This window comes from Ursus maritimus, unplaced genomic scaffold (assembly GCF_017311325.1).
Source record: "Ursus maritimus isolate PB19 unplaced genomic scaffold, ASM1731132v1 scaffold_15, whole genome shotgun sequence".
NCBI lineage: Eukaryota > Metazoa > Chordata > Mammalia > Carnivora > Ursidae > Ursus > Ursus maritimus.
Genome location: NW_024423897.1, coordinates 33,746,519 through 33,890,697, shown reverse-complemented (window position 1 = coordinate 33,890,697; position 144,179 = coordinate 33,746,519). Strand labels below are relative to the sequence as shown.

Genomic DNA, 144,179 nt, shown 5'->3' with positions numbered 1-144,179 from the left:
ACACACGGGGCAGCAGACGCGCGGTGTCGGGACAGAAAGGGAAAACACTGAGGCATTTGGCTGAGGACAATCTACTCAGACCCTCCCAAGTTATGAATCAATTATTTCGCTCTGGGGCATGTCACATTTGAGTTGCCATTAGCAAATCATTTCGCTTGGAAGCCTAAGTGGTAATTATGTGTGCATTCAGAGTTCCAGAACACAGACTTCACTTCAGCACAATTCACCCTATTTTTATATGCAGAGATTTCCTCCTGCTTATATAACAGAGACCAGGCGTCTAACTGACCACTCACATGGGCACGTGGGTAAGAGCCACTCGGCCAGGGCGTCCGTGTTTTATCCTTCTGCTTCTCGTCTGCGGAATGCAGAAGTTGGATTAAAGACTGTGTTTATTTCTGGTCAAAGCACTGGAAATAAAAGGTTTGTGCAGATGTTTTAAGGGCACCGTATGGACCGTGCACAAACTTTCGCGGTCAGTTTCGCTGTTACAGTCAGGACCGATGACTCACCCTGACCTGCGTTCTGTTGGCTCTTGAAATATTGTTTTGGTCTTGTCCTTAGCAAAGTTGACGGGCTCATCCCAAACATTGCTTCGTTGGGGTAGGGGGCAGTGGGGGTGGGATTGTGTGAAAACTTCTGCATGACAAAAGTGGTTTCAACTTTCCTAGTTATTCCCAGATGACTTTAGACCTGTGGAGCGCTTTCGACAGGGAGAGACCTTAAATTGGAGCATCTGGTCAAAGCCTGCCTGCCATGAGCAGAAAGCCGAGTCCCGGAGAGATGAAGAGAAATGACTAACGTCACCGGCCTGCCGGAGGCACAGATATCCTGAGAACTCCAGCCTCCCCAGAGCCACGGCCCAGAGCTCCTGACTCACCTTATGCTGACTCCGGAACTGGAAGTCTTAGTGTCTTTTGATGTTATTGTATCTTCTCTTCTCCTTCTTTCATGCCTTAAATATTGTGCCACGATCCTCGAAATGACAAGGACCAACACTAACAACAGCGTGTACTTATTGCCAACGAAAACACGAGTTATGCAATCCTACTCTGGTTCCTAGCAGTAAAGAGTTCGGAACAGAGAACATTTAACAGTGGGAGATGTAAAAAATGTATGGACAAGGAATATGGAAGAGCCTCATAAATTAAAGAAATTTGGTAAGCTCTCTTACTACGACGTTTTAAGAGAAGAATAGGCGCCTATTTGAGGGTGATGAACCTGGGAGCTCTGTATCCCAGCGAGGGGTCAGGCAGGATTCCAGGGAAGATTCGAGGGGGCGGGGAGGATTTCAAGTATAAGGTAGGCGGAAAATTTATGAACGCTCTCCCAAAGGGTGATCTGGCAGAGGCAAAAACTTAGACCTGTGCTGTCCGATACAATAGCCACTAGCCACCTGGGGCTAGTTCTGTTGAAATTATTAAAATTAAATAGAATTTTAAAATTCAGTTCCTCCATCACGCTAGCCACATCTCAAGTGCCCGATAGCCACATGAATGTAGTGGTAACTGTATTGACCTGCACAGACGGAGAACATTTTCATCACTGTAGAAAGTTCTTCTGGACAGCACTGACATAGACGCTGCATCAGAGGAGGGAGGGACGGGTGAATGGGGGAAAGGGGAGCGCAAGGTGATGCTGACCAGGAAAAAGATGCAGCAGCATAAGAGACACAAGGGAGAGGAGATACACCGAAGTGACCCCCCCCCCCCGGGGAAAGATCTTGAAAGGAGTTTGATCTTAGATGCAAGGCAGTGGCTAAGTTTTAAATATGATGTACTTCTGGGCAGAATCATTTCTGTGGTTTTGGCTGGTAGATATTCCTCTGTGCAAAGATGAAAGTGTACCTTCTGCAGAACTATGAAAAAAAAAAAAAGCTCAGTGGTTTCCCAGGACTGGGGAAGGGAGGGAGGGAGGAGTGTATGGGGGATTTTTTGGTGAAACGATTCTGTAGGATACAAAAATGGTGAGTTCATGTTATTTTACATTTATCAAAACCAGGAGGATCTACAACACAGAGTGAACCCTAATATAAACAATGGACCGTAGTTCATAATAATGTATCAGTATAGTTCATCAGTTGTGACACATGGACCACGAGATGTTATAATAGGGGAAACTGGTGGAGGTGTGAGAGGGAGTGGGTAGGGGTACTTAGAAACTCTCTGTACTTTCTGCTCAGTTTTTCTGTAAACCGAAAACTGCTCTAAGAAATAAAATCTGAGTTAACTATTTCCCATTAAATATTTCCAAGCACTCTGAAAACTCTTCATTTTCACATAAACAATGAGATGACAGCAACACACATTAATCTAGTCTCAACTGATAATCTTATGAAATTACGTATTTATATAAATATTTGTTATTAAGAAAACAACAACAGTGGACTGTCTTCCAGATGTCCACAGCACAGTGTCAGGCACTCATCTTGGTGAAGAGAATGCAAGCTCGATTTCAGTCTACACTTGCCCCCTTTCTCAGGTGTCTTTGTGCAGTGCACAAACTGCACAACCATACACAGTGGCTCTACTGGAACCCCATCCATTACAACATGAGGCTCCAAATAGAGGCTAGTGAGTGGGGACAAAGGATGACCATCTCTGCAGGGTGTCAAAGACTGACTGAAAAAAGAGTGTGTTGAGAACAGATCACATTAAGCCATATGAGAAATACTGTTTTTCATTAGCGGAGAGCCAAGAACAGAGCCCTGAGAGACCCTGAGGAGAGGGGTGGTAAGAAATCTGAAGGGGCATGGGAGACAAAGCTGGGAAGGCAGGAGGCAAATCACAGCAATACCCTATCTAGAAGCAGATGTCTGAGACCCAGCAGCTGCCTCTCTGAGCTGGGATTCAGTTGAGAGCTGTGCTGGCAAACGCAGTTTTGCAGACAGAAGAGCCGGGCACTGGTAGAAGGCCCAGGCTCTGGGAGAGAGGTCAGGATTCGAGGATGTTCATCCTAGGAGCCTGTATATGCACATATGGCCTAGTCCAGGGGCTGGAAGGAAAGAGGAGAAGGAAATGCATCCCAACAATGACTGGAATGCATCAGCTGTGCAAAATGAAACTCCTGGGAAAACCCAGCCATGTCTTGGATCGTGGTTCAAGGAACTAGTAATGGGATAAAAAGCTTTCGCGTCCAGGCCAGCGGTGTGAGCCCAACCCAGGTTAGGAGTTAGCCCAGTGCTTCAGATATCAGCGAGAAAGGAACTGATGGGGCCGGTCTACCTTCTAGTATTGGAGTAATCCTGAAAAGAACCACCTGCTACAATAGGTAATCCTAGCAGCCAGCTTCACAGAATGACTGGGGCAGGAGGGGGGATGGGGCGGAGCTGAATTGTGATACCTGCTCATTCTTAGCTGTGAAGGGAGTCCCTTCAGAACAGGACTGGAGCACTGTGGAAACTTCCTAGGCTCCTGCGTCTATAAGTCGGTGCTTCCTTAAGCCTGGGCCTTGGACCCCTGGCTCCAAATCGTGCTGGGATACTCATTGAAAAGGCGCGCTTCCAGGGTGCACCCTAGACCAAGGACATCTGTGGCTTCAGGGATGGGGTCAGTTTCCTGAGTCATTCTTACACACACTGCAGGTTGAGGGTAATTCACATAGATGGGTAGTTCTCAAACTCAGCCGTGCTTCGGCATTCCGGGGAGGACGTGTTAGCGCGCACACATTGCCGGCCCCGCCTCCAGAACTGTCAATTCAGTATCGGGGGTGGGGCCTGAGAATTAACAGTTCTAACAACTTCCCCCGCCATGTTGCTGGATTTAGGGACCCCACTTTGAGAACCCACCGGTGTAGATGGAGAATCCGTCTTCACCTGACAGTTTCTTAAAAGCTAGGAAAGTTGTACAACTCCATTTATTATCCATCTGCATAATTGAACTAGCTTCTACCATCCTGTTATTCAGGTGACTAACACCCATGACCTCTTTTTCACCTTGTTAAATAACTTCAATTTTAAATTCACAACACAAAGAGATCTCACCTGGCCAGCCCTAATCTTGTAGTTGTCCTAATTCCAAATGTTTATATTGTCATCAGTCCTGTCTTTCTCTCCTGTCTGGTGGTGACCTGCAGAAAACCATTCAGCTTTGCATTGCCTTGGGCTCCAAAAACTAAAATCAGCCCCTTTCTTCACTTGCCATAAAGAGCTACTCTGAAGAAAAGAAAAGAAAAAAAAAAAAGCTTACAAAAAAAGAGAAACCTGGAAATATTCTGAAATTCAGAAAGTGTTATTTTGGGGCGCTTTCTGGGACAGGATGTCCCCACCATCAGCTAGAGGAAGCCCAGCTTCTGATAAACACTATTTTGCCTTGCACAGATCAAAGGGAGCCATTTATTGAAGGAAGGGATGGAAGTATTTGATGAGGCCCTTCTGCAGACTCCCCGTAAACAGGATAAGCCCTATCAATGAAAGCTTATACACAGCCAGGCCGCAGTCCCCAGTAACAATGGAGCAGCAAGAACAGTGGGTGGCAAGGAAAGGTCCTGACAAGACCGTTCTGCCAAGAGAGTGGCCGTAAACAGGATTAGTTGTAATGAGATTATCAACTCAGGACCTGGAGGTCGGAGCTGGAGAGTTCAGCGTTGCGTGAAGAAAAGACACAGAAGTGGCTGGTAGGTGAGAGGATTACAAAGCCAGGGCGAGGGCTTTCCCCTCCTGGCTCCCTCTGGCCCAGGGATGCTGTCTCTCCCGGGCTGAAAAATGAGTCGCTGTCATTGCAAATATGGCTTTGCAGGAGCAGAAGTCCCGGCAGTGGTGGTTCTCAATCAGGGGCCGTTGGCAAGGTCTGGAGACATTCTTGGTTGTCACATCTGGGGAGAGGGAAGTTCCTGGCGTCTGGGGGCAAAGGCCAGGGATGCCACTCCACATCCTACCATGCACAGGACAGCCCCCCTCGGTACCCTTTCTGGGTCCTCAACCTCCCCCCTGCCCATGGCCGGGAAAGACAAGACGAGCAGGCTTCCCCCAGGAGCGGTGCTTCCAGCAAGAGCATAACTTAGAAACAGGTCACAGAGAAAACAAAGAGTGGAAACAGAAAGTGAATCAGGGGTATGCGTGTTATATATACAAGGCCTCTCCATGCTCTTTTCTAGAGCTAAGCCAGGGGTCATGTCTAGGTCTCCAGGAAACACAGTTTATTTAAATCCCTGCCTTCCAGTCCTAAAGCTAAGGTAAGCGTTTTCAGTAAAGTGGTCCCAAATTTGACTTCGGGTGTTCCGGCACCAATACTAAATGGTTCACAAGCCCAGCTCTAGAACCCATGGGGTCAAATCATGAGAGTGGAGATGGGAGAACCACAGGTCTGGAGACTGGGGTCGGGAGGCAGGCGGGGAGGTAGAGCACATCTCGGAGTCATCATCAGTACATGGGGCTTATGTCACAGGTCGTCTCTGAAACTGGGGGACTGGAGGAAATTAGAGACAGATGGAAGCGTGGCACGAGACCAGGACTTGGTACCGCAGATGTCAAACCATCACGCAGTGTCTTGTATTTTCAGTTAACCTTTCTGCGTAGCTCACCATCTCAATTACACTTGGTGTTGGGGAGGCTTTAGACACTTTTTTTTTTTTTTAATTTTGATTATCTTAGTGCCTTGGACAGAGTTGATGCTTAAGAAGTAAACGAATTACATTGACTAATTAAACTTGTTTCCTCCATCGTTAAACCTCTGGAAAGAGCTTTCTTTCTGCCTCCGCTTCCTTTTCCTGGCTGTGTTCTGCCCCCTCCCCATGACGGAAACATCTCTTTAGCAGGTTGTCCGATTTCTGCATTGCCAAATCCACTGGCCTGTTCTCGAGTCACCTTCAAAATCTCTGCGGTATTCAGCACCATGAACGCCCCCCTTCATTTATCAGCCACCAGCCATGGTTTCCATATCACTGTGTTCTCTTGGTTCCTTTTCAGTCTTCTTGAATATGACTTTATAGCCTCCCTTGTTGGCCTGGTCTCTCTCTTAGCCCCCTGAAAGCAGATTATTGCTCAAATTTCTTTTTGTCCCTCTCCTCTCCTTTTTCAAACTCTACTTTGATAATCTCATCCATGGTCTCAGCTACGGCTTCTATGAAGATGACTTCTAGATCTCAGACTCAAGCCCTGATGTCTTTCCTGATCATCCTGGGTCTGGTCCTCTGGAACTGGGGGGAGAAGTGAGTGTGGCACCTTTCACAAAGAGACCAGCAGCTCTGGGTTGATGCTGGAAGCCAGTGTTGGTATGGTGGAGTAGACAAGGACAGAGGCAGAGCAGGGAACGCAGCAGGAAGGTTGACCTTAGCAGGGAGGTTGACCTTGGTGGGCCAGCCAACCAGCACACAAACTTGAAGGACTGGAGCAAAGATGGGAAGAGGGAGAGATGCAAGGTGCAGGCAGATGGTCTGTGTCAGTTATGATTTCTCTCATGGACCCTGACCACAGCACGGCTCTGACATGGGTTTGTGTACTTCCTGTAAGAGCAGGAACAACACACAGGTATTGATTTCCAGGCCATATTTCCATGAGGCTTCACCACATCACTCCACTGGGACCTCCTGGCTCCCTCCTCCATGCCCCCTTGGCATTTGTTCTCCAAGATTCTGCATTTAGCTGGCTTCTTTTCACTTTGCTGGATGATTGCACCCACTCCCGTGGCTCGAGATACTATTTTTAGGTTGACAACTCCCAAATCTACATTTCCAGTCTAAACTTCCAGTCTAAACCTGTAATTCTAGCTCAAGATTCCATAAAAACCTAAAAATAAACATGCCCCAATCTGAAGCTGTTCTTTCCCCCTCCACACAGGACTCTGTCCCCCTGCCTGGTTCTCTCTCCTGACAGTGATACAACCAGCCACCCGGTCATCCGAGCCAGAAACTGGGGAGTCAACTTTGACTCATCCCCTGTCTTTCTCCACCCATAAGTCAATTTGTCTCTTAATCAGTTGCATTGGTTCATACTTTTCCTTCCCGTTTGTCGTTTCTTACTTACCCCTTAGCATCTCTCACCTGGACATTCCAGCAGTTTCCACCAGTCACTTGTATCCAGGTTCAAAACCTCTCAATCAGTCCTCCATCCACTCTGTAATTGCCCTTACACTGCGGGAAGCTGACGATCTTACTCCATGGTTCAATGACTTCTCATTACCTACAACCAGCTAATATTTAAACACAACGTCTGACATGCAACCTTCTTCCTGATTTGCCCTCTTTTTTCCTAGGCTCATTTACAGCCATTTTCCTAGTAATACCTCATGCTTCTCCTACAAGTGGCGGCCGCCTCCTGAAGAGCGGTGCTACTCCTAATTTCTGTGCCTTTGTGCTCAAGGGCCCTCTACCCGCAGTGTGCTTTCCTTTATCCCAGCAGATGCCGACGCTCCCTTGAAAACTCAGCTCTGTGGCAGCTGCTCTTCGAAGCCCTCTCTGAGCCTCTTCCTTTGCGCCCTTCTGCTCCCACATCCCTGCACACACCCGCGGTCTAGCCCTGAGTAGACTACACTGTAATTCCTTGTTTAGTCTTTTGTCGTCCCCACTAAAATCTGAGTCCTCCAGGGTGGAGCCTTGTCCCCGGAGTTCTCCCTCCTCGGCAGCTAGCCCAGCACTTCTAAATGGTGCTTCTCGGAGTTCTAGTTAACAGGTATTCCTCAAGTGAGAATCTCCCCAAATGTGCTTGAGGAAAGCTGCATACTGACAGCCCAGGAGCTCAAGGAAGTCTTCAGCAGAAGCTGTCCGATCTGGTTGAAGCAGATCCTTACAGGGGCTAAGCTGGGGACAAGCCCAGGGTGACCTGGGAGGACAGAGAAGGGGGTAATTCAGGCTCAAGGGGCTCTGGAAGCATTTCTGGAGGAGGTGATCTCCATAATTCACAATAGGATAGCCACCAATTGAACCTCCAGGAGGCAGACTCTCGGGTATCCTCACACTCCCAGAGACTGAACTTCAGGACTAGATATGGATGTTGGACGAGTTTGATGATGTGAAGAACGTCCAGGCTCCCGGGGTATCCTCTTCTCATAGCCATTTCCGTGAGCAGACTCCACCTTGAACTGGCCTGCCCCAGGCTGAATCACGTCCCTCACCTCAACTCCCTCAAACCTTCCATCTGTTACCCTATCGTGGGTTGTATTTTCCTGTGCATTTCCCAGTGTCCTCCCGTCGCAGTCCTTAGGCTTCCAGAGGGCAGGCGCTGGTCATTTAGCCTGCGTTCCTGTAGACTCTGAAAGTCCCACGCACATATCGGGCACCCAGTACACGTGCACTGAAGGCAGGAAGCATAGCGTAACTCAACAGCGTGTGTTTGCCTGGAGGCCGCAGAGACACAGGCATGAGACCGCAGAGCCGAGCTATCCAGGGAGCCTAGGAGGCATTTTCTGCAGCTGCTGAGGCTGAGGGGAGCGGAGGAGTTTTCTTCTGCTTCTACCTGGAAGCCAGTGAATCCATGAGTTCCTATTTAACTCCCAGACCTGAGGACAGGAAGAAGGGGCAGAGGAGCATCTCTGCCTTGGGTATCTAGCACATTCCCCCTGAGAAGGCCAATGGGTTTTAAAGCACCGGGCTATACTTGCAGTTTTGCACAGAGGCAGTGGCCCGTAGGGGTTTCGGGCAGGCACTCTGCTCAGTGTATGGACTGGAATCTTGGCTTCACCACTTGCTGCCTCTGTGACTCTGGGGAAATTCCTTGACCTCTCTGTGCCTCTGTTTTCTCACCTATAAAATGGGGATGATAATCACAGTCCCCACCTGCTGCGATTCCCCGGGGACTAAGTGAGTTACAACGTATATGCCGTATATGCCGTTTAGAGGCGTGCCCGGCAGGTAGCCAGCGCTCTGCATGTGTTTGTAAAATCAATCCATCTACATTAGAGTCTACGTTGGGGCAGAACCAGGATGAGACGATGAATAATGGTCAGATAGTGCAACTTACCCATAGCGCCAGCACCTACTGCTTAAGAATACTCAGAAAAGCTGGCACTTCTATCGTCTGATTCCATCACCATCTACAAAGCGGGTGCTCTTTTCATGTTTTATACAGAAAACAGCCCCAGAGGTGAGCAGGCTCAGGGGCCAGCCTTCTCGCTCTGAAGCCCAAACCTTTTCATCAAGTGCTATTCTCTCATGGGGCATGTCTGGGCTCGAGGCAGCCCAGGCTTTCCCATGACCTGCTGCTTGGGAAGTGGTTCACAAACCCCTGAGGTCCACAATTCATGTCGTGTCCCACCTATACGTTTAGAAGGAATTCGTACTTTCATAAGAAAAGCAAAACTTGCATGTGACACTTTTTTCCCTCTTTTTTAACGCACTACAATAAAAAGCAAGCATCTCTCCACCCTCACCTTCTCTATCCCCACCAGTTCCATGCCCTAAAGTTCGGGATAACATTTCCAAAACAATCCACGCTTTTGTAAACGTCTTCTCTCTCCTATGTAGAAACGAAGCCATACCTCACCCACAAACATCTTCCTTTGGCTATTTAATGTTTTAAACCCAAATACTCTTATTTGTAGAATCTGTTTGCACTTGCTGGCATGTTTTGGTTGCCAATCTACTGACGGCACTGACAGCTCAGGGTCCCAGCCGGCATTGCAGATCCCACAGTCTCCCGGGCCTCACATCACATCTAAGAAGGGGCCTTCCAACGTTATTTGTGCACCTCACACCTCTGCAGATCAGAGCAGGGGCGTGTGCGGGAACTGTCTCTTGTCGTTTTCACCCCACAAGGCTTTCTCTGCAGCATGGGAGCTGTAGCATTCAATGCGTCTTTCCCAAGTCCTCCCGCCCCTCTTCTCTATCACCCGGACACACACACACACACACACACACACACACACACACACACACACCCCAGCTCAGAGCTTCTCCTTTCTCCCAACTAAGTGGAAAATTCCTGTAAGTTCTTACTTCTAGCAGGATAGAGACTCTTACAAGAGAGAGCAGAGCAGCACACGACAGCCAGCTCATCTTGAACGGGAGAGCTGGAGACCCCAGAGATGAACCTACTTCTCCCTCTCCATTTGACAGACACGGAAAGCAATGCTCGGAGAGAATAAGTAACTTCTCCTAAGTTCCGCAGCAAGCCAGTGGCAGATCCAGGACTATCTGAAGATAGGTGAAGTCAGGTGGGCTTCTATGCAGTAATATAGATAATAAATGTCGTCAACTTGGAATTAACTTGGTTGACAACTCCCAAATCCCATGATACCAACAGCATCTTTCAACCCCTCGTTCAGAATATGGAACTATGCATTAACTCTACCTCTATCTCTCAAGAGAAGGTGTCTTTCAGAAATGATCTAGGCATTTACAAACATTGTTTTCAAAATATACCAATGAGATTATACTTTCATAGTGATACAGCTTCACTGCTTATGTCCCCAATGTACAGACGAGGCAGAGAGGCCGGGGAATGACTCAGCAGCTCACCACAAGCATCTCTTGCATGTCTGCCTGGACTTCTGTCAGATCTACTTGGTTGACTTTCTATGCAGTATTATTACTGAGGTCTTATTGTTACGAACATGTTCTTTGGGTTTCCTGCTTATCTCTGAGCTGAAGAAAATGTTTTGGTTTTTTTTTCTGTTTGCTTTTCAACCTTCAGCTTCCATGACCTTAAAAAAAAAAAAAAAGTAAGCACAAGCTGAGCTGGTCTAAAAGCAGCCTGTTTGCAACGTGATATGGAACCTGGACCGCGACCAGCTAAACCTTGGTGTAGTGTTCTCCAAACACATTTCAACAATTTTTCCAAGTGGCAAGTAGTTTATTTCCACTGAAACACTTGAAGATACTGAATTAACAGTACATTTCCTAAACTATTGAATAAGTGGTGGTAAAATGGCAGTTTCTAAGTCCAAAGGGGAAATTGCAAATATATATACATTTTTTTATTTTTTACTTTTTTTTTTTTTTTTTTACTTTGCAGCGGGGATACTATTTAACATTCCTAGCATTCAGCCAAATGCATTTTCAAAGTTAGAATCAGTTCATACAACATTTTCATAGTCCATAGTTTTTATTAAGATTGATATTTGATGAACCATAACCTCTAACAACACTTTCTGCTTTAAAATGTATGGTTCTCTATAAAAAGAAAGTCATATGCTCCCTAAATGCAGAAAACCTGATGAATTACATTAACCAACTCTGGAAAATGTTTCTGAATTGTCTTTTGTTTGTTTCAAGAATTTACTGTACGAAAATAAAAAAAATATATAATAGTGTTATCCATTCTTTTACCAAAAGCTATAACTGCCTTTGTCAGTGTAGACCTAAGGAGGGCTCTTTCTGTATGAAAATATCCTAGAAAAGCACTGATGAAATGATGGTCCCTTCCGAGCCTAAATGGTAGAACTGCGTGACTTAAATTATGGAATCAGGACTAATCTCAGGCTTTGGAAGTTGCTCCCGTTTGTCCTCTTTAACCTCCCTTTCCTCTTTTATCAAAGGAGGGAGAGCAAGTAGGCTAAATATGACTGAATTTATGAGAGTAGAAGGAAATGTGGTATAACTTTTCAGGCCCTACCTCAATACCTATGATGAATGAAACATTAATTATTGTGTCAAATAAATCTTGAGAAGATTTCAAAGCCAAGTCTTCTCTTCTTTTCACTCCACTGACTTACTATCTGCGAGCCTTGCCTTATCAAGAGTACCTGCTTCTCATTGGCTGTTCTCAAGATTCCAACCCAAATGTGACCTGCTAGTCCTTCAAAAGTGGCATTCGAGTCCCCCGCCAACACTTCTACACACCTTTCACGTTTCCCTCCACCAGTCCCAAAGTTCAACCAACACTTTACCTCTTTTTGAAGAGTCTGCAACTGCTCCCCACTTCCTGGTTCCCTTTGTCCGGAGCCTAGCATGACCAGCTGAAGTCTCTCCCGCCACCCACTGCTGACCTACAGTCACGGGCACTATGACCACCTTCAGGGTTTTCCTTGCTGCCTTGGCCCAAATCCGCATCTCCACCAGTGTCTTCACCAACAAGCCATACTCGCCTTCCTCCGTTACAAGAGCCACACCCCCGCAGTCACCACCAAATTCTCCATCAGACCTTCCGCTGCTAGGTAGGTCTAGGCTACCTCAACCAGGGCCAAATCCCTGCGCTCCCCGGGGCAGCATTTGGAGACATTTTTTAGTTGTCACAACTCAGGGCCGGGAGTGCTCTTGATATCTAATGGGCAGCGGCCAGCGGTGCAGCTAAACACCTTACCACGTGCGGCCCTTCACAGCGAACGTCCAGCCCCAAATGCTAATAGAGCTGAGCTTAAAAAAAACTCTGCTCTCAGAGATAGTGGAGGCCTTTGTTTCTCTTTTTTTCTTCACCTTTGGCAGAAAGACTAACACAAAACAAAATCTGTCCTCCAGGCACACACCTGGAGCTGCCATTCTCTTCCCCACTCCTCAGCTCAGGATTGGAAAACACAGGTGGGATCTGGTAGAACCAGCCTTGTCATTCGCCAGGTGGGGCTGGGACACAGAGAGGCTCCATCTGGGCAGAAGAACCCATTCAGACCAGCGTTTTTGCACCCTGACTACACATCAGGTTCATGTCATTTCAAATATTTAAAATATTTAGAGTACTAAGAATACAGATACTCAGAATTCAAACTAGATTGGTCTGGGATGAGGTCTGAGTGATATGTTTTTGAAAGTCTCAGCTAATACCAAGACGCAGCAGGAGCTAATCACCCCCTGTATGGGCAGCCTGCTCGCTGCCGGAAGAACAGATCTCCCTAAAGAGCTGTAGGGTATTACTTTGGGGCCCCTTTAGCACTGTAAGACACGCAATTTTCCAGTAAGAGAGAAGTCTTTTAACTGTGTGGTCAGTCTGGGTTATCTGGTAAAATTCAAATTATTTGAGGGTCTTTGTTCAGTCCTTCTATATCTTGATCTGGGGCTTACATTAATTTTCACTATTTGTCAAAATCAAGAGAAAAGGGTAAATCAGAGGTTAAAAGCTACCTTTATAATTAAGCACTTTCTGCTAGCTATTTATTCGTCTTGGGGAAAAAATGCCTTTTTCCTAGTAGAAAGATAAAATAATCGTAAATTAAAGCTTTGAGATGTATTACATCTTATGAAAAATAATGGGACAGTATCATAAATCACAAACATTGTCTCTCTGAAATATGACCGGTCTAATTCTGTACATTTCCTCCTTGTTTCAATACAATAGAGTCTTTATGAGGCAAATTAATTTAGCATTAACCTTGGAATTATCACTGTGCTTTCACTGATGAAACTGATAAAATAAAAATATTTTTCAATGCTCAAGAATGTCATTAAATAATCTGTAACTTAAGTAAATCACATTTAATTTCTGTTTCTCTTCTTATCCTTCTGCAGCTACATGCTCAGCATTGTACAGTAGAAAAATAGGGGACCCCCCAGCTGGGAAGCCCAGAGTCTAGTTCCTGCCCTGGTATTACTTTAGCAAGACACTTATCTTCTCTAGACTGTTTCCTTGTTGGGAAAGTGAAGGTGTCACCAGGTGATATGTAAGATCCCTTTCAGGTTTGGGAATTAGCAAGAAGGCAGATCACCACTTTGACTCCCCTAAATAGCAATGAAGTACCTGGTTTTGTGCCTTGGCATATAATGTGGAAATACAGTATATATCAGTCTACAAACATTTCCTGAGCATTCTCTCTGCAAAAAAATATGGGGCATTGTTATGGAAGACTCAAAGAAATAGCAATTATATCTCCAAGATTTTACTTTCAATAAGATTATAATTTAGTAGGGGAGATAAACAGTCCCATCACATCAAAAAGTTCAAAAGTGACAACTGGTGTTTCATTAAATACACAAATATTTATTGGACAACTATTGGGTGAGTTAGACCTTAATCTAATAATGACTATCATAGAAAATCATGCTGATATGCTCAGGGAAAAGTTGTGACTTTTCTTCCTCTATATAAACTACAGTAATACCCCTACATTAACACTTCAGTTAGGGGCATGGTGTTATCTACTATCTTAAGTATCTCTCATACTTACTACTTAGAAATTAACATTTTATTTGCTTCCTCCCTATTCTCTCCCTATGATCTGCTCCTCCAGCCGAGATGATCATCTCTCTTGTGTTCCATTGAAAGTTTTAAGTGGAGAGCTGGTGGTCATCAATAATTTGGTAGCTAATTTAATTAAATATGCATTAATTGGGTACTTAATAGGATACGTGCATCTTGAACACTGTGTTAAATATTATTATTTATAACCATCTTATAGAGTTCTTTGTCAAGCAGGGAAAAATTCATAGAAACAGTTAAATTTACTGTGACAAATATAATAACGTCTATTCCATGTTTGGAGGTAGCTCGGTAGCTCATTCATTCACTCATTTAACAAATACGGATTTAGTGCCAGTTTCTCTGGTCACTATCCAAGGCATGTAATAGACATCAGGAAGAAAACAGACACAGTCCTTACCCTTCTATGAGCTTACAGTGTAATGGAAGAATAGATATTGAACAAGTGAACAAACACCAAAACAGTATGTCATTTCCAAAAATACTAGGTTCTGACTGTAAAGGAAGCAAATGGGGCACAGTGATAATGGGAGGGGTGGACCTCACCCCTGAAGTGGACTGGAAAGCTTTCTCGGTGTCTTAGTGGAGAGATGAACTGAAGGGCCCATATGCAAAGAGCAGAGGTGAGGGCCCCCAGGTCAGGAGACACAGAACGGGCTAAGGCTTGGAGACAGGAGGGAGTGGGAGGACTTGCAATGGGCATTGTTGGTAAAAGAGGAGGGTGGAGAGGAGGCTGGAGGCACATCAGGTAGGACTTTATGGACCACAATCAAGAATTTTATCTAAAACCCAATGAGAAGCCATTAAGGTATGTTAAATTGGGGATGGCAGTGATCCAGATACAGGTGGTTTTTCCGTGTATCTGATTTAGGTTTTAGAACATTATTTCGGATGCTGAACAGAGACTGTATTGGAACGGAATATTTGTGGTTATGGGGAGACCATAGAGGAGGTTGAGGTGACCTGGATTGGGCTGATGGCAGTGAAAATGCAAAAAAAGGAGGGGGTGCTGGATTTGAGGTTTACTTTGGAGAAAGAAGCAATAGGGCTATGACAGGTGGGGGAGAGCGAGGAATGAGAAGACCCACAGGAAGGTGTCGAGGAGGCCACTACACACACAAGGCTGAAGCTCAGGGAAGACCTCAGGACTGGGAACAGAAGTCAACAAGCCTCTGGCAACTGCCTGGTGTCAAAGGACCAGGAATGGATGAAGACTCATGGAATTAAACAGAGAGGGGCCCCATCCTGAGTAAGTCCCACATTCATAGGAGCTAAACAATGTTAAGCTCAAGGTCCCTTACACAGTTTCTTATCACCCGCGTATAAAAAGCAACATGGTGCGAAAGAATGGGCCAGGGTGTTGGAGGGATCATTTTCTGTTTCCATAAGTAGAGGAGTAGAAGGCTGAAAGCTCCTTGCTCTACAGGGGGAGGAATTGGCAGGTCTGCTGGGAAACTAAGAAAGCACAGGCTTCGGGCTCCTTCACTAGTATGGGCCCTTGGCAAGGCCCTGAGTATAATTATGTATTTCTAATTTTGTACTTCTCTTTCCAAACAGGGCCCCAAATTACATAAGCTCAGGCCTCACAAAATCTGGGTCTGCCCCTGGTGGGGAATATTAAGGAACAGATCATGAAATCAAGAACTACCAATGACCTGACACATCGACTTGCCGATGGGCCTCTTTAGATGACTTCTGTGCTGGGTCAACTAGAAGTTGTGGGCAAGCATAGTCTTGTAAGGAAAGCTTTACAGTTGACAGCTATTTCCTGATCTAGCTGCATATCCCTTAACCAGAAGCATGGTGGTGACACTGTGCAGGAGAAGGGAAAGGCCTTGGTCAAGGCTGAGAAACTGGAGTCCAGCCATGGGCGTCACTCTGGCCACCAGAACACCTTGTGAGCAACCGATGGAATGAACAACCTGGGTAACCAAGAGAACATCTAGTTCTTTAAACCCAAAAAGTTTGAGAAAGGGGCAAAAGAGTAAAAATGGATGGGCATATTGGCCCATAATGCATAGGACCCCATGCAAATTGGCAATGTGGATGGGTCCTTCATTCAAAAAGTATTCACAATTTCAAGATGGTGCCTGCAGAGTGAGACCAAGAGTGGGGGCCCTTCTAAACATGGGTCCCTGTCTGGCTCCACCATCTGCACGCCCCTGAAGTCAGCCCTGGGGATAAGAGAACACTTAGGGCCAGGTTTCTGACATCCATTAGGCATTATCGACATTTCACAGGTGAAAAAAATCTCAAAAAGGTTAGTTTGTTTGCACAAGGACACACAGGTAGTATGTTTGTGTGTGCTCAGGGGAGGAAGAGAAGAGACCAGAGGTTTATTGTGCAAGTATTGGTCAGAGGCAGGAACATTTCGGGCTTCCATCGTTAACGCTCATTTAATAAAGCCAAAATGTCGAAATGGCTTGATTACTGTTGCTGTGAAGCACAGCCGAGCAGTGACTAGGAAACTGAAAACACTTCTGTTCCTTTTACCATTTCCTTGAACTCTAGCTCTGTGCTGCTGCAGGGAGGCTGCCATTCCAACCAAAGCAGACACCTCTAGAACCTTCTAGACTTTCGGTTTTTGTATTTAGCTACTTTGGTTGGCACAGGGTTAAATGACTACTGCTTGATTTGCAATTTATTTATATTAAAAGTGAAATGTCAAGTTCACACAGGGTGAAATAAAGGACTCTTTATAAACATGCAAACAAACGCAAGTGTTCACTGCCAAAAATATCCAAACAAACCAAACCAGAGACAAGAAATACCTCCTCAGCTGAAAGGGTACAATTCTTCCACATGGCATCTTCAATAGAGGAAAGGAAATCCTGAGATTTAAGACCAGACTCAGTCGAATACTAATTTCATGTTGTTCCTTAACATGAAAGGAAGTGTCTAACCTGGGAGACACCAAGTTAAGGGAGATTTGCTACTTATCTGACTAATGTGAGCACAGTGGACACCCACTTGACAAACAAGGCCAAAAAAAATCTAGTAAGGGATAGGAATTTGCTGGTGTTTTGCCAATAGTCTTCAGAGTCCCCCGAACACTGTCTTATCATCATTCACGCTTTTCAATTTACACATTTTTATAATTCACAATTAAGAATCCTTTTATTAAAAAGCAAATGACTTATTTGAGTACAAGCATACACACATGAGCTGATCCAGGAGTTTCAAACATAGAGGCGTCCTTAGCCTTTATGACGTGTAAGTAAGGAGAGTAACAGTAGGACCTGCACACTCCCAAGTCCCAGAGATAACAGACGTGTGACGTCTAAAGTGCATGTGGATCTGGCATGATTATCACCAAGGTGACATGGGGCCATATCAGTACCAGGAACTGGAGTCGAGCCCGAAGTGCGTCTGTGCCAACTCCATGGCCCTTGAAACTGGTGAAACGGGTTTGTATTTACTTTGATCTACACACATGAAACTCAGGGCTTCCACTGACAGGAGAGTTTATGGGATTGTGGTTCTGGTACCTTTTCTGAGAAGGGAGGAGATGGAAACTGGCACCTTCTCTTTCACCCATCCCGCTGTATGAAAGCAGCAAGCACGCCTACAAAGTCAGTCACTCGATGTAAAGAAACGGTCTGCCATCAGGAGAGAAACAGCAGGAGTGTTTGGTGAAGACAAAGGAATTTAGGTTATTCTCACAGCCTGGCAATGTGTTCTGGGCTACTCCGTGAATAAGACACAACTGAGATCTTGTTCCTAATTTTAGAGGCGGGGGAAACCCTGCATTTCTTAAGCAAATAGTACCACATGTAAACAAAGCTCGATATTTATTCCAGTAAATCTTAGATCGATTTCTTCGAGTATATATATAGTATGAAGATCAGTTTGCGGACTTGCCTACAGGAAGGAAATCACTGGAAGAAGGTCTTTATTGATCTTGCAAAAAAGCAGGCCAGAATAGCCTTCTCACATCCGTTTGTGGGGATGGTCACTACCAATGAGGTGATGCAGGGGCGCGGCGCTCCGAGCAGGTGCCTTCTACTGTGGGGAGACAGTGCGCAGGGGCTGGAGCCTGGCAGCCGCCTCAAATCTCATCTCTCTTAGTTTCTACTTTTGCTAACTCCTCAGCCATCAGTCTCCTCATCTGTAAACCAGGGTTATTAATATGACCCTCAAAAGGGGCTGCTCGTTTCCTACTCAGTATGTCCACTCCCTTTCTTCCTTCTCACACGGCCATGTGAGTTTTGCGATCTTTCCAGTTAGAAACACTCATTTCCCAGAGGTGGGTAGAGTTGGGGTGGCCATGGGACCCGGTTCTGGTAAACAAATGATAAGCAGATGTCATTGGGTGGGGCTGTACCCGTGGAGATAGATTCCACAGGCACATGATTTTGTTCTTCCCCTCCCCCCTGTTCCCACCCAGAACGTGCTACAGGACCCAGAGATGGAGCAGCCATGCAGACTGAACTACACACCCCAGAGTGAAGGAGCAAGTAGGATTAAGAAGCATTGCTCTTTGGAGAAGCCTGGCTGGCTCAGTTGGTAGAGGACGTGACTCTTGATCTTGGGGTTGTAAGTTCGAGTCCCACATTGGGTGTAGAGATTACTTAAAAAATAAAAGCTTAAAAAAAAAAAGAAGCATTTCTCCTTGAATGGTCGCACCTATCCTGACTGTCCATCCCTGGGTTCCCAGTGATAGGAGAACAGATAAGAGGGACAGGAAGCAGCAGCCTGCGAAGCTAAGCCCCACGAAGCCAAACGCAACCCTAACTGAGCTACACCTGGCAAGACTGGCGTGAAGAATATGTGAAGAGCCTAGTCCAGGGCCTGGCACAAAGAATTCAGGAATAGTGGTGTATACGTAGATCCGATAGGAAGGAAATAGTAGCAGAGGCCCAGTGCCGAGGAATAATTCCCTGCTGAGGTGGGTGCCTTCCCCCACCCGACTGCTGTGCACCAGCCGACCCACCGACCAGGTTTGGGCAACATTTCTTCTCTCATGACATGGTTCTACCTCAGGGAAACCTGTCATTTATCTCTCCCCCTTGCTGCCACCAGGAGTGGTGCCACATCCAATGTCATTCCAAGACGGATGGACCCAGTATGATTCTGAATCTCATTAAAATTCTCTGTTTTCTTTAAATTGTACCTCATAGGGAATGCTGAAGAAAGAAGAGAACCAGATGCGGTATCTAGACCGGTTCACGGCCCAGGAATTAGCCTAAAACTTGACTTTAATGACTAATATTCTCCCTAATAATTTCCACACCCAAAGAGTCAAGAAAGGTAGTGAAATGGAGAGATTCCAAAGAATAGAGAAATTCTTCTAACACTAGCAGTAGTGGGACACTGGATAGCAGTGCCTCAAGGACCCCACAAGTGCGACATCTGTGATGAGCAGAGTATGGCCCTGGCCTTCCTGGTTTCCCCACAGTTTCAACATGACAAACAAGCAATTACAACTTGAAGTAAACTTGTGTTGCTTCTCAGGATCATGTCAGTTAGTCACCATACCATCTCACCTCTTTACAGATAGAAACCGGTTTGTCTACATCTGGGTTTGATCTCCTTTTCTTTTATTAACAGCTTCATTGAAGTAGAATTTTACAAAATTAATTAATAGCTTCATTGAGGCATAAGCTTTATTGAGGTGATATACGATGAACGACATGAGTTTAAGGTGTACAGTTTGAAAAGCTGTGGCGTTTGTATACACCCGTGGAACCCTCACCACAGTCAAGATAATGGACATAAAACCATCACACCCAAAAGTTTTCTTGTGCCCATTTGTAACTTTTCCCTCCTGCCCCTTATTGTCCCCCAACTCCCACCCCATTGGTCTGCTTTCTATCACTATAGATTAGTTTGCATTTTCTACAATTTTAGATGAATGGAATCACAGACCGTGTACTCATTTATTAATTTATTTTTTTGGTCTGGGTTCTTTCACTCAGCAAAACTATTTTGAAGTTCCTTTACACTTTGCCAGTATAAACACTCCATTTCTTTTTATAGCTGAGTAGTATTTCATTGTATGGATATACCATAGTTTGTTTATCCATTTAACTGTTAACAGACATCTGAATTGTTTCTAGCTTTTGCCTATTACAGATAAAGTTGCTATATGAACATTTGCATACAAGTTTTTGCACGGACATATGCTTTCATTTCTCTTGGGTAAATACCTTTGTGCACTGTTGGTGGGAATGTAAACTGGTACAGCTGCTATAGAAAACATCATAGAGGCTACTCAAAAAATTACAAATAGAACTACCATATGATCTAGCAATTCCTCTGCTGGGTGTATATCGAAAGGAAATGAAAAGAATCTCGAAGAGATATCTGCACTCCCTGCAGCGTTATTCACACCAGCCTAGAGAGGAAAAAAACCTCAGTGTCCATTGATGGATGAATGGATAAAGAAGATGTAGAATATGGAATGGAATATTATTCAACCATGAGAAAGAAGGAAATCCAGCCATTTGTGACAACATGGATGGACGTGGAACGCATGATGCTAAGCGAAAGAAGTCAGACAGAGAAGGATAAGTACTGTATGGTACCATTTATGGGTGGGATCTAAAAAAGCTGAACTCATGGATACAGAGAAATAGAATGGTAGTTACCAGAGGCTGAGAGATGAGGAAAATGGGGAGATGTTAGTCAAAAATACAAACTTCCAGTTACAAGAGAAATACATTCTGGGAATCTAATGTATAGCATGGTGGTTATAGTTAATGACACTATATTATATACTTGAAAGTTGTGAAGAGTAGATCTTAGACGTTCTTACATCCAGATGGCCATTAGATACATGAAAACATGCTCACTATCACTCAGCATCAGGCAAATACAAATCAAAACCATGAAGAGACACCACCTCACACCTGTCAGGACGGTTAAAATTAACAACACAGGAAAGAAGAGATGGTGGTGAGCATACCACATCATCTTGTTAGGGGTACCAAATCAGTGCCTTAAACTTACACAACATTGTATGTCCATTATATCTCCACAAGTTGACAAAAAATACACATTAAAAAAAAGAGAGAGAGAAATTTCCAGACCATTTTCCCAGGTGGCTGTATCATTTCGCATCCCTAAGAGCAGTGTATGAAAGTTCCAGCTTCTCCACGTCCTGGTCAATGGTTGGTTTAGTCAGTTTTTGTCACCTCCGCCTTTTGAATCGGTGTGCTGGGGTAGCTCATCGTGGTTTTCATTTGCGTTTCCCTAATGCCGAATGAAGTTGAGCATCGTTTCAGGTTCTTCTGAGCTGCACATGTTCTCCCTTTGGTGAGGTGTCACCAAAATCTTTTGCGCACTTTTTTTTTAATTGGGTCAATTGTGTTCTTTTTATGGAGTCCTAAGAATTCTTTATGTATTCTGGATACAAGTCCCATGTATGCCTCGTAAATATTTTCTTCCAAACCATGGGTTTATCTTTTCATCCTCTTAACAGTGTCTCTCTCGAAGAGCAGAAGTTCTTAATTTTGATGAAGTCCAGTTTATTAATCTTTTCTTTTATAGATAATGATTTTGGTGTTATATCTAGGTAATCTTTGCCTAAGCCAAGGCTATGAAGATTTTTTCCTATGTTTTCTTCTAGAAGTGTTATCATTTAGATCTCTGATCCATTTTAAGGTAATGTGGTAAGTTTGGTAATTTGGTAAGATATGGATCATACCAGTTTAATTTTTTTGTTTTTGCATATGAATATCCTATTGTTCCAGCACCATTTGTTGAAAAGACCAGACTTTCTTTAGCGACTTGCCTTTGCACCTTTGTCAAAAATCAGCTGTCCATATATGTAAGGATCTATTTTGGACTTTCTAGTCTATTCCAGTGACTTGTTTTGTCCATCTTTGTACCAACACCATACTGTCTTAATTACTGTAGCTTTAAGTCTTGAAGTCAGTTGATAATTCTTCAACTTTGTTTTCAAAGTTATTTTGGTTTTGGTTTTAATTTTAATTTGCTCTCCTGCTTTTCAGTTTCTCAAGGTAGAAGTAGAGATCATTGATTTGAGACCTCTCTTCTTTTCTAATACAGGTATTTTTGTGCTGTAAAAATATCCCTAAGTACTGCTTCAGATATGTTCCACACATTTTGATATGCTGTTTTTATATTTTGACTCACTTCAAAAAATACTTTCTAATGCTTTTGATTTCTTCTTGTCCCATGTGTTACTTATATGTGTGTTATATAATTTCCAAATACTTAGGAGGATTTTCCAAAGGTGTTCTGTTACTACTGAACTAAAATTTAAATAAATTTAATTTAATTTAATTTAATTTAATTTAATTTAATTCCATTATGGTCATAGAATATACAACTTGTGGATTCTTGCTTTATGGCCCAGAATATAATCTGTCTTGGGTAAATGATCTGTATGCCCTTGAAAAAAATGTATCTTCCATTGTCAAGTGGAGTATTTTTCAAATGTCAGTTAGGTCAAGTTGGTTGGTAGTGTTATTCATGTCTTGAAGTCTCTTGCCTACTTGTATCAATAATTGAGAGAGGGATACTAAAATATTTAGCTAATATTTCTCCTTGGGCTTCGACCAGTTTTTGCTTCACAAATTTTGATCCATAAAAGTTTAGAATTGTTATGTCTTCTTGGTGAGTTGACTTCTTTATGTTTATGAAATGAGTCTCCTTGTCCCAGAAGATATTCTTTGCTCCAAGTCTACTTTGTCTGATATTAATATACCTCAGCCTTCTTTTAATTAGTGTTAGCATGGTATATCTTTTCCTATTCTTTTACTTTTAAGCCATTTGTATCTTTCTATTTGAAGTGGGTTTCTTGTAGGCAACGTATAGTTGAATCTTACTTTTTTATACAATCTCTGTCTTTTTATTGGGGCATGTAGATCACTTATATTTTATATAATTACTGAAATAGCTAGGCTTAAATCATTAATGTTATTATTTCTTTTACATTTTATCCTATCTGTTCTTTGCGGCCCTCCCCCCATTCTGCCTTCTTTTGAATTATTTTTTACAATTACATTTTATCTCCTTGGTTGGCTGAATAACTAAAACTCTTTCTTTTGTTATTTTAGTGGTTGCTTCAGGGCTTATAGTATACATCTTTAACTTATCACAATCTATCTTAAAGATATGACACAAATTCATGAATAGTATAAGAATCTTTATATTAGTCCACATATTAATCCTTTTATATTAATATTAATTGATCTTTTTCTCCCTAACCATCCCTTGTGCTATTATGATATTATTGTCATGCATTTTACCTTCACAAATGCTATAAACCCCACACTACATTGTTAGTCTTTTTGTTTAGTCAATTATCTTTTTAAATGATTTACATATTTTTTAAAATCTTAAATATTTACCCAGGTAGTTACCATTTCCAATTCTCTTTATTCCTTTGTGTAGATGCATATTTGCACCTGTTATCATTTTCCTTCTGCCTGAAGGACTTCTGTTAGCACTTCTTGCAGTGAAGTTCTAGTCTTCTGGTGCTATATTCCTTCAACTTTTCTATGTCTGAAAAAGTCTTTATCTCACCTTTGTTTGGGAAAGACAATTTTGCTATTGATAATGTTTATTCTTCCAAATTTAAAGGTATTGTTCCACTGTCTTCTTGCTTACATATTTTCCAAGAAGAAATTTGCTCTCATCCTTAGCTTTGTTACTCTATCTTTTTTTTTTTAACTGACTGCTTTTATGATTTTCTCATTGTCACTGGTTTATAGTAGCTTTATTATAATGTGTCTAATTGTGATTTTCATCATTGTTCTTGTACTTGGAACTCATTGAGTTTCTTGTGGGTTTATGGTTTTCATCAAAGTTGGAAACTTTCTGGCCATTATTTCTATAAATATTTTTTTCTGAATTAGCTATTTATTGCTGTGTAACAAATTACTCCAAAATTTAGCAGCTGAAGACAACATACACTTATTATCTCACACTTTCTATGGGTCAGAAATCTAAGCACAGCTTAGCTGGGGGCCTCTAGCTCCAAAGCTCTCATGAGGTTGCAGTGTAGGTGTTGACCCATAGCTACTGGCAGATCTCAGAACATCCAGTTCCAAGCTCATTCACATGCTTGTTGGAAGCCTTGGTTCCTTGCCAAATAGACCTTTCTACGGGATTGCATCATGACATGGCATCTCTTCCACAGAGACAAGAGATCCAAGAAAGAGTGAGAGAGAAAGCCCCCAAGATAGAAACCAGAATCTTTTTGTAATCTAATTTTGAATGTTATATTTCGTCACTTCTGCCACACTTTCCTCATTAGAAAAATAAATTAATAAACCAATAAATTAATCCCACACTCGAGAGGCAGGGATAAAAGAAGATCATGAATACCAGCCGGAAGGACCATTGGGGGACCCTGTTAGGCTGCCTGTTACTCCCACCCTTCTTTTGGGAACAATTTATTAGGCTGCTTGAAGTTGTCACAGCTCAATTATGCTCGGGTTGTTGTTGTTGATGCTGTTTAAATTCAGTTTTCTCTCTGTATTTCATTGTGGATCATTTTTCTTAATGATGTCTTCAAGTTTATTAATCTTCTAAAATGTCTCATCAGCTGTTAATTCAATCTGGTGCATTTTTCATCTCAGGCATTGTACTTTTCATCTGTAGAAGTTAAATTTGGGTGTTTATTATATCTGCAAATTTCTACTTAACTTTTCAAGCATATGGAACTAACATCTGTGTCAGTTCTGGGTCAGTTGCAATTGATTATTTTTCTCCCCATGTTTTCCTGCTTTTTGATACTTTTTTATTGGATGCTACACACTGAATTTTACCTTGTTGGATGATGGATGTTTTTGTATTCCTATAAACAGCAGCCACATTGTTGTTTTGGAATAGAACTAAGTTACTTGGAAAGAGTTCAATCTTTTTGGACATGCTTTAAGATTTGTCAGGAGGAAATGGAAAAAATGTTCAGTGTTCAATAATTAGGGCTAATTATTCCCCAGTACCGACGCAAGAGTCAACTGTGTTCCCTACCCAGTTCTCCACGAATCATGATGGCATTCAGTCTATAATGTAAAAATAGGCATTATTTCTGGCCCTACAATGGGAGCTGATCATCATCACTTCATATCCTTTTGGGTGCTTCTTCTTCCGGCCTGCAGAGAGATCACCATCCTTTTTTGCTTGATATTCAGTGTCTTCAACACCACTGTTTCATATACCTTTTAGGTTCCTGCTTGTTTCAAGAGGGAGGGTCATTCTTGTCCTTGTTACTCCATCTTGGCTGGAAGCAAAAATCTGATCTCCAGGTAAAACACTGAGTGGACGTCAGCAACCTTGCTGAAATAGCACCTAAATGTTTATTCTTTCTTCATAGTGGATAGGGATAAAGGAGAAACCCTGGTGTGGCTGGAGATAGGTTAGGGGTGAAGGAAAGGATCCGGTTTTCTCTCCAAGTTTAAAAGCCACTTCTCACACCCCCATCCATGGATGATTTTTCTAAAACTCTTCTATCTCACGTGCTGTCACAGGATTTCTGCCATAGGCTATTCACGCATGGTTTTGAGGCCCACAGATGTTCAAATCTTTTGCTTAGAACCCGGTGCTGGTTAAGGCCACGCTCTGGCTGCAAGTATCTTAGAAGATAATCTTTCCAGGTTCATGTCTATGAGTTAAATTAAGGAGCTGATTCATATCTGGCAGTTACACCAAACCATTTGGTGCTCCTCACCAATGGCCATTAACATGTCAGTGGCACTTCTGTATAAATCCTATCTCCTGCCTGTGAAAAGAATAGTGATTAGTTTGACTAACCCAGAATCCAATTAGCTTTCCCTCATCTCATCTAATTTCTTAAATGTAATTTTGTTAATGTGAATTTTAATAGTGATTTATGGTAACAGCATCCCTTTACCTTCTCATGTAACTAGGTAAATTCTTTTTGAGGTCAAAGGGCAGTAAGAGCTTCCTTGCTCATAACGCTCATTCTTTTCCATTTCCTGTTGTAATATTTTTGTAATATCTTTAATCTTCTACTTTTAATCATATTTAACTGCACCCCATTCTCAGGCTGTCTCAGTGCACTCTTAATGTCAGACTTCACAAAGCACATGTTTCCTGGAAAGGCTGTTCTTCATTAGCCGGGAAGGACAGGAAATGTTCATGTCAGCGCTCTAAGAACCATTGTCTCCTACGGCCAAAGGCAGAGAGTTCACACCAAGTTATGTAATCCAGAGGGTTCATCGAATGCTTCGGTCAGGACAGGGGGAAGGTATCAGCTTAAAAGCAGCTTGGACATTTCTGAAAGGGGGACAAGAACTGATAAGCACATTTGATTAAATATTTTCTGTTTTGGAATATGTTGTGAATGCTGACATTTGTCTTAGTAATATCCTGACTGCCACAATCCACATAGATAAGTACCAGAAAAATAATGCTGCAGTGTGGGAAATGGCACCCTCCCAGTCTGAAGGAGCCAGTGTGCGTCCCCCTAGCCTCGACTGCAGAATCACTAACGCATGAGGGAAAAACAGATGTGATAGCCTTGAGGTGAGAGGAAGCTTCTTGGAGCTCGTGGAATTTGAGGCAGTCAAGTTGTTGTGGTTAAGATCACAACTTTCACGGAATGACTCTCAGTGCAAACTTCAGTTGTGCTACTTTTAGCTGTGTGAACTTGGGCAAATTACTCAACTTCTCTGTGACTCAATTTTGTCTTCTGTAAGATGGAGACATAATTGTATCTCCTTCACGGGATGATTGTCCCGTGACAACGCAATTAAAGTAAGTTAATATATGGAAACACTTAGAACAGTGCCTGACATATACCAGTGTTGGCTACTATTCTTTCTTTATTAATTGAAATATGTTTGACATACAACATTGTGTAAATTTAAGGTGTACAACATGTTGATATGACACCTTTTTTATATTATAATAGAACTGCCATTGTAGCGATACTTAACTCCCCATCATGTTGCATAATTACCATTTGTTTTTTGTGGTGGGATAATTAAGGTGTAGTCTCCTAGCAAGTTTGATGATTATGGTACAATATGGTGTCCATAATCACTACAGTGTGCCTTAGATTTCCAAGACCTATTTGTCTACTAGTTTCAGGTTTGTACCCTTAAACAACCTTTCTCCTATTCCCCCACTCCCTAGACCCTGGTAGCCGGCATTTTGCTGTTTTTACAAGTTTGACTTTTTAAAATTCCACACATAAGTGAGATCATACAGTATTTGTCTTTCTCTGTCCGACTTAGGTCACTGAGCATAATATCCTCAAGGTCTTACTGAAATTGAACCAGGGGTTGGATCTGTGCTGTTCAATATGGCAGCCACCAGGCACGTGCAGCTATAAAGTGCTTCAAGTGGGCTTAATGTGACAGATTAAGTGAATTTTAAGTTTAAATTTTATATTTGTCTGATTTTAATTAATTTTAATTTAAAACAACACTCGGCTTAGTTATTGGAATAATTTTAAGTACAATATGGATATGTGAATTTACACTATAAAGGGTAAATTTTATGAAATCTGAATACAGGTAAAGTATTTCTGATAAAAAATTGGTGTCTAGATTTTGCAGATAAAGCCTAAGAAAAAAGATGGCAAAATATCTCATTGATATTTTAAAAATACTGACTGCATATCAAAATGATAATATTTTGGACATATTAAGTTAAATAAAACATATTAAAATTGTTTTCCCTTATTTCCTTTTCCTTTTTAAATACGGATACCAGAACATTTTAAATTCTGTATGTGGCTCACATCACAGTGAACAGTGCCAGGCTAGATTATGGGGGAGCTTATTTGCCCTGTCGGAAATGTTTGGACTTTCTCCTAAGAGCAATGGGAAGAAACAGGATCAAATTTACATATTATAGATTTCCATGTCAGAACAGTTACTCTGGCAGCTGTGTGGGAAATGGATTTGAGGGGAATAAGACCAGAGCTTTGGAGATCAATTACCCGAAGAAATGTAGGCAAGAGAAAGCGTGATCTGGATTGTGAACGGCAGTGTGGGTGGAGGAGGTGGACATGTTGAAGAGGTAGACTCCCTCGGTAAGACCGGGTCGCGGGAGGCCGTGCTGACTATAGTATGTGGCTTGAAGAACTGGCTAGAATCTCTGAGGCAGAGCCTAGAGGAATGAGGAGTGGAATGTAACTTAAGTGTCAGTCTGAGTCCCTTTAATAAAACATCCCTGATTCTTTCCACTTAGTTAATTAGATTACAGAAGCTCCCACAGCCAAAATATTGCTTTTAGGAGCTACTGGCTCTCAAATTCTTTCCCTAATCTACTCCTAAACTAAGAAGCACAAAATCAGTCCCAAAACTGTCCTTGTCTACCTTTCCTTTTAAAAAACAACAACAAATAAAGCAGACATATTCCAACATCATCACTACCATTTGGTGAACATAGTTAATAGTCCTCACTTTGCACTTAAAGAGCTTCCAGAAAGCAAAGGGAATATTTTAAAAATGAGGGTGAAAGAGAAGGCCCTTTGGAGACATTCCTCCCTAAGGGAAGCAACACAGTTCTATGGACAGAACACAGGCTTGGCATCTAGATACACTCACCCCTGGGTCCTAGTTCTGACACTTTTAGTTTCTAAGCCCTGGCACATGAAAGACTAACAATCAATATTTGCTGAACAGATGAAGTTTACTTAACTTCTTTGAGCCTCAGTCTCCTGATCTGTATAAAGGAGGCGATTATTTTCAGCATGGAAAGTTGTTTTACTGATGAGATCATCTCGCACATGAAGTGTCTGGCATTCAATGACAGCATTAATGATTACATCTTGGGATAAAATCAAAACAGAAGGCAAAACTAGGATAGCACATTCCAAATACTGCACACGGCCCACTTTGCCTTGAGACTACCAGTTTGTATATTTCCAGGGCAATAGGGACATGGCCGGCATCTATCTCCTAAGTCTTGGGGTGACCCAAAACCTCAAACTTTTGTTTTGAGCCATCAGCCTTCAGCCCTCTCTCCAGCCAGTCTCCACGCAGGGTTTGTGTGACCCTAACAACATTGCCTTTGTTAATTGTCTTCCTTGTTCTTCTTCCCTATCCTTCATGCCCCTGGGGAAGAAATCACAGAAAGTCGAAATTCTAAAAAGAGGTCAGGAGGGATGTGAGCCAGAGCAAAGGTCTTGGATTACCCACATACCGATCAACTAAGGTTGCCTATTCTTGAAACAGCAACTGACGCTAGAGTATTAGCTGAGAAAGATCATCATCTGACCCGCCCTCCGTTCCAAGGTGAGTGTGCAGTGACAGTCCTCAAGTTGGGCTTTTTATCACAGCTTAAACAAATATTTATGTATTAAGTACAAAAAGCAGGCAATCGCTCTTCTCTGTCTTTTAAGAACAATGCAACTCTTCTTCTTGAACATTTTACAGGGAATCAGTGTGCTCCTGCCCCTGGGCTGGAAAGGGAAACTGAAGAGCTATTAAGAAGTCTGAGACAGGCTATGTGGTGGTGCCGATGACATGGCCAAGAAATGGAAAACTTGTCCAGATGGGGACGCTTGGCATGGTAATGTTCCCAGAGAAACAAAGGTTCTGAGCCTTCCATCCATCAAACCATTGTTTGTGATGTGGTCCCGCTGTTTCCTCCTATGTCTGATCCCACTGGAAGACATGATTCTGGTCCTCAAGGACTTTACCATTTAGCAAGACCGAGACTTAAAATAAATAGAAACTGAATAACTTGGGTGATATTAACCACTAAGTGGAAGATGAGTTTCCAGAAAGGGGAACCAATGGCAGCTGGTGATGCTGAAAAGGTCTATGTAAAGAAGATAGAGGGTAAGTTAGGCTATGAATGATGAGTAAGATTTCAGTAAAAGAAGGAACAAAGGAAGAATGTTGGAAAGGTGTGTGTGTGTGTGTGTGTGTGTGTGTGTGTGTGTGTATCTGGGGGAAGAGAGATTGAAAGGCAAGGAGGTACTGATAAGTAAGGTACATGCTATTCACTCAAAATCTTCAACCTCACACTCTATTTGTCTCAATCCTCTGCCTAATTTCCCTCCTCTCTCTCAAGCCTCACCTCACAGTTGCCTTTTGTTAACTTTAAATTCCCTCTTCTATCTTGTATCCACGCACCTTACTAATATATGGACTTAAAGTCACGTCTAATGTTTCAAATATGGAAGTTTTAGCTTCCAAACAAAAGCAGATGGCCTTTGCGAGTTCCCAGCACCAGGTCAATTCCATGCTCAGTAAATGTTACCCAGGGGCTGAACTTGAATTTCTTTCCCTCCACTGCAAGTCTCTGAGAGGACGGAAGAGTGTCATGACTGCCATCTTGGCATTCTGGACAAAAGATGTGGGGAACCGAAATGTTGCTAAAAACTGCAAAAGAATACTCAGGGGAGATTAAAGCTCTGAAATTGTAGGGTATCTTCAACAGCTAGCATTGCAAAGACTCATTTTGTCTGTCTGTCTTTCTCTCCTCCTCCCCGTCCCCCCTCCTTCTTCTCCTCCCTCTTCCCCTCCTGCTGCTTCTTTTTTTCAGAATTTTTCACAAATGGGTTCATTCACAAAGAGAAAGCCAAGTTTTGGCTACAACACCTTCACAAAACAGAGACCTTTGAAAACATTGGCCTGGATGAAGGCACATTCTTCGCCTGCCCCCCCCCCCATGCCTAAATGACTCCCTATAATTTGTTCAGCTTGATTCTACCCTGAGTGTCCAGGCGGTTGGGACCCACAGTCCCTCTGGGCCATGAAGGGAAAGCATCCTTCCTCTCCCTTCCTCTCAGAGTCTCTGAGGCAGCTGGCTCTCTGCCGGGCTATGCCAGAAAGTGGCATGACCACCAGGGCGACTGTGGTCAGCACAGGAAGAAAATCTCGGGTATTCACAGCTAAACTATGGTTTGAGAAATGCTGGTGACTGAGGGTTGGCTGGGTAAAGGAGCAAGAATAGCAGCAGAAATGCACTCTTTGACTTGCTTCTCCCCAGAACAGGCTCTAAAAGAACCACAGAAAGGATCTCAATGTTCAGGGCTGGGCTTAGCACAGTCTTAGCCCTATAGAGGGCCAGGCCAGGCCCAGCAGGAGACTCCCTCGGGGCCCTTCTGAGGATAACGTAGGAATTCTCAAGGACCTTCCCATTTCAGAGTAGCATTCCTTCGACCTTAAGAAAGACCCTGTAGAGCTCAGGATTTTCCACTCCAGTTCAAAATCTGAGATTCTGTCTCTTCCATTGAAGACAATGTGGCAACCCTGTTCCTATGACTTCAGTGGGCACTGCTTGTGCTGGTAAGACCCCAGGATCTGCACTGCCAAGTTGAATAAGGAATCTACCCACAGTGATTGGGTTTTTTTCTTTCAATTGCTCCTCTCACAGTGGAATAGACGTGGGGCACGTTTCTGTTATGGTACATGTGTCTGGCCTCTGCATAACTAAACTTCTTCCATCCTAACTCACCACCTCATGGAGGCCCCCTACACTGAGGAAACAGAGATAGGAGGTATCCCCTTTCTCTTCCATTTTTTCCTTAAAACAAATGGGTCTGGACATGGGCAAGCATATTTGTAGCAAGAGATTGCACACTGGAATAGGGTCAGTGATCTAAGCTACTTATTTTTTTTAAGATTTTATTTATTTGATGGGGGGAGGGGTGGGGGGAGGGGCAGAGAGAAAGAAACTCTAGCAGACTCCCTGCTGAGTGAGGAGTCCAATGCTGACTGGATCTCACCTCCCTGAGATAAGACCTGAGCCGAACTCAAGAGTCAGATGCTTAACTGACTGTTCCACCCAGCGTCCTGCTGTTCAGTTACTTTTATTCACTGAAGAGAATCCGCAAAAACACAAGAGGCCCTCAGGACATGCAAATAAAATACGGCAGCATATTTCAGATTCAGATTTCAAATGAAACATTAGCATCTTTGGGAGCAGCTCGAGCAGGCTGGCACCCACTAGGCAAAGCATCTAGAACGAGTTGAGACTGCTCTGTCCCAACTGAGGAACACCTGGGGAGGGTACAGTAGTCCCGCCTTCTCGGCAGTTTGGCTTTCTGCAGTTTCAGCTGTACCCACAGCCAGCTGTGGTCTGGAAGCAGACCCTCGTCCTTCTGACCTGTAGTCGGGTCAGTCGGCGCCTCACGGTACGTCACCACACCTGTGTCAGTCCCCTCACAGCGCCTCCTCACGGAGGCCGTTTCTCCTCTCACATCATCACAGAAGAAGGGAGAGTACGGTACAGTAAGATATTTTAAGAGAAGGGCCACATTCACATAACTTTTGTTAGAGGATATTGCTCTAATTGTTCTATTTTAATTATTGTTAATCTCTTAGTGTGCCTGCTTTATAAATTAAACTTTATCCTAAGTACGTGTGTATAGGAAAAAACATGGAGGGTTCGGTACTGTCCGCGATTTCAGGCACCTTGGAACGTATCCCTGCAGAGGAGGGGGGACTGCCGTAGTTTAAAGGAAGCAAGTCGCCTTTGCTTAGGACCAAGCTTGCGCACCGTCTTCCAGCTGAAGAGATGGAGGGGGGCTTGCTTTTTAAAGGGGCATTCAATGTGGCTGACCAATTTTTCTTCCATAAAGACTGATGTTTAGAGAAAACCCTTTGGCAGGCTGATTGCAATCTTGTTTGTACCAGAGCAATAGAACTCCTGGTTATAAATATGCAAAGCATAATGAAAAGATTACAGCTCGGCGGCTGGGGTGCAAATTGGTCTGGGTTGTTTACTGCACGAGGAATGCCTTCGCTCCACCCCGCTCTCCCAGTGCAATCCCACACACAGAGGAGAATCCATGAACACACATACCTTTCTCTGTCCCATTTCCCTGCTTCCCAGAGGTTGGACCTGGCCCTGTGGAAGTGAGAAGCCACACCTGGGCAGGAAGTGCGTGATAGAAGGAGGGGCAGTGAAGGAAACAGGCTCCCGGATCCAGGACTGACCACCCTGGACCTCTTTCAGTTCTGCAGAATTTGTGGCTCCCACAGAGTGGATTGGTACCACGCTAACCATGCATTTAAGTCTGCGTCAATGATCTCCAAGAGGTCAAAGGAGGTGTGTGGAACCTTCCCAGTCTCCCCTCTCGCCTGATGTGCATCTTTAAAGCCGGGCCAAATCTGTTCTAGAAGAGGGTGATTGAATGGGTGATTAAATTCTGGGGTTGGAATCCTGGCTCTGTCATCTGCAAGCCCTGGGTCCTTCGGCAAATCTCTTAGACTGTTTTCCCACGCCAGCTTTGTCGGTCCTGTGAAGTCAAAATGAGCCCACGCACCTAAAACATCATGTCTGGGACACGGGAGGGGTTTCGTCAGTGAGGCTGTCACCAGAATGCTGGACACAGACATGGCAGACAGTGGCAGAAATGGCCATTCATTGGCCATTTACATACAATGGTTTTCCTGGCGTGGCTCTGCCGAAGCCTCTGGTTTCAATCTGCTCTCAGCCTGGGCCTGCTACTACCTGCGGCCATTCTGATGCCAAGTCTTAGTGTTCACCACCCTCTCTTCATGGCAGCTTAGTATTTTTAATCCTTCTCTGCTCCAGTCTCTTGCCTTGCCACTTTCCTCAAGAAAACAACACCATTATACTGAAACGAGGTGGGAGTTTCCTCATTCCACTTAGAGTTATGTTGTAAATCTTTGAACACCAGTTCCCAGGGATTTCCTAGCCTAGACTGATGAAGCAGTTGGCACATGGGTGCTTAGCCTGTTTCTGTGAGAACCAGATCTAGATTTTGCCTCCTAACCAGGAAAGAAATAGAAGGCGAATCATTCTATCAGGGGCCAGGCAGTGAGCCGTGGCACGCTGGAAATGGATGTGAGGGCTTGAGGAGAGGACTATTGGTAAAGATGTGGGAAGGGTGTAGGGAAACCAGAGGGGATGATGAGGAAGCCTGCAGCAAGGAATGGTGGGGGATGGCTAGCAACCCTAAGCCTAAAGGGGCCAGATGAGGGGGCTGTTCCTAGACCACAGATTCCTAGAACCTTGTAGAGGGTCTCTCTGACAGGAGTGAAGGGTGCGTCTATCCAGCCTGTGGGGTAACCTCACAAGAAGATCCCCTACCCTCACTCTCCTCCCTCCCTCATATTTCCTGCCCAGGCTGTGCTCCCCACCGGCTGAATCCACCCAGGAGCTGGAGGGCATGAGACCCCTGTGGTAATCCCTACTGCTCAGCCTTCCCTCTCAGGGCAGAGAGCAGGATGGAGAAGGGGGGCGAGAACTTCAGGCAAACAGAAGACAAGACATTTGGGGAGAAAAATCAGTAATACACCATAGGATTGCACTGATGTTGACCAGTGTAAAGTCCAGATACCCAGGTGGGTGAGCCCTCACCCTCACGACCTACAACCTACTAATTGTTACTAATCCCCCCCCCCACTCTCTCTCTGTCTCGAGCAAAACAGCTAATTTCCATGGAACTATTTCTTCTTTTAAAGAGGCTACCAGTTGTTTAGTAATACATTATGAAAATTACAAATAGGAAATAATTAAACCAGAGTAGTCACCACTAACAGAACACTGCATGGTAATAATATCAAAGCTGCAAGAAGTGAGGATCTCTCACCCCTTCAGAAAACGGAGAGATATAAAGTGTACCTACCCTCAACACCTTATTCCTTGTAATTCCCCGTCCACAAAGGAAGTAGACACGATGCCCTAGCTACTTAATGCTTTCACCACACGTTCAGTTTCTCTTTGCAGCCCCTAGCCCGTCAGTCAGACTCGCTGACCCCAGGATTTCGTCCTTTTTGCCTTCATCAAAACTTATTTGTCCTGTGTCCCGTTGCCCAGAGACCATGTTCTTCTGGGAAACTACTAAACAAATTTGTAAACAAGATTTTAGAGCCAATAGTACTTTCTGTGATATCTGTTTTACTCAAGCTTTTTTCTTAACTTCTTACCTCAAAGCTTATAATTTTTAGCTTTTCTATCAATGGGGTTAACCATAAAGAGCATGGATTCCCCTCTGGCCTGTTACTGATTTTTTTCTGTATTGATTAAAGATTAAAATCCCTATATGGAAGTTTTTGTTAGGTTAGCTTCCCTGGAAACAGACTTGGAGACAGAGAATTGCGTGCAGAAGGTTCTTGAGAGAGTGTCTTGGGAGATACACTTAGAAGGACCTGAGGAAGGCAGGACTGGGGAAAAGCAGGAGCCGGTGCGCCAAGCACCTGCAGCAGAGGCCTCCCATTCCTATGGGAAGCTCTGGAGCTGAGAAGTCCCTTCAGAGAGGTCCTAATTGAGGCAAATGTGCTTGCGGCCTCACATCAGCCAGTTACTGGCTGTCCCTGAAAGCGTAACCCTAGGTGAGGCTGTTCTCTGTAGCCAAGGGTGATTCCCATGAGCCATGTAGCTATGGCCCGGCCTCGGCTGATAGGCCCAGCAGTGGAGGTATGAGTATATTCGGAGCTCCGCAGCATCCACAATGAGCCACTCACATCCACTTGCAGCTAATGGTAATTTTGACCTCTCTGGAAATGGCTTCTCCAGGGTCCTGGCTGGTCTTGTTTCTTGTGAAAACCTAGAAGTGCTAGTGAGATGAATGCTAGCCCTACTGCTGCACTTGACCTCGCAGTCATAATTAAGGCTCTTGCTTCTCAAGCTAGGTTTTTCTCACGCTCAACCAGCAGATCTATTGATCGAGGTAGGTAGCTTGGTGGGGTGACTTAGACCTTTCCTGAATTACCAGGTTCTTCTCAGGCCCTGGCTGCTGTGCCTGTGCATAAACCTCTAAGTCCGGGAATAGGAGCAGCAAAAGACGTCCAGTCAAGGCCCTACAGGCACGAGGGGCAAACTCATAGACCTGGAATGTGTATCAATCCTAATCAAGGTAAATTGCTCCTCCTTCTAGGACTTAAAAGATTCAGAAGAATTGATTTGCTACCAAATGTCTGGTAAGGGTGCCATGTTGGAGACACAGCATCACTCTTTGTTACTGACATGTTGGATGGACATGCAGCAGCGTCATTAGCCTTGGTGTCATGGTGTTGACCAGTCAGCCTTTGTGAGCATGTTGTTGGCCAACGTGTAAGCCTTCATCCTTACCATCATGGCTGCTCTGTTTCTGAATCCACTGTAAAAGCACTGGGGTTGAAGAGCACAGAGGCTGGCTGATACCTACTAGCTGTTAGTTACTAAGTTTTCTGTAGTATAGGCTCTCTGGTCATGTCTACCCACATAGGCCCATCCATGTGCCTCTTCCCCAGATACACTCATCCCCAGTCTTTTACTTGTTCTCTTTGTAGGTCCTGGCAAACCAACCAGGCCACCTGCCATATACTCCAAGAGTATCCCCTTCCAAGGACTATCCTAGTTGCCAACTATTTCAGGTTTGATGTCCTGGAAACCAGATTCTAAGATACAGAGGTGCATGCAGAAGATTTACTTTTGAGTGCATTCAGGAGATAAAGCTTTGAGTAATTGAAGGAAGCAAGACTGGGGAGAAAGACAGCCTGAAGCAAGGGGGCTAGTAGACCTTTCTACCCCCACATCTGTTAGTCACTGGTCACAACTATCCCAGGCAGGGGATCATAATCTTGGATGAGACATACTTTCAGCGGAAGGCAGTTTCTGGTGAGGGACATAACTCTGTGTTGTCAGGATGCAATATTTCTAGGAGCTGGGATATGGTTATGTCAGTCCTGAGGAAGCAATCTCAGGAATGTACCACAGTATCAACTACAGTGTTAGACCATAAGTTTGTTCTAATTCAGGTTCAAGTTTTATGTATTGTTGTGTAAGAAATCCCCCCAAAACTTAGTTTCTGTGGATCAGGAACTTAGGAGCAGTTTAACTGGTTGGCCCTGGTGCAAGGTCTCTCACAAGGTTGTAGTGAAGATGTTGGCTGAGCCTGCAGTCATCTGGAGGCTTAACTGGGGCGGGACAATCCACTTTCAAGATGGCTGACTCACACTGCTAGCAAGTTGGTGGTGGCTGTTGTCCAGAAGCCTCAATTCCTGGCCACACGAACATTGCCACAGGGCTGTTATAAGAGTCCTCATCACAGAGCAGCTAGTTGATCCCTGAGAAGGTGATCCAAGAGAGAGCAAGGCAGAAGCTGCAATGTTTTAATGACTCAACCTCAGAAGTTACACACTGTTGTTTCTATATATCCTGTTGGTTATGCATGGCGGCCCTGTTCATTGTGGGAGGACACTACACAAGGGCATGAATACCAGAAGGCAAGACCATTGGGGTCATCTTAGAGACTAGCTACTATGAAGAGATTTCACAGATACAGACGTCTTGAACCAAAAGTTCTACCAAATGCTCATGTCATTTTAATATTTAACATAGTGTTTGAGGGAGGTTAAAGGGCTGTAAGCACCCAGAACTTGAAGCTGGTTGGAATCCATCCTACTTGAGGACCATCACTTCTCTCTCTGCCACATTTTTAAATGATGTGCATAGAACTCTTTTTTCAGAAAGCAATCCATCACTGCAATATTAGTCTACTGCTGCAGATTATGCCACAACTTAAAAACATATAATTTATTGCCCTAGAAATAGACTGAAAAAAATCATGTCATTGTGCTCTAAAAGCTTATGCCACGAGGGTGCATCCATTCTGATTCAAGTCTTCTCATATTTTCCAGGATTCCATAGAGAAGCTTATATGTCATCATCTTGGAAATCTAAATGCCAAACGGTGGTTTTATGATTATTTTACACTTCTTTTCAAGACAAGGTATTTACCTTATGAGTGGTAATGATACTCAAAAATTATTAAGGTCTGTTAGCCAACACTGCAAAGGTAGAGAGCTAAACTTGGTTTGAGACAATACAAAGAAAGAAAAACATATGGTTTGTACTCTTCTGTTTTTGTTTTTTAAGTAGGCTCCATGTGTGGAGTCCAACAGGGGGATTGAACTCATGACCCTGAGATCAAGACCTGAGCTGAGATCAAGAGTTGGACACTTAACTGACTGAGCTACCCAGGTGCCCCATATGGTTTTTACTCTTAAAGACTTTGGTATCTTGTGAGGGTAACAGCACAAACCCATGATGAGCCCATAAGAACTACACAGATGCAGCAACCAAGCCAGAAACATCCATGGGAATACAATCCTAGCAAAGATCTCGCTGGCCTCCATCTCTTAGCAAATGCTTTTTTAACCTAGAAACAAACCTGGTTTGAAAATAGAAGAGCAAATCCCTTCTTCTGCTAGCTTCATGTCAGGGATGGACTGTAAGAGAGGAGAGCAGAGGTCAGTTCTTACTGCCCATCACCTTAGCGGCCAGGAAGAGTCAACACCAGGTATAAATAGAATATGGCCTCTCACATGCACTCTCTACCCACCAGATCACACCACATCCCCTTGACTGAGGGATGCCCTTTTGCCCAAGGCTGTAATTCATTTTCATGACTACCAGAAAGGCCAGAACAAACACATTTCTCCCAACGGGACCTACATTTATTTTGTAGATAAAAAATCAATATCCTTTATTTTGTGGAGACGCATGCAATTGGTTTAGAAGCATTGTACTCAGGTCTAATAGGAAAAGTCCATGTGACCTGAACTTAATTTACATGCTGGACTTGGAATCAAGAGGAATGAACTTTGACTTACCCACTCATTCATTCAACAAATTCATTGCTCATGCAGGTATTATGTTGGACAAGGAGAATACAGAGCTTAAGAGAATAAATAAATAAAATAGAGTCCTTGTCCTAAGAAACTCATCCTCTAGTGGAAAAAACAGATAAACACAACAGAAATTAATAAACCTTCTGATAAAAATGTGTACTGAACTTTGGGAGAAAATCTTAGACTTCGTTAGGTGAAGATGGGGGAAGAAAATGTGCTCTAAGTAAAGGAAATAGCATTTTCTTTTTTCTTTTTTTTTTTTTAAAGATTTTATTTATTTATTTAACAGAGATAGAGACAGCCAGCGAGAGAGGGAACACAAGCAGGGGGAGTGGGAGAGGAAGAAGCAGGCTCATAGCGGAGGAGCCTGATGTGGGGCTCGATCCCATAACGCCGGTATCATGCCCTGAGCCGAAGGCAGGAGCTTAACCGCTGTGCCACCCAGGCGCCCCAGGAAATAGCATTTTCTAAACATGGAAACCAGAAAGAACGTGACTTGTTCAGTTAATTATAGCTGAAGTTTAGAGAGTTTATTGGAAAGGAGTAAGAGACAACGCTGGCGTGATTCTGGTCAGGAGAGCTGTGGTGATGTGAGCCCTGCCCAGGAGAAGGGTACTGAAACCTTCGGAAGGACCTTATGAGGAGTAAAATGATTAGGTTTGCCAAAAAAAAAATCACTCTGGGAACAGCAAAGAAGAAGGATAAGAACGGATCAAAAATGGATCCCCAGGGAATTCCCACATTTACGAGAGAAGCAGAGCCAAGGAGTGGCCAAACAATTAAGAGGAAATCCAAGAGAGTGGTTTTGTGGACTAGAAGGAGAGTGTCTGGGGGAGACAAGGCATGGGAGACAAGCCCAATGCCACAGAGAGGTCAAGGAAGGCAAGGACTGAACCCCGTCTAGTAGATTAGCAATCAGGAAGGAACTGGAACCCTTAGTGAGAGGAATGGCTGCCAAGTGGGAGAGGTAGACTGCAGGTAAGAAGGAATGGGAGTCAGGAAGAGGAGACAGTGAGTGCCACCATCTCTATCATCCTGGTTCTGCTGGTGTGAAGGCCTCTCATCAGAGGAATCAGGTAGTCGAGGGATTTTATTTTATTTTCTTAAGATGAGAGAGATTGGAGCACATTCCTCTATGAGCGTAAGGTACAGGAAAAAGCGTGGGCAATTAAAAGAGCAAATTCCTGAGGATGTGGGAAGGTATGGGATCTAGAGCCTGGGTTTGAGGGCTTTGCCTGAGCCTGGAGGAAAGACACCTCTTCTATGGTCTAATGAGAAGATGGAGAGAGGGGTGATATTGAAATGGAGGCTTTCCCTCTGCTGCCTCCTGCACTGTCTGGGAAGTACAGGGTAGAGTCTCTGCCAGGTGCAGAGGGGAAGGTGTGGTGGGCCGAAGACATAGAGACAGGCTAGGAAATTGAAATAGCCCCTGGGGAGGATGGGAGAGAGAGACCATCCGGTATATCTGGAAGAATTCTGGCATCATCATGGGGGCTCCTGTCCTCTGGTATGGGAAAGGAGAGAGTCAGATGCTGCTAGACTCTGCGAGTCTGGCCAACACAGGTCTCTTCCCTGGGACCTCTCTCTGAGGTTTCTGCCATTTTAGCTGTCACTGCTGTTTCTTTTCTTGCTCCTTTTAAAAAAAGAAGTAACTATGCATCCACAGGCGGTGTGTCATAACTGAGGAGAGATGGCACTTCCTCTCTATGTGCCTGAAAAAACAGAGTGATTCAGCTTCTGGTGTATTAATTAGAGTGCAGTCTACTTCCATGAAAATAGAGTCTATTGTAAGATCTTTATATAGTTAAACCTTTAGTGACAACAACTCTTGGAACACATCCAGAGCAAAGCGCTCCATCTACTACAATATTTGTTTTCAGAACACACAAGATAGTTCCATGCAGTTTGGTAAGTATTTATGAAGAACCCTCTGTGCCCCTACAACCATTTTTATAAAATCTATATAAAATGCTGCAGTTCCGTTTGGGGGCACAGATAACAACTCTCGATCATTTTGTAGCTCATTTGTGGAAAATTTTATGACCACAGTCATGGTATAATTCTTACAAGTTTATTTTTGATCATTCTTCCTTCCAAAATTCTTCCATGATCTCAAAACAAAACAAAATCAAAAACAAAACCCAAGCCCTCCTCCAGCTAATACTGCACACTCTGACCCCCCAAGGACTGAAGAGGGGGTGGGGGGAGGCTTGAAGATGAAAGCAGTGCACGAGAACAGAGACGATGATAAACTCAAATCCCCAAACCAATTACTTCTCAGAAACAAAGCTCATGTCTCTTTGGCCTTGCTTTTATTTTGGGAAACACGGAATCCCTGGGCAGGAATGGGACTTTCCTTTGACTTGAGGCATGGGCCACTCCTGCTGACAGCTCAAGGAACCACCACAGCTAGTCCTCTCGCATTTGGGGGGCTGGACTCTAGCATGGCACAATGTAGCGACAAGCCTTTGGTTTGTGCAACCAGCACTTACTCGTTTTATTTTTATTTAAGGGAAGAAGCAGGCATCTTGCAACCCTTCACGGCAGACACGGTGCTGCCTTCGATCTAAGGGCAGGATTGGAGAATGGGCTCTTCTGCTCTTCTCTTTCTGGGCACCTTATGCAAGACCCACAGTCTTTCACAATTTTTTACAATATGTTAGAAGCTATACTATCTATCATCTATGTGTGCACTTGTTGGTTTGCTGTCTGCCTCCCTATGAAACTAGTTACCAAGAAGATGGGGTTCGGTCTCTTCCCTTCACTCCTGCTTCCCCAGTACCTAGAACAGTGCCTGGCACAAGCAGTGCTCAAGAAGTATTAGCTGAATGGACGAAATGGACATTCAACTTAGAGATCTTATTCCCTTTCTATCATCATACATCCCCAGACGTGGGTAGAATGTGAGGATGAGTGAGGGCCTTGAGTCCCGAGCATCTGAAAACTGTGGAGTTCCCAGCTTTGATGGAATGAGGTTTTTCTCTCCCTTAAGACTCATAACTCAAAGTGTGGGATTTGTTATAACTCCCGTCAGTTCCAAATGAGGCTGAAGAGACGTGTGGGTGGTCGTCCGTGCCCCTCTCACAGGAGGAATGACTGGCGTTTGGATCATGTCAGTAGAGTCGTGCAATTATACATTGTCAGGCTAAAAGATCGCCAATCTAGGCCGGTTTGCCCCACCGCAGAGTCTTCTGAGCTACTTTTTAAGAGTCTACGGAACTGCACATATACTTCCCAAATCAAGTCATGCTGGCTCTTACTAGGACAACCACAGACCTTATAATTCAAATGGAATACTTAGACATGGAATGGGGAGGCTATTAATAATTACACCAGACAAAATCATAAATGGAGACTATCGCAGAAAAACCAGGGTGAATACGTGATTGTTCAATAAGTGGAAGTGATTCACAGGATTTTTAGAAACATGAGTTCTGGGAAGTGAAAAATGATAGGAACTGGGGAGAAGAAGGCTTTAAGGGGTCTTTCTGCTGCTGCTATCAGGCAAATTTTTTTGCAGATTTTCCCAGGTCAGAAAGACCGATCCTCAGTCATGTTGGAAATTTCTCCCATTTCAACAAGCTCCCTGACTTTCACACGTTCTTTCAATCTGAACCGCACAAGTTTCACGCGAAGACAGAAACGCCAGCTACCATCAATTCAGAACAACTTTCCCTGAGCTAAGTAATTCAATGCCTTATATCAGCTTCTTCCCCTTGTTTTCCAATCTTTTAATCAGATTTGTTGGTCTCTTCTAACAAGTTCTTGTTAGAACCTCTTTTCCAAAGTTCTCTATCCCACTGACATTTGATACCGAGAGTCCACCCGGTGCTGCGGGAAGGAGCAAGTTGACATTATTTCTGTTGTGCTATAGCTGCGAGAACAATCTAGCAAAGAGAATGCAGCCCTTGATTCCAGCCTGTTACAGGTCAACATCTATCCATGAACGTTCCTTTAAGAATTTAAAACACATCAGAGCCACCTACGAAGTCTCTACCATGCCACAGTTTTCCAGACAGCAACAGCTTGCTCTTAATCTTTTAGAAATGAGCTACCACAGAGACCCCCAGCTTATCTTGTCTAAACATGAGATACAAAGGGCTTTTCTAATTTTGTGATTGTAGAGTGCTCCTTTCACAGATGTTTTGATGTTTGAGGGAGCAGGCAATGTCGAGAATGTGGGAGATGACATGTGGAGGGACAAGTCAGAGCTCAGGAGGCACGCTTGGCAAGAAGAACACACCAGTTGAGTGCGAGTATTGTGTCATCCTTCATTTTGGTCTCGCAGACCCCGGCACCCAGACTCCAAGACTGACAGGGGCTTGAACACCAGTGAACGCAACCCCTCACCTCACGAACTCTAGTACCACAGCTTCTTTCTGTCAAGACAGGTCTTGGAGAAGATGGAACAATGTGTCGCCACACGTCATTTTTGGTTTTACTAAAGTCTGTGCCTCTTTCATCTGATGTAATTCTTTCCAAAAAGCAAGAACTCTTCCTATCTTCCAGATCTCTTTCAATGCAGTAATTTGCATAAGACACTAAATAAAACTGTGTTTAAGATCTCTTTTTTTAAATTTTAATGTTTTTTTTATTATATTATGTTAGTCACCATACAGTACATCCCTGGTTTCTGATGTAAAGTTCGATGATTCATTAGTTGTGTATAACACCCAGTGCACCATGCAATACGTGCCCTCCTTACTACCCATCATCAGCCTATCCCATTCCCCCACCCCCTCCCCTCTGAAGCCCTCAGTTTGTTTCTCAGAGTCCATAGTCTCTCATGCTTCATTCCCCCTTCTGATTACCCCCCCTTTCTTTATCCCTTTCTTCCCCTACCGAACTTCCTAGTTCTTATGTTCCATAGATGAGAGAAATCATATGATAATTGTCTTTCTCTGCTTGACTTATTTCACTTAGCATTATCTCATCCAGTGCTGTCCATGTTGCAGCAAATGTTAAGAACTCGTTCTGATAGCTGAGTAATATTCCATTGTCTATATGGACCACAGCTTCTTAATCCAGTCATCTGTTGAAGGGCATCTCAGTTCCTTCCACGATTTAGCTATTGTGGACAATGCTGCTATGAACATTGGGGTGCATATGGCCCTTCTCTTCACTATGTCTGTATCTTTGGGGTAAATACCCAGTAGTGCAATGGCTGGGTCATAGGGTAGCTCAATTTTTAACTTTTTAAGGGACCTCCACACTGTTTTCCAGAGTGGCTGTACCAACTTGCATTCCCACCAACAATGTAGGAGGGATCCCCTTTCTCCACATCCTCTCCAGCAATTGTTGTTTCTTGCCTTGTCAATTTTTGCCATTCTAACTGGTGTAAATTGGTATCTTAGTGTGGTTTTGATTTGAATTTCCCTGATGGCTAATGATTTTGAACATTTTTCCATGTGTCTGTTAACCATTTGGATGTCTTCATTGGAAAAGTGTCTGTTCATATCTTCTGCCCATTTTTTGATTTGTTTATTTGTTTCTCTGTGTATTGAGTTTGAGAAGTTCTTTGTAGATCTTGGATACCAGTCCTTTATCTGTAGTGTCATTTGCAAATATCTTCTCCCATTCCGTGGGCTGCCTCTTAGTTTTTCTGACTGTTTCCTTGGCTGTGCAGAAACTTTTAATCTTGATGAAGTCCCATAAATTCATTTTATCTTTTGTTTCTCTTGCCTTTGGGGATGTGTCATGAAAAAGGTTGCTTTGGCCGATGTCGTAGAGGTTGCTGCCTATGTTCTCCTCTAGAATTTTGATGGATTCCTGTCTCACATCGAGGTCTTTCATCCATTTGGAGTTTATTTTTGTGTATGGTGTGAGAGAGTGGTCAAGTTTCATTCTTTTGCATGTAGCTGTCCAATTTTCCCAGCACCGTTTATTGAAGAGACTGTCTTTTATGCACCGGATGTTTTTTCCTGCTTTATCAAATATTAGTTGCCCAAAGAGCCGAGGGTCCATTTCTGGGCTCTCTATTCTGTTCCATTGGTCTATGTGTCTGTTTTTGTGCCAGTACCATGCTGTCTTTGTGATCACAGCTTTGTAGTACAGCTCGAAATCCGGCATTGTGATGCCCCCAGCTTTGTTTTTCCTTTTCAACAGTTCCTTGGAGATTCGGGGCCTTTTCTGGTTCCATACAAATTTAAGGACTATTTGTTCCAGTTCTTTGAAAAATGTCCTTGGTATTTTGATCGGGATAGCATTGAAAGTGTAGATTGCTCTGGGTAGCATGGACATTTTAACTATGTTAATTCTTCCGATCCATGAGCATGGAATATTTTTCCATCTTTTTGTGTCTTCCTCAATGTCTTTCAAGAGTGATTTATAGTTTCTAGAATATAGATCCTTTACGTCTCTGGTTAAGTTAATTCCAAGGTAACGTATGGTTTTTGGTGCTATTGTAAATGGGATGGATTCCCTAATTTCTCTTTCTTCAGTCTCATTATTCATGTATAGAAATGCAACTGATTTCTGAGCATTGATTTTGTATCCCGCCATGTTACTGAATTGCTCTATAACTTCTAATAGTTTGGGCGTGGATTCTTTTAGTTGAAGTCTTCTACTGGGGCAGATGAAGCAAGCACTTCACATTTTTATTCAAGCTTCAACAAGCACCTGAACCTTTGCATCTCACGTCTACCTCTGTTTACAGAGTAGATGGGTCCACAAAGTTTTGGGGAGACTTGAACTACCTTACAAGACCAAGGGGCGTTTGTTATTTAAATGACCCCGGCACAAATCTTTCTGTAAGAGGGATTTCTTACTCCATCCCCTTTCCTTTCTTTCTTTGATGTTTGGAAATTATATTTTCAGATATTAAGGTTGTGCAAAGTGAAGACTATTTGTTCTGTTTCAAAGTCTGGAGTTTATTCTCAGAAATAATTGTTGTTATACCAGAGGACATGGAGGCATTTCTCTCTTCCACACAGACTCTCCTGAAGACATTTATCTTCTTCCCTGCCTGCTACCCCCTCCCACAGGGATTCACATCAAAGATAGACTTTTTCAGATGGCAAGATGATTTTTCCAAAATCACCGCAGTAATCAGCATTTTCATGGTGTGCCTCCCCTGCCGTTCTTAGCTTCGGGAGGAAGATGTCTGAAAACCAGGGTTTGCTTAATTGATCACACAAACTGAAAGTATACTTCGGACCTGTCACCAATCAGTGGCTTCTTCCTGACAGCAGGAGTAACCCCAGGTCTTGTCAGAACAGCAGAAACACAGGCGTTGAAATCATGTGGTCTCTCTCTGCACAGTTTTTAAATGGTGGCCAAGAAGGAACAGGCTTCACCCTTGAGGGGAGTGTCACCTCCAGGAACCCAGTGTCTCACTCACAAATACCTGGTATTCATCTGGCTCAACTAGCAATTGCAAGTCAGTCCAGTAAATAATAATGGCTCTTCATTTCACATTCTTACTCCTGTAGTGTGACTGACCTGTTGCGGGAGTCCTCCAGCTCGATGGAACATGAGCCAGGGGTGGGTTTCTGTCTTTGACTATAAAGTGCGTTTCTTGCCTTCCCTCCCTCTCCTTTTCCTTCCTTCCTTCCTTCCTTCCTTCCTTCCTTCCTTCCTTCCTTCCTTCCTTCCTCTCTTCTTCCCCTTCTTTCTTCTTTTCCCCCTTTCCCTTTTTTGGAGGGAGAAGTGTGGTGATGGGCAGTGAATAAAAGGGAACTACAGTCCCTGGAAAACCTTAGTACTGATGGGGCAACCTAAGAATTTGTCGAATTCTGTGGAGGCCAGATAATGACAAAGTTATTGATTGGTTCCTTTTATTTTCTCTAGAATAAAAATACCTCAAAGGCAGAGAATAGATCCCTTTTATGTGAGATGCAATATTAGCAGATTGTGGGAGGTTGATCAATAAAGTTGGTTGAAGTTTTATAGCAATTGTTAGTTGCCTCCCAAGCTCCTATATCCTAATCTGACTTTCCCAGTTTGGGTTTGGGGATCTACACCGTCCCAGGGAAGCTGGGCTAAGCTAATCTGTATATCGATACTCATTTCTATGGGCATTGCTGGAAGCGAATGTATGATTTAAGCCAGATGCTCTCTTTCTTCTGGATGTGAACAAGATGCACATATTGTCCCAGGCGTTGTGAGCAGCCATCCTTCTATCAGAAGAATCATAAGATAAAGCCAACCACGTGAAAGGTAAAGCAGAGAGACAGAAAATCAGGTCCATTTTGACATTCTTGAGCCATTTGATTGAACCTCACTTGAAACCAGATTTACAACTAGATTTTTTAGTTATATTGAGCCAATAAATTCTTTTTATTGATTAATCTCAGTTGAGTTGAAATTTCTGGTATACGGGGCGCCTGAGTGGCTCAGTCGTTAAGCGTCTGCCTTCGGCTCAGGGCGTGATCCCGGCATTCTGGGATCGAGCCCCACATCAGGCTCCTCTGCTGGGAGCCTGCTTCCTCCTCTCCCGCTCCCCCCTGCTTGTCTCTTTCTCACTAGCTGTCTCTCTCACTGGCTTTCTCTGTGTCAAATAAATAAATAAAATCTTAAAAAAAAAAAAAGAAATTTCTGGTATACATGACCCTAATATTACTAATTTTGATAAACCACATCTTTGACTAAAGGAACCAAGTGGGATGAAATACACACACACACACACACACACACACACACATACACACACACACACACACACAACACTTGATCTCTGCACAATGCATTATAACTTTCTTTGGAGGATACATAATATGTAATATGTAACTTAGGATGGAAGTCTAACTACAAAATAAAATCAAAGAGTATGTAACTTAAAAATAACACACAGTTGGTATTCAGTGGTACAAAATGTAGTGCTTTCAGAGAGGAGGTGATCAGTGAAAGAGGATGGAGGGCTTTATGGAGGAGGTGAGATTTAGGCAAGAATATATAAGGTGGATGAAGGAGACATAAACAAGGGGAACAATATGAGCCAAGAAGCCCCGGGCTCTAAAGTGTCTTGAAAGTACTGTGAATGTCAAAGGCACAACCCCCATCAGTTTGGCTTTATACAGTATTCCCCCTAGTTTCTGGTGATGTGATAGTAATGAGTTGAAACTGGCCCCCGTTACTAAGAAAGCCAATACAAGTTCTCTCTGGGTGAGCTCCATCACCTTCCCATATGCAAAAGTCTGGGTGAAATTCAGCTGTCTAGTCTTTCCCTGTGTTCCCTGCATAATTTCTGCCTCTGAGTTACAGGAAATTTCTTTCTGAAAAGCCATTTGGAGACAGATTGTAATATAATGCTCTTGAACATTCCACTCTAGCAATCGATAAAGGCAGCACTCAATGCAGAAATAATCAAACACAGGATGGAATCTAATATGCACAAAGCTGATATTTTAACTAGACCTAAGAAGCTCAGTGATTCTTTGCTCCAAGCTGTGGCCTGGTTCATTTTCCTGCCTTTGTCTTATATTTTTATATATTTTTAAGGTCAAGCTTTTTGAAGAAGCTTATAGTTATTTTATTCTATTTTAGTTGTTCAAGGTTACATCCAAGGTCAAATCTACATAAAAATAAGCATGTTGGCAACCAGCAAAGAATATGTTATTCTAGGAAGAAATAAAATGGCAATTGTGACCCTGGATCCCCTGCCACACCCTCCTCACACTCTCCTTTGACTCTTTAAGGAAGAAGGCTGAATGCTCACACCAGCATGTGCCAAGCAAATCAGAACTGCTTTCTTGGGAAAGATAAGCTTTTCTAGTAAAAAGACATCCTGTCCTTGCTGAATCACCCTCAGGTGGGGGATGGGAGATAGTGTGGGGACATCATTTGCATTCTATAATAGGGGTTGCGAGCAAGATGGAAAACAGTGTTTCTTCCCATTCTTTCTCTCTCACCATGATCGTGTTCACCTTCCCTTTCTGGAACTGTTCTCTGTAGATATGTCCCATGGTAATCAGATCAACATTCTGAACCTGTGCTTTAAAACCGCCCTCAGAAGTCACTCAACACATCGTAAATAATAACGAGTCATCAACAACAACAACAACAACAACATCCTCTGCAGAAGATTTAAAGAAAATCACTCTCACTATGATCATTGTTTTAATCCTTAGAAAAGGTGACGGGATTTATAGAACAGTAGCTAAAGAAATAGGATCTTTCGAGTCTTCCATAGCTCAAGACAGCATTCCTAAGATTTGTGGGTGAAGGGACTTTGGTGTTACCTTTTAATGAACATTGGTGTCACTATGATTTATTAAATTGGTGTTACTCTCCCCCCAACCCCCCCCCATGCCAACCACCACCACCACCTGCATACTCATGTAATTATAGAACTGGAAGAGAACAGGGACAGTTCAGATCCCTACATGACCAAACTGGGATCATGGAAGTTCAAGAATGTTATGATAATGCAAGGATTTACTCTCTGGCGAGGCCTGAAAAGCCAGTGTGTCATCAGAAGGACTGAAGCCATTAAAGACTCAGGAGTGATCGGGTTGATTCCTAAATCCTTACGTGGTCAATCAGGAATAACATACAATGGATTACTACTCAGCAATAAAACAGAATGAGCTATTGATACTCTGGACAGCATTGATGAATTGCGAAATAATTATGCTCAATGAAAGAAGCCAGACAAGCAAGAGTACATACTGTACAATTCCATTTATACACATTTCTGGAAAATGCAAACTAATCTAGAGTGACAGAAGGCAGTTCAGTGGTTGTCTGGGGTTGGCAGGAGGTGTGAGTAGGGGCAGGAGGGAGGAATTACAAGGGGGCACAAGGAAACTTAGAGCTGAATTATATGATCCTTCTATTAATTATGGTGAGGGTTTCATGGGTATATTCATATGTCAAAAAGTATCAAATGGTACACTTTAAATATATGCACTTTATCATTCATTGTATGTTACCTCAATAAAGCTGATTTTAAAACTCTATGATAAAAAAACAGGGGATGAGGGATTTGCTTAGGGAAGAAAAAAGGCAACTGTGGACTGTCTCCCAGCGCAGCCCAGACACTTTTATTGGTGTTTATTCCCTTCCAGTTTCAATCTATCACCTCAAAAATGAGTTCTTGTCCTGCTATTTTACTTTGTATCTCTAGAAAAGAAGTATACCTAAACCAGAGCAACTGGTTTCTATGACAACCCTTCTTACTAAGTTAGGATGACATCTAAGGAAATTCTTATGGGGGGAGGGGCGGGTATATCATCATCACCTACTTACAATCTAGACATGAATCATATTTTCAATCTAGAAACTTAATGCTCTTCATTGTTTGCCAGAAGAGTTTTGGTGGGAGAAGTTTCCTAACTCTCAGTCCTCAAATAATACATGTAATTGTGGGGAAAAAATGAACATCTAGACAATTGACTTGGTTCCTCCAAAAAGTTTGTGGTAGGGAAGTAAAAGATAAAGACAGATGGAAGATATATAATGCAGTGAGAGGCCCTCGGTAGAATCCTTGTTCAATCAAATCAGCTGTACATAGACTCCTTTGGGACAACTGGGAACTGTGAGATCTAAGTGTGTGGGATATGATAGAAGGAATTTCATGAGTGGGAAAATGGCACAGCTGCTCGTGAAAATGTCTGCAGTGCTTGGAGCTGGGTAAGAAGGATGAGAGGAGATATGCCTGAGGGCTGGGCTTCACTCTCAAATTCTTCAGTAGAGAAAGTTAGGGGAGGTAAAACTCTTGATAATCTCTGGATCCGGGTGATGCTCTATAGAGTTCCGTATATTATCCTTTTTACCTTTGTATATATTTGAATTTTTCATCATAAAAATGTTAAAAGACTCATTAAAGTACTTAAAGAGAAGGGGGCGTAAATCACAGTGATGACCTAAGGGGAAAGAATAGACCTGATCTGCCAATAAGAAGATGGGTTAGGGGGTGGGTGGTGGGTATGGACCTGCCTCAGATCTCTTTCTAGAAGTGACCGAGCCTCACTCACTAAGTGACCTTGGAGGAGCCTCTTACTCAAGGAAAACTGGGGAATGTGCCTGGCCTGCCAGGTGTGTGTGAGGAAGTTGCCCTTTCTGCGGCCCCAGTCAGATGGGTAAGAGTTATTCAAGGGCCTCGTCTTCTCTAAGAGTCTTATGAGCTATGATAGTTGCACCCTCTCCAAACTGCTCCTGGATCGCATGACAGGCGGGCAGCCCCCTCTTTCTGCTCCAGTCCCCAGTGAGGTTGACTTTCCAGGAGTCACTTAATCTCAGAAACCCTGCAGTTTTCTCCCATGTTTTTGAAGTTGGAAATCCATCTCTCTGTGTTGAGGCTCTTTATAACTTGTGGCCCCCTCCCTATAGCACCGCAGACAAGACCCAGGCGACAAGAATAAGTGAGATGACCCCAAACCAGCTCTCCCTCTACATTTACAGGGCAAACCATGACTTTTCTCAAGGCCCACAAATTATAGGGAGGCAAAGGGTGGAAAAATCCAGAAAAAAAAAAAAAAAACACAACCATACCACCCATAAAAACATGCCAGATGGGAGGGGAAGATGCCTATAATTCTACTGGCTTTCAAATGTATTTATTTAGTTCAGTCATTTATGAAACAAAACCCAGAAATTCCAGGCATCTCTCCTAAACAAAAGAACCACTAATGTTTGCTTCTGGTCAGCATGTGAAACTTGGTTAAAACCCAAATGTTAGACATAGGTTCCTAAGGAAGGTTCCTTGCAGGCCAGAGCTCAGATATGGAGTGCCTGCCACATGCATTCTTATCTAGCCGTCAAACTGAGTCCAACCCAGGGTTGCCAACAACTGGGAAAATGTTCAAAAGACACTCTTCCTACCTATGTCAAGGGGAAAACTTCCTCCAGGACAATCACCGAGAAAGAAGTAGAGATAATTATTCAAAGCATGGCCCTCCTAAGATTTTTCTAACTGCCTTGAACCCCCCGAAGAAATCTTGATTGAGATGGTCTAGATTCCACAATGTTATCAGTCATCAACAGATTTCAACCTTCCTTGAAAGTGCTTCCAATTGTTCCAGTGGCTAAAGCGACTTGAATCAACACTGGATACAGCAAAGAAAACAAACCACTTATAAACTTTCCCATACCTGCCAAAACTGGAAAGCTATAAATAGGGGTAGCAAACACTGTTCAAAAATATTTCTCTGGGAGAAAACAGGCGGAAAAGAATGAATAATTTTCAAAGAAGTAGGGATTTTTTTTTTTTTTAAGTTAGTTCATTTTGCAACTTGGAATTTCTATGGCCATGAGGAAGTAAGGAAAACAAAACTCAGCCATGATGATAGGTTTCCTATACCCATGAGAATGCTGAAGTAGTATCGGCTTGAAACAATTACATGGTTTACCATATTGATAGAGTTATCTCATTTGCTTTGTTATTCCTCCTACTGCTTTTGCAAGAAGGAAGTGTTTTTTCCATATCAGCGTCCTTTTGTACTTTTAAGAAGATAGGCTTTTCTCTCCCCAGAGAAAGCTGTCAAGGTCATTGGACAACTGGACTAGAACTCAGGTTCAAATCACAGTAATTTCTTGTATTGAATTACCCCAAGTATCTCTTTAATCATAAAGTTTGTTGTTGTTTGTTTCTCAGGCATTAAACTCTATTGTTAAGTGCTCACTATTATTGTTCCAAGGAACAGAAATCTTCAGAGTCCAACAATTTTGAGTTTGAATCTTGCTTCTGCCATTACTAGCTGTGTAATGCAGGGCAACTTGTTAAACTCTACCTGCTTGGTTATTCCAGAAATGTCCCACGTGGTTTGCTTCTTGGAACACTTCATTAGTTGCTCTGGTTATTGATTCAATGATTGAAAATAAATCTAGTTAGAAAACAATCTGAGAGGATAAAGTTGTGTTTTTACTGTGCAGAATCCTGCCCCACCACTGAGGTCCTCTTCTGTAAATTGAAAATTAAATGACAGCGGATGTGAAGTCTTTGACGTAATGTGTGGCAATATAAGGATTCAATAAATGCTGTAGTCACTTTTAATAATAAACACTTTCTGATTAGAATCACAGATCAATGTTTCCCTCATTAAATGCACTTCATTTATATGTACATGTATGAATATAAAATGACAATAAATATCATACTCATGTCAATGACACCATTCTTCCAATGGTTGGTGGAGCCATTAACTTTATCCTCTTCATCTACAGCACACAGCCTTGGCAACCGCCTTCAGAATAGATGCTATGTTCATTCGCTCACTAGTTTCCCCCCCTCCATTTGGAATATGAAACATTCCCTTTTGGTGTCTGTCCTTATGAAGGGGAAGACCCATAAGACCAAGAGTATCCAGAACCTGGAATTAAATGCTGAGGCAGCCCTGGCCTCCCTGTGCAAAACTTTGACCTTGCTGTGGTCACTGATGAAGTCATCGCTTCATACATGCTTCATAAAATGCTTCTCAGGAACGCCTGGGTGGCTCAGTTGGTTAAGCATCTGCCTTTGGCTCAGGTCATGATCCCAGGGTCCTAGGATCGAGCCCCGTGTCAGGCTCTCTGCTCAGCAGGGAGCCTGCTTCTCCCTCTCCCTCTGCCTGCTGCTCCTCCTGCTTGTGCTCTCTCTCTCTGACAAATAAATAAGTAAAATATTTACAATACAATACGATATAATAAAATGCTTCTCAAAGTCAAGAAGAAAGTCAGTGGGACTAAGGACTGCCTATGGACCTCAATGCATGATGCTGTTTCATTGCTTTCCAAGAGCATTTTTAGAACCATGCCATTGTCTAGTTGACAAAAAAAAAAAAAATCAAAAAACAAAAACAAACAACCCCCCCCAAAAAAACAATAACAACACTGTGTGGGGTCTACCTAGAGGTCTATGCACTATATATAAGTAGTTTCCAGTATTTTTTCATCCTTTCCTATCTCAAGGTCTATATAGCCCAGAAAAACATGGTTGGAAGACTCTGCTGTAACTCATCGGGCTGCTCTTCCAGAGGACACAGGCAGGAGGATGTATTTCTCTGGGTTCTCCAAGAAGTGGATACTAAAATGGGATTAAACATGCCAGGATGGAAAAAGGGAAATGCCTGTGAGAGACGCGTGTGGGGAGCTGGTGTGGCTGGGAGGGGCCATGCAAGTCTGTCCTGAATGGAGCAAAGAGGGAAGGAGGGTTGGATGGACACATTCCCAATTGTCCTGCTGTCTACAAAGGTTCAGCCAGGTGGGCAGGGGGTCCTTGAGTGAAACTCAGCTGTCGGAGGAGCCCTATGTCACCCGGGCTTGGGCCTGGCCGTGATGTCCCTGCTGTGTACGGTTGTTGGCTGGGACTAGTCCGAAGAAAGTGTGACCTTAGTGCAAACAGGAGATGTACTTCAGATCATAGCAGTGGGGGTCAATTTTGCTCCTTGTAGCTGGAGATTGGCGAGGTACATTCTCACAGCTGCCCCAGGAAACATGGTTCCCAATGAGCCCAGGATCTCTTACAGAGACCTCGGACAGCTGGAGAAGTGACAAAGGCTGGCTGTGGAAGACAGGTGCCAACCCCTCCTCCGGTCCCCAACACACACACACACACACACACACACACACACACACACACACACATACGCTATGAATATGCACACACCAGGGGAGACCTATGTACTCTGAAAGGCACAAATAGACACCTTTCTACAAAATCACGCACATCAGACCAAGTCCCCTCAGTTCTGTGGGCTTGGTGTGCTGGCACGGGGACCACTCCGTCAGGCTGACCTGGTTCCTCACAGCCAGTTCCTCAACAGAAGCTTTGGTTTGTATGTCCCCGACACAAAAAATGTCTTAGCCCTGTGGCTGGTTGAAGAGTTAAGAAAAAGAAAAAAGAAAGAAAGAAAGAAAGAAAGAAAGAAAGAAAGAAAGAAAGAAAGAAAGAAGAAAAGAAAAAGAAAGAAAGAAAAGAAAAGAAAAGAAAAGAAAAGAAAAGAAAAGAAAAGAAAAGGAGAGGGAAAAAGAGAGGAGGGCAGAGACAGAGTGGGAGCAAGCCAAGAGTTTCTGATTCACATGGCAGGCCTCAGTCTGCATTCTGCCTGGAGCCGAGAAAGAGCCAGGAAAGCTCTAGTTAGCTCCATCAAATTCCCCAAAAGGGAGGTGGCCTTGGCAGCTGGGGGGCAGGAAGCTTCTTAAAATCGTTAAAGTAGTTAAGTCAATGAAATGTCTGTGGGGAAGTCAGCGGGGTCCTAGTGGAGCAATTTCAGAGATAAGTCCTTTGGGCACCGAGGCCCTCCCTGGAGGAGTCCCCCCTCCATGGGAGACACAGAGCCGAGATGAGTGGAAGGACAGGACTTGCACAGAAGAAGCTGGACAAGCCGAGGAGCTGGAGGAGGGCAGCCCTGAGTGGAAGCAACAATGCGTGGACAATGCCCTGCCCCAGTGGGTGTCGGAGGAGAATCTCACAATTCATTTGACAGTTTTGGACAACCTCCTAATCTTTATGCCGGGCGCTGTGAATGCAATTCATTATCTGCGTAAAGAGAGGTGGTCCTTGCCCACACAAGGATACATTTTAGTTGAGGAGACAGGCATTAATAAAATAATCCATAAATAAGGGTCAAAATGAGACTATGGCAACTGCTTTAAAGGGGCCATGTGTATTCATGCTGAGAAAAGATGTAATGGGGAGATTCAGTTTATTCCAGAAAGTTGGAAAGAGTCCCCTGAGAAAGTGCCTGCTAGGTGAAATTGGAAGAGTCAGACAGACTCAAAGTTGCACAGAGGAGTAGGGAGAGTGTAGCAAGCAGAGAAAGCACACAGGAAGCGGCCCTTCGGTGGGAGGAGAAATGGCACCTGAAGACTGGACCACGGAGGGAGGCAAAGGGGACTGCAGACAAGAGGCTGAAGATGCAGCAAGGGCAAGATTAAGGTCCAGCGAGCCTTTCTAGAGTCTTCATTTCTGTCCCAGGAGCAAGAGGAGGCTACTGAAAGACTTCAAAGTAGAGAAGTGAAATGGGCTCGAGAGATCATTAGGGGACAACGTTGACATGAGTCGGCAATGACTCAGACATAGGCTGAGACTGCAGGACTGACTCCTGGGTTTCTGGCTTGCCCAGCTGGCCAAGCAGGGGTGCCTTCACAGAAAGAGGGAAGAGGCTTGGGATGGAGGTGGGACATGTGCCTTTGAGGCATCCAGGGAGAAATATCAAGCAGGCAATTGTATATGTGGCTCTAGTTTCTGACATTGGGGAGAGCAGGTAGCCCATGTTGGCTAGGATCCATGGCCCTAGGGTGCGCTCATGGGGAAGGGAGGACACACTGGAGAAGACAGTCGGTGGGGCCAGGGCAGAAGGCTCTGCAACGCCTTGATTCTCTCCACAGCCACTACAGCAGCTTTCTACATCAAGCACTTGAGTTAGGGTACTCAAGAATTTCTGCCCTGAGTAAACAGGGCTTGAAAGTACCTGATTAGCAAAGGATCAGAGGGGACCTAAGAGGGGGCTCTTGAACCCTTGATGGAAGGAAGTCCTGGGGCCTCATATTTGTTCTTCATACCCCAAATGTGAGCTATCCACGGTCTAACAACACTGTTGACCTTCCCTGTGATTTGGTTTCCTGGGAACCTAGAAAAGCACAGTGTGTTCTGTGCATGGACACAATGTTATCTTTGGCTTGGCCTGAGGCTGCCCCAGGCACAGAACAGTCCAGATGGTGCTCCTGCCACCTGGAGGACAGAGCAGGGATGGAGCCTGGTCCTCCTGCTGTCTCCCCCAAGCGCAGGGGTACAGAGGTTCTGGGGCGAGCAGCGAGACACAGACCTGGTTTCCCTTCAAGAAGTTGTGCAAATCAGCTGTCCACAGCTCCAACAAGGGTTCCCGGAAGTTGGGTATGGGCACCAATACATTCCTTGGGAGACAACTGGACCCCCTTCTCCCATAGATCACCAACGGTTCCTGTTATCCAAAAGAGGATAATGGGTGGATGAACCACAGACGAGTCTGGTTTGTCTATTTTTATATGTTTTAAACGTTGGAAACCTTCCCAGTGGGGGGTTAAGGACAGATGTACCCTCTGAATTGGGGAGAAGAAACTAAGGAAGGCACCTCAGCCCCCATCTCTCCTCATCTGGGGTCTGTCTATTTGCATGAAGCATGTGTTTCCACCTGCTCAAGAGTCCAGCAGTCAAGACCCCGCCCCTGTGGGCAAGATCTGCAATTTTCCCGCCTTGCCTAAGAGGATGGGTGAATTCTGCAGCAGTCTTTGGAAACCCATTTGGCCTTCCTACTAAAACCTGTCTTCTAGTATCAGCCTTAACAATACTGAAGGTGACTTAAATAATCTTTGCCTGCCCAATGCCTATGTCTACACTGAGCAAGGAACAGAAGTGCCACTTATTGGGCCCCTTACAGATCCAACATACACAGAAGATTATTGACGATAGCAGCCCTTAGAGATCTTGCTTTGGCTTAAAAGTGAAGCATCCTCCCATTTAAGAGAATTCAGTTCTTTGAGAGACTTGAGCTTAGCCTTCCAAATGCCATATCGAATGTGATCTGAGACAAGGATATAACAGATACTTTTTTCATCAATAAGGGTGAATTAATCATAGACCTATTACAATACAGGAAAAACTGAGAAAAAAATGTTTTTGTGCTTTTCCCTGCACTCACAGTCTGGCTGTGCAGAATTCTCTTCCATCGGCACCACTTCTACGCTTCTTCACTCTCTCCTGTCCCCCCAGATCTTGGCCTGTAAGGATCCCATCACTGGGCTTCTGTTGGATTCAGTCACTGGGGGAGGGGGGCACTAGCAGGAGATCAGAGGGTGGGAGAGAGTGAGGTCAGGGTATTTTTGACCCCCTCTCTACTGGGCTGTTGTGGTCCTCTCCATCTACTGACGGTCAAACTCCTCCCTTCAGACAGTTCCTCTTCCACATTACAGCTCTTACTAGGTCCCGGTAACCCTGCCTTCTCTCCTTGCCCCTTCAAGCTTAGGGGTGGCAATGCCGCTCACTGTTTAGCCCCATGGTGCCTCACTGTCCCTTCTGATTTCCTGTCTCTACCTCTACAAAGAGTTCCCTTTTTAACACTCTTCAAATATTGCCTTGAATGTACCCTATTTTCTGTTGAGACCCGAGTACTACACTACACTACAAAGAGTGGATTAAAAGACAGCTGAATTTCAGTCAAGATTTCTGTCCACGTTCACCCATGCCTTGCCATGTACAGCGACCAGTCACCTTCAAGAGAGATGCCTTTCTGGGACGCTCTGCCCCTCACAAGCTTATCTCCCTGCATAGGCACTGTTTACAAGCTAAGTCCCATCAATGGGCAGGGAGAGCATTGCAGCATATGAGTATCTGCATTCTAAATGCCTACAGCCCCACATGACTTAGAACCTTTGACATTCTAGAAATCTGCAACCTGCATTAAATTTAGAGATTAAAATACGTGATGTGATTATAAATTTTTCACAATGCCTTCTTCATGCCTCTCAATATCAATTGAAAAGACCAAATAACACTATTATCATTAATCCATGTGTATTTGAAAAACAGAGATTTTTATTACCCCACCTTCCCTCCTACCAGAGAAGGAATTGAGGGGAAATGATGTGATTTTAAATGTTCATGGCTGAACATTTCTTTAGCAAGAATAAAAAAAATGTAATGTTCTTATGCCCTCCTGAACCCAGCACTATATGTGCTATGGAGTAAATCTCATGATTCTTTATTTAATTAGAAATTCTTATTCTTTGCTGTGTGTAATGCTGAGTGAATTGCTGCGATCAGATTTGGAGTTCATTGTCTTGTCCATTTGCTTTCAGAGCATTTGCTGAGTATCCTGGAGTTAGGTGGGAGGGACAGCAAAAGGTGCTTGTCTTTATTGGACATTTTCCATCTGGTGCCCAACGTGGAGAAGTTTGGCTTTGCTGATTCTGGATAATAGAGAATAATGTGGGGCACCTGGGTGGCTCGGTCAGTTGAGCATCCAGCTCTTGGTTTCGGCTCAGGTCATGATCTCAGGGTTGTGAGATCAAATCCTGTCAGACTCCCATTTGAGCACGGAGTTTGCTTAGGACTCTCTCTCTCTCTCCCTCAGCCCTTACCCTCTCTCTCTCTCTCTCTCTCTCTCTCTCAAATAAATAAATAGATAGATAAATAAAATCTTACAAAAATAGAGAATAATGCATCTAACCTTTTACTGAGCATATATTATGAGACAGATATTATACTAGGCATTTTACATGTAGTATCTCCCAATACTCACCACAATGGGGCAAAAGGGTATTAGCATTCCCATTTTACAAACTGAGAAACTAGGGCCCAAAGCAGTGAAGTGATTTCTCTAAGGAGATAGAGCTAGTGAGTGTTGGTCACGATTGGGACTTGGGTTAAAAACCTCAAAACTCTAAACACTTCTTTCAGTCTGCCATGTGGTCCCTCGTTTCTGGGCAAAGATAGGGTTTTAACTTTGTCACTACCTAGCTATGTGATGTCAGATAATTCTCTTTTTTTCTCTGGGCTTCAGTTTCCTCATCAGTAAAACAAAGAAGCAAGGCTAAAAGAAGTTTGAGCTCTAGAATAAGTTTTACTAATGTTTATATAAAGAATAATCCCGATAACAGGTTGTATCAGTCAGGATTCAGAAGTCACTGTAGTTATATAAGCCAAAAGAAACTTCATTCAGGGATTTAGGTATTTACACAAGGGGTCGGAAGGTACTGGGAGCAGGTACTGGGGTGGTCTGCCAGGAACGACCCCAGAACAACCCTGCTGATTAGTAGGTGGGATGTGGGACCCCTGTGCTGGAAGCAGATGATAAAACAAAATGATTATGGGCTCAAAGCCAAACAGCCCTTGGAAACAACTTCAGCTTTTCTATTTCTGAGTTGGACAATGTATACAATCTCTCTGAGCCTTAATTTCTTCAGCTATAAAATCAAATAATGGATATGAAAATACTCAGGACAGTTATTAGCACATGGTAGGTGGTCAATCAAGTTTTGCCCTCTCCCCATTCCCCGGGGGTGGAAATATGCTTATTTGAGAATAGTGGGGGGGGGGGAAGAGTGCAAGCTAGAACAATGGGAAATAATGACAAAGAGGTAAGATGGGGCCAGAGAATAGAAATTTTCCTTTAAAAAAAAATTAGTGAACAGGCTTGAATACTACAGGTGATAGGGCTGATAGCAGTTTTTGGATAGGAAAGTAATATGGCAGCCATATTCAAGAAGCAAGTTGTTCTCACAATGGTTAATAAGAGATGCATGCCTTTGTCAACCTCCTTAAAAGAATATTCCTTTCAATTTCATGGAAAATGCACCTTTGAAAGCCATAGAAGTAGAGTTGAGTCCTTATTACTGGAAAATATTTAATTGAAACAAGGCCTCCCATTATTAAGCTTAGAAGTAGGTTGTATCCTTCCCATCGGTGCACTCTGGTGGGTCTGGGCCATACACTCCCTGAGTCATAGGTAAAAAGGCTGAGAAACAGAGTGATCATGGTAAGACACAACTAGTCTAACTCCAAGAAGACTGTGCCCCCAGAAGGTACAAGTGTGTGGTAATTGCATAATGAGAAAACAGTAGAGATCCTTCAATCCGCCCAGGCATGAGTTTGGACTGAGAAATCATGTGACCTCTCAGTAACACGGCATCTGTAAAATCACTCAGGATTTCAAGTGATCACAACTCAAGTGAACTTGGATATAGAAAAAAGCAATTTCTTCCAATGTCAAGAAATTTGAGAACTAAAACGTACCTTAGGTTGTATCTAGTAGTTGCTTAGAAGTAGATCCATCCTCCCAACAGGGGCTTTAAAAATTCAAGCACCCAGTAAAATCTGCTAAAAATCACAGACCATCTCCTTGCAAACCCACATGCTTTAAATAAGGTAACTAAGCCCAGAGGGTTAAGTAACTGGGCAAGGTCACCAACTAGCTAGTACCATAGTCAGAACTAGAACTCACATCTCCCGACTTTCAACTGAATGTTTTATTCTTCACTCCTTCTTGCCTTTGGCTCTTGTTTCTGAAGGGACTGAGTGTCCATGCGTCATGGTGTTGATATGAGAAATGTTCAACTACTGTCTGTGTCTGGGACCAAAATGAGCCATTATAGCCATCTTCCTGGGCCTCTGTGAGGTTCATGGGAACCAGAGGTCCCCATGATGACATCCTGGAGGGGAAGCATCACTTCTCCAATGCACTCGAGAGAGTCATCCAAGAACAGGCTCATAAGGTGAAAGCCAAAGGACAAGTTCCAGGGTGGGGGCTGGCTCAGTATGCACAGATTTCTTCTGAACCCTTTACTGTTACTGAAAATATTAAACATTTCCTCTGTTTTCCTCTAGTGTTGAAACATGAACACCACAGAGGCAAAGCAGGGTCTTGAAATACTACCAGCAAATCTTACACATATACCAGGGACCGAGAAAGTGAGAAAGAGAAAGAGAGAAAGAGGGGGAGGAAGGGAGAGAATACAAAAAACGAAGGACTAGAGGAGGGAGAAAGTAAACAGATGCACGTGCCAATAAAGCCATTTTTCCCTGGGCCACACCCTCCATCAGACATCTGAAAGCTGGGCTCTAATTCAGGAGCTCGGACGATGTTTTGAGTCTCTTTCCATAGTTTCTAGGGATCTGATTCTTACCAAGGATTCCCACAGGAAAATTGTTATTCTCCCAATTTAGCAAGGATCATTGACAAAGACCAAGTCTCTCTATTCTTCCCTGTAGGTAAAGAGTGACTCACTAAGGCGGAGGGAGAAAGTCCAACATCTCTAAGCGTTAGGATCCCCCAGCCTAACCATCTGTCATAGCAGCCACTCCTGCCAGGGGGAGGATGCTGCCACAGTTCTGTCAGTGGTCACAGATGCTCCACAGAGGGTGGCCCTCCGCGATGGCATCCAAGAGCTCTGACTCCTCTCACAGACAGAAGCTCCTCTGTGAACCACGGAGACAACTGTCAGCACTTACTTAATTTAAGTCAGTGTCTTTTTTAGGTCTCAGGGTCTCTCAGCTCTTCCAGGGGTTTCTGTGCTATTTAACCAGAGGACAACTGCACGTGACGCTCCCAGCCCCACTTCTGAGGCCCACTCCCAGCAAGTCCTTGGTACCCTGTGATCAACACTTCTGCGTTTTCATATATACCCTAAAGAAAAATCTCATGCGTGTTCACAAGGAGACCTGGTGGGACTCTGCATGGAAGCGCGTCTGTAACGGAAACAACCTGGAAGCAATTTAAACATCCATCCGCCAGAACTGAGAGCAATAAATGTTGCTGCATTTACAAAATGGAATAAACAGAGCAGATAAAATGAATGATATGGAGATAAATGCAGCAACCCGGATGAATTTCAAAAATATAATAACGAAGAAGAAAAGCAATATGTAGTAGGATAGCCTTTACATCAAGTTTGAAAGCATGCAAAATGATGCTTTCTGTTCTGTACTAAGAAAGTGAGTAGAGGCCCAAAGAACGTGAGAAAAGAAGCCGTGGGCACATGTGGGGGAAGAGGGTTCAAGCAGAGGAAAAAGCAAGAGCCTAGGGCCTGTGGTGAAAACATGTTTGACGGGTTTAAGGAAGAACAAGCAGGTCTCTGAGGCTGGAATAGCATATGTGCAGCAAGAGAAAGAGCAGGAAATACGGCCAGAGACGTGGCCAGTTGTCAGACCACCAAGGGCCGTGTCGTTGCTACTGCAGGGTTTAGACGAGGAAGTGTGTGGTGAAAGGCCTAAAAATAAGGCCCAATATTATGTCTTTCGTTGACATCTGGGGGGATAGTAAGAAGGCCTCAAATGGCCTACCTACAAGTTGCCCTCCCCATTCTGCTCCTGCAGGAAAGATGCCCTAGCCAAACACAGCTTATCAGATGGACAAGGTGCAGTACCTGCTGTCCTCGAATTATGCAACCAATTGTATCCTCCTGGGGGACTCGGGGGCACCACAGCCTTGACACCACAAAGCCTGGCCCCCACCACCCCTGGCTGTTCACTCGGTTTCTGTGTGCAAGCCCCGTGTGGCCATGCATGGCATGCGGTGTCCCCCTCCCCCAGACCGTGACTCGGTCTCACCCGCCCAGCGCTGGGCAGCCTGTGTCTGACCATTAGCCATGCAAGAATACCAGACACAAGCTCGTGCACCACCCAGATGTGATCATCATCTCACATAGACGAGAGTGGACGCGGTAGAGGGGAGACGCGGCCGGATTTGAGACGGACTGTGAAGGCGCAGCCAGCAGGATTTGCGAAATTGAATATGGGTGTGAAACAAAGAGAGCGGTCACGGCTTTTGTTCTGATAACTGGTTGCCATTTATTCATGTGGGGAAAACCGGGAGAAGGGCTGTTTCACCGTGAATCTCCCGGTCTTACACAAGCTGCTGCACAAAGAAGACTAAAAGGAGGACAAAGACTAAAAGGGAAAGGAAGGATCCAACTCATTTTGTGAGGCTTGTATGGTCTTGATACCAAATCCAATTCAAGAGGACAAATTGCATATAGATCAGTTTCGCTTAGGAACACGATGCAAAAATCCTAATTAAAATAGCAACTAGAAGGGGGCGCCTGGGTGGCTCAGTCGGTTAAGCGTCTGCCTTTGGCTCAGGTCATGATGCCCCACATTGGGTTCCCTCCTCACTGGGGGGCGAGGGCCTGCTTCTCCCTCTCCCTCTGCCGCCCCCACTCATGCTTTCTGGCTCTTTCTCTCAAATAAGTAAGTAAATAAAGTCTTTAAAAAATATATCAACTATCAGAATTCAATAGTTTATTTAAAACATAAAGCTTGGTCAAATAGGGCCCACTGGAGAAAAATGGTTTAGGAAAAGAAAATATAAAACTATTAAAATAATTGATCACAGTGACAGAGTAAAGGAGAAAAATCACACGATTATCTCAACAAATGCAGAAAAAAGGATTGAATAGGGGCACCTGGCTGGCTCAGTTTGTAGAGCACATGGCTCTTGATATCAGGGTTTTAAGTTTGAGCCCCACGTTGGGTATAGAGATTACTTAAAAAAATAAAATCTTAATAAAAAGGAAAAGCATTGCATAAAATTCAACATCTAAGTTTTTAAAATAAACTCAGAAAACTAGGAATAGAGGGGAACTTCTTCAACCTGATAAAGGCTTTCTACTAATGATTGACTGCAATCATCAAATTTAATTTAAAAATTTTAGATGCAATTTCCTTTCAAGTTAAGAACAAGACATCAACGTGTCACTGCCATCTTGGTGTCACTGCCACACTTAAACAGAGTTCAGGAAATCCTGGTCAATGCATTAAGACCAGAAAGGAAGGAGGCCAAATTGTTACTATTTGCAGTTACAATACCATGATCGAGTGCATGGAAAACCTAAGAAAAGCAGTGAACAATTGTAATTAAAAGGGAGTTCAGCAAGTTTATTTCATATATATATATATATATACACACACACACACACAACTTAATCGTGTTCCTATAAACAAGCAATAATCAATAGAAAATAGAATATAAATACCACTCATAGTAGCAACAAAAACTATAAAGCATATAGACCTCAACTAAAGAAAACACAAGAGCTGCACAGAGAATAAAATTTAAACTATCAAAGCACGTACATACCAGAAAACCTAAATAAATGGAACATTACATAGAATATATATTAACAGCCTGCTTTAACATCATGTAGAGTTAGTTTTTCCTTGGTCAATCTCTAAGTTCAGTGTAATTACAATAAAAATTACAGAAAAAAATTTTAATATAAAAAATGGATTCTAGAATTTATGTAGAAAAATAAGAATTCTCAAAAGGTTAAGGCAAAACCAAAAAGAAGATAAGTCAGGTACTAGGACATATTGAAGGAAATTAAGAAAACCTTTATTGATAAAGCTAACACAGGTGGCAGACTGAGAGATACCACCAGCTAAAACCCACAGGTGACTAAATGTCAAGATGGGGAAAGAAACTCTTGTAATTCCATTAAGTCAATATTGAAAATGAAGTTCAAAGCAGAGAAAATGGGGGGAATAACCCGCCCTAAGACAAAAGAAGACAAATTAAAAAGTCATAATCATAAAATCCAGCAAAGTCAGGAAACACAGTAAAGGAAAAAAAAAAAAAAAACATGGGCAGGGGCGCCTGGGTGGCTCAGTCATTAAGCAGCTGCCTTCAGCTCAGGGCGTGATCTCAGGGTCCTGGGATCGAGCCCCACATCAGGCTCCCTGCTCTGCTGGGAGCCTTCTTCTTCCTCTCCCACTCCTCCTGCTTATGTTCCCTCTCTTGCTGGCTTTCTCTCTCTCTGTCAAATAAATAAATAAAATCTTTGAAAAAAAATAAAATGGGCAAAGATATAAGTAGGAAAGGAGGAAAACCCAAGTGTCTAATAATTATATGAAGAATATACTACCTCGTTTGTTGTCCAATTAATGTAAATTAAAACTGAAGTGATATACCACTTAATACACAGAGATTGGCAAAAATTAGGAAGCCAGAGAATAGCAGGTGCTGAGAAGGATGTGGAAAAGTGGTAAACCAGCCCTAAATCCTACTCCTGTGTATATAATTCAGACAAATCCTCATTTAAGTGTGTACGAAGACACATTAGAGGATGCTCATGCCAGACTGTGTGTGGTAGCAAGGATTTGGAGCCAACCTAAATATCCATTGATGAGGGAAATCGATAAAGAAAATGTGTGATATGATATGATGGGCTCCTACGTAACCGGTTATCAGACACAGAGAAGGAGATTTTCACATAGCAACACAGATGAATCTCAGTGTTGAGTAAAAAAAGAATAACAAAAAGAGGAGATTCAAATCTTGACAGCAAGTATGCAAATCAAAACCACTGATGCACAATAACGTTACTTTTCAAGGCTGTACTTGTCTAGCTAAACATAGGGAAGATGGGCCGCAAAGGTACAGTACCGCAGAGCGAGGGCACGCAGAAGGACGCGAGCGAGGCTGAGATGAAGGGGGAGACATGAAAATAATAAAAGGGGCCTCACATGGACTGGTGTTGATAATAGGTCAGGAAGAGAAGAGTTAGCCTAACTCAATTCTGCCCACCAGAGGCCTACAAAAGACAAAGCAAAGAAAGGAAAAGAACCAAAAGGGGTGTTGAAAAATCCTCTGGCTGCTCTGTTACTTGATGCTCTGAAATGTCTGAACCCATCCGCTAGGCCCTGGTCAAAGAAAAGGGGTCTTCTCCAGGACAGTCACTTAACTCTGGAAGCCTCAGTTTCTAGACCTGTAAATAACAGCCCCGATCCTCGAGGTCGAAGAGGTAGACTGAAAGAGCTGACCCGCGCACCTCTCCGCAGGGTGTCCACTTCCGACTAAGCCCTCTGTACCTGGCAGCCACTATTATTTAGAAATACAGAGGAGCAGACCTTGACAACATCTGAGAGGTGAATGAGTCAACTCTTGTTCCATAACGATGGGACCAGATGACCAGGAGGATGTGACTTGCCCATAGTCCAGGGATAAGGGGGAGAACGGAAACGAGATGCCAGTTTAAGAACTCAGTCCGTACCCAGTTTCGTCCACTCTCCCTCACTGCCTCCACGGGCTTTCTCGAGAAGATATATATGAACTCATTTTTCTGGCCCTGAGGGGAGTTTGTACTCATGACATGATTAAATCCACATGGCTGTCAATATTTCTGGCCGCTGGGACATCGCGGAGAGAATAACAAATACAGACTATTTATCCACATCAGCTCTTTTAGAGGATATAACGCAATTTCCAAATCATGCCAGCGATTGTCCAAAAATAGGAGCATAGGTGCCTATAGGATTAGTATGAGGAAGTTACAAAGCAGAATATCATGGACCAGGGCGTACTAAGCCAGGGCAGCAAGCTGTGCCCTGTACCTCGAAGGCCATCATTGTGAGACCCTGCAAAGTAGAAAAAAAAAGAGAAATTTGAAACCAGGGCTCTCCGCCCATCCTCCAGAAGAATGTCTTAATTTCTTCGTCTCCAAAATCAAATGTGAACGCTAGCAAGCTGAGGCCAACAGTGGGAAGCCTGTCATTTTGATGGACTGCCGCTGTCCCTGTGAAGGCATCAACACTGTGAACCATTCTGAACACAGGAGAACAGCCACAGAGGCCGTACATAATCTGAGGGCCCCGCCAGGATGAGGACATCAGCTTCAGCCGAAATGTCAAATACAGTGCGAGTTGATATGGGGGTTTGCAACAAAACAGGACGGTTTACAAGAACCCAAGGCTCGAAAGCCCAAAGCCAGAATCTCGAGAATGCCTTGGTATGAGCAGCAGTATTATTTAACTGAACAGACTCTTGTCCTTCTTGTTTACTTTCTCCTCCCTCTCTCCTTTGGCTATTTTCTGTTATTTTTTCACACGCAAAAATGGAGAGCTTTTTGGTATCTGCTTTGTAATCCAGTGCCTATGTTCCCATCTCTAGGGGCAAACGATCGCACTGGCTTTCCCCCTACTGTGTGCCAAAAGAAAATCAGACGTATTCTGTCCGCTGTCCACTACACTGCCATTCTATTTCCTCCTGTGAACTCTGACTTCTGCTGCTAATCCATTTTTACCCTTTTAGTAGAAATGGCAACTCAGAGAGATAGTCAATCTTTGTGGGTAACAGAGAACAAATCATTAACTCTGTGCACACTCGAATGCCAGGCAGGGTGTTCCCCAAAATCACTCCTTGGGAAAAGAGGGATTCATTTTATTATATTTTAAAAGATTTATTTATTTATTTGAGAGAGAGAGAGAGAAAGAGAGAAAGAGAGCAAGCATGCTAGGGGTGGGGCAGAGGGAGAGAAAGAATCCTCAAGCAGTTTCCCTGCTGAACATGGAGTTCAATGACGCGGGGCTGATCCCAGGACCCCGAAATCATGACCCGAGCTGAAATCAAGAGCCAGGTGCCTCACCGACCAAGCCACCCAGGCGCCCCAAGGGAATCATTTTATATTCAGAGTCTCCTACTATAGGGTGTTTTTACCCTTATTTTATTTTGAATAACACAGTTCTTTTCAGGGAAGATACATTATCTTGAAACACCCTCAATCAATGCAGGATTCGGATGTTTGTAAGTGAAATCGGCGCACTTTAATACATATTTAATTATTCTTTCGCTGAGGTGAAAGGCCTCACATTTCCAAGAGTGAGTGTTAATGTGAACAAGCCTTTTAAATATCACTTTTTCCCGGATTACAGTAAGTGGTTGCGTACCGGGTGTTGAGAACATGCAACGGCAGGACGAATGCAAGAAAACAGCTCTCCTAATGCTGTGCTGCTGCTTGGGATAAACTGAAACAGGACAGGGGAAAAATATGGGTATAGAAATACTTCTTTATATGAAATGTAACATATATACAAAATGGTATTAGCATATCAATTTTATAAGCATTTAAATGATTTTTAAAGTCTGTGTAACTAAATTAATAAATTAAGTACTTATAAATAGATGGTTGGTGTTTTTTGCTATATCTTTAAAATTCGGTGGCAGGGGGGAAGGGAAAGTGGAAGAGGGTCTCATATTTGACATTGCCTTCTATTAGGATGTATATGGTAAACCCATAGACCAGGGCTGAATCCTAATTGAGGTTCAAGGGGGAAGAGCAAATGCATTCTCAGCGAATGCTTTTCTTTCCTTAGTGTTATGGAGAAGGTATGTTTACCTGAGTCTTTATCTTGATTCCAGATCCTTAGTAAAGGATGGCTCTTCTCCACACATGACTGTGCTAGTCTGTGAAACAAGCACTCTTCATTTGACATGAGAAAATGGGTGAAGTGCTCTTGCAAAAGGAGCCACTCTGGGACACCCTATACATTTATTCCAAGAATGCCAGTCACTGGCCAAAGCTGCGTGGAAACATCCCTTCGAGGACTGCCTTCAGAGTCAGTTCACAGGCCAAATGACAGAGCCAGGCTCTGTGCTTTATAGACAGCATTTTATTTATTTTTTAACCCCAAATGGTTATACTCACGCCATTTACCAGATTGGCCTCTGGATGACTTTCTGCTCTTTCCAGAAATCATTAAATCCACTCCCTTGCACTGGCTCCCATCCCCCACCCCACCCCAAAGGATGAAGACTTGGCACAGAGTGGGAGTCTCAGAAAAATGCTTTGCAGGCTCTGAAGACAATTCCACAAGAGGAGTTCCAAATGTTTAGAGGAAAACAACACAATCAGAAGAAGTGTATGACCTCCCAATGAGAATGTGCTGAAAAGAGACAACATTCCTTCGGGTTCCAAGTTCTGGGAGATTTCATTTTAAGAAGCATTTTATATCCCTACTTTGTGTTTCACATTTACAAGCCTTGCATTACACACCAGGTAGCCAGGTTTCGTCTGCTTACTACTTAATTAAAATAGAAAGACTTAAGCTCCTTCTTCTTTTCTTCTTTAGCACTAAGCTATAAGCGCAAGCACAGTTTACCTGCTTTGCCTATTAGCTTTTTTAGCAAAACAGTGAGGCCCTCATCCCAAGTCACAACACTAACCACAGAGCTGTCGAGGCAAACGTGTGATACAATGTAGGAGTCACGAACTCTGTCTTCCTTCTTCATTTAAGGAGGGTCTGGAAGCTACGGTTAGGTGGACTTGTCTCATTTGCAGGCCTGGTGAATACATCTTCCCTCTTACATTTTGGCCCCAGCATGCTACAGTCTGTCCGCATATCATCCTCTGGTCTGAGCCTTTGCTGGGCAGTGATTTTGTTGTGAACTCATTACTATTCATTTTTCAACACAGTCTCTCAGAGCACATAAGCTACTCCTTGTTGGGAAATTATGCTGCTTTAGAAACTTACTTTAACTCTTTCAAGCTACGAGGATATTATTTAGTAAATTCACGGAGGCAGTCATTTCCCACGTAGGAGTAACTGACCCTTTAAAGGTGGTCAAGTGGCCCACTCGTGAGCTGATAGAAGGATCCAATCAACGCAGACGTAACGCAACCAATCGCGGTTAAGACACAAGTCACTCCAGGGGTTTAAAAAGCGAGAATGGGTCCAGGGAAATTTGCTAATGCTTTTGGACAGAACTCTAAAATTAGGAAATGAAGGAAAACAAATTAGACTTTTACATATTTGGATTTCAGAAGAGCTTTTGATTCAGAAAAGTAATTTTCCGGTTAGATTAATTCAAGCTGGGTCGACTGTTTGCAGACTAGAATACACGATTCTAGTATGATACTCATTAGATTCACATTTCCCCTTACCTCTAGAGAGCGCCTATTGCCAAACACAGACATGTAAGAGAAGTCCTTTCACTGTGCAAAAGTTTTAGGAAACTTTTTCCAGGAATTTAACCCAGAGGAAAACCCAACAGAAACAAAAACAATTTACATTTGTCCACACTAGTGCATTTCTCTGGGTTCTGCCAGACATTTTTTAGATATTCTCCAATCAATTCCTCTAGCATCTCACTACAACAATACCAGACATTGAGAGAGTGTTTGCAGCGGTCAAATGCTTTCTTTGTACCTCATGAGGTCAGATCTGCACAACCATTTGGTGGGTTTAAACAGGCCGCGCCACCTGAATGTGGGCTCCTAGAGGGAGAGATTTCGTCTACCTTGTGCAGTTATATCCGCAGAACCCAGAAAGGTGTCTGCTCCACGGAAGGCATCAGCAACCATTCGCTGGCTTGGGCAGACGAGGAAGCTCAGGGACCTCCAGAGGGATAATAATGACACATTTGTTAGGCTCCCTAAAGTCTTCAGACAGCTGGTCCATTTATTCCGTTTTTGCAGACTCCAATATTTTATGAGGACACCACCTTCCTTTTTTGTCATAATGGCACATAATAGGCACCCCCCACTCCCACCCCCACCCACTTGCACAGATATACTCGCTATTGTCTCTTGTCTTTCACTCGAGCCTCTTCCTGAGAAATGTGATCTATGAAATCGAGTGTGGTGTGCTAGTTATAGACTTTTTCTAATACACCTAAAAGTAAGGACAGAGCTTTAAATTTAAAAAGTAATAAAAACTTCAGCCGAGCACCGTCAGAACCCATCGTTCACATGACAGAAGTTGCTGTGCCTACCATCTTTGAGGAAACACTATTATACTGGTGCCTTCTAACAGCCCCGTGGGAGAGACCCCGTGAGCTCAGCAAAGCGGGCATTGTTAGCTCCAATTTACCAATGAATCAACTGAGGGGAATGGACTCAGGGTCATACAACTACCAAGCAGTAGATTTTGGACCATGACCAAGTCTCCTTATTCCAGTTCAAAGTCTCCCAGTATTCCCCCCCCTCCCCCCCGCCCAGCATCCCTGGGCAAACCGATGGCTCAGCCACTACCTGCTCCTTGTTAGGGAGGCTGCTTGTCCTGAGGGCCTAGTTTATAGCTGTTTGGAAACAATCATGAGAGGATGAGGCAGACACAGAGAGGTCACCTTAGGCAGGCCTTAATTTGTAGTTGTAATCCAAGGGAGGAAGCACATGCTAGAAAAGTCTTGGGGAAAACTCTAATTGGTAATAATGAGCACAGGATGGAAAGGGTAGAGAGGTGGAAGGTGAAGGGGGAAAAAATAGCAATTAGCATAGAAAAGACATACTCCCTGAAAGCTTATTTTCGTGTACTAGAGAACCAAGCGAGGCCTGTTTTACGCCACGGTGCCGACAGCAGTTACAGTAGATGAGCGTACCTACTATTGGCCAGTATGTCACCTGCGTTGTCTCATGTATTCCTCGGGGCAGGTAGGCGTCCTGCTCAGAGGGACCTTCTCAGGATCACACACCTAAAAGGAAGCAGAACTAGACTTTGGACAGGGTCTCTCTCTCTCGCTCGCTCCCAGAATGCAAATTCTTTCCTTTCACTCTCCATTGGTTCTGTGTTGTTAACTCAAGGGTGATGAAGGCCTCACATTCACCTTCAGCATAGGACTACATTTTGGTCGGATGATGAGACCAAAGAATGCTGTCTGCCTGTAGCTAAAGTTTACCTGGCCTACAAGGCCAGTTGAGATGGGCAGCTCTAAGACGTGGTCATGGCCTTGAGGTCCATATTCACCTGCCATCTGGCCTAACCATTTGGATGACTATGGAGCAACTATGGGATCTCTGTCTCGCACCACCCTATCTTGAGTGACCGATACACACTGAACTGTGCGATGAAGTCTGGAAGTTGCCAAAAGTGCTGACAAAATCTTTAGGACTAGTCTGGATGAACAGAGTGACCCAAGGTCAAGTGATCAAAGCCCAAAATAAGGCCTTCCCAGGCTGCCATAATCTTGGCCCATATTTTTTATAGTGACTTGGAATAATCTTGCCTCTGGGCTCAAGAAAGGATGACAAAGAGAAGAGTGAAAATCTGTCCTTGTCCTTCCAGCTGTTATTCTGTTGACAGATAGCTTCTCCTATTATTTGCAGCTCTCGGCTCTTCTTTGCCCTTTAGCGTTGTATTCTGATGAGCTGTAGGAGTCAGAGAATAGATAGTCTAGGGAGCAAAGGAGATAGTTTGTCCTAATCCATCTCCTGTCTTTAACCTTTAAGAAGGCAGTGTATGAAAAGACCTTATAAATCTATTTATTTTTAACCACTCAATGTTTTAAAGCATAGAGAGCAACAAGAGCAGACAAAAAACAAAATGAAAAAAAACTTCTTTGGTAATACATCCCAGTTCACGCACCTTAGGAAGTCAAACAAAATCCCCACCGAGATTCCAGCCATGGCTCTCCCCTCAAGGGAAGCTAAAGAGAAAGCGCTCACAAGGGGGCACACCATCACATTTTGAAGGGGCAGGGCAGGGGGTGCTGTCGGCTACTCTTGGAAGAGGTAGAAGAAAGTTAAGACTTCCAGGACTCACAAAAGTGGTGGCTTCATATGACAAGGAGGAAGATCACAGAACAGTTTGATGTCCGGGGCTGGAGATACATGAGCTCCGCATGGAAAGGGGGAGGGAGATGGTGTCTATGGAAGGAGTTCAAAGCCTGCCTGTCTCTTCAGGCGACGTCTCCTTAGAAAACCGAAACTTGTAATTAGGTGCTTCATTTCTTAAACTCTCTTGCAATCATGCATCACGTTGGAGTGTCCTTTCATAGTTATTTAGCTATTTTTTTTTAATTTCCTTTCTCTAGTTTTTTCTTTTTAATTGAATTAAAACAAAACTATTCCCATGAGAAGTCTAGTGGTTTTAACTCAGAGGTGTCCAAACCCTCACTGTTCCCCTGACTTTAGACAAAGTACCTCGAAGGGCATTTGAACTTCTCTTCTGCTGATTTCTGCCATAAAACTGATTTCATAACATCATAAACATTTGATTTCATAAAACATCATAATCCTGTATCAAAGAACGAGTCACGGGAATTTATCCCAAGACTCCCTGACCAGCCAGCCCAGGAGAGGACATTCAGGGAGAAAAGGTACCAGTCAGTATGAGTAGCTGTTCTCGTCTGCTCTCCCATAGATTCCAAGAACCAGTTCCCCCAGGACTTTCCCTTCCTTTAGAATACCAAGGTGGTTCTCGAATTCTCTTTGGTAGGGTTTGACCTCCTCTGCGGTAAACCCCCTTTGCGTATCCCCACTCCACCTTCTGAGGGCTTCACTTAGTTGCTACAGCTGCTGTCACTTTTGTGTGATGCAGGGGTTAGACCCGGACCCATTTCTATGGGGTCCTTTTCCACTCTCTCTCTCTCTCATAGTGGCTCAGTATGGCTCCCTCTTTGCCATGACTGCTGCTGCCTCACTGAGATAGAGAAAGGAGGAGGGAAACGAGAGGAGGGGATTTTTAGGCATTGGTATTACAACTCTCCCTAGCTCTTCAAATGGTGGGTTTACCCTCCCGATTTCTTACTGCACCTATAATGGCCCACTACATTGTTCACTGTCTTACAAACCACTTTCTTCTTGGGGGATTTGGAATAAGTTCTTTTGGACATTTGAGACTTTCCACATAATGTCACACTCCTAAGTTTTCCTCCCCACAATCAGCTTTGATGCCTTGGCAACTCTCCTCTCTTCTGCTCCAGGATAAGTTGTCGTTCCCATTTGGGAGCGGTCCAAGAGAACAATATGTCCATTCCCCACATGCGCCATTGTGTTTGAGTGGCAGTGTAAGCATCCAGCCCTTCCTGCTTATTCTCAAGTCCCCATGACTCCATTACTGCTTCTCCCAGGGATCAGTACGATTCTCCAGCAAATGGAACACTCAGAAGTATACCCTAGGCCACAATGGTTTCTAAAATGGGTGTGCGGATTAATTTCTCACTTCGCCCCAGGACTCTTAAATGATGATGGAAATAATATCATAGCTCAAAGTAAAAGCCCCTAATTGGCATATTTTATATATAAGGTAAAATATATTATATAAAGCATGCCCAGGCTTCTGCCATGACTATCAGCTTCCTTTGGCAGGCAAACCAGTTCTCTTTCTGGTCACCTGTCATACCAGGGGAACTTATATAGCAGGAGGTAAGACCGAGGGCAACTGACAAGTCTCTGTCCTTGAACTATCGTTGACAAACTTGTGTCACTGTGGGCAGCTGCTCTCTCATCTTGGTGCTATTCTTCTTTGTTGTAATGTGGGTCTACCCTCTTGACCCTCCTTTCTGAAATCATATTGCTTTCAGCATTTTCTGAGCATCTAGCTGGAAACTCCCATCTGCTTACAGAGAAATGGCTTCCTGGCCTCAAGAAATTCTCTGATTCTGAATTCTCTGCCTTCCAGAGCCAAGAGCAGACCCCTCTTTATAGCTACTGTCTTTTTGACTGAGACCCTGTTGAAAGGCAGACAGCCCAAATCTACCTTTCCCGAACAGAGTCAGTCTGACCTCTCTGGCTTCCCTTGTGTTGTCCCTCTCTGCCACTGCCCAGAAGCCTTGGGTGCTGACAAACTGGAGAAAAGCAATGTCCAAAACAACCACATTAAAATGTGCGCACATGCACACCCCCGCCCACCCCTCCCCTGCCTTGCACGTTTCATTGTGTGACAGTGGCCAGCAGCAATCTTTAACTTTTAAGAATTGGTGGAAGCTCTTTAATTAGGAACATTAAAAACCAGAAGAGATTCAACATCAAAAGGAAATAATGACAATTTTGAAATAATAACACTCTAAGTTGGAGTCCTTTCACAGTTCTGAAAGGTCATGGGTATGCTCACATTTATTCTTTGATTTTTTAAAACCTTTCATGGTGGTAATTCTCAAGCATACACAAAAATAGAGAGAGTAGTATACTGAATCCCTATGAACCCAACATCCAGGTTCACTGATGGTCAGCTCAGGCTCAATCCTGTCTCATCCGTAACATACACACCTTTCTGTCTGAACCTCTCTGGATTATTTTGAAGCAAATCCCAGACACTATATCATTTCATCCATAAATCTTTTAGGATATATCTCCAAATGATAAGATTTCTAAAAAATTACATCTAAAAACACTTGAAATAATTCCCTAAATGTCACAAAGTATCCAATTAGTATTCAAATTTCCCTCAAATGTTTATAACACTGTGTTTATAGCTGCTTTTTTGAAACCAGGGTCTAAAAATTTCCACCCATTGCATTTGGGTGACATGTTTCTAGGCTCATAATCTACAGCCCCCTCCCCTCTTTTCTTTTCTTTCTACAATTCCTTTGTTGGAGACACCTGGTTATTTATCCTGCCGAGTTTCCCACGGTCTGGGTTTTGCTAATTTTGTTTCCATGCTGTTGTGTAAGATGTTGCTCTGCCCCTTCTGCCCTCTAAACTGAAGGCTGAATCTAGCGGTGTGAGCTGATTCGAGTTCCATCTCTGTTGTTGTTGTTGCAGATGTGTGACAGACGCTGTTATGTGCTCTCACCGGGAGGTTCACCATGCCTGTCTTTTTGTCACGGGAGCAGCCATCATTCATTCTTAAAAACGAAATCTACCCCGATCTTTTTCTGGGGTGATAATATATCTATTTTCAAATATTTACTGAACACACCTCCAAGTTTGATTGTGGTCTTAGCCCATTTTCGTTTCCGTAAGTTAGGCTGCATTCTGTAAGCATCGGCTTCCAAAATGCCCATTAATCACGCTACCGTGTCACTCATCCTGCAACAACGAGATGCTTACTCTTGCCCCATTCTTCCTTCTGCTGCCTCCTGCCCCGCCCCCACTTCCTCTAGGAAGGCGATAGGGATATCTTGACGGTGCATTTGGTATCTTTTTAAAAGACTTATTCATTTATTTGAGAGAGAAAGAGAGAGAGAGAGAGAGAGACGTCGCTGAGGGGGCAGGGGGCGGTGCGGAGGGAAAGAATCTCAAGCAGACTCCCCGCTGAGCTCGTGACCTGAGCCGAAATCAAGCGTCTGTGCTCAACCGACCAGGCCACCCAGGCGCCCCGCATTTGGTATTTTATAGCCATTCTTCTGGGGTATTGTCTTGTTTTAACATTTTTCTCTGCTTGTCCCATAGCGCCTTATCTTAACCTGCCTTCCTTTTCTTTCTCGTTCTTACTTTGCCCCCACATGGTATTCCCAGTACAGGAACATATTTCATTTCTTTGCTGCTGATAGCTAACGTTCCACCAACGGGAGGTCTTGTCTTAGCTTCTCTTTGGTTTGTCTCCAGCTTCTTACCTAATCCAGGAGACATCGAGTGTTCCCTCCTGCTTGAAACACCTTTTCTCTTCCAGGCACCCCTCTCTCCTGGTTTACCCCCTGCCTCTCATCTTACTCCTCCTTAACCTCCTTCAAAGTCACCTCCTCCGCCACCCGTTCCTGCTGCCCAGGTTTTTGCCCTTGGCCCTCTCCGTTCACATGACGCTGAGTGATCTGATCCACCCGTTGGTTTCAAGCACCAACACAGGAGGATGACTCCGAATTCCAGAACTTCAGCCAAGGCTTCTCTTCCTAGCTCTAGTTGTATATCCAACTGTTACCTAGAAATCACTCTCAGATAATTCCTTGGTAGGTACAGAGCAGAACCCATTACCTTTCATTTCTAGCTGGCCGTCCCCTCTAGCCCCAAACCTGCCTTACCTCCCTCTCCAACCCTGTAAATTGCACCGCAATCAACCTCAATCATGAGATCAGAAACCTGGGCTCCTCCTAGATGCTTTCTTCCATCAGATCTTATTCTTGCTTTCTCATACTTGTCCCTCTTCACCATTCCCATCACCTCATCATTGCCCACTTTGCTTGCTTCCTTCCCGCTTTGTGCCTCCTCCATCCATCTTTCACACGGCTACTAAATAATCTCCCTGAAACACAAATCTGAGTTACGTCATTTCTCATCTGAAGTCCAAACTCCTTGATACCACAGTCTTTGCTCCAGCCTTGGTCACTGTCTCTGTCGCTGCCAAGATGCACACCCCCAAACTTCCTATGCAGTAACCACGTCAGTTTCCTCACAGAGCACCCTTCTCCTAATACGGCAACTATTTTCAATTTTTGCACAAGATATTTGCTCCTCCTCTTATGTCATATGCCATTTCGTGCTGTTACGTCTTTGTACACGCTCTCTCATTCTCCCCACCCCTGCCTGGCCCCTCTTCCACCTCGGTAGTTCTTACTTCTCTTTTAAGGCTCAGCTCAGGCCTATTTCCTTCAAGAAGCCTTTTTCTGAAAGCACATGTAACTAAACGCCTCTCCTCTGTGCTCCTAAATGTCCCTCCGTTGCTTCTGTCCTGGCGCCTACATGGTTTAGTATTGGTTTACTCGCCTCGCTGCTTGTTAAGCAATGTGTGGTAGGTCCTGGGGTTTAATATTTGTATTTCCCAACAATAGACACAGTGCCTGGCCCATCATGGGTGTTCAATGAAGGCAAAAATGAATGAAGCGTGGTCATTTCTACCTCTATACACTCCTGATCATGGTGAGTTCAGACCCTCATCATCTCCACCTGGATAACCCTAATGGCTTGCAAGCTGATTTTCCTGATTTCAGTCTCCATCCTGGTTAATTTATCTCCCGGCTCTGATCCTACCACGCCCCTCCTTAAAGGTCCACCATCCTACAATTCCAACATGACTCTTTAGTAGGGCAGGTGCCTGTTGAAATCTAGGATTGTCATACCATGGATATAAACGGTATGGAGGCAGAAAACTGGTTGAGGAACACTAGCTTGTAAAAAAAAAAAAAAAAAAATCCAGACTCCTCAGCATGGTTCCAAAGTGCCGTGTGATTTGTTCTAACCTCCAAATAGCCTTGGACCCAGCCATCCAGACCTTCACACTTTCACCTGAACCAAAATGCCCCGGGCTCTCTGGCATTCATATCTTAGCCAAGAAGGCACACGAGGAAGCCTGGAATTCCTTTCTTTCACACGATCTCCATCCTTCAAGATCCATCTGAAATGCCACCCCTTCTGCAAAACCTTTCCTGGCTCTCTGTGTGCCCCAGCATGTTAGGAGTCCCATACACTCCTTCACTTAAGGTCCAGGCTCCAGTTTTAGTGACTGCGTTTTATATCCATGCCACTCTGCATCATGTCATAGAGCAAGGTGTGGCTATCACTCTCCCACACTAGGGTATAAAATTCTTAATGCAGATGCAAGGGATTTATCTTACTCATTTTTGTAGCATTACCCTTGCCTACTCCCTCCTCTGGCCCCACGCACCCAGAACAATTCTTGGCTGTCAGCATTCTGGAGATCCAATTTGCATTTTTCTCAGTAAAAGTGGCTTTTCTCCTGCAGCCCAAAGTTACTAGAACTCACCACGTCCTCCATGGGTGAATGCTAATTCCCCAAATCTCTTGCTTCTCCTTTTCTACCCACAGTGGACCCTTGGCTTCATCTCACCTTGAATCCCCACATTCTTCACATTTCCTTCCGCCAGAACTTTCCTTTGCTGGGAAAGAAACATTCTACCCCAATCTTTCTTGGAAATATAATATCTTAGCATGCTCAAGATTTCTTCCATCACATTCCCCTATACGCGTCAGACGCCACATCTGTTTCCTTGAAGAGGCCAAGCATACCTTGCATAGCCTGCTTTCATAGTTTGAGCCATTAATGCTGCCTCATTTCTGCCCCCACCCCCTCCAGAACACCATCTTCTCTTTTTTTTAGGTCTTGACTTTTTAAAAATTCTTATCCTCCATCCACTCTCATGTCCTGCCAACACAACGATGGAAAACGGACTCCTCTTGTCGCATTAAGGAGCCTTGTGCAGAGAAAGCCCCGGCTTTAGTATTCCAGCCTTCTTCACCAGACCTCAAGTGTCATTGCTGCCCTTAATCACATTTATTTTATTGCATCTATAAAGCAATAAAATATTTCAATCCACACACTGTGCAAACAGTTGGCTGCAGCCAGCTATAACTTAGGAAGATTGAAAGCGGGTTCCCAGGCTATCGGATGAGGTGGGTTTGGGTTGCAGAGGGCATTTCTCCTGTGCTTTTCCTGTCCTCTCACCTTGCTGAGGGTCCCTCCGTTGCCTGAGCTTTTTTCGATTTGCTTTTGCTTTGTGCTTCCTATCCATCTGGATTCGAATTGGGCCCTCTTTCCCCTTTCATTCTCTTTAAATTGCTTCTGCCTTGCACATCCCAGTCTCTGCTGATGTGAACAGTCTCCAGTCTCTTCTCTGCATGTTCACTGGAGATTCTGTATGGTCCATTTACTGCCATATGTCTGCAGAGGGAGTACAGCACAGGGATCAAGTGTCCTGTCTGCGTCATCAGGCTGCACTGGAATGTTCTGCTCTGCTCTGCCACTTTCTAGTTGTGCAATTGTGGGCGAGTTGTTTAACATCTCTGAACCCCAATTTCCTCATCTGGAGAGCAGGGCTAATAGGACTACTTAGCTCATAATGAACATTAACATTAGCAGTCATTATCATGGGCTCTTTGGCTCCAACTAGATGATGAAACATAGGTTTTTCCTGCAGCACTTGCATGCTGTATAGGTTCTTAATACATCCCCTCCACCACCATTTTTAAAACATGTGTGTATGTGTGTGTTGGGCAGGGGGTGTCTCTGGCAAAGAAAAAAAATAGTAGGTTGGACATTCATCTCTATCTTGAACCATTTGACCCCAGGATTCAGGGCTCTGTGAGGTTTCTGGATCTATCTGTAGGCTTTGGAGCCACCAAGGATGCCTTTGGAATCTATGCTTGGTTTGCTAGACTCCCCTGAGAGTAGAGGAGGCCTTAGTACCCCTATTCGAGATAGGGTGGAAAGATCCAGTACTCTTCTCCTTCTGTGAGGTGTCACCAGTTCTCCAGGAACAAACAAGAGCTCTAACTTCCAGGGGAATCCCATAATCCATTAAAGTTTTTAGAACTGCATCCAAAATAAGCACAAAACCAGGACAACAAGCTCCCTCAGCCAATTTTCCAAGGACCAGGAAGCTAGATCCTCAGTTTGGGCAGGAAAAAAAAAGATTCAGAAAGTTGGGTGACCTGGGTATATTTGCTGTGTGACTCTAGGCAAATCAGTTGCTCTCTCTGAACCTTGGTTTCCAGATCTAGGAGGAGAGGGCTGGATCTATGTGGAGGCTGGGGTTTATTGATCAGTAAGATCTATACCACCCTGACCATTCTGTGACTCTACAAAGCAGTTCGTCAGCCAGGCTGGTCAGGTGCCTCACAGGCAGCCATACCCATCCTGATTTTGCAGTATAGCAATGACTTCAAATATTTTCTCTAATTGTCAAAGCACATTCAGAGAATACTGCTAACTCAAAAGTGGCTCCTGCCCACTGACAATAATGTTGGCTGATTTGCTTGGTGGGTTCAGTTGCAGCCTTCCTGGTCAGTGCCCGATAGAATGCTGTGATGCTTCTCACACCCTCATCCCCAGCAGCTGGCCAAGCTCAGCTTAGGAGCAAAGCTTTTTACTTATTTAACCAGCACTTATGTGGCACTATTCTAAGACTATGCAAATATCAATTCATTTAATGTTCATAACTGTATGAATTGAGGATTTTTATTATTCCCCTTATACAAATGGGAAACTGAGGCACAGAGAGGTTAGGTGGCCCAAGACATACAGCCAGTGAGTAGACAATCTAGCTCTTAACTCTAATTAAGCTGCTGCTGTCAGCTGCAGGCTCATGGGGGGAGTGGTAAGCATTGTTGGGCACCCATATTTCTTCCCAACTTTACTGTCTTCGGTTTCTAAGGGCCCATCAGAGCGAATCTCTTACCAGACCTTTGGGCTTCCACCTCTAAGTGGCTATGGTATAATGGAAGATGCTCATTCTTACGGTTGAAACACGTGGGTCACGTTCCCACTCTATGTTTACTGGTTCTGTGACTTCAGACACCCATCACCTGCCTCCACTAGCTCGTTTGGAAATAAGGCTATTGGTACCTGCTCAGCAATAGAGGGAAAGTCAACAGACCACAAATGCTGAAGTATCTTAAAAATTATAAAAAGTGAAATAGAACTGAAGGGATAATTGGGACCATCTGGCCCCTTGCATGTTACAGTCACTTATTACACATTTGTTGAATTGATCACAGATAAGAAGCAACACAAAAATGAGGAGATGCATGAATGCGTCCCGCAGTCAGGGGCAGCCCTAGCTAGGTTTGCAATAGGGAAACTGAAACCATTGGTTTCCTAAGCCCATGTACCTTTAAAATGATCTGCTCTACACGGGCACATTTTCCTCAAAGAAGCTCAGAAGCTGCGTGCTTGGGAACCCATGTGTGTGTGTGTCCCGTGGAGCCAGGTGATGGGCTGGGCTCTGGGGATGGACGGTGGAGCATGGACTGCTGGGTGTGGTTAGGAGGGAAGTCTGTGTCTACTGAGGGCAACCATTCCTCCAAGTTGTCCTGCGAGCTTGGCGACAAGGACCCAAATGGGTGCTAACCAGAGCCAAGTTTTCGCTAAATCTAAATAAGAGACTTAAAATACTATTTTTAATCTCTAAAAACGGAAGCTTGAAGTCAGTAGCGCCTGATTCCACCCCAGTCTGAAGGCTGTCCCTGCTAGTGACCACGGTAAGCTCTCCCGCCACTGCCAGCCCCTGGTTCTACTGTGGCTCTTGGTTCAAGAGCGGCTTGACTCTATCGACTTGAAAGGATTAGTGAGCCGCTGAATGTGGGCAGTGTCCCCTTTTCAGTGAAAAATAAAATTTTTTAAATAATAAAATAAAGAGGTCCTGCTGGCTTAGAGGAAACCCTGTGAGCTTCCAGGAACCAACATTCCCCAGCCCCAGTGCATTTTCAGGAGCGGAGCACAGCCTGCGTGCAATAGCGGTGACTTGTTTAGACACCATCTGGTCCGTGTAAAGTTAGCAGGAGCGGGACCACGGGGGCAGCGAGGGCTACTGAGAAACTGCCTGTGGCTGAGGAGGGGAGAAAACACGGCCACACATACATTCAAGGAAGAGAAAGTGCAGTGCGGGTTTGAGGTGAGAAATGCGGCGTCAGCATCACTGAATCCCCAGATATTTTTATGGGGGGGGGGGGGGAAAGGAAAAAAATTACCAAAAACTCCCTAGAGACCCAGACAAAGCCACAGTGTGTTCCCATTTACCTCCAGCCTGATAGTCACACCCTTCGTGTCTTTTACAGTTAGGCTGGAACTCAGTGAGTGGGAGGCACTTATAAACAAAGCCTAGCAGAGATCACATCGCCTTCCTCGTCCTCCCCCGTGGCCTCCTCTGCCCCCCTCTGCAGAGCCAGGAGGTCAAACAACGGCTTAACCTCTTGTGTTAATTAACATTTTGGCTCCCTTTTGCAAACGAAGAGCCAGAGATCAAGGATAAATAAATCGGTCATTGGAATTGGCAAAGGAAAGCTTGCAAGCAGGCTGGGGGCTGTCCTGTGTTCTAGCCACCCAGCCCCACAGCGCGATCTGTGCGCACTGAGGCTGGGGCTGCTTCCACCTCCCGGGCTGCAAGGTTCGGCTCTCCAAGGAACACAGCATTGCTGTTCTCGCCCAGCCCCCAGCAGGGGCCGCACTTCTTGGAAGATGGTGTTCGGGGGGGGGGTGAGATGGTGGAGACTCAAATTCTAACCCACAGCCCAACTGCCCAACTGTGGGAAGAGAACCGCGGGCCCGGTCTAGACCCTCACCTCCTCTCCTAGCCTTTGCTCCCCAGGAAGGAGCCCTCTCCCTGGAAGCCCCTCACGTTCTCACTGGCTCCGAATCTGGAACTCCGAGGGACGCCATGGCTCTTGTGTGGGCCCTACAGACCACCTCTTAGCACCTCTATCTGTCCGCTTTGTGATCCCCCTCTTATGGTGGGGAAAACAATTGCCTTCCTCATGCTTCATCCTCCTTCCCCGCCCACAACCAGTGTGGAAGGTCCACGAAGGTAGCTCTGAGCAGCACAACTTCAATCTACCTGCCACCGTCTATAAGACATCTAACATTTAAGTTGAATACCTCTTCAGTCAAATGTCAGCTGACCCTATTCTCCCCTTCTCTCAAGGCCAGGCTTGGCTTCTGCCGATCCTTGTGTTGCCCTGCCTCCATCCAAACAGCACACCCATCTTTCACCCGGTGGTCAGCCTTATTCTTTGCCTCTTTGTCTCACCTTTCTCATAGGCGCTCCCCGGGGCAAGGGTCCTGGGACATCTTCTCTCTGCCTCTCCAGCAACCCGTGGACTCCACAGGAGCTGGGCACCCAGCTGCTGCTTTACAACTTGTCACTCCAGAAGGTATGGGATTTTGGTGTGATACCTGTGTTTCTGTTTTCTGTTTGTGTATAACTCTTGTGTCCTTCAGAAGACTGCAGAGCCGTGGTTTCAATCTACAGCATGTATAAGTGTCACTTGGACGCTCCGGAAAGCAGATGCTGGCTGCCCGCCCGCAGAGAGTTTAGGAGCTCACTGGTGGGGAGCTGGGCCTGGGAACCCAGCTCGGAGGACTGCACTCTGAGTCAGTCACTCTCACGCTACTCAGCGTAGACCAGGTCTCAGACTGCTTCTGTGTCATCCACGGGGTGAGACAGAGCCGCCCCTGGAGAAGGTGGTTGAGCTCAGGCCACCAGCTGGCTGATGAAAATGAGGTGGGATTCCCATCCTAAACCGGCCTCCCGAGCCAGCCTACCTTCCACTGTAGGGTTAAGAATTTTCACCTGGGCCCCTCTGAATTAAATGACCTCTGCACACCACGTCAGGAAAATCCCTTAAATTCCAAGCTAATTGAGAGATTCCAGGGATAGTTAGTAAATACTTCTCCCTTCTCGACTGAGAATCAGCAAGAACAATAGTTGGCTCTCAGCCCACACAGCAAATGCATCCCGCCAGGGTTCTCTGCAACATTTCAGCTTCTACTACAACATCTATGAAAATAGAATTTTTCCGAAATAGAATTCCACCTAAAAGAGAAAGTTTTATGATACCTGGAGGCAAACCATTCAGATGTTTTGAGTTAATTTGGCATGGCTGAAAGAATTTTTACATTTGCAAAAATATCAAAGTTCATTTTCTGCCTCTAAAGAACTTTCAAACTGTAATGAATTTGGCATGAACCACGAACACCATTTCTCAATACGTGACTTTTGTGAAGACTAAAAAAAATCCCCCAAAACAAAAAACAAACAAAAAAAGAAATGGAGTGTGAACTAACATACTAACAGATTTCAGAATCACAGAAGGCTGAACGTTTTCTTAGTCTAGTCCAGACCTAGCGTTTAAAGTTGAGAAAACTAAGGCTTTGTCTTAGACATCTAAGTAGTAACAAAACAACAGCCGAAACCACGATTCTCAAAGACTACTTTATCCCAGGTAGGGGATTGAAGAGAAATATAAATGAAGTGTACGTAGGACGATAGAACTTAAAATACTCTTAGTGGGGTAAGATGTTCTATGAATGCAACATGTCTGGAGAGTGGATGAGAGGGCAGGAAGAATGACAGATTGACAGGAGATAAGGGTTCAATGTCGCAGCTTCAAAACCTGAGCAGGTCATGACTGAGCTTTAGTGTTTTCATCTGTAAAATCAAGGTAATACGTCAGCTTGTTTTAAGGATGAAGTGAAGCCGTGTATGTGAAAGAACTCTCCAATCCTATCGTCTCCGCGGTAGGACAGCACGCATAGAGTGCGTCCAGATGGTCTGCTCAGAGGGAAGTCTTCCCTTTCCTTAGTTCTTTCTGCCTCGCCACCAAAGTATAAGCCAATTTTTAATCTTTGTTCTTTCTGGCCTTTTTGTCTTCTCTGATCCCCCTTGCCCTCAAAAGACCCCCTTTGGCCCAGGGATGCCCATGCCCATTTCCATTCTAGATCCAGGAGAACAGAAGTCTAAGCCAATATCCCGCATTTCTGTCTCCCAGGACCTACACAGTCCGCTGACTACAGCAGCTCCTCAGTGTGAATCAAGTCCTACGGAAGGGAATAGAATTGAATGGAAAGGAATTGAATTCTGTAAATGAGCTCGGTTCCTTCCCTCTCCAGACTGGTCTGCCTTAAAGAGAAGACCTAACCAAGAGGTTCTTACTGGATGAAATACAGATGAAAAACAAAAACAGTGAGTTCTACCTATTGCCAAAAAGTGGGAAAGATTTTTTTTTCTATTTATTTTTTTTAACTAGGCTCTTCCCAGATCTATTGTCTACTTTTCCCAGGGAAAAAAACTGTCCTCTTTCTTCCAGAAGGAAGTATATAGGTTTATGTGGGAAGATGGTGTTGATTTGTCACAAGAATTTGTTTGCAAGCTCTCATTATGGGCAAAATTATCATTATTTCTCTTTGGTGGCTCTGAAGTTTTTCTAAGAGCCATCATGAGGAGACTCAGAAAAAGCAGACAGTAACTCAAAGTGATCATTTTTCTGGTTTGCTTTTATTGTCTAGTCTAGAAACTGTGGCTCTTGCCACATTCCTATCTGTGGGTTTGGGTTGGCTCTTCTCAAAAGGAGGTTCTCACTTGAACAGCACCTCAGTACAATCCTAGCTCAGCAAAACCTCCAACAGCAGGTACAAGACACTAACTACACCTGAGTCAAAGATGTCACAAAACATTTAAATATTACAAGGGTTCATCAGCTTTGCAGGTTAGACTGTTTACACGGCAAGGGCCAGGAATAAGGGGCTGGTCTCTCCTTGGAGAGCTCAAGTCTTTGCCTGTGGGATGGACTCCCCTCACCCCTTATTGGAATACATGGAATGTTCTGGAATGTCATGGAATCCCCTGCATGCTGGCCATCCTCCTGACCTCCTTGGGATGAAGTCTTCCCTCTGTCCCTAAGGGGCAGCCTCAACACTTACATCTAATCTCCCCCCCCTTCTCCACCCACGAGAGAACGAGGCCTCATTAGAAAAGGAGGACTATACCACTATCTGACAACACATAAACACACATTTTTATTTTACTGGGAACTACTAGAAGGGAGGAGAGTGGAATCTGAGTGGTATCAGCTACTCTGGGTCATGACCGGAGCTGTGTATGTCTTCTTACCATCACTGGATATTTGTACAGGACGTTAGAGTTTACAAAATTGTCTTCACGGGCATTGTCTCATTTGATTACGGCACCCCATGACTTAAGGGAATTGCGGCCCTCATTTCAGAGATGAAGAAACAGAAACTCAGAGAAGGTCTTCAGATCCAGCGCCTTTCCCCCCACTCTAGTCCCTACCCCCGGGTGTCCAGCAATGACAGAGAACAGGGAGCTGGACAAAAGTCAGGGCAGTGAACCGCCATGCCCAGCGACACCATGAAGGAAGGAAGCAAGTTCAGAGCCCCTCTGTGTCAGGCAGGGGCTGGAGAGACTACATTTGCTCACTGGCTTCCCCCAGCTCCGGCTTCCTGGGTGCAAATCCCAGCTCCAACACTTCTCAGCAGTGTGGCAGGTTATATACTCAGTCCGTGCCTCAGTCTCTCCACGTGTAAGATGAAGATACCGACATGTCCTCCTTGGAGTGTTATCGTGAGGTTTAAATCAGGAGGTCCACTAGAACACATAGCCCGTGGGAAGTGAAGAGCTCACTGCACATTACCCATTATCACCGCTGTTATTTCCCCTTGTTTTACACAGGAAGGAAGAATGCTCGTGAAGATTAACATTGCAGAGATTACAGCGAAGTGTGACTCCAAAGACCTGATTTTTGCTGCCTTCAGGTATCTGTTTACTTCCTACGTTCTGCTCTTTTTCTTCCTCCTGGACCCTTCCCCCTTGGCAGTCAGCCCGTTGCCCTTCCAGGTGTTCCTGATCCTGGGCTCCCTGCAGGAGAATAATCGGAGACCCTCCTCTACGGACAGAATCAGAATTTCTGGAGCTGGGGGCCCAGAAATCTGCATTTCTTCACACGCAGAGCAGATGACTCTTGTGCACTCTGAGGAGGTCAAGAGCCACTGACCCAGAGGGACCACTTTGGCAGCTGTCACTCCGCCCGCCGTCCCTGCCTCCCCCTTCACCCAGGAAGTGCTCCAGATCTGGGTTGCTGTAAACACTCCCTCCCCTGCACAGTCCCCATCTGCTCCTTCCCGATTAGCCATGATTAGCAATACCAGGCTGATGCCGGCTCCCTCTGGGGTGACCCATCATTCAATCCACTTTGAATCACGGCTTATTGCAGTAATGGCTGACTCTGCCTCCAAATCAGGCAGGCTCATGAGAGCAGGGCACAGAGAAGCCGAGGGGAGGCAGAGGGTCAGGCAACCTCCATTCCACGCACAAAACCCACCACGCACAAAGGCACAACAACTCCCCACCTAGAAAATCGCCAACTGTACGGAGGTCAAGCCTACAAAAATGAGATAACACAACATGGCAGACCAGCACAAAAGATGAGAAACTCAATCAGTATTTGCATTAGAGTTTTATCTTATCTCGCAAGCGCAGCAGATCCCTTCCAGAGGTGAGGCCGGGTGTCAGCAACCACATGCTTTCACTTATGCCTGCTTTCCAAATAATAGTCAACGGCCCCCGCTGCCATCCCGGTGTCCACCAAAAAGCTTTTACCAAATGACCCTCTTAGCTAAGAGTGAGCCTCAAATTGCAACCCCAAGGCAAACAATATTTCTGTTTTTTTTTATGGTAATTTTCTTTCTCCAGACGTCTTCTTAACTGGATTTAATCTCTGGTTATGTAAACAGTTGAAGCTATTCTAATTCCTGAGAGGATATCGATACTGGAGTGGGGGAAGATGTTGAGGGAGTGGGGAAGAATGGCAGGAAAACAAGCATTAATTATTAAACACTTACAAGATTTTAAAAATTACATACCATTTGGCACTTTTCCTCTCCAAAGTACTCTGTCCCCGTTAAAGGCAAGGAACGGCAGGCCTCTCGCTGTGGCGAATTGGCCTAATTATGTTTTCTCTCTCCTACAGTGGGAAGGATTCGCCTTCACTGGTTTAAAAACACGCTTCCTCCGGGTGGGATGCTGTGGACGGGAATGCAGTTGCCGTAGCTGCAGTGATTTGATGCAGTCTCTTATTTTACAAACTGGACTTGGAACCACTTAACAAAAGGCAGTCTGCAAATACATGTGGCAAATACGCGAGTCAGCTCTACAGCCCAGAATCCTGGGCACGTTCTTAGAACAGAACAGAAACTGTTCTCAGCTTCATTTTGCTTGCTGGAGCTTGGGGCGGGGCAGCAGTTCAAGGTCTGTGTTAGGAAGGCAAGTTTGGACCTAAAGAAGTTCCCGACGTGCCTCGCCCTCCACAAATGGGAAGCGTGGGTTTACCCACCATATTTTCCATATCATTGAATTTCTGCTACAGGTTTCATGTTACTGTTGCAATTATTAGGCCTTAGGGCCTGGCGAGACACCCAAAGTCAGAGGCCGAATCATCCTCAGAGACCATCTAGTCCAACTCCCTCATTTTACAGATGGGTAAACTGAGGCCCAATGGTCCAGTGTCACCATGACACACTGAGTTGGTGGCTGCACAAAGGTAAGAATTTGGGCCCCGTGAGTCTTAGTCCAGAAACCGCCACGTTGCTCTTTAAGTTTACAAAGAATAGAGATAATAGGAGCACATTTTCTGAAGTCTTCATCATCCTAAAAAGGAGAGAGACAAAGAGGGTAAAGATCAAGAAACAAGCTATGTGTAACAGTGGGGCGCGTAGGGCAGAGCTCAGACTCCGAGGGGGCACACAGCACGGAATCAGCCACGGAGCCGGTGGGTGGACTTGGGGTTTAGCTCATCTTGCTGAACCTTAGCCTCGTCTTGAAAACAGAGATAACAGTGCCTACTTAACGGGGTTGTGTTAGGATTAAAGGAGATAATACTCAGGTCCTGGCACACACGAAATGCTTCATAAATGTTGGCTCTTGTTACAACCCCAGTGCAGACGTCCAAGGACTTTAATAGACTGCCAAGGCATCAGTCCTGGGGGGCCTGTCCTTAAGCCAGACTTCCTCCTTGCCAGCTCCTCTTTCCGGTCCAGGACCCTGGCTGCCCACACCCTCCCCTCCATCCCTCCAAACAGGACAGTCATGATGATGTTAGTGTTCAGCTCTGCGGATCTTTCCACAGGGGAGGCAATGTACTGACTAGAAACGAAGCTGCAGAAGGACATGGGATAAAGAGTACTGGTAAAGAAATGATAGCGGGAAGGTTAGGAGAAAACTTACGGGGTGCCTTGCATCTGTTATCACACGCTAGGTCATGTAATAAAACCTTTATAGTATAGGGAATATGAAATACAACCCGCAGCATGCCAGTCTCTACGGGCATTACACTGGCCACAAAATGAATGCCCATTACTTCTCTCTTCCCTTGCCTAAGTCATTAGACACCCCGGCTTCATGGGGAAGGTAGGTTTTCTCCCCTCCAAGACCGTTACAACTGTCCCTGCGAAGGTGACTGACGTGGCATTCTAATCACTAGGTCTCTCTCTGCTCAGTTACTGTGCAATGATAATTAATATTTATAAAGATGACCCTGGTTCAACACAGAAAGATCACATTAAGATTCATTCAATATAAATACGATGTTAATACACATAATATTAATTCAATAGCGCTTGCGCGAGAAGCACATTTGACCGTGTTCTGAGGCTCCGAAAGCCAGCTGTCCATCCATGGTGCGTATTAACCAGAACGCCCTATTTTCTGGCTCTACCAGAAATACGATTCACTCTTTTTCTTAACTCCAGATCTGTAGTTTTCCTTTCGAGTCCCCACTTATCTTCTTGCGAAATATGTGCCCAAAAGGACAACAGGATAACATTTTCTCAAGCCCGTATTTGTTTTGCCGAGTGGATCCCTGATGCTGGCCGCTGCCCAGCTGCTGGAGACCCTGGGGGCTGAGAGGCTGAGGCTCCACGGTCATCGCAATTCAAACCCCAAAGCACAGCGGATTTTCATCTGGGTTTCAGAGGAGTCATTATCTTCATTTTGTTTCTGGACACTGGCGCTGACCCCCTGAGATAAGAACAAACAGAATGTGTTCTGTCTTCCCAAAGATGCTACATCAGCATGTATTTCCCACTTAGAGCTTTTAAGCGTTTGACTTACACATATATGAACACCCCCAGTGGACCGTTTGGGTTTGGTTTAATCCCCGAGAAAACTGGCATTAAAATAGACCTTTTCCCGGCAATAATAATCTCGTTTACGATAAATTATTCTATTCTCAGTACCTTTGAGACACATGAGAGCTTTTATGTAATAAAGAAGCCATTTATTTCCGAATATTTTAATGCATGTTTCCATATTTTTCTCATTTTTAATGCAAGGGCCATGGACAGTCCTGTAAGAGAATGTCTCTTAAAAGCAAATTTATGGCAAATGTTCCAGTGAAATGGGCGGCAACATGCATCATTGCACCACTCTACCACCGAGAGGAAGGGGGCAGAGATGTTCTAATTCTCATTTATGCGCATAAAATTGTAACCTCTACAGAGAAAGACAATGTTATTGGGTAAATTGATAAGGGATGGAAGACCTCTGGTCAATCTGGGCTCCATCCTTTGCTCTGCTGTATGTACTTAGCTATTGCTTGGTCTCGTGGGCCACATCTGAAATACGGGAAGGACGCGAAGGCACAGACGCTGGGGGAGATCATCATGACTCCTGAGAAAATGAAAGTCAAGTTGGAGCCTTTATGTATCAGCTGGAAAGAGAAGCTGTTCTGAAAGGGCAGAGAAACAAGGAGCAGAGAGAATGGCCTTTGCTAGAAGTTTGATTATTTTGATTTCCTAAACTTTCATATTAGAGCTTCTCATTTGGGTGCCGTCTCTCTGAAACACCACCACGGTATGATGGTGGTTCTCCACTGGGAAGGTAGTAGCAGGGTCTGGAAGCAGAGACAGTGTCAGAAGCAAAATGTACACATATCTCTGGTTCTGGATCCCTGACCTGAGCGGAACAGCACTGCTGGGACAGGAAGCCAGCCCTCATGGACAGCTTACCGATGTTCTTCTGATAGAGAGCTCTGTGCATTTTCCGGACAGGATTTCTGTCCATCAGTTATACGAAGCCTTTGTCTTTAGTCTAGCTGGTTTGAAGTCACCCTCTGGATAAACCACAAATGGGCTGGGCAAAGAGTCTAGAGAGCAGGGATCTAGTTTTAGCTCTGGCCATTTTGGCCTTGGGGATGTCACCCAACACTGCTCTAAATATCACCGCCAGGCCTTCCAGTGCCCTTGCCAGCACCTGGAAAAGGTGAACATATAACCAGATAAGAGGGGAAGGATAAGTCAGTACGGGGCTGATCTGGTGAAAGAAAAGCTAGAAGGAGACAGTAACCCAGGCACCGCCCTCCTCTGTGCGCCAGGCACTGTGTCACGTGCTAACGCTGTTCGGACGGAGACCTCTAGTAGGAAGTGTCTAAGGAGGCTGGGGTCATGCGGACCGACTGTCTGCTACCGTAGTGAGTAGTGTGTATGCTGCCGAGCCCTTGCAATGAGCAGTGCCAACTAAGATGTTTTGTAAGTATAAACTACATACCAGTTTTAAAGATTTAGTGCAAATTTTTTAAAAAATAAGTTACCTCATTAATAATTTTTAAATTAAATATTTGTTGATCTGATAATGTTTTGGACATTGGGTTCAATAAAATGTACTGGTAAAACGAATTCACCCCTTTCTTTTTTCCTTGTTTAAATGGGTGACCACTAGGGTGCCTGGGTGGCTCAGTCAGTTAAGTGTCTGCCTTTGGCTCAGGTCGTGATCCCAGGGTCCTGGAATCGAATCCCGAGTCAGGCTCCCTGCTCAGTAGGGGAAAGTCTGCTTCTCCCTCCCCTACTCCTGATTGTGATTTCTCTCACACTCTCTTTCTCTCAAATAAATAAAATCTTTTAAAAAATGAAACCAAACAGAATGAATGGGAGACCACTAGAAAAACACAAAGTTCTCTGTGTGAGGCTTGACCTTAGGGCTCTCATTATACAGCTGGTGGCTGCAGGCTCACACTATTAGACTCAGGTCTGAAGTCTAGGAGGGGAAATGAAGACCTCTGACTGAAGGTAATCATCTGCGGTTACCCAGGACCTCACAAAGGTTCCAACGCTCCTCATATGGAACAAGCCTGTGAGTTGCTGAATGTCAGTTTGCAGCCACAGGGCTACAGCAATGGCACAGGCTTTGACCAAGGGCCACCGGGAAGACCTCAGCGTCCTCTCCAAATGGAGCGAGGAGCTGAGTCCCTGTGCAACCAGGAAAGTGGTGATAGGAAAATGCGCGGTGCTCCAAAGCCACGTGAAATGGCTGCAGGGGGGAGTGGGGCTAAAATGTGGGCAAGGAGAGAAGGACCTGGAGAAACCAGGAACCAAAAGGAATCTGTGTCTGCACTTTCCAACCTCGAGATTTCAAACACCGAACAGGAATTCTGTTGGTAGTAAAGCGGGCAATCATTGCATCCTTCGGAGTGCCCAGTCTTGTGTGAAGTGTTGCCATGCTTCAGCCCCTCGAATCCTATGAAAAGCCCTATTAGGTAGGCATTGGGATTATCCCATGGTATGAATATAGAAACTAAGCCTCGGAGCATTTAATGACATGCTAAGTTTTCACATCTGCTCAGTGGCCGAGCTGGGGCTCGAAGCTGGGAGTCTAGTCTACCCATACAGGCTATGGTCTACACCAATGCACAGCTCAAAACACAGGGGATCCAATCTCAGGAGGTTCAGGGGGCCTTGGCGAGAAGACAAGGGTGGGAGCTACAACCCAACCAAATTCCCTGGAGTCATTTTCAGGACAGTCCTAGGAGCTGGGAACACAAGGAGAGGAGATGAAGGTAAGTAGCTGGGAGCTGAGAGTCCCTGTTTGGGGCACTAAGCCAGAAATGCAGGTACAACATAGCCACCGAGGGTGTGGACTCTGGAGGCCACTATCTGGGTTTGAATCCGACTGTGACCACTTCCTAATTAGGTATCCAAAGACAATTCCCCAAGTTATAAAGTTGGTTAATTCTAGCAGCCGCCTCGAAGATCTACAAGAATTAAATGAGATAGATGCCTGGAAAGTGCTCAGTAAGGCACGTAGTGAGTCCAGCAATGAACACTGGCTAGTCTTACAGCAGGGCGGCTTTAGGATCAAGCTGTCAAGTCTGGCTGCCAATCACCCTTATTGCCACCTGCCCCCCATAGGTATGGGGAGTCAGCATGTTTAGAGTCATGAAATGTAGAAGTACTCATGAGCAAACCAGCTCTGCTCTGTGCAAAAGCAAAGTGCTGTAGACGAGGGCCTTCTTCCTCAGGAGATGACAGAGTGTTGAGATGCTTAAGGACGCCTCCTAGATGCTTCTCAGTGTAAAAGTTCGAGTCAGTTTGACCTCCTTTAGCCCATAGTTAGGAAAGAGCAATTTGCCCTGAGCAGGCAAAGCATCTTTCTAGAGGAGAGGACTCGCCAGATCCCCCAGGACAGCCCCTTGTCGGCAGAGCTCCGTGGCCTGGCATAGCGAGGTGGGCCAGCAGTGTGGCCAGGAAAGGCCGTAGTGGAGGCCAGGTGGGCTGGGCCAGCACACAAGGAAAGGCAGGACTGAAGAGCCTCTGCTCTTGGTGGTCAGGCAGTAAAATGGTCACAACAGGCCACAGAGAAAGAGGACCCTGGGGAGCTTCTGGAGGCTTCTTAAATAGAAACTCTTTCCACTTATAGTTCATGTAACCCACGTCCTTAAATCCGGAAGGGATGTTTAGAAGCCGGAGATACCTAATTGTGGTCTTCCAAGACTTGGTGCATCATCTAGGCGGTGTTACTCTGAAGCTCAGGCCAGGCTGACCACACAGGAGGAAATGCGATTACGGTCAGTGGAAGTGAGAGCGCTGGCCGCTGAATTACAGAGGTGCCAGGTGCTGGTTCACCTTGGATGGGAACAAAGGAGAAAGGGAATCTGGGGCCAAACTTTTAAGGGTGGTCTCTTGTTCCTTCCTGCTTCTCTAATGAAAGACTATATGTGGGGCACCTGGGTGGCACAGTCAGTTCAGCGTCCGACTCCTGATTTCGGCTCAGATCATGATCCCAGGCTCAGGTCATGATCTCAGGGTCATGAGCATGCTGGGCTCCATGCTCAGCAAGGAATCTGCTTGAGTTTATCTCTCCCTCTCCCTCTGCCCCTCCCCTCCTCACACTCACTCTTGCTCCCTCTCTCTCAAATAAATAAATAAATAAATAAATAAATAAATAAATAAATATATTAAAAAAAAAAAAAGAGTACATGTAACAGACAGCCTAGACTCTGAGCAGAGAAAAGCAGGCCCCTGGCTACTCCTGGCAAGAATTACAACATCTCATCAAGGAAGAGATTCTCTATCACAACAGGGAGTCCCAAATTAGTCAAAGATTTGGAATGGTTTCCTGATAAATGAAATGTAATCAATTATGGTGACTTCTTTTGGGGATGTTAAATGTCTTGTTCCTTTCCCTTTGTTTTCTTTGGATTGCCACAGAGGTCAAGTGCAAAGTTGTTGATCTCACCACAATAGCCCAGAATACATGAGCACATCTGCGGCCCAGGACACAGCACTCAAATGACCAGATGTAAAATGTGGTGCTGAGTGAACCGAGCAGCTAAGGAGACACAATCTGGCAACAGTCATTAGCTCTTAGAAAGCTATATATATTAGAAAGAAATATGTATATATCTTTTAAGGATATTTTAAAAAGAGATAGGACAACACGAAATGTTGGAGCAACTTCAACTCTCATGCATTGCTGGTGGGAATGGAAATAAATATTACCGCTTTGGCAATATCGCCCAAGCTTAAACATATGAATATCTATGTCCCAACAATTGCACTCCTATGAATATACTTAACAAATATGTACACATGTGCACCAAGATACACGTACAAGAATGCTGACAAATTCAAAAAAGCCAATACACAGACATTTCTTTTGCACAACTTTAAAATCCACTTGACCTTACCTTTGTTGTCGCAGCTGATTTCATGCAGACTTTGGTGAAATCAGTAATGCTTTGTCTAGGACCTGCACCACATACGTTGGACTTCCTGCAACATAGCCTTTCTGGCTTGGGATTCCCTTGGAAAACTCATGCATGCACAACCTGGAAGGACAGAAGATATGCTGGTGGGATCATCCTTGTCCAGTGGGAGGCAGGAGCCAACAGGCAATGGATGGATGTTTCCGCTTCTCTTCTCCCTGGTGAACAGTTCTGAAATGCATTTCACACGGCTCCTCACAAGACGCTGGCAGGATTGAGCACCAGCTGACTATAGTAGTGGTTAACTTAGTAACACATCCATAGATCGGGCTCCCTTCTTCCATGTGACTCTCCGTGGCCTGCATACCAACTCCCAGGAAACACATTCTTGAACAAAGTGTTCACAGGTAAACCTCTGGCTTAGGCTTTCCTTTTGGGGGAACCAAGGCTAAAATGGCTCAATTTGGAAAACCACCAATAATAGAATGAATGACTAAATTATGGAATATTTATAGGAAGAACTGTGGAATCCATCCATTCCCAAAAATGACTGGAACTCACAAATAGAATGTTGAATCAAAGCAGCTAGATGTAAAAGAATATATATACTCTAGACCCATTTATATAAAGTTCAAAAGCAGGCAAAACGAAATTACAGTGTTAGAAGGTGGGAGAATGATTACCTTTGGGAAGGAGGAAGGGGGCTGCAAGGGGGAAAGTTACAAGGGGGCCTCTTGTTATACTGTCAATATTCTCTTTCTTGAATTGGATATTGTTAAGTGAAGCTCACTGTAGGATAATTCCTTGAGCTGGGCTTTTAGGCTTTGCACATTTGTGTTATACTTGAATAAGAAAGGTTGTAAAAGGGCTTAAAGTCAAGATTGTGATGACTGACCTTTTTCCGTTACTCAACAATGTGCAAGCTTGCTTTAGGAAGATCACCATTTATAGCCATAGTCCGTTATAGGAGATGAAAATTCCAGTGCCTTCCCTAGCCAGGAGATAACATGGTGACGATGTGGCCCAGTGGGACTGTGTTTTTCTAAACAGGGTGAATTCTCTTTAGTTCCAGCCAGTTAAGTTATGGTGATAAACTGGCACTCCAAAAAAAGGAGAAAAATAGTAAGCAAGCAAAGGAGCAAGAGGAGAAAAAGAGAGAGAGAGAGAAGGAGAGATGGAGGGAGGAGGAACACAATAAGGAACACAAAAAAGAAGAAGGATGGAAGAGAGGGAGGGCAGAGGAAATAAAAGCTCTAATCTGTCGTCTGGCCAGTATCTGTGGTGTAAATAATCCCACTACGGCTGGCTTCAGCCTATCAAGCGTTTAACAGTTGGCCTACAACATTTCTGAACACTCTATAATTGGCTCTTATGGGCGGTCTGAGTGGGCTCCAACAACACAGCAGCCCCGGCCAACAGCTGCCATCTGTGAAAATGGTTCCAGTGTGTCCCCATCTTGGAAGTTTTCAAAAGAAGCCAGAATCTGGATTTGTAGGTGAAAACCCTTGCTTTTGAAAATACAGCTCATCCAAATTTTTCAAAAACACTTTACAAATTAAAAAAAAAAAGCACATCTACAAACTAGATTTGGCCCAGAAAACGCCAGTGTTTGACCTCTGGCCTACAAGCTAACCCTTGTAAGGAGAGTCTCTAGCTTCACTGTTGCACCATAGCCCTTTGGATACATAGGGTGAGGACTGACTCCGAGCGGCTGAATGGTGTGGTGGAGTCCTACCTGGGTTCTGGCCCCAGTTTTCACTATTGCAATTGTTTTACTGACCTAAGCCTCAGTTTCCCCATCTGCGTTAGGATGCCTTCTGAACTTTCCGTATCAGAACTTCTTCTCATATCAGAACTTCTAGGATATCTTCTCATATCAGAACTTCTAGGATAATATGAGCATAAAAATCCGTGAGGCTATCTTTTGGGACTGGACAGATTGGACGACATGGAAGAGATAATCTGGTGTTGCCCAGTCATTGGACAGAGATTGCCGGTCACTCATCAAAGAGAAGGTGAGGCTCTCTCCTCAGGCCATCAGTAGAATGATGTCCATTGGCCTGCTGGGCAAGTCCAGTCTGGGTGCTCCATAGTCCTCAGACTTCTTGATTTCTGGAATGTAACAAGTCTACTTTCTTGAAAGCAAACAGATAATGGCAGGAAGACCTGAGCCTTGGAGTTGGTCAGACTTGGGCTTGTACTTTGGCTCTGTCATTTGTTAACTAGGGACTTGAACTTCACTTTCCTCCTGAGCTCTTCCTACCTTACAGGGATTGTGACAAGAAGCATCAGCCATTTAAATTGTCTAACTCCGTTTCTGAAACAGTGTCAAATAAATGATAATTACCATGATCATCATTACGATTTGTCAAGGCGTCTATGTAGAGGTGCTGGACAGCCAACAGCCCAGATAGTCATGAAAATTTAATCTTATGTTTCCCTTTGTTTCATTCTGTCTTCTTTACTCTGTTATTTTAGAGATCCAGCCAGAGCTAATATTTCTGCAGATCCAGACAGGTCTGGACACAGATATTCTGATCTAATCCAAATTTTATGGGCTCCGGAATGCTCACAGAGAGATGCTGCTATGTGTTCTGCTGGAGAAAATTCACATACCAGGAGGGAAAGATTCAAACTTGGAATATCTGAGAAGATAATTAGGTAGCTTACTTGGGGTTGTTAGCTTATTTTGAAATAATATGTATAGGTTCCCTAAAGACAGGATCCATAACTATATCTGAGCTTGAGACAAAGGGAAAAGTCATTCATACTGATCCTGTTTTTATTTAAAAGTTTGATATGTGTTCATCATGGCTTTTTTCAATAATTTTTATTTTTAAAGTATCACATTAAAATATTATCTCGATCACTGCATTGTTTGGTGCCCATTACATTTTGTACTTCTTCACCTTTGTCCCACCCTGCCCACTGTCATAGGAGTACCCTAAGCCAACAGTGACTTGGAAGGATTTTTATGTTCTTGAAAATGTCTAGTTGAATTCAATCAAGAATGAGATTCAAGTCTCCTTACATAGTGAAGCAGGATTTTGTGGAGAAAGCCTTGCACTAGGAGTCAGAAAGCCTGGTTCTAGTTTTAATCTGGGTGTACTGAATCACTTGAGTCCCTTGCTAGACTTTTCTGAAAAGTCTATTTCTTTGACTGCAAAATAAGGATCAGCGCATGCATACTTTCTTTGCAAGGCTGGAATACCTAAATGTTTACTAAGAGCACATTAAAATATTCGTTTTCACTGCTGAGTCTTTGGTATGCCCCATATGTGCAAGGAGGGTAAGTAAGACGCTTGGTTGCAAACATCTCATTGTGGCTACCTCTGTGGCATTCACTGGGCTCCCCTGGTTATTCCACAGGCTACCTGGGAAGGCTGGATAATTAGGCTTGGCAGCTACTCAGCTAGGACCAACACGCAAATTAATTGTCCCAAGAGAGACAGCTCTTCCAGGACTGCAGGGGAACTGCTATTAGGACCATCACAACGTCTGCCACTGTAGACCCAGCGTCTCTCTGTGACCTTCATGGAAAGGCTTCCACTCAGCACTCTTGACTCTGCAAACTCTCCTCCTCCTCCGAGTCTTGCACGGGTGCATCTAAGGAAGCCAGGCCTATGCTTCTCTCCAGCTACAAAGGAATTTGGGAAAAGAAGTTTCTGGGTCCTTCCTGGGGAAATGGAATCATAAATCTGGAACTTTTCAAACCGACCAGGGGTCCTGGGAAAGTGCTGAGCTGTTAGATGTCACGATGGATGTCCACTGCAAAGGGGGGGCTTTTGTAGGCTTGGACAGCATTCAGGTGCATGTGCAAACACAGAGGCAAAGGACCAAATGTACACTTGGAAAATCACCTCCCTCTCCCCTGAGGTCACACAGGCTTGAAGCCACCCCTTCTCCTGCATGTCCTGGAAACAAAAGTGTTTATGAGAACCTAGGCTGATAACTCCTGGTGTCCCATCATTCACTTCAACCCTTAGATTCCCCTATTTCCTGGTCATCTGATAATAACATGACTATCTCGCCCCACGGGAGGCTCTCTGGGCTCATTAATCTGAAAATCCTTGGGAAATGCATCTGCTAAGGACTATAGCCAACTGTCATCATGGTCAGCTAACAGACAGGCAGCAAAATATTTTCAAGTTCTAAAATCCTGGCCCTCACCCATCACTTTACCTAGCCTGGCTAATTTCTTTTTTTTTTTTTTTTAAAGATTTATTTATTTATTTGACAGAGAGAGACAGCCAGCGAGAGAGGGAACACAAGCAGGGGGAGTGGGAGAGGAAGAAGCAGGCTCCCAGCGGAGGAGCCTGATGTGGGGCTCGATCCCAGAACGCCGGGATCACGCCCTGAGCCGAAGGCATCTGCTTAACGACTGAGCCACCCAGGCACCCCCTAGCCTGGCTAATTTCTTTGTAGAGGACACAAAAAAACTCAAAACGACTACCCTGTCTCTTTTACATAAATTACCAGGGGCTCGGGGCACCAGTGTGTGAAATGAAACAGTGACGTCACCAGGAGCACGTCCTCCTCTGAAGCTTCTCCTTTTCAGTGACTGCCTCTGTGCACGTGTGCGCGCGTGTGCGTGCGTGTGCGTGCATGTGCGTGCATGCGTGTACGTGCGTGCGTGTGTGGTTGCTTTGCTCATTCTTTTATATTGTGAATTATTTGATATTGAGGACCAGAACTCACCTCTGTCTCCCCCACACAACAATATCTCAAAAAAAAGATAGTCAACAATTTTTTTGAAATAACTTCTATTTTTATGTGATAATCTTCCTTTTGCTCCTTCTTTTCATCACAACTGTGTTGGCTTTACCACAGAAAGAATATAATAAGTGGTCACTATTGCCTAAGGGGAACATCACAAGAGGCCTATTGAGTCAATAGTATTGTTGACAATTGTTTATTGTAGAGGAAAGAGACAGGAAAACTCTTTTTTTTCTACACTACTACTTAAACGAAACATAAAACCAATAATCCCAAGGAAGAAATTATTTCAGAAAGATTCTATAACTTGAAGGAGGCTGGAATTCAAAGATCAGGTTGCTTCAGAGGAGAAGCAGGAGGCAATGGAGTATCTGTGGGTTCCTTAGAAGACTCTATAGACAAGGGAGGGGGGGAGCCTGGGTGGCTTAGTCTGTTAAGCATGGGACTCTTGATTTCAGCTCAGGTCATGATCTCAGGGTCGTGAGATGAGTCCCAGGTTGGACTTCGCACTCAGCAAGGAGTCTGCTTGAGATTCTCTCTCTCCCTCTCCCTGTGCTCTTCCCCTCAGCTCGTGCACACACGCTCTCTTTAAATAAATAAATTAAATCTTAAATTAAAAAAAAAAAAAGACTATAGGTATGAAATTCTGGCAAACCCAAAGATGCCAACACTGGTTCTTTGTTTCATCTAATTTCATTCCAAACACCAGGGTAGTTAAATCTCTAGAACTATTCTTAGATTTAGTAGACTTAATACAGCTTGTCTTTTGGCTCACAAAGGGGACCAAGAAAGGAAAAGGAATGCTCCTCTCCAGGAAGCCTTTCCCATCTCCCACCTCCAACTTCAGAAATGATGTCTCCCTCCTGGGCAATTCCATAGCTCCTTTTTTTTCTTCTTGTATTATTGATTCTGTTTTCCTGAGTTTTCTGGTTAATTGGGTATGCATTGCTCTTCTTCACCAAATTACACATTTCCTAAAACATGGAACGGCTTGTGTCTGAGTCTGTTCGAGCTGCTATGACACAAATATCATCAACTGGGAGGCTTATGAACAACAGGAGTGTACTTCTCACAGTTCTGGAGGCTGGGAAGCCCAAGATGACGGCCCCGGCAGACTCCATGTCTGGTGAACATCAGTGTTCCCACTGATGGCTGTCTTTTCACTACATCCTTACATGGCAGGATGGACAATGGAACTCTCTGGGGGTCTCTTTTATAGGCACTAATCCCATTTCTGAGGGCACTGCTCTAGCAACCTAATCATCTCCCAATGGCCCCACTTCCTACTACCACCACCTTGGGGGTTTAGTTTCAATACCTGAATGTGGGGGGACACAAACATTCAAACCACAGCAGCTTGGAATAGGGTTGAGTCACAACAAGTGTTCTATTATCATTGTTATTCTTGCCTCGATGCCTCTAATTCCTAAGTCAGGCTGTTCTGTGGGCACTCGATCTGTGCTTGCTAAATGAATGAGTGGATTCTCAAGGCTCTGTTTCTACAGTGATTCCTCCAGCGCCCCTCCCCCACCTCCCAGTACACACACACACACACACACACACACACACACACACACCACACTCTCAGAGTACCGTGACATCATTCCTTCTACTCTCAGGTACAAGGGTTTTTTGAGGGAGCACGACTTTACAAAACACTGAGGACATCTGTTTTAATGAAGTAAGATGCTTCATTTTCCCTGGGGGACCAGAAAGTTATCAGACCACACTGACTGCAGGGAGTGACTCTAAGCCAGGAGGTTGACTCCTTGAAGAGGATTTGCACCCACACAGCAGTTCCCTTCCTCTGTATTTCAGGGAATATTGCCGAAGATTAATGAGGGGTTTATTGAGATCAACACCCACTCCCTGGTCCCATACGAGACCTTGATCTGACTGCCAGTATCTCTCAAGTTCGCTTATGACTGAGTCGCTAAACACAACTTTTATATAGCTGAACACTGCACAGCGTAAAGGTTATACTCTGAAATACCAGGATAGTCAACGGGTACCCTTTTCTCTTCCTTCACTCGTGGCTGCCCAGGAAAGTCTTCCACACGGCGAGGAGGGCAGGAGTCAGCCCTGGGGTTGGGTGGTTTGTTGGTGGCAGGACCTTTGCACAGCCACTCTTGCAAGACAAGCAGTGTGGTATTTTGTGCATTTAAAGTGCCTCAAAGGTATCTCGAGCATTACAGGAGACAATAATACTAATACACTGACAGCCGAATTGGAAGGCAAAATCCAGACAATGTGATGAACTCTCTGAGCGAGGTGTCCGATTGGCCGGTGTGTGAGTTCAGTTCCGGCTGGAGGTGGGCATCTGCCCTATCAGAGGGCTCTTGACATCGACTCCTTCGAATGCGAACCAGCAACTCTAGATCAAAGGGGAGCCCTTGGGGAAGGGCTACTGATAAGATGACTCCGGGAGAGACTGTCTCCAGCTGAGCAGAGAAAGAAGCCCCGTGGTCACCCACGGGCAGGCAGAAGCAGGGTCCAGCAGGCCTGTGGGATTCCCCAGCCAGCCAACCCGCTTTCTTACTTCTCCCCTGCCCCCTGGCAGCGCCCCCTCATTTGTCCTCTCAGTACAAAGCAAATGCCTGCGAGGAAGGCAGCTGGCCTCTTCACGCCTGCCTGTCTCTGCCTGAGTTTGGAAGTCCCTCCAGGGCCTTTCTGTGGCAGACATTCAGCCCCTTGGCTGAAAAGCAGCGCGGCTCCATGGGAGCTGTGTGGGACCCGTGCCAGCAATGCTAAGGAGTCTACAAGATGGAGACAGAGCTCAGTCCCATGGCAACCCACCAGGATGTCCCTGCTCCGAGCCGGTCTGTCTCACAGAGCCCACTTCCTCACCATCGCCTTGAATTATTCATCAGCTCTTGCAGAGAAACAAAAGGCAAAGTCATTTTATTTCCTCCAGAACTGACTGTCCTCCTCACTGACCTCGGGGAATCTTAAAATTCAAGACAGAGCATCCAACACTCCCATGCACTTTGGGAAAGGACAGGAAAACGCCCCGTCATCTTCCCCTTCCAGACTAGCCGAGTCCTGCTGAGCAAGTGTCTCCGGCTACTTGGTCCTTCAGGCTGTGCTTTGTCCCTCTTCTCAGCGATCATGAGAAGGACAGGTAGGTATCCTTGGCTTCCTATTGAATGACCTTGACATCGCAATAGGTACCAGGGATCAGGACAAATGCCCTACCTTGACCCTAGGGCCATGCTCAGCCTCCTAGGCTTCTCTTCAGAGAAGTTCTACACTCTAGGTGCTGGGCAGCCCTGCTCCCCATGACACGGTAAGTGGGGGACACAAAAGGGATCCGTCCCATTGCCACTACCAATCCCCCCCCTTTGCTTCAACCCGGGCCCTTGATTTCTACTTCACAAAGGAAATGCGATCCACCAGGCAGAAGCTTTCCTCCCTCTACCTCTAGAATTAGAGGCACCCACTGTCTTCACACTGTCACCTCCTCCTTTCCTGACTCAAAGGAATCCTTCCTCTGAAAACACTACTGGCCTTAGCGATGCCTTTTGCCTGAGAGCCCCGCCCCTTCGCTAGTACCTGCTTGCTCACGTTCACCTCCTCTTACATAGGGGCAGGGTGCTGCACTGATTAGGGGCTGAGTGCTGGCGATGCCACTTGCCAGCCGTGTGACCTGGGGCAGTTTCAGGCTGCCCGCAGCAATGGGGTCGTTAGGCAATTGTCAGGGTTCCTGGGAGACAAGAACAACCTCCGGAGATGAGAGGTGAAGCGTCCTGGACAAGCTCACTAACAGGTGCCTCTTGCCATGGCAGCAAGTCTTAGATCAAATTCTGCCAAAAGTGCAAACACTTATTGGCAGGCAGGCACAAAACTCTTCCCTTCCATCTGTTTTCATAAGCTTGGCTTGGCCCTGCTCCATCCTCAAGCACGCCAAAAAGCACCTTGCATGAAACAATCACTTTTGGGGCGCCTGGGTGGCCCAGTCGGTTGAGTGTCTGACTCTTGATTTTGGCTCCAGGGTTGATCCCAGGGTCGTGGGATGGAGCCCCGCGTAGGGCTCTGCACTCAGCGTGGAGTCTGCTTGTCCCTCTCTCTCTGCTCCTCCCCCACTCGCATGAGCTCTCTCTCTCAAATAAATAAATAAAATCTTAAAAAAAAAAGAAAGAAAGAAAAGAAAGAATCACTTCAAGGCAGACTGAATAATACTCTGAAAGCAGGAACAGTCAGCAAGACTGGGAGGAGGAGCTGGGGTACACAGCCGCCTGTTCAAATGTCATACTTAAGCGTATGCTGGAATATCTTCCATCATCACACATGCAGTCTACCAGTGCATGACTTAAGCTCTCTGTGCCTCAGTTTCCTCACTCTGGAAAATGGCCATAATGATGATATGTACCTTCTAGGGGTGCCAGGAGAAGGAAATGAGTTAGCCAATACCTGTACAATGTTTAAGATAGAGGCTGGCCACAGTAAGCACTCACTCAATTTGTGTCTATGATGCCATCCCTCAGAACTCCCTCAGAACTTCCCTGGAGGAAGCAACCTCCAGGATGCTTCCTTAGACCTTACCTCTCCTTCAGTTTACACCCTGTGTGCTGCCAAACTTCTTCGAAGGCTACCCTCATTCTCTGTCCCTGCTGAATCAACTCTACATCAGCCTTCCACGTGACTCCACATTTTCACAGAATTTCTTACTCAATTCCTCAAACATCTGTTACCCCCCTCGCAGACATATTGGGTCTCCTGCAGCAGGTCCAGGAGGGCTTTCAAGAGGTAAGTCGAAATGTAACTCTTTAAGGAGCTCCCGAGAGTTAGAAAAAGGAGGCCATTCCTCGAAGGCCAGGGCATCGTCTTCAAATGCGACTTTAAAGTAGAGGAGGGACCATCCTTGGAAATGACTCACCACCCCCAGTAGAACACGCATCGACATCTTAATATTCCTAAGAGTCGTGAGGTTCTAGAAACAGGGGTGATCGACCAATGCAGGAGTCTCTCAGTTCAAGCCTGTTTTATGTTTGGCATAAAATACTTTTACATATCTTAAGATCCAAAGAAAAGTAAAATCCAATCAAACGATCATTTTGAGGGAAAGCTGAAATTTTCTTTGAGCAGCAGAATCAGGGACTGTCTAACATGAATGTTAAAGCCAAGCCTGGGGACACCACTCAGAGAGTTCTTGACAATCAGGGCGACAGGGAAGGATTGACTCAGTAGATTCTCCAGCAGACTAAGAAGGCCACCCCCAAAGTTCCCTGGGAGGGTAACCCCCAGAATATGGCAGGATGATCTGAACTATCCCCTAATTTCTTTTATTTAAGAAAGAAGTCAAATTTGGTATAGAACTGTTTAAGAGTATCTAAACTACAGTATTAATATTTTGCCTTCGGTAGGGGAAGAAAGGGATAAAGAAAGGGGGGGTAATCAGAAGGGGGAATGAAACATGAGAGACTATGGACTCTGAGAAACAAACTGAGGGCTTCAGAGGGGAGGGGGTGGGGGAATGGGATAGACTGGTGATGGGCAGTAAGGAGGGGACGTATTGCATGGTGCACTGGGTGTTATACGCAACTAATGAATCATCGAACCTTGCATCAGAAACCAGGTATGTACTGTATGGTGACTAACATAATGTAATAAAAAAACATTAAAAAAATATTTTGCCTTAGGAATCTGTACACATTTGGTATTTTAGGTATGTGAACATTTGAGTTATAAACAGATCAGCGTTAAAATTTCATCTTACAGGGGCGCCTGGGTGGCACAGCGGTTGGGCGTCTGCCTTCGGCTCAGGGCGTGATCCTGGCGTTATGGGATCGAGCCCCACATCAGGCTCCTCCGCTAGGAGCCTGCCTCTTCCTCTCCCACTCCCCCTGCTTGTGTTCCCTCTCTCGCTGGCTGTCTCTATCTCTGTCGAATAAATAAATAAAATATTTAAAAAAAAATTTCATCTTACAATGTAAATCTAATAACTAATTTAGACTTTTGATTTTAAGTAGAAATCTCACTAAGTTTATATAACATTGAGACATCTGAGAAAACTTCAGCTTCACTACCCTCATAAGATTGTGACCTCTTAATTCCTTAAGAGCGTATTCAGACCCTCAGGATGTTTTGTTAAATCAGGCAATTGAGTTATTACTTACAAAGGAAATCAAATGTATGAAATTTGTATGTGCAGTCTAAAATATTTTGAGTAGTTAAAACTGAATTCATAAGTGATATAGCATATCAGTCTAAGGCCTTGAAAAATGATTTCCCCAAATTTTCTAGATTTATAAGTATTTATTCGTAAGCAGGATTTAAAATTAAGAACTTGAGTTTTAAATGTGTAGCTTTAATAAATTGAGCTTTAAAGAAACAAACAATAAACACAAAAACAAACCCCCTAATTTTTTTTATTGCACAAAAACTGCCCTGAAGTCATTAAAGCAATTAAATAATTACTTTCGATTCACCTCTCCTGTGCCCTCTAAATCTTTATAATACCAGCTTGGGCATAAGTCTCATCTAACGAGCTCATCTGCACATATTTCTGCTGTAGCTCCAGGGGGGCGGGCACGAGGCACGTGTTCAGCAAATTCTTTTCTCACGTGGCTGTGTGACTTTGGACAAGTCCCTTCACCTCTCCGAGCCTCAGGCATCAGAAAAGGAGGGAGTGGAGCGTGCTGCTAAGAGGTGGTGTCCATGAGACAAGAGCCTGTGTCTGTCTCGTCGCACTGCCTCTCCAGGGCCCAGACCTGGCTGAGGCACGCAGGGAGAACTCAACAAACCACTGAGTGAATGAGCAAATGCACTAGATAATTCGAAGGCTCCTCCCACACGTCCCCCAACTGTTCTGTTTCACGATGTTTTGAAGGGCCACAGGAGCAGTCCAGGAACAGAAAGATAGTAACCCTAGTCACAGCAGATTAGGGTCACAGTGGGGATCTAAGAGCTGAGGCAAAGGAGATCTTGACTCTTTCTACCTGGTCTTTCAATCAAAACCGAGTCTGCTGCAGACCAGTCTGCCCTACTCTGCTGCTTCACTCTGACCTACTCCTGTCCCGGGACGACCTACTCCTGGCTCCACCTGAGAAGGCTACCACCCATCAGAGAGGAGCGCGCACAAACCCTACTTCAGCAATTTTGCCTCTACGACTGCTTCCAGGAGCGTTGTTTTGCTGCATTCTGATACGAGAAGACCCCGTGCTCCCCAGGGGTGGTGAGACGTCCCCTTGCAGCACCTGTTTCCCTTGCGGAGTTGTGAGCCATGTAGAAGGAACCGCAGGGCACAGCCGGGGTGGGTACCCCAGCGCAGTGCCCCCCGTAGCGCTGGCTCGCATCTGAGCAAGCTCGCTGGAGATGAGGTGCTCCAGCTCAGGCTTCTCTCGGAAGGCCAGTCCAGACCCTGACAACAAGGAGAGAAAGCCCAGCAGTGATGACGGGCACAACCCCACCTCTGGACAAAATTGTGGAGGGGGCTGGCATCCCCTGCCCAAGCCTTCCATTTCTGCATTCACCTCCCGCCTCCCGGGGCAGAGATCTATAAAAGGCTTTGCTCTGGGATCTCCTAACATTTTTGGAAAAACTATGTATCTCCCTCACACATTTTTAAGTTAACATATAACACTTTTATTGCAAGTTTAAGTAATAGAGAAATATGTAACTTCTGGCACATTGACTTTTCAAATGGTTAAATCACTCGATAAAATGTATTGAATGCCCACCTTCATCTATTCAAAAGACGCATGAATCAGCTCTTTTTAACAGCCAGAAATTTTTCATCATTTATTAGTCCTCCTTGCATGCATATTTCCATCTATGTTACCCACAGAACTTTATCTTAGTAGGATATACTTTTAACCTTGAAAATCTTGTATTGGTCACCATATCATAATTCTTGGTTATATGTACATAAGTTAAAATTTACATATTAAATTTTTTCAAGGTTGAATATTTGTCTTATTATTAATTCAAAATTAGGAAAGTGAAAACTTCCTGTCACCAAAAGAATCTACAGGTTAATCAATATTATAGGTTGATTTATCATTACAATTTATTTTAGAAAATAATTGGGTGAAATAAAATAATCATAATACAAAATTTAAAAATAATCATCAAGCATGAAGTAAGAAAGTAGTCTTTTTTTAAAGATTCGTTTTTGTATTATGGATGAATATTGCTTATTGTTAGAATAAGACAATATTTGGTGGAAATTACCAGCACAAACGGAGAGAAGCTATTCATAGGGCCACTAAATGTACAGAAAAGCTGAAGCAAGTGGGAGACTTGTACCCAAATTAAAAATGCATATGAGTTCATAATACATAATAATCTTTTGGTAAAAGCTAAAGAAGATTGTGTCCCCATATGTTGGAGTAAATGTTAAGGAAAATACCCTACATAATTAACTTGAAGCTATAATCTTAACCTTTCACCTCCTCCTACTTGAAAGCAATGCCAAACGTGTACTTGAGATTCAGACATCAGTATTACAAGCCAGCCCTTTATTTGGTGCACTGGAGGAATTTCCTGGGGGAGGCAGCGTACCCGGTGAGAGGCAGACGCAAGGGAGATGGGGCTTCCTTTTGAAAAGTACCCAGGGGGGCAGTGCAAAGGAGGAGCTGAGGGAGAGAACCAGTCTAACACCTAGGGTGTGCCCCCCAGGGTGGGAGGATCCGTTTTAGGGGAAAGCGCATATGGAAACTAGGGTCTGGAGACAGATTCTGTTGGAATTACCCATAACTGCATACTCCTTGATGGGACTTTGTGTGCCCCTAACGGTGGTTGTTCTGCGGCACTCTCTGGCCATCCTCCTCCCTTGACTGCACCCACCCCAATATCCATTTCCTTCAAGCCAAAGATCTAAAACCCCCGTGTGGACAAACCAGTGAGACAGCTGTCCTCCAGCAAGTACCAGTGGCCCATTTCTTCTCGTTGCCCCACCCTCAACCTTGCCGGCACCATTCCCGCTCCCAGCGACCTGGAATCTTGGTTTCTGATTGTTGCGTGGTAAGTGGTGCCTGGTGAGGAGCTGAGATGCTAATCTGCAATCCGAAGGTAGATGATTCCTCAAGGCCCTGCCTCTGGTGGGTGACATAAGCAAGGATGTGCCTACCTTCTTATGTCCCGTGTTCTTTTCTCCTCCTTTCCCACCTCCTAGAGACTCTGCCGTATCTCAGTGTTTCTAGACACAATTAGCTGCAAATGCCTAAGGCACCAAGCACAAATGCAAACACAGCCACAGTTTGCTGGGCGGAGTCAACCTTGAGCCCCCAGCTCAGAAGGCTCTCCAAGGCCCAGTTTCTGGAGGGAGTGCCATAGGAAGAAATGCGGTCAGGATGTAAGCACAGAATCAGAGGGTGCTGGATGCCTCGGTGGGTGAGAGGCTGGGCATTAGAACCTAAGAACACTGCTGGGGTCCCCATCGCCCCTCTTCTCCCATACCGGTCCTGCCCCTGGAGGAGTGCCATAGCCAAGCAGAGAGCAGCACTGGGAGAGGGGGCAGGAAGAAGGTGGTGACTCCTACTCTTGAGTTCTATTTTTCTGGATGAAGGGAGAAGGAAAGGAACTGGCCCGAGGCCACATCTCTAAGCCAAACAGAATTTCCTTGGCATCCTGTCACCTTCTTTCCCAAACTCCTCCCATAGCGCCTCCCACACGGCTTCTGCCCTTTCTCGCCCCAGCTCCCTGGCAGATATTTTTAGGCTGAGGGGCCCCCCTCGCTGGCAAGCAGAGAAGAGGAACACCCAAGCACCTGCACCCCTGTGGTTTCCTTGACTCAGAAATCCAGAGGTTCCTCCTTCTTCAAGCCTCAGCCTGACAACTCAAGATGTGTCAAGAACTTTCTGGAAGTGGACCACTGAATCTGGGTGAGTGATCTACTGAATAATTTTGTAGCTATAAAAGGACTCATTCATTTATCATTTTATCAAGGTACAGTTTATAGCCTGCTTAATAAGGCCATTAGCCATACATCTTACAGCATGTTATGCTTAAAATATTTAATGACCTCTGTGGAGAAACAAGACATTACTGTGTACTAGGTGTGATGTCAGTACTATTATCCTCATTTTACACATGAGAAATAAGTAGTTTGCCCAAATCCACATGGTCAATAACTGATTGAGAGGAAATGTGAACTCGGGTGTTCCTTTTACCTGATTCCAAGGCCACACTTGTTCTTGGCTCCACATTGCCCCTCATTTTCCTAGCGTAGGCCCTCAACAATTCCTCTCCCACCTTTCACAGTACCCCTTCTTGTAGGGGAAGAGCCAAAATACATAATCATCAGCAGGACAGGTTGAGCCTAACAAGAGATATTATCAAAAAGGCCCCAATTTCAGCCCTGCACACCCATGGAAATTCCACCCCCCACCCTGAGGATGCCTGCCATCCCACCTGGGTTTATACTGTCCTCTCGATCTTGGCACTCTTCCTTACCCCACTCTCTGGGCACTTTCTCTGCTCCTCCTTATGACCCCATTGCTTCCCCCTCTAGGAGGACAGGGTTCTCCCCAACCAAACCTTCTCTCCTTAGAGCTCTGTTTCATATCAAGGTAGGATATAAAAGCAGATAATGTAGATGATACTTGGTAGAGGTAAGAAAAAAGGTAGTATCTCTATTAGCATAATAACACACTGGGGTAATGCTTTTAGTCCGTATTGGCAAGAGGAAGGTGGAGAATTTTTTTTTAATATTTGATTAAATGATTGTTGAATGAATAAATGATGCACTCTGAAGCTAGGCCAGGAAAGCTGCTTTTCCTTGCCTATGCCTCAGCACAAGACAGCAACCAAAGCAGAAGTGCCCAGGAGGAGGGATGAGGGGGCAAAAGCAAAGAAGACCCTGAAGAGGAGCCCAGAGAGAGGGCACAACCACTCCTGAGCCCCATCTGTGGTGACTCATCACAGACCAAGAGGTATCCTCAGGGCAGAGCCAAGGGCTGCTTTGAGCTACTCTTCTGTTGCCTGTTCGTGCTTGATCAACCCATAGCGATGTTTTCTTTCTGCTAATGGGGTTTCATCCACCCTCCAGCAGGTAAAGGGATAATGAAAATGTTACACTAATGTGTGTGTTTTTCACCTACAAGGTGAAAAGCTTCTTGAGAGCAGAATCCCAGTCTGGTTCATCTTGAGTCTCCCATAGATCTGACCCCATGTTATCTGACATTGTGCCTTGTCAGTAGCAGACACTTGATACATATTACAGATTTGTGAATACATGGGCAAATAACGCCTTTTTATGAAATGAATGGTTACATCTTGATGACCAAGCACCATCCTCATCCACTTAACTATCCCTGATACACAGTTTCAAGACACTTGTAACAATTTTCAGGAATATATCATTTGACGGCTCTATGCTATCTATTAAGCAATTCTGTGGAATCAAAACAAAACATCATATTACTGAGTTCCAAATGTTCTTATCCTAGTGCCATACAGTTTGTTTACCAACGAGAAGAACATGAAAGCTGATTCTGCAAATAAACACTTGATACTTTCTTGAGCAAATCGTGTTCACTGAATTTATAAACCATGATTCCTCCAGAACATGATATTTGGGAGTAAGCAGGGATTCCTAAACTGAGATAAGAGAATGTGGAAGGGGAGATAGGAAGGGGGTGCTGGCCATTGAAAAATGTAAGGTACTACACCTGCTATTCATAAATTTGTAATCTTATTGGGCCAACTACACATAGAAATGATAAACTAACAAAACCCATCTCTGTGTCTAGGTTCAAATGAGTAATGAAGGCTTGGGTTGGTAAGGGAAAGCTGCAGAAGGAGTTGAGATGGGAGCGGGGCCCTGAAAAACAATGAGAATTTGGGGGAGGAGATGGAAGGTCTATTAGAGAAGGCTGAGATGGGAGCGGGGCCCTGAAAAACAATGAGAATTTGGGGAGGAGATGGAAGGTCTATTAGAGAAGGCTGAGTTAAGCCTGGGAAGGGTCCAGGACCAGAGAGAAGCCAACTTCCCACCAGTGGCATTTTCCCACCAACACACACCCATCTGTGCGCCAGCCTGAGTCCTGGCACTCTTCTCACATTTACTCCCCTGCCAAACAGCACCGTCTTCTCCTCCCAGAGCTGCTACTTTCTCAGCCCCGATGGGAGACAGAGATTTGCTGTGTGTGGCAGAGGCTGCTGGTCAACGTCATAGCTCTTCTCCCCTTTTTTCCCTTGGAAATAAAACTAAGTGCTGACCAATGGGATATAAACCAAGTGAAATGAAAATGTCCTTCATGAGAAGGGCTTATCCCACTCCAACCCCCATCTCTTTCCTGCCAATGGGAATGCAAATCACATGGTAGGAGCTCATGCTGAGGATTGAGCAAAGCAGTAAGATCTACAGAACATGGTGCTGGGCATTAAGGAGGGCATGTGATGTGATGAGCACTGGGTGTTATACACAACTGAACACTACATCTGAAACAAATGATGTACTATATGTTGGCTAATTGAATTTAAATTTTAAAAAATGTAAAAAAAAAAATAAAGATCTACGGACCCTGGGTCCCTCACAGCTTGGAGTGCTGCCATAGCACTGGACTGCCCCCAGACCTCTTTTCTGTGAGAAAGAAAAAACACCACTGTTAAACTTTGTATTGTTTGAATTTTTTTGTTTTTGTCATTTGCAGCCAAGCCTAATGTTAATTTGACACTCTGTAACTGGAGCAGATGTCACACATGAAAAATTAGTTTGAGTAATTTAACAAAAGAAAAAATGCTTGTCTACTTAGCAGTTAAAGAAATGGAAATTAAAACCACAAGACGCCATTTTTGTCTGCTAAATTCTAAAAAAGAAAGAAAAACAATAAAAATGTAAGTCTCAGGAAACAGGTAGGCTGATGACAGTGTCATTAATTGCTACAATTCTTCTAGAAAACACTGGCCCCTTAGCTCATTTGCCTTGAATGTTTCTAATAGTATCCGATGATCCAATTCTTAAAAGGTTGGAAAATGCATCATAATCAATGAACTCAAAAGTAAAAATGCATAAAAATGATGACAGCAGCATTATTTTAACAGCAGAAAACCAAAACTGCCTAAACAAGGTGCTAGAGAGGAGTAGTAAATGATGACATATTCATTCGATGGAGAACCGTCCAGCCATCTAAAACCATATATGACAAATCCCATGAAATAACTTGCAAACGTACTTGTAAAATATCTTAAGGAAAAAAAAATACTTTGGGAAACTGTGTATACATTGGGACAGCAGTGGTCAGATTGTGGCTGTTTGCCCAGTCAGGCCCCTCTAATGAGGCTCAACGCATCTACACAGCATCCGGTGAGAACCACATGTCCCCGATCTGTTCACCGTGAATTCCTGGTCTCTTTCTACGTGGCTACCCTTGCGGAAACAATCCCTTCCCATTTTTTTTTCAACTTATTTGTTCTTGAATTTTGGGTTTTGGGTTTTACAAGGTGGTTTCCAGTGGAACATCGCAGGTAGACAAAAGAATTTCTAAGAATCTTAATGGCATTGCCTCACAGCAGCCAGACATGCCCAAAGAAGAGAGACGCCAGTCTCAAAAAGAATTTATGGATGTGGTTTTGGAGCATGTAGTGAACTGAAGTGACAATCATAAAACACCTACAACATTTTAAAGAGAGTTGTACTGAAAAAAAAAAAACACAGTTACCTTTTGGAAAATCTAAGGAGACAATAAACAAATCAGTGGTTGCCAGGGTTTGGTGGGGATGAATAGGCAGAACACAGAGGTTTTTTAGGGAGCTGAAAATACTCTGTATGATGCCATAATGATGGTATGTATCATTGGACATTTGTCCAAAACCAGAGAATGTACAGCATCAGAAGTGAGCCCTAAACTATGGATTTTGAGTGATCACGACACGTCAGGTAAGGTGCATCGATAGTCACAAATGTACTACTCAGAGCAGGATGCAGATGACGGAGGGGCTATGCATGTGTAGGGGAAGAGGGTTGATGAAAAAATTTCTGTACTTTCTCCTCAATTTTGCTGTGAACCCAAACTATTCTAAAAATAAATAAATAAACTCTTAATTAAAAGAAAACAAACTGCAACAGAAATATACATAGCCAGCTTGGAGTAAAAGGAGCTGAGGTTTCACAAACTGCAAAATGGCCTTTGGGCTCCCAACTTTTTTTTAAGTAAGAAGCGACCTCAGAAAGCTACTTAGAAGCCAACACAGGCTATTTCTTTTTCTTTTTTTTTTTTAAGATTTTATTTATTTATTTTGACAGAGATAGAGACAGCCAGCGAGAGAGGGAACACAAGCAGGGGGAGTGGGAGAGGAAGAAGCAGGCTCATAGCGGAGGAGCCTGATGTGGGGCTCGATCCCATAACGCCGGGATCACGCCCTGAGCTGAAGGCAGACGCTCAACCGCTGTGCCACCCAGGCGCCCCAGCACAGGCTATTTCTTAAGCAAAAAGGGAGGCAAAGCCAAGAGCTGGGCCACAGGCACCAAGAGCCATAGGCAACAATGGGTTGGGAAGCTACTCCCAGGGACAGAACTGGGTCCTGCTCTCAGAATGGGAAGACCTGGCAACACATGCCTGGCAGGATTCCAGAATTCTAATGAATCAGTGCCTGCTATGTATCTTCCCTTAATTCCATTTTTGAATGGAAATATTTACTGTGATTGTCCTGGCCCCGATCTTTCAATGTTTGTTGAGTGTTGGCAGAGCATATAATTTGTCCCGTCCACTTACAGGTTTCTGAACCCAAAGGAGCCACAGCCAAGGAACTCATCCTCCTTTGGACTTGATAGAAATCACAGGACCCAGGACCTTGAGCTTAATGCTACAGGTGAGTGAGATTTGTAGGGATGCTTGGGGGAAGGGAATATTGCATATGACAGGGGCGTGAATAATTGGCATTAAGGGGAAAGCTGTGGTCTATTTTTGTAGTAATGGGCACCAGTGATTCATGCCTTCAGGTAGCCACCTCCCACATTGACTTTGGGCTTGGCCATGTGACTTGCTTTGATCAACGGGACATAAGCAAATGTAATGCAAGCAGAGGCTTGAAGAAACACTTGTTTATTGGGGCTTGCCCTTTCTTGCTTTTTCCACGGAGCCCCTCCACCACCATATGAAGAAGTCCAGAGAACTAATGGAGAATGAGAGATCAGGTGGAGAGAGGCCCCAAGCTGCCCCAGCCATCCCAAGTGAGATCTCAAAGATGGGAGTGAGTCCCACTCCAGCCCAGCTGGTCCTAACAGCCAGCTATCCCATAGAATCGTGTTTGTGGTAAGCCATCCAGTTTTCAGGTGGCTTTTTACCCAGTGAATACACTGAGGCTCAAATAGAGGTAAATCCAGCATGTGGAAGCTGGGAGAGGTGACTTTGCAGCAGGGAAATCTCTGGGAAGAACAAGCCTACGTGTGTGGGCAGTTTCCCAAGACAAACTAATGCAGAGTCACAGAGGGAGATCAAGCTATGGTCAACGAGGAGCCAAGAAGAAAATGCCAGAAGTTAAGCCTAATGAGAAAGGTGATGATGAAAATTAGAGTGTGAGCAACACATTTGGAAGTTTGTGGGATTAAGAAGAAGTAAAGTAGTGGGAGGAATGAATGGGTCAGGACAAGTAATTCAGAAATAAAGCTTTGAACGCAGAGAGCTATAGGTCTTCCTTCTATGGAGCAGCTAACAGGTAATTAGCACGGTGTTCAGTAAACACTGAATCAGAATCGGGGAGGGTGTGACCCTGGAAGCTGCACACTTAGCCAGCTCCCCAGGAAATTTGAATGTATACTTTCTTCTCAGTGAGCTGCCCTGCATATCAAGAAGTATTGAAAGATAAACCTTGTTTATCAAAGTTACCAAAGTTCTATCACACCCTTTCCCTAAGACAATAGGTGCTTGATCACTTCAAACATAAGCAAGGAAGATCAGTGGTTCTCAAAACTAGGTGCACATTAGAATCATTTGGAAAACCTGAAAGAAAGAAAAGAAAAGAAAAGAAAAGAAGAGAAGAGAAGAGAAGAGAAGAGAAAAGAAAAAAGAAAGAAAGAAAGAAAGAAAGAAAGAAAGAAAGAAAGAAAAGAAAAGAAAAGAAAAGAAAAGAAAAGAAAAGAAAAGAAAAAGAAAGAGGAAGGAAGGGAGAGAGGGGAGGGAGGAAGAGGGGAAGGGAGGGAGGAAGAGGAGAAAAAGTCTAGGTCCTACTGCATAAGAATTCAATCTGAATTTCTGGGAGTAGCATCTAGGCATCAGCATTTTAAAAGCTTCCCAGGTGATTAGATTATGGGGTAGAAGAAGACTCTGGAAGAGATGATGTAATCTCTACACCCAGAGCCCATCAGGTTTCTGAGAAATGAGTAATAAATACAGAATGTCTCTGAACCTCCTCATTTTCATATATTTGGCAATTGATCTAAACTGCCATTAAACTCAAAGAACAGCGTGAGGAATTTGGTGACTAATGGCTATTTCTGAGTCAAAAATGAAATAGCACTTATTTTCATGATGTAAGAAAAGTCAGGCAAACATTAACTCAGACCCAATGAATCAGCAAACGTGACTATTCGAACAGAGCCTGAAGTCAAGGTATCTATGAAAATATATTTTGCTTAATTTGTTACACAAGGCTTCAAAATTTTGGTAGTAATGTTTAAACTACTACTAAGAAAAAAAAAAAGGTCATATAAATGAGTAGAGCCAGCCTGATGTCTGAGACAATAGAGAGTAGTTGGGAGCTGTGACAAATCAAATTTTCAGGGATGGGGAGACTTTTGTGCCAGCCAAACCTTAAAGGATTGAAGCCCAATTTAGCCCACAGGCTGCCAGTCTACAGACCTCTGAATCACAACAGAAACCATTAGAATATAGACATGAATGTAAGTATGGAATTATGATAGTTAAGGGATCAGGAAAGACTTGAAAGAAGGGGGGGGCATGGAAACATTATATAATATATATATATATATTAGTTGACTCTGCTACAACACTGTTACTAAGCTACAGACCTTATTCAAGTATTATCAACTGTTCCACTAATGTCTTTTCTCTGGTTCAAGACCTAATCCAGGACCACACTCGATCTTGGTTGTTATGTCTCCTTAGTTGCCTTTAATCTGGAAGAATTCTTTGTCTTTCATGATCTTGACATTTTTAAAGAGTGCTGGTCAGTTATTTTGTAGAATGGCCCTCAGTTTGGGTTTGCCTGACGCTTGCTCATAATTTAGATTCAGGTTATCATTTTTGGAATAAATAACACAGCGTGATGCTGTAGCCACCTGAATGCACCCTAACCCGAGATATATGATGGTGACTTGGACCATTACAGTGAGGAAAACCTTCAACACTGAACGAAGCTGGGGCTTGCCATGTTTCACTATTGTAATGTCACTGTTTTCCCCATTGTGATTAATCATAAACTTTTGGGAGGATACTTTAAGATTATGTAAATATCCTATTTCTCATACTTTTGTCTACAAATTTTAGCATTTATTGATGAGTTTTGCCTGAAACAATTATTACTGTGGTGTTTGCTAACTGGTGACTTTCTAACTGCATCATTCCTTCTACACTTTTAGTGGAATTCTAGTTTACTTTTCTTCTCTCCCATTCGTTTGTCTGCGTATATCAGTATGGTTTGTGCATTCTCATTTTAGTCTATGGGTTATAAACTATTATTAGCATTATTTATTTTGTTGTTCAGGTTGTCCCCGATTTGACCACTGGTGGCTCCCTCAAGTAGGCTCCTATGTGCTTTTGACATATCCCCATCATCTTTTTTTTTTAGGACTTCCTTATTTCTAACAGCAGAAGATATTGCATGCCCAGCTTCTACTTTCTTTGCCTCAGACCTAGAATCAGCCATTTCTCCAAAGAACCCTGGTAATTTTTACCAGAGAATGGTGTTCAGAAACCAAGATCTGGGCAATTAAGAACTGTATTCATTGGTACTGAGTGTCGTTGCTTCTAGGATTTCTCTCAGATAGATATCTAGGTCTATTTCTATGGGCACCTACATATTAAAAATCATGAGTTCATGCTGCTAACCCCCAGTTCTAATTCAACACCACTGAGTTCATTCTAGCCTTCCCACTTTCCCTATTTATAATTCTTTTCTTTGACTGTTAGAAGCCTAGCTCTTATTTTCCATACTACAGTAGCTTATTTGCTAAATCCTAGGATATACATTAAGTGGTTTTAGACACTTTACCTCTTTGACTATACAGCACCTACATGCATCCGTCTTCCCATACATGCGATTTTTAAAATGCCCATCCATATCTACATAAAGTACAATCATTCTGTCCCCCCAAATAGACAACCCAAGTATCATCCAGCACTGCATCTAGTTCCATGTCCAGGACTTCTGGGTGATAGGAAACCTTCTTTCAGTCTGGATGTAGCTCTTTCCGGTTGGTTAAAGTAATGCAAGTTGGTACAGCCACTCTGGAAAACAGTGTGGAGGTCCCTTAAAAAGTTAAAAATTGAGCTACCCTATGATCCAGCCATTGCACTACTGGGTATTTACCCCAAAGATACAGACATAGTGAAGAGAAGGGCCATATGCACCCCAATGTTCATAGCAGCTCTGTCCACAATAGCTAAATCGTGGAAGGAGCCGAGATGCCCTTCAACAGATGACTGGATTAAGAAGTTGTGGTCCAGGGGCGCCTGGGTGGCACAGCGGTTAAGCGTCTGCCTTCGGCTCAGGGCGTGATCCCAGCGTTATGGGATCGAGCCCCACATCAGGCTCCTCCGCTATGAGCCTGCTTCTTCCTCTCCCACTCCCCCTGCTTGTGTTCCCTCTCTCGCTGGCTGTATCTCTCTCTGTCAAATAAATAAAATCTTTAAAAAAAAAAAAAAAAGAAGAAGTTGTGGTCCATATATACAATACAATATTATTCAGCTATCAGAAAGAACAAGTTCTCAACATTTGCTGCAACATGGACGGCACTGGAGGAGATAATGCTAAGTGAAATAGGTCAAGCAGAGAAAGACAATTATCATATGGTTTCTCTCATCTATGGAACATAAGAACTAGGAAGATCGGTAGGAGAAGAAAGGGATAAAGAAAGGGGGGGTAATCAGAAGGGAGAATGAAGCATGAGAGACTATGGACTCTGAGAAACAAACTGAGGGCTTCAGAGGGGAGGGGGGTGGGGGAATGGGATAGGCTGGTGATGGGTAGTAAGGAGGGCATGTATTGCATGGTGCACTGGGTGTTATATGCAACTAATGAATCATCGAACTTTACATCAGAAACCAGGGATGTACTGTATGGTGACTAACATAATATAATAAAAAAATATTTTAAAAAAATATGGCTAAGACAAATGTATCAATCACCAACACATCCAACATACGATAGTAGGGAAAGACCAGGGATGACTATAATGAAAGAAATCTCAATTATAAAAGAGAAGAATTGGGGGACACACACACACACACACACACACACACACACACACACACAAACAGACACATTTCAGACAATAATACACATAAGACATAATTCCCCTGGGATGGCTATGTGACTTGCAGGTGAACATGACTTAAATAGTCGGATCCGGGTGAATCTCAGGACTCTGGCTTGGAAATGCTGGTACCAAGGATTTGTTTTTTCTTCTCAGCCTCATGTTCTGATGATGATCCGACAGTGGACGAGTAGTGTAACCAATTTGGCAGGCTCTGATTTTCTTCTCTTGGAGGCTTTTTGTTCGTTGACATATCTAGAGAAGGTTCCCTTTCTAGGAGCTGCATAATCCCCTTTTCTGTGTGTGGCTTCACAGAGTCTGAGATGGCCGTTGGAGTTGAACAGTCAGAAACTGTGGTTGTCCAGGACTGGGATTTCTTTGGCAATACAGCTCCTTTGTAAACTTAGTTATCACCAAGATATTTGACTCGTCACTTCCATAGGCTAGGAACCAGAGACAGACAGCCTGTCTTGCTCATTGTATTTGAGTCTAGGACTTTATATTGTCTAATGACAGGTCCCTGTTGTATGATCGTCCCCTAAAGCCTCAGTGTAATAGCTGCTACTCTTGTGCTGGCTTCTGTTTCTGGACAGTTTCTGACAATAACTTGGAGTGGAATGATCTCTTCCCTGACCTCAGGTTCCATCACAGCTGCTCTTATGTGCTTTGTCAGGGGAGAGCTGTTTAGTAGGAAGTTTGGAGAGTGGCCTAAGGGGTTAGGCTTGTCCTTTGCCCCAGTCTTACCTCCTGTCTTTGCTTGTATGACCTTCACTTGGAGCAGAGTATTTGGTCTCTGCGACACTGTTTGAGTCCGGTCGTCTGGGTTATAGTCTATCCCCAGAAAGGGCCTTTCTAAGCAAAACCACACTTCCTTCCTTCTCTGCCTTCAGAGGGGTCACCTCTCTTAAGATTGATTCTTTATTATAGGACCTTCCTAGAATCAACAATCCTGGATATTTCCTGCCATTTCCCCTGCTATGCCTCCAGGTCCAGGCCTGACTCCCAACAGGCCATTGCCATTTATCTCATCATTTCTGCTCAGCCAAATCCACGTTTTAGGGTTTGTATTTTACTGTACCCCACTCTTGGAACCAAATTTCTCTATCGGTTACTAATTCTCTGGTGCAAGAAACAGAGGAGTTGATTCGTATCAGCTAGGCAATAAAGGAATCTATTAGCCTTTATACCTTGAATTTCAGAGATGAGGCAACCCCCTGAGTGGGGTCCACTTAGCTGCACCCTTCTCTTCACATTGGCTTCATCCTTAAGCTCTTCCCATCCTAGCAGCAAAACGGCCCCAGCAGCTCTTGACTTTACATCTTCATTCTCCGGTGCTGAGAGGAAAAGCAATAAAAACGACTTTGATACCAGGATTGCATGCCAGAGTCCCAAGAGTAATGCTGATTGGACTGTTTAGGTTACGCGGCTACCCCTAAACCAATGGGGAGTTGAATATATTTGGCCTAAGCCAACTAATGCCCATCCCATGGGCAGTGTATGGCAACAACAGTAGACTTCTAATTGAAAACAGCATGCCAATAGAAAGGGGAAAGTGAATTCTGGGTAGGCAACTAATAATAATCCATTATCAAGCCTTTTAAAATAAACTTGTTACCGGGCCTTTAAAAAGTAATTTCATGTTATCTTTTTTTAAAAATAGTGTTCATCTGTATCTGAACTGATATCTCTTTGAAGAATCTAAGGCTTCGTGAGAACGGGGACCTTATCCATCTTGTTCACTTGAAATACAATGCCTGGCATTCAATAAATATTTGCTTAGTAAATGAATGAATGCATTGTGTTTATCCTGCATCTCTGAGACCTTCCAGTATAATGTCCCAAACCTCCAGGGCATGCATATTTCATTTGAGATGCTTGGGCTTAAAGCTTCACAGCTGGTAAGTGGACAGCCAAAACCTGAACTCGGGCTTGCTGACTCCACATCTCGTGCATTTCCGACTAGTCCAAGCTGCTCTCGTGTGTTAAAATGAACCCTCAGAGTTTTAACACAGCTGTGTTCATGAGACATGTAGGAAATACATAAAATATGCTGACAGCTAGTGTCCAAATAACAATCTGGAAGATTAACAGGACTCTAAAACTAGCATGAACTGATATTTGCTTTTCTGATCTGCAGCTATCAACATGCTCCAAGTTAAAATCACATCCTGCCTGATAGTATGTGAAAGAATAGGATTGATCAGTTGCTTGTCTATTTTTTCATGTTATCATGGCAATAATTAGAAGCCACATGATAATTTTTCTTATTGCATGTCGCCTCTGTTGAAGATAAACCCTTTTTATCTGATGGTGTTAGCAGAGCAGACTGATCAACCGAGTAGTAACACTAACTGATGGTCTTCCACGAGCTAGGTACGTCATTCTTTCGTTCATTTACATATTTTAGTTGTTATCCACTTACTGAATACTTATTGACTACCTTCCGTGCAGCAGGCATTGTGCTCGGGGCTAGGGAAACAACATTTAGCACAGGCCAGGGAGATATTACAGTGCATGGACTGAGAACAAACTGGGGTGAGAAAGATCCGAGTTTAAACCCTGACTTTGCTGTAGCCTGTGAGATCCTGGGCAGACACAATTCACTTATCTTTGTCTTATGTGTTTCATTGCATGAAATTATTCTTTTTTTAAGATTTTTTATTATTAAGTAATCTCTATACCCAACATGGTGCTCAAACTTGCAACCCCGAGATCAAGAATCACACACTTTACTGACTGAGCCAGCCAGGCGCCCCATGAAATTGTTCTTTAACTAACATACAGTGATTTTGTGAGGCTTAAGTGGGATCATTTAAATGTTGCACTTGTCATGTCTGACACATTGTAGTTTCTCAGTTAAGTGTTATTTTTATTACTAGATGGTCCCTATACTCAAGTTGCTCACTTAAAATGAGTACAGAAGACAGACATAAGTCTTCATACTTAATTTCCCCCAAAATGTTCTAAGGGTTCTTTTTCCCATTTATGAGCAAGGAAATTGAGAATTTTAAGAGTTTGTTCAAGGCCTCAACTAATGAGTAAATGAGGCAGAATTCAAAATTCAAAGATGTCTGAGTCCAAAGCCATGTTATCTTCAATTATCTGCATGATGAAATGAGATGGTGGTTCTAGTCCTGACTTCAGATTAGTGGTTCTCAACCCTGGAGAGCACTTATTTATAAAGCAGCAACTGCCAGGACCCTGTTACAATTCAACTAAACCAGTCTCAGGCTCAAGGCAGCCTAGGCATCGAATATTTTCAAAGTCTCCTCAGGAGATTCTAACAGGCAGCCAGAGCTGAGAACCACTCAACTCTCTCAAGGTTCTTCCAGTCTCAACAGTCTAGTCCTTTTATATATGGTGGTGATTGTCAGATTGAGATCAGTGCTGGTAGAAGCAGGGACATTCCAGGACTTTCCTCCACTGGGGTTCCACATCACCACTGTGCACTTTAGAAGAAAGGTGAGGGCAGGTAGAGCTCCTGACGCCTAAGGCCACTGCACGGAGTTTTAAAACACAGTAGAGAACCCACACGGAGTGCCGAGCAGCTGCATGAGTGCTGGTGAAGGGAGTGATGAGAACCCAAGCTCCCTCTTCAATGTGCGGTTGACAGACCAACAGCATCCTTCACACATGGAGGAAGGAGCAGCCTGGGAAATGTCCCAAACAAATGCAGCTGTTCTTTGTTTCTGGAGAGGATGCCAATAACATTTTGTTCCTTGGGGTTCTCAAGAGTGAGAAGTGTGCATAGCTATAAAAACAAACCCATAGGGATAATGATCATACTAACCTACATGTCATATAGATACTTATTTAAGTTAATGAAGTCATAACAGATATTCGGACCTAGAGTCTATTACAGACTTTATATCGAGGCATTCAATAAAGGGAAGAAGAATAGTTCATCAGCCACTGGATGCCTTTTGGGATATTTCGGTCACTCAGAGTCAAATTTCTGCAGCTTCCGAAATGGGGGTCATATCAGGAACTCATCCCAAAGTCTGGTCCACATACATCTAATCTGTCCACTCTGATTTGCTCCTTATAACAATTCTGTGACATACATGATCAGGTAGCAGTATTCCTATGTTACAGAGTTAGAAACTGAGGCTTAAAAAGGTTAAGTGATGCTCAATGACTAGGAGATACACATCCTACATTCAGGCATACCTCCCTGGATGCTGAAATCTCAAGTCAACATTCAACTGAGGCAGGAGGCTATTGCCCTACTCAGGCACCCATGGACGCAAAACCTACCAACCAAATGAACGCAGAGACATTCCAGTAAAGACACACGTATTGGATTCCGATTATTTATTACTGACATGTTACGGCTTTAACCACTGCACTCCCTCTCTGCGATCCACGAAGAATACACCTAAGGCTAGCAGAGGGGACCCAGACTCTGGGGCCTTTCTCATTCCTCATGACCCCCATCCCAGTCTCAAGAAGCAGGCAATGCAATGCTAAACCTTCATGTGCCCTGCCTCTGGTACAGGCCCGGTACCCCAAAAACATTCAGTTAGAGGATGAATAAGAACATTACCACCCGTGAGAGATGGTCGAGAAAAAGCAATAATAGTTAGGGATGGACTGGCACTATCCAATAGAAATAGAGCATAAGCCACACACATAAGTTTAAATTTCTAGTACATATTAAAAAGGGTAACAAGAACAGGTGAAATTAATAATATATTTTATTTAACCCAGTATATCCAAAATATTTCAAATTATGATATAGAATTCAAATTATTTGCATTATATTTGCATATTATTCAAATAATTCACATTATTTTTTAAAATTTCAGATTACATAATCTACATAAAAAATCTGTAATTAGATATCTCTTTTTTTAAATTTTGGTAGTAAGTCTTTAAATCTGGTGTGCACTTGACACCTGTGGCACATTACAATTCAGATGAGCCACGTTTCACGTGCTCAGTAGCCACATGTGGCTAGTGGCTACTGTACTGGCTAGTGCAGGTCTAAACCACCACAACATAAATATCAGGCTGCTGTACCTACTATATAGAATTAGCTTTCTTTTTTTTTTAAGATTTTATTTATTTGAGAGAGAAAGAGAAGGAGCAGGAGGAGGGAGAAACAAACTTCCCACTGAGCAGGGAGCCTGAGGCAGGGCTCGATCCCAGGACTCCAGGATCATGACCTGAGCCGAAGGCAGACCCTAACTAACTGAGCCACCCAGGCGCCCCTATAAAGTTAGCTCTCTGATTGCTTGCTCATTATTTGGGGTTTGATTGGCAGCAAGCTAGATTCTGATTTAACATGAAGGATAGGGTTCCCACTGGTAAGACAGCAGAGTTTTTATTGAGTACTGTTATTGCCAGATACTGCATTTGGCTCTGGGAACACAAGGGTGAGCAAAACAGAGCCCTGGAATGCTCTGAGAGGCGATATTTAAGAAAAGGATAACTATCCAACCGTCTGAAGTTCTGGGAGGACAGTTCTAATTAGAAGCTCATGGGGTTACAGAGAGAAATAATGAAAAATGGAGATGATATAAAATTAAAATTCAACAAGTGTCCCATTATGGCTCCACAACTACTATGGGTGGTAGGTTATATGAAAAATATGTTAAGAGAGGATGTTAAGCATCTAGAAGACTTATATATAAAAGAGCTGTGTGTTTTGGTTCCCACAATGCTTCTCACTGAGACAGGATTTGAGTTAAAGTCATTTATCTTGGAGACAATCTTAGGAAACATGGTAAGGGAGAGGGGGCAGGCCAATCCATGATGCATGAGTGAGTGGGTCATTGCTAGGGACAACTAGGGCTCGATCCCTCTGGGGATCCTCTCAGAGACTTGCATAGAACACAGAATCCCCTCGCTGGGGCACCAGGGAGCTGGGCTGTTTATCCTCCAGCTCCAACCCTTGCTGATTCAAGATCTCCTCTGGGGCATCAACACTTGGTGCTTTCAGTCCGCCGTGCATTTGGCCTGAGCTCACGCCTGCTGCCAGAGAAGACCCACGAGAAGGGAAGGAAGGGACTGGAAGCTATGAGTGTGCGTGAACTGTTGTAGGCAATTGTGGAGTAGACCAAGAAGATACGACTTGGGCCCCAACAGTGTCTGCAACAATGACTGACACTCCAAAGTGCCTCTTACCACAGTACTGGACACTGTTCTAAGCACTTCACACACATTAACGCACTTAATCTTCACAACTCTATGAGGTAAAGTACCTATTACTATCCCCATTTCAGAAAGGAGAAAATGAACCTCAGAGAGGTTATGGAATTGTCCCATGGTCAGGAGGAGACAGGACCAGGCTCAGAGTTGGGTGTCTTAATCACTGTGCTCCAAGTCACCAAATGCTAAGGGTACTCTCAAAAACCAAGCCAGCCTTTCAGAGAAGCCTTCCCAGTCATGCTTCACAAATACTTTATCTTCTGTTTCAACAGACTTGCCTTTGAACTCTCAATTTTACATTCTGGACTATCTACACAGCTCTTACCATCAAAATCTCTGCAGAATACGTGGAAAGAAGAGCTCTCCAAATCCAGAGCTAGGCTAGAACAGGTTATCAAAGATAGAGGTCTGCTGAGCTGTGTGTTGTAGAAATAAAGGGAGTATTTTTATATGTCAAGTACCAAGATTGCACGTCTCCAAAACTGTTCGTAAAATCACAGTATACAAAGACAGTTTTCTCCGGAATCCTCGTTCCAATAGGTGAAATATTGAGGGGCTGGACCCTCATGGAACAAATTCATTTTTATCCCACCCACTGCCTTCTGGCCGCCTCTGTTGGATCTGTCTTCCTCGCAGCATGGTGGTATCTCAGACAGACACCTTATCTTTTCCAGTCAGCCAGAAATCAAAGGTGTCTCATTTTTCAGGTATGAAAAAGTCCAGTTCGTCTAACACTAAGCTAAGCTTCAATCTCTCACGTATTTCAAAGCTCCCCTCCTCCCTCATTCAGGCCTGAGCCCAGGTCAAATACTTACATTAAGGAAGGGAAGTGGGTATTGAACAGTTCCTTACTTAACCTAAAACGCCCTCTCCTCAACTTACTCTGTGGCTTCTAACTCCTCCAGCACTAGGGCAAGGAGAGGGAGGAGAGGGAAAGGGGCACAAAGCTATACTTGACCAGCACTGTAGCAATGTGGTCATGTGTCCACTACCTGGCAAATCGTGGCTTTTTCTTTCATACACCACTTTCGCTGGTTTTTTGGAGATCTCCTTGCTGGGGACATCTCCCTGAACAGAGTAATATCTCCTGGCTGACCACTCAAGATCCTCTTAGCTCCTAGAGGACAGCTGACCCATCAGTGTCTGCCAGGTTGTCTAGTCCCTGTGGGAAGACCCTTTGGGCAGGGTCCTTTCAAGGAAACCAGAGCCTGGCTTTCATCTGAGGTGTCCTCCCTGAACCACAGCTGACAAGATGACACCCACCCCTGCCCATGACGGATGGCAGTGTTATTTGCTGTCCCTTCGGCCCTTCTCTTCACCCTACTATTGGGGACAATTCTATCAAACTTTCCCCCTCAGACTTTGCAGACTCTGTGCCCTGCCAACTCTAGAGAACATTCGTCAAACTTACCCAAGAGTTCTCTCTGAATCCATGGCCATCTTGGGTTTCTGCAGTAATGTGAGTCACTAGTTTAGGGGTGAGTGGTCAACAACCCATACCTTCGACCCTTCTCCAGCTCCTCTCACACATTTGATTTGAGTAGGGGGATGGGAAGAAATTCTCTCTTCAGGGGAATTCGCTCTCACTAACCTTCTTTCAGCATTGTTATTGTCTTTTTTTATGTATAGGTGAGGGTGGGTGATACGCTATGGGGGGCAAAAGTCATTCCAACTTCTTAGCAAGTCTTGTTGATGGTCTAGCACCCCCCGCCCTCAGCTTCAGAGCCTGAGCCAATAGGGCCATGCTATTTCCTATTGTGCTACAGATGCAGAGAGCTGGCCACCTCTCCAGGCTGGCTTAAATACAGCTCTGCTTAGTCACACAGGAGAAAACTGTAATTGAATTAAGTAATCAATTAAGGAATTAAATTTGAGCAATCAAATTACCTCAAGCCGTTTTCCAACATTCGGTTTTAATATTCATAAGCTTAAGCTTTGTTTGTCTTTTCTAACCCTAGAACAATTCCTAAAATTGCTGAAAGAGTGGGAGAAATGCTTTTTTTTTCTTTTAGGTACATGGCAAATAAGCCAGGTATAATTAGAAAAGTGGTTCAAGGACCCATAGTTCCACCAAAACACCAATCACTTAACAATAAAGAAGCCTTAACACAAGGGGCATCAGAATATAAGCTTTTGAAAGCCGTGGTCCCCACTTCCACTAGCACTTAGCCGCAGAAGAAACTTGAATTAAGTTAATTCCGAGACTAAATGATTTCTCTTTCCATCCCATGGGACACAGAGGGGGAGCCAGATCAAGAGAATACATTTTTAAATGCTTAGTGAAACTTCACATTCAAAGAAATGTACATCTCCCTTTCTCTCTGCTCATATATATGAAATCTCTTCCACTTGAACAGGTTGACCTATAAGCCATTCTTTCCATGGCATTTTTCTTCCTTCTTATAGAGAATCTGTGTGAATCATTGTGGCCATAAAACTATATGACTAAACACTGATAATTACATGACTTTTCACTGGAAGAGAAGAAGGTTTTAGTCCTCCATCTCTCGTTGGAGCCGTCTTACTCAGCCATAGATTTTCTGTCAGTGTGCAGCCAAGAGTCGGGCTTCGCTGGCCAGAAGGGTCTGACTGTCTGTCAGTGGAAGACTCAGGCCCGGCAGCCAAGACCTGGGGGGGCAGCTTGCTGCAGCTTTCCTAGAATCCTTGTTCAGGCTGGGCCTCTGCCTGGCCCACGGGGGTGGCCCTGGCCCAGAGCTGGCAGCACCCCGGCCTCCCGCACCCCCACAGGCTCTCGGCCAGCTCCCTCTGCCTGATCCTGCATGGCGACAGGATGCCTGGGCGTACAGGGACAAACCTTCTCTCCTTCCACTCTGACATGACATCAGCCGGCACAAGAAGTGCCAAAGGACAGGAGATTGGTTTAATAACTGATTTCGCCTGTTGCCTCAAAATAAAAATGATGTGCCTTCAAATTACAACATGTTCCCTTCATAATATTGAACACAGTATTTATGGAACAGCAGTTCCAGCGATGGCCCCCCACTCGGTACCTTCCTTCCAAGTGCCCTCAGATGCATTAGCTCATTGGAACCTGACACTGCAGGTGGGGAGTTGGGGGGAGGCTGCGCGAATATTATGACCCCTCTTTAAAGTCATGGATGCAGCTTGCCTCGGTCACGAAGCTAGGCACTTGCAGGGTCAGAACTGAAAGCCCGGTCTCCTCACCCACGCAGTCCTACTGCATTAACTGGGGAGAGGAAGGCTGCATGGCATTTTTTAAAGAAGAGTTTGCATCTTTTTTCTGATTACAGAAGTAATGTGTATTCATGGGGGAAAAAAATGAAAAACACAAAGCACTAGAAAAAAAAAGAAAAATCACCCATATTCCCAGACAGACACAATGACAGCTATTAACATTTGGATGTGTAATCGCGTCTGTACATTTTTCTTTAAAAATGGTTTCCCACTGTGCACACTGTTGTCAAATGACGTTTCTTTCATTTGCTTCTCAATTATAAAGGTAACACATGCTTATTACAGGGAAACCAGAAAACATGAATGATCGCAACGTCACACCCACCCACCAAGAGGCAACCATTGAGCAGCACTTCCCTTGAATCTGACATTTAGAAAGGCTATAAAGTTGCAACATGCCTCTGAGGCGAGGGTAAGACGTTTCAGGGAAGACTAAGGAATCAGTCCTCTGCCATTTAGAATCTAAGCTGATTTGTCTGGAATGAATGTCTCTGTATTCCAGCTTCCCTATTCATAAATACAGGCAAGGATTTCCGATTAACTTCACAAGAATATTTTGGGGATCAGTGATATAACATTTGTTCGGAGTTTTGGATGTTTTGAAGGAAATCTATAATCTCCAGGCCATGGACCATACTCATTCAATTTAAGTTTCTCTTTGCCAGGCCAGACCACGCGGAATTGGGGCCACATAAGAACAGCAGAAGGTGGTTTGGCCAGAGATACACACTTCAGCTTTATCTGGGCCAGGGAATGGAAGGAGATGACAAAGCAGAGGAGAATGTGGAAGTCCATTCTTCCTCTGTTCAGGCAAAACCACCCCAGCCACATCCATGCACAGGTGCTAAATGCTCTATGAGGGAGACAGCTCTCTAGTCTAAGACACACATACTGATTTTTCTTTGAAATCTATCTATCTATCTATCTATCTTTGCATGTATCTCTCTAAATTTCCTTGAAAGTGATAGCATGTGGAATGGTCCACCATTTAATTTAATAACTATCTTAATCATATTGCTGTGCCTACATAAATTGAATAGACATGATGTCTTAACCAGCCAAATGGCAGCACCAAGATGAAAGTGTTTGGATGCTACAGAACGTAAAGTGTCAATGGTAACCCCTAAGCTGGCGGACTTTTGGTCACGGCCTCAGAGAGGCCGCAGACTAAAGCCCTCAGGTCTGTGTTACCTGGCTAAGATGAAACAGAACTAAAGAAACAAATGAGAACATTCAGCATGCTCCCGATGGATACAGTGCACTGTTAGCTCACACACACTCATGCCCTGTGCTTCCCAAGGCCTCTCCTTCTCCTCAAAAGTCCTATGTGTTTATGGCAAACGACACCACTGTCCATCCAGTTGCCCCTAAGCCAAATTCCTCAGCATCATTCTTGGCACCTCCCTCTTTTTCATTCCCCATATCCAATGAATCACCCAGCCTTGCTGATTCTATCTTCTAACTATGTATCAAGTCCTCACTTTCTTGCACCCCCACTTCTGCCAGCACAGCCCAAGTTGCACGCGCTCTCCTGCTCTCGACTTCTCGGTGGTTCCCACTTCCATTCTTGCTGTCCCTCTGCCAGAGTGATCCTTCCGAAACACAGATCTGACAGTGCTACCCCTCTACTGAAAACCCTCCGACAGTTTCCCATAGTTCTTTGAATCAAAGAGTCATTTCTATACAGTAAAAATCACTCTTTTGAGTGCATGATTTTGACAAGCCCACATAGTCAATGTAACTATCACAGCATTCAAAATAGAGAGCAGATCGCTTTTGTGATTAAAAATAAAGCTGTTACAAAAACTCAGGGTTTTGTGTGTGAAAGTAAGTTTTCCTTCTACTGGTAAATAGCCAGGAATGGTATTTCTGGGTCTTATGGCAAATGGATATTTAACTTCATAAGTAACTGCCAAGCTGCGCTCCAAATGGGCTGTACCATTTTGCTTTCCTATGTTGTAGGATCGAGTCCGAACTCCACAGTAGGCTTTCCAGGGTCCTCCTCTCCTGCCTCCCTCCTCTCCCTGCACCCACAGCTCTGTCCACCGCCCCACCCCCTCCACACCCTTTCCACACCCGTCACCCAGCGACGCTCCACTGCTTTCACTGCTGCTGCTCTACTCATCTCCAGGACTTCCCACAGGCTGTGTCTTCTGCCCAGAATACTTGCGCACGCCCCCTCCTTACCTAAGCATCGCTTTTAACTGACCAGTTCACTGGCTTAAAGGTCATCTCTATCAGGAAGCTTTTCCTGAGCCTAAATCATTTCCCCATGTACTTCTTTCATTTCCTCATTCAGCAAAGGTTTGATCAATAACCACTAGGACCGAGGCTCTGTTCCAGGCACCAGGGAGATGGTAGGGAGAGAAACAGATGAAAGTCCAGGCTCCTCTGGAGCTGACAGACAACGGACAACGTCACCACCGACAGAACAAGTACATACTAGAACGTCGGGTGATAGCAAGGACTACAAAAAAAAAAATAAAATAAAGCAGAGCCATGGGCAAAACCAGAGTCAAATGTGGGGCTACTTTAGATGGGCCATCTGGAGGACACCTCTCGGGGGTGTGAGTGGTCCAAGGGAGCAGCTCTGCAATCGCTGGGGAAAGCTAACTCCAAGCAGAGTGAGCAGCAAGGACAACGATGTTAAGGAAGAAATGAGGCATGAGGAAGCCGTCAGGTTCAGGAAGCAGCCTGGGGACCAGTGGCAGGAAAGCCAGGGAAGAGGCCCAGAAGACAGGGTCGGCAGGGGCCAGGGACACGCCGCACCCGAAACAATGCTTAGGACGCTGCCCGGCTACTGGTTCCTAAGTTGCTTGTCCTTCCCATTCGGCTGTGTGTCCTGTGAGGCTCACATTGTCTCTTCTGCTCATCGCTGAGTGTCAGCACTCAGCACAGTGTCGGCTGCACCGTAGCTTCTCAAGAAATCTCTGAATGGACGAGTAAGTGGATGAAATACTCAACCACATGAGGTCCCTTGCTTGAATGACAAATCCCTGAGAAGACACATGCACCCATGTCACTGGTGGAGAAAGAGAGGCTCAGAGGACTTGACATGACTTTCAGCGAGGGAGAGGGGAGGAGCACGGTTAGAATTCAGCCCCCTCACCATACCTGCGCTGTTTGTCCTGGGCCAAGAAGCAACACATTCTCATACCCAAACATCTTTCTGCCTATCCTTATTCTCTGTCTGCTGACCGGAAATTTGAAAGACTATCTCTGGACCATCCCTTGGGCAGCAGCTGGGGGTGGAGCGGGGTCAGCCCAGGAGTCAACAAATGTTTTTTATTTGACCCACAGAATGATTTCCAAAAACTGGGAAATGTCATCTTAAAAAAATCAAAATCTCTGGCTTATCTTGAAAAATCTGAAGATGTGGCAATGCTGAGTCTGCGATCTCCAAAGAAAAGCCCACCGAGCAGAGTAGTGACTGACTGTCCCTCTACACAGCACGTGTCCCCTACAGTTTGCCACAGCCCTCAACACGCTGGCACCACGGACCTGGCCAACTTCACTAGCTTACGTTACTCATCTCCAGGCCACAGGTTTAATGCCCCACGGCCCATGCTTCAGGGCCGTGGTGGGGGGAGTTTGGAGACCAGGGCCAGTCCCCTCGTGTCTTCCCTTTCTCCTTCTAGCACATTTGGGGGGTGAACCCAGAATGGAATGACAATCCAGAGTAGCCGAAAACTCAGGAAGTCAGGACACAGGGCAATGCCCCCCCAAAGCTCTGTGTAGCGCAAGAGATTCTAAGAGGAAGGCAGGGAAGCGACCGTGAAGACGGATCCCCCCCCACCCAGGGCACAGGCTCTTACCTGCGTAGAAGCCTGTGTGGTTTGCGGCGCCAGCTGGCAGCACCCCTGCTTCTCCCTTGGCGATTTAACTCTGCGAGGAGTCTAGATTTATTGTTCTACTGAAGCATCGATGCGTAGCAGGCAGTACCGATCTGAGTTACAGTCTGGCTCAGGAGAACTCTGGAAGGGAGCTACAAGAAATTTTCCATGCCAGCTTATGTAATCCCGGGTCTACCACAAATCCTGGCACACAGTCGCTAAATAAGTCCTTGCTGAAGATGAATGAACTCCGTGCAAGTGACTTGTCCTGCTTCGTCTGTAGGGCGAGGGGTCTTCGCTCAGCCAACCCTGAAGACTTCACACGGCTCCCACACTCCCTAGTTCTATGGATTTCTAAGTAGTTACGTGCAGAGTAGAGGTCAGCAATAAATACCACGGGTCTCCTCCATTTCCTGGTCATAGTACCACGGACTTTAATGAGGGCAGAAAAACAATCAGGAAGGCTCCGATTTTCCAGGGCTGAGCTAAAATAATGCCATTAGTCATAGCTGTGGTTCTCAGCATTGGTGTCAGGGCGCACAAATCAAAAGTTTACATTTTGCATATGAGCGGCGTTTATTTGCCAAAAATGAATTCATCAGAATTTGCCTGCAGGATTCAAGACACGTGGCTGCAATGGGTGTGAGACACAGGTGAGGCCTGTGCGGGCTGGCCAGGTGACTGGGCTGCCCAGCTGGTGTAATTTAAACAGCACCCATGAAAGGCTCCTTGCCCAATAATTTTCTTCTGTTAGCCTGCTTCAGTGCCTAAAATTCCCACAGTTAGTCTCACCTTTGAGTTAAGGCCTTGAAAGATGGTGTCCAGATGCTCCAATATGTGGAGAGAAGCTAACTCAAAACATTTGCATCTGTTACCGCGTTCGGAGAATAATTTTCTCAAACAATAATGATGATATTTGCAACCTGCTCGTGAGCACTAAGCCTGTACCCAGCACCGTATACACTGCGAATGCGTTTCAGCTCGTGTCATGCGCTCAGCCGCCAATGTGCAAAACAAGCTATCCTTGTTTGCGGGGGTGAACGGAGGCTTGGCAAGAGCCAGAGGTCACACAACCTTCAGTGAATTCAAACCCAGATCTGCCGAGTCTAGAGTCTCTCTTCTTTTCCTCCTCCTCCTCCTCCGCCTTCTTCTTCTTCTTTTTTTAATGGTATAGCTTCTACACAGTGCAGTGCACAATCTCAAATGTATAGCTGGACAAGTGATTACAGATGCATACCCTCATACAACCAGCCCTCGGCCGAAATAGAGAACAGTTCCAGCACCCTGGGGGGCTCCTTCATGTCACCTCCCAGCTAGCTGCCCAGCACCTCTCTGCTGCATGCTTAATTCTTTGGTTCTGGGAAGGGGGTGGTAGCCCAGGCAAGCTCAGGGAGAAAGGAAACGGTCCAAAACAAAGCATATGGGGGCGGGGGTTGGGAGGCAACATGGGAGAACTGCCTTGGGGAAAGACAAGGGCTTGTCCTCGGGCACCACCTGCTCCTGCAACGCGGCCACAGCCCCTGCCCAGGAAGCCGGGACAACAAGCAGGACCTCCAAAGCATGCGTGCAGAGACACGACGGGAGCACGGGACCGGCATAGCAAGCAGCGCCCGTCTCTCCCGCTGCCGGGAATCCCAGTCTCTAACAAGAAGCAGAACGCTGACAAATGAAAAGGAGATGTGTGTGCTGGCACAGCGTCCACGGAGTGGGAACACAGGCCAGCCCAGGGCTCCCACAGGAAGTTTCAAACCCACTTTGTAATTCTTCGTTGAGCTATCATCAACTCTTCCCAGATCCAATATTGTGTTTTTACTTTGCTCAGTTTCAATCAAGCTTCTCTGCTTGTCTTTCCGTCTGCCCTGCAGTTTGGGATGCTAGCCGCGAGCCGAACGCCCTGGGCGGGCTCCCGTGGGCCATGAGCCGCACGCTCCCGGAGGGCGCCTCTGCACGCCCGCAGGTGTTGACTGGAGGCTTGGAGGTGATTCTTCCTACCAGTTCTCCTCAAATAGGCCTCGCTCTCTCCAGATCTGAAGTCTTAAAGAGTTGGCAGGTTCAGACACACCGCAGGGAAACTCTGTGTCTCAGTCTGTGGGGCAGCTGCAGACAAAGACGGCAGGCTCCATACATAGCTTTCTGCCGACGGGGAAAGACGAGCAAGACTTGCAGAGGGGGGCAAGGTGGCAGAAAGAGGGAGGAAGAGGCGTATGAAGGGTGGAAGGAGAGAGAGAGAAGCCAAAGAAAAGCATGAGAGGGAGAAGGAGCAAGGGAGGCAACGAGAAGAGGAGGAGGGAAGAGAGAGGAAGAGAGGGAGAAGAATACAGAGAAGAATACAGGAAGGAGAGATGTTGTTCAGACTTTGAGAGGATGAGAGAGGACTCTGTAAGACCAGCAAAATGGGCTTCTGAAGGCTTAATTATCTATGTTAATTGTCAACAGCCAACTAGCTGAGGAGTGCCAGACACCTACCTTCGCGGGTGCCCACGGGAAACCGAGTGCCGAACACGGCAAATATTCTGCCCCGTGGTGTCCATGAGCAGACCTTGGGGTAACTGCCACACTCAGCAGACCGTGGGGGAACTATATATGGAGTGGTGGAAATACTTTTGGCCCTTGTCAGCCACGTCCAACTGACACATCTGAGAAACTATTACAGGTGAGAGAAATAGGAGCGAACAGAAACAGTTCAGGGCTGCTCGCTCTCTTCTTTACAACTGCCACGGGGGAGATTTCTATAGGTGTAATCAGTTCTGCTACATTGGACACACTGCTTTTCAGAACCTTCTATCTAAGAAGTCAGGGAAGCATGAAATTTACCTTGAAGAAAGTTCTAGATAAACTGTTCAAAACATTCTGTTTCATCTTCACAAGGGGCAACCCCTCAGCTAAAACCGAGCCCCCCCGGGATGGTGCATCCCTGCCCCTGTCCCCCAGGGGGTCTCCAGAGCCCGGGTTTTCTTGCATGCGTTTGTCATTCGGGTTAGAGAAGGCCTCAGAGATCTGCTAAGTGGTGGGTCTGTTAGGCTAGGTTTGGGGAGCAATAAAACATTTGACTTAGTGTACAGCAACATTCCTTGCTAGTCAAAAGATACTTAAAGTTCAAAAAATTCAACCTCTACCAATAAAGTAACTCACTTCCAAGCATATAAAAATAGTGGCTCAAATGTATAATGATATTCTCTTGGCATTTTTCCTAATGGACAGAGAAGTGTTGATAATCACCACACAAAAGTCAGAATTCTGGGGGCGCATGGGTGGCACAGCGGTTGAGCGTCTGCCTTCGGCTCAGGGCGTGATCCCGGCGATCTGGGATCGAGCCCCACATCAGGCTCCTCTGCTATGAGCCTGCTTCTTCCTCTCCCACTCCCCCTGCTTGTGTTCCCTCTCTCGCTGGCTGTCTCTATCTCTGTCGAATAAATAAATAAAATCTTAAAAAAAAAAAAGTCAGAATTCTGAATCTAGCAATCGAAGGTCACATCTTAGAAGAGCTGCCCACAGAAGGCCTCTTAGTGAACTAGGAACACTAGAAACCAGAGGACTTCAGTTTTAGTAAATGGGTAAAAGAGGGAAGAGGAGGAGAAAACGACCGGCCTAGCAAGCAGCTCTGGTCTCTCCCGCTGCCGGGAATCCCAGTCTCTAACAAGAAGCAGAATGCTGACAAATCCACAAAATGGGTATTATTCTTTGCATAAGTCATATATTCATTTATTCATTCATTCCAGACATATTTTCTTGAGCATGTCTTATATGCCAGACTCTACTGATTCCTGAGGATATAGGGAGGAAAGGCTCGTTCCTACCACCCTTTCCTTCTTCACAGGATGTCAGCAAATTGTACCTAATTATTTGGAAGCCTACCGTGTAATACTGGCTTCTCGAATTAGACTATAAAACTGCGTAAGGGAGGCAATCATGTTATTTATTATTGTTCTCCTTCCTTTCTCTATCAGCGAAGGCAATATTTGGCACATGGTATTTGCTCAGCAAAGATTCATCAAATGAAGGAGTTTATCATAAGTTAACATTTACATAACTTACACCCGTTATTTCATTCAATCTTCTCAACAACCCTATGAAGTAGGACCTGATCTTCCCATCTTATAGTCAGGGAAACTGGCCATGGGGCACATAGCAAGAGTGGAATTCAAACTACATGATTTGGTGCCAGAACCCGTGCTCTTGTCCACTATCTTATACTGCCTCTGAATGGACCGGTGAATAAATGAACTAATAAATGAGTGAGTGAATGAATGAATGAATGAATGAATGAATGAATGAATTTAGGTAGTTCACAGATTCTGGGCTTTAGGATCATTAATTGCAATATGAGGGTCCTGGAGAGTGCTCCTTAACTTTTCCACCAAAGTTTAATACAAGTTCTTTTAACCAACCACTTGACTAGTTCACCAGCGGGTGCTCTCCATTTGTTATCTGAAATGTACTATCTGAAGCACAGGAATGGTGGAGGCTAGGGGCCTGTGTCCTCTCTCGCACACCCTTGTATTTCTGTTACTGCCACTTGAGTTGTATCATTCCCGAATCTGGGTGTGCCTTTTGTACTTATATGATTCAATTAAATATTATTTAAAGGTGCAGATTATGATTACAAAAGAAATAGAGCTGTGTGAAAACTATACTGATTAGGTGGTGAATATGCAAGAATGGATTCTTGTCTGTGTGTCTGAAATATTTCAAAATAGACAGTGAATGCTGGAAAGCTAAGTAGAAACTTTGGAAATATTCAAGAAATGCAAGTTACTTGCATTTGCAAATTGCTTCCAAATACTGTGTGGAAGAGACAACAGTGAAAGAATTGTAAAACGTCTGGACAGATTTTTCACTTAGATTGCTTGGCCAGTGGCTTCGGATTCTCACAAGGACCAGGCACTTAGGAATATTAGACAATAAGAAAATCCAATCAATGAGCCCACTGTCATAAAACTCCCCTTACACTGACATCAAAAGATAAGGGAAGGAATATACATTTATATATTTTATATGTAGTGTATAAATTTTATATATATTGTATTTATATAAATGTATATATTTACACATATTTTAAGATAAAATAAGACATTTCAGACAAGCATACATCATTTTCTAAGATTCTCATATTTAATCATTCTAGGGGGTGTACATAGGTTTCAAGAAACTTCTTCAAGTCTTATGTTTCATCCTAAAGTTTATATGAGCTTTGCACACCATTCTGTGGTAGACAGTAACACTGTTCACCAAGTGTTTCTTATTTCTTCTGGACACACTGTACAGTTGCACTTCCCTGATGCTCTTTGAAGATAGATGGGTCTATATGACCTTCTTTGGCCAATGAAGTGTATGAGTGGAAATGACAGGTGCCAAGTCCAGGTGAGTATATTATGATCTAGCTTATGATTTACCCCTTGTCTTTTCCTCCACTAATATAATAGACAAAGTTCTATAGAGAGTCTGTTCCATCAATCTGGATTCTGAAATGAGAACAACGTGGAACACAGGCCTCAGCTGACCCTCATGGACATGTTGCATGAATGAGAAATAAGCTTGTTGTCTTAAATCACTGAGGTTGGACGTTTTTGGTTAGCAGAGCATAATCTAATCTATCCTAATACATACTCCATGATATATTTATATTGTTTAAATATATAAATGTATTCCCCTCCCAATTTGAAGATACACTTGGCACTCCGGAGGGACACCCCACATTTACCTAGTGACTTAGGGTGCTGCTTATCCTTTTTTCCCATAGGAGAAGTAGAGAACCAGATGTCTCTAGAATCCCTTCAAATGCTAATATTATGTCATGCTATGTATGAGGAAAGAACAGGCACCCATGAAAATTGTGCCTATGTCGCTTCACTAAACTAAATAAAATAAAATTAATTTGATTGGAGAGCTGTTATATCTGATTATGGAGCAATTGATTAGATTTCCATAGAGTCAATCTGATTTGGTCGTTCTTGTTTCGATTGTCTTAATGAGGGAACTGGATCGCACAGTGATCCAATTGATTGTTTTGGCGATTGGCCTGCCAAGTGCTGGCCATTTAGCCAGTGTCACAGCTTAACCCTAGGACAGAAGGTAAAATCAATGCACTTGCATGCCGAATTCAAGCATTTTTCCCTACAAGCCGCTGTGTGTCAAGTACTGTTATACAATGAAAAATATTTATCAGCTGTAAATATTTAAAATGTACAATCTCCCCTGTATACATGGCACACCAAGAGATCTAAATACTTTGTGATGCTATAAATTTTGATCGGGTCAAGCTTTAATTTTAAACTCTGTGCAGACCTCTCCTTCCCTGCAGAGCTTCATTTCAACATCTCTTAGGATCAAAAATGGATTATTCCTTGCCCTTCAAAACAACCGATTCTGATTCCATCAATTCAGAATGAATGTACTTGTGCAACAGTGGAGAGCGGACTCCAGCCCCAGAAGACCGGGGACTTGCTCGTTCTAGTGATTCTTGTATGCCCTCAAACAATGCTTGGGCTTATTGTAGGCGCTGAAAGATAGTGAATGAAGAAGGGAATGAGAAATTAGCTAATGATGGAGAAGAACCAATACTCCTTGATTTCAGTTCTTTTCCAGAAGTGAAAGGAGTATTTTTCTGAACACATGAAGCCATATAGCTTCAAAGTGGGGTGCTCTGGGTTTGCAGTTAGTTGAGTCTGAGTTTTATTTCTAATCTTGGCAGTGTGGCAGATTGCCCTTCCCAAAGACAGTCACAGGGACACCTCCCATTCCTCACACTCTTTTGCAATCTCAACTTGCCACACCCCTATCATGAGGTAGTCCATTTTTCCACTGTGTTGAATCTGGGTCAACTCTGACTGGTTTGAGCAATATAATTAGCAGAAGTTATAAGGCACCAGTTACAGACCTAGCTCTTAACTGACCCGGCAGTCTCTGCTTCCTGTCTCTGGGAAGCCAGCCACGAGGTACAAAGCAGAACCCTCTGAAACGTGAAGGTTCTGGTTGGACTACTCCTTGGATGATGCAAACACAGAAAAGTGATACATTTTGAGAGAAAATAGGATGGATTCATTATCAGACACGTTGAATTTGCTTTACCTTTGAGACACACAGTTTTGGTCGGGAGTTGGCTATTCAGGTTTGAAACTCAAAAGAGAGAGATGTATTGGAAATGTAAATTTGGGAGTTGACAGCAAATAGACAGTACCTGGAGACATGGATAGTTAGCAAGATAGATAGCAAATGAGATTATCTTTAAAAATAAAAAGCATATAGGATAAGAAAAGAAAGCGGGGGCGCCTGGGTGGCACAGCAGTTGGGCGTCTGCCTTCGGCTCAGGGCGTGATCCCGGCGTTCTGGGATCGAGCCCCACATCAGGCTCCTCCACTATGAGCCTGCTTCTTCCTCTCCCACTCCCCCTGCTTGTGTTCCCTCTCTCGCTGGCTGTCTCTATCTCTGTCAAATAAATAAATAAAATCTTTAAAAAAAAAAAAGAAAAGAAAAGAAAGCGGGCCTGGGCTCATAAATAAGAGGAAGACCATCATTTAAGGAAAGGGCAGAGGAAGAACAACCAGAAAAGAGATTGAGAACAGAGGGTCCAGAAAGGTAGGTGGCAACCCAGGAGAATTCCGCATCACAGAAGCAAAGCAAAAGCGCCTGGGGAGAGAAGGGGCAGTGAATTGTGCCAAACGCTGCTGAGATGTCAAGAGAGCTGAGCACAAATCTATCTGGCAAGACTGCAAAGTTCAAGTCTCCGTTTTCCACTATCTCGTACCGCTGGGGTTTTAGATCTGAATGAGGTTTCACTAATTATATGTCTTTGTTTGAGATTGGGAAAGTGAAATTGAGCAATCTTCCTGGAGCTTTTGGCTATTTCCTTGCCCTTTGGTGATACATTTAGAAAAGCTGTATGTCAGTGCTGCTTCCAGAAAACACACTAGCCAATGATGTTCTGGCCATTGAGGCCATCGGAAGCCAAGTCCAATTGTCTGAAATGCTTGTTAAAGGACATGATGGATGTCATGTATCAACAACTACTATGAAATTGAGCGTCCACAGAGTGACCCTGCAGGCTTTCAGATCTGGACACGCCATACAAAGAGACTCCAGAGTGCCATCTGCCTTAAATTCAAAGAACAAGACCCAGTTAAGTCATAAAACATGTCAGTTTGCATTGACCCACTCTGGCAAGGAGAGCTGAATATGAAGAATCAAGATGGGGAGAAGGAATGTTTGAAGGGCGGGCATGCAGAAAACCACCTCCAACTGATGCCACAGGGTTTGGGGCTATGGAGATGTTAAAGCAGCAGATAGACTTGTACGAGGACAGCAAAGGGACGCAGCCTGGCTTCTCCTGTGCATCAAAAAACTCACACAGAGCCAAGAAGGTACCAGGTTTGGCAGACAGTGGTTGCTGCCCAAAGCTAAAGGATTATGTTTACTCGTGTGGTGTAGATGTTGCTTCTGACAAAGATCAGAAGAATTTTCAGCTGCTGTAATTGGTGAGAATTTTAGAAAGAACTCTAGAATGTACAAGGTTTTTCCCATTTAGTATCTCTCTTCCACAGCTTTCTTCTGAGAGAAATAGGAAAAGGAATTAATCTCATTACTCCTAGGGCTAAATTTTGGCAAGGTTGAAGAATTTCCTAAGGTCATAAGCAGAAGCAATCTTCAGACTTTCGTAAGTTGCTAAGTAATCCCGAGGAGACATCCCAAATATGTAGTTGTTTACAGTTTTTAAAGAACTCTATTTCATTTCATTCTTGTCACGTCCCTAATAAGGAAAACAAAGCAAGTGTTCATGCTTGTTTCCATTTCACAGATGAAGAAACTGACATCCAACGGAGTTTGACTTAACTAGTTCTATCACTGAAAACAGCAGAGCAGAAGTAAAATGTTGGTTCTATCTTTTCCGGTCTTTTGGTGAACTCTATAGGTTGATTAAAGACAATCCAGCTTGGGGGTGCCAGCTTGGTGGCTCAGTCGGTTAGGCATCCGACTCTTGGTTTCAGCTCAGGTCACGATCACAGGGTCCTGAGGCTGAGCCTCACGTCAGGCTCTACACTCAGTGCAGAGTCTGCTTGAGATTCTCTCCCTCTGCCCCTTCCTCTGCCCCTCCCCCTGCTTGCATACACTCTCTCTCTCTCTAAAATAAATAAAATAAAATCTTTAAAAAAAAGAAGACAGTCCAGCTTGATTTGCAAAAATTGAGGTTTGCACAGTGACTGAGCTGATAAAATTCATAAAAAGTAACTAAGAAATACATTCTGGGATAGCCTGGGGCTTCAAGGTCAAGAGAAATATTCAGCACTATTCTAACCAGGCTGTGTAGGTAACAGCTAATTTGATATGATTCGAAAATGGTTATAGACAAATACAGTACTATAGTTAATGGTTCAGCATTGATTTTCAGCACCAAATGTCTAAAATTTTCTGTTTCTTTGTACCCTAAGTTTTCCCAGTCTGGGGGGACGATGCCTGGAGGCTAAAGAGGGTCACAAGGACTCACAAGAAGATGGCCACTTCTCTACCATGTCCTTCTGCCCTGTAGGTTCACTCTCACCTCCTCCCTTAAAACTGAAATATAATGCAGCACAGCTACAAAGTGCCTGCAAACATTTTACACAACTTTTCCTTCTGCCTCTACCAGAGATCAGGGTTTTGGCATCTTTATCCTGTCATGAATTTTAGTTACACTCTGAATACGGAGTACGGAGGTCTTCGAGGCTATGGGTGACTGACAGTGTTTAGACAAGTCCAATTAAGTTTCGTATGTTTAGATAATCTTGGGAAGATAAATAAATCATTGAAACTTTCATTATGAAAGCTGCCATTTGGCAAAATGGCGATGTTTCTCCTGGGAAAGCAATGAAGATTTATGTCAGGAGGAAGGGTACAGCCAGTTGAGCACAGCCTGCCAGGAGTAGCATTCTTATCATGGAACGAACTGAATGAAACATCCAGTTCAACTCTGATTGTGCATGTCACTCTTCTCCCTATCCTCAGACCCCTTTTCCAGTCTTTTTTCTTAGTAAAGTTGTGAACAGAAGATACTTCCTTCACTCAAGTTCTTCAGTCAGGTTTGTGGTGAGGAGGCAGTGCCCAACACACCTGCATCCTGCTATCTGATGCCCAGGGCCTCCCACTACCCTGCTCTGCCCTTAAAGTGTCTGTCTTCTCCCAGGCTTCTTTTCCAACCAGGTGTAGCCCTAATATAAGTGAAAACTGAAGGGGTTTTCTAGTTCTTCTAGAATTTTCACCTGGAGTAAAAAGCGGTCATGACGAAGACAGAAACCACACTATTTATTGTAATAGGGAACAAAGAATTATTAACCAGGTCACTGACAAGCAAAGAGAACCAAAGGGATCATGGAAGTATCATGCAAGTAGCAACTTCAGGAAATAGTTACTGCCCTAGGGTTGGGAAACAAGGGAAGGGATGGGAATTCTCAAGACCTAGAGGCTTGGAGGAAGCACCCCACTCAGCTGGACACAACCTTCTGAGAAGACCACTAGAGTGTGAGCTCCAGGAGAGGCTCTGGAGGCCAAGGACTGGGCTCTAGAGAGTGCTCTCTGGCCTCCTGGGGCTGGTGCCTCCGAGGAGGATGGCGAGGCTGGTTGTGAGAATGCTAGAAAACCTGCAGCTAGCTACTACCATTACCCTGGGCAAGGACAGCCGCTGCTGCCTGGGAGAAACAGCCCTGCAAGATGGTATGAGCAGGAAGCAAACAGGAAGAAGCAAGTCTCCTCTTCCTCCTCCAGCCTCAGTCTCCCTTTAGCACCTGCCATTTTAAACTTTTGGTGTTATTATTATTTTTAATATATCAAAAATAACATGATGATTTTAATGGAAATTTAAAAATTTTTTTAAGATCTATCTACAATTCTGCCATTCAAAAAAACCAAATTTGCTTTTTCAACAGCATTAAAGAATCCCAAACCCTGGGGCGAGGGTGGTGGGAACTGACCCACACAGTTCAGCATCACCCTCCCCACCCTCTCTCTAAGACGGAGTTCTCAGCTTCTGCCTCCATTTAAGGACATGACCCAGCTCATTGTCAGGTTGCCAAAATGATACGTACACATATGTCTCCCCTTACCTTTTCTCCATGCATCTTTCTTCCATTCCTCTCATCATCACTACTCTTTTTTGAAACCCCCTGTAGTTAATCCATGGACACGGTATAATCTACAGGGTTCAGTGGAATCTCAAAGAATGGTTGTTACTGGAAATGACCAGTTAGCCCAAAGGGTGCTCTCTGTATCTCCCAGGCCAAGATGGGGCATTTCATTCTTCTTTCCAGGCTACCAGCTGCCTCTTAGACCCAACATGGAAATGATCATAAAATGGGTTGGTTGGCAACTGGAAGAATATAAATGGTTTCATGCAGACTACTCTACTCTGTACAAATGGAACAGCTTGATGCTTTAGAAATATTGCCCTTGTTGGAACGTGGAGAATGGATCAAAAAGAAGCAAGACGGGAGCCAAGGAGGAAAGTCAGGATTCTGAAAGAAGACTCCAGGCAAAAGTGGATGATAACCTGAACTAATGGATGAAAAGAATTGAAGGGGTCCAAGAAATAGTAAGGAGATGGAATCAACAGGACACGAACGCAGATCGGAAGTGAAGCGGTGAGGTAGAAAGAAAAGACAAAAATGACTTCCATACTCCTTGCTTGTGTGATTAGGTGTGATTAGTGATGCTCTCATTCACCGAGACAGAAAATAGAGGGGGGGAAAAACTGGAAAGAGGAGATGGTAAGTTTGTTTTGGGGACATGAATGTGAAGGTTCTAAGGGATATCCAAGTAGAAGTGTATGATCGACAGTTGGGTATATGGTCCTAGAGCTCAGGTTTGGAAGGATCTGGGATAATGGCATGAATGAAGAGTTACCTTTTGGTTTTCATAATTGTATTTGTTTTTAATTCCACAAAAATGCCACAAAATTTCATATATATATGAGTTGTAACAAATTCAAACAACACACATAATTTAAGTGTCTCTTGAATGTCCTCCCCTCACCTTAGATCCTCCCTGAAGGTAACTACTATTGTCGATTTCACCTACACTCTTCCATATTTTTCCCCTGACTTTACATACATATATAAACTTACAGAAATATGTGCTGTTTGTGCTTGTTTACCCGAGAGGTATTGCATTGCCCTAGGTTCCCCAGAAAATAAATTCTGAGATGGAGATTCACACGCAGGAGAGTTAATGGGGGAATGAATCACTGGAACAACACCTATAGGGAGGGAGGGTGCAGAGGTGGGCAGAAGGACAAGCTGAACTGTGGTACAGACATAACTGATGTCTCAGCCAATCTCACAGGCACTCTGAAACTGGGAGAGGTCTTTGGAGTTGACCCCCATGGAGGCGATGTGTCCCCTCATGTTAACCAGTTATTGGATGAGAGCTGTCCCTGAGGAGGGCATGTACTTCAGAAA

The 144,179-nt window shown here is 44.3% G+C and overlaps 1 long non-coding RNA gene across 3 annotated transcripts; it reads right to left on the bottom strand.

Moving 5' to 3' along the window:
• Positions 1-69,790: 69,790 nt before the first annotated feature.
• On the bottom strand, positions 69,791-132,052 carry LOC103664693. Of its 3 annotated transcripts, XR_005834880.1 has the most exons (6): positions 131,743-132,052; positions 119,746-119,892; positions 94,447-94,587; positions 87,353-89,504; positions 70,968-71,060; positions 69,791-69,985 (listed from the first exon to the last, which is right to left on the bottom strand). It is a non-coding gene; the product is annotated as an uncharacterized LOC103664693 (long non-coding RNA). The 3 variants fall into 3 exon arrangements; XR_005834879.1 differs by lacking the exons at positions 69,791-69,985; positions 70,968-71,060 and having other exon boundaries at positions 86,572-89,504; XR_569131.1 differs by lacking the exons at positions 69,791-69,985; positions 70,968-71,060; positions 119,746-119,892 and having other exon boundaries at positions 86,572-89,504.
• Positions 132,053-144,179: the final 12,127 nt, after the last annotated feature.